Below are 144,179 nucleotides of genomic sequence, written 5' to 3'. Positions count from 1 at the left end.
AAAAATACTATGATTCATATAAGTCTGTAGTTCTCAGGTGAAATTTAAAAAGATAATGATTTCCAATAAGTCTTTCATGTGCATGTTAATTATTTTTTTAAAAAATTGCTGTCTATAAACAATTTGTATTGTAATTTGTTATTCAGCAGTGTATAGCATGACCTTGGGCATGGTACTGAATAGATATTTCAATGTTCCTTAGATTTTTTTCAGGTTAAGATTAAGCATTTTCTGGGTAGAATCAGTCTGGTCACTAGGAGTCAGAAGAGGCAGCAGGTAAGTGGCCTGAATTATAAACATTTCCAGGAGATACATAGCCTCAGAATCTGCCTTAATAGGTACCACTGAAATTCCATGGACCCTTTTGTCCTCTGAGACCTGACAAAACCTTCATTCTTTCATAGTTGTACGTGAGTCACAAGACCTAATCTTGTCTATGAACCTTTTCATATTTCCTGTTTCCCACTCTCACTGTATCTACAGCTTCATATTTGTGAGTAATTTTCTCCCGAAGAGAAGACTAGGGTAGTTTTCTACCTTTTTGCCTAAGGGTATATTATGAGGGACAGTGTCCAAATGATCTTTGGGCTTCCTCGTGAGGCTTTAGGTAAGCTTCCTTAGTACTCAAACTCACTGTGAGTCTCCGAGGAATCCAATTCCAGATTTTCAGGTTATTGTTGCACTTTCCTCTATAAAGAGCATACTGAAGGATTCTGAACTGTTTCAGAAGACTTCTTCTCCCAGTCATAAAATACTGAGTCCCAATATGCCCCTATGTTTATCCCTAAGTCATTGTGAAAAATCTGTAAATAGGTCAATTTACAGTCTAAGCTTCTTAAGTCCTTATGACTGTTCATAATAAATCTATCATTAGGAAATTATATGGATTGTGAAACTAAAGGATTAAATATGTATAACAAAGGAGGATATACATATATATTTATTTATTGAATATAAATATGTATTAATATTTGTCACATTATTTACATATATTTTGCTTGTATGCATGTGCACTAAGTCACTTCAGTTGTGTCTGACTCTTTACAACATTATGAAATGTAGCCTGCCAGCTCCTCTGTCCATGGGATTCTTCAGGAAAGAAAACTGGAGTGGGTTGCCATGCCCTCCTCCAGGGGATCTTATATATATATATACACACACACACACAAAATATTTGGGCTTCCCAGGTGGCATCAGTGGTAAAGAATCCACCTGCCAATGCAAGAGACACAAGAGATGTGGGTTCCATCCTTGGGTCAGGAAGATATATATATATAAATATATTCAAAGCAATACCTGATATCCCAGCTATATACTTCTCCCTACCCTCAGCCATCTCTCAGGTTGTCTCCAAATCAACCTCTCAGATTTAATTTGCAGCATGGATTTACTGACAAAAGTAATGCATACACTTTCCAAAGTCAAAGAGAAAATTTATTTTGGAGAAAATGTAGTTTCAGTTAATCATGAAGAAAAGGGAATAAAAGCATCAAGAATAGTTCCTTACCTTTTTTATTTTATCAAGGTTCCAAGGCCAATTCAGTGTTATAGTTATATTCTTCCAAAATAGTCTTCATATTGTCAGAAGCATGCTTTGTTCTTTTTTACTCAAAAGGGGCAAAGATTGACTTGGTATGAAAAATCACTGGTCAAAGACTCTGGATTAACTTTTTCACTGTTACTTTAATAATCTTGGGAAAATACCTATGCCTTCTACATCTAAGTTTCCCCACCTGGGAAGTGAGGAAAACAATCCTGATTTTGTACATTTCAGCTTTCTATGGCTCTTTTTGACATGAGATGTGAGGCTAGGCCACTTGTACTGTGATCAGATGTCAACACTCACTAAACTGCAATAGTTTAGAGCCTTTCCTTCTATCCCTTTAGAAATATTGACTAATATTAATAATTATGAGGGCTTGAGGTTCCTTAGCTCTAGAGGTTTAATTCTGGTTAGGAGACCCTGAGGGATTTTTCTTTTCTTTCATCAGAGGGAAAAAGAGAACTTTCTCTCTCAACTTTGTAATTTATTCTCATTAGTTGCAAGGCTTTGTGTAACATGTGACTTGTAAAACTCTTCTGGGACTCTCTGGGGATTTAAAACTTTCTGAGTTCATATTCTGCCAAAAACCAAGGCTTCCTGCTGTTTCTTTTGTTTTGGTAGGAAGTAGAGTGAATTCCATCCCTAATGCTCATTCAATTCACTCTTCCATTCATCAAAAACACTTCTCCACTCATCAAAATCACTTTTCCTCTTATCATGGAATCTTTCCCTGGGTATTATTAAAGGGTTTACATTGTTTAAAGACTGTACTATGGGAGATCTCAGAAAGGTATAATGAATGGTTTCTTCTTCCAGGGATTTATGCTTTGGTGGCAGATACGTTCGGTTCAGTTCAGTCACTCAGTCGTGTCTGACTCTTTGCGACCCCATGGACTGCAGCACAACAGGCCTCCCTGTCCATCACCAACTCCCGGAGTTTACCCAAACTCATATACATCGCACTGGTGATGCTATCCAACCATCTCATCCTCTGCCATCCCCTTCTCCTCCTGCCTTCAATCTTTCCCAGCTTCAGGGTCTTTTCCAATGAGTCAGTTCTTTGCATCAGGTGGCCAGACTACTGGAGTTTCAGCTTCAGTATCAGTCCTTCCAATGAATATTCAGGACTGATTTCCTTTGGGATGGAGTGGTTGGATCCCCTTTCACTCCAATGGATTCTCAAAAGTCTTCTCCAACACCACAGTTCAAAAGCATCAATTCTTCAGCGCTCAGCTTTCTTTATAGTCCAACTCTCACATCCATACATGACTACTGGAAAAACCATAGCTTTGACTAGATGGACCTTTTTTGGCAAAGTAATGTCTCTGCTTTTTTAATATGCTGTTTAGGTTGGTCATAACTTTTATTCCAAGGAGCGTCTTTTAATTTAATGTTAACAAACTAAATTTTGGTCTTCTGGTCCATGCAGAGAAAAGCTAATTTACTGACACCAGGTAGTGGTGAAGAGAAGTGCAGCATTTATTGCAAAGCTGAGCAGGGTGTATGGGTTGCAAATCCTGAAAAATCTGAAATCTCTGATGGATTTCAAGGAAGGGTTTTTAAAGGCAAGTTGAGGGGAACAGTTGCAAGCAGTATTTTTTCATTCACAATTCTCTGACTGGTTAATGTAGTAATCGGGTGATGTCACAGGGGTTAGCATCATCGATCTTTAGGCTGTAGCCAATCTGGGACTGGTTGTTCATGATACATCATCCAAATGGCTTCTTCTACTTAATGGGGGCTTTAGTACCTACAGAACAACTCAGGAATATGTGTCAGACACTGTTATCTATTTCCTTCAGGGAGGAACTAAAGATTCTGTGACTGACTTTGATGTATGACTGATATATTTATTTATTTAAATTGTCACCAGTTCTCCTGACCCAACTGCTATTTGTTTGCTTGTTCGTTTGTTTCTACATGTTCACAATCTTCCAGTCATTAACACTTGAGTCAACTTTTTGTAACCCAGAGGAGGATGAACAACTAAAACTTTTCTACCATATAAATGAAGCAGGCAGAAGACATTTGGGGTAGTGGTTTCCTGTGGGACGTTAAGTCTTGCTTGATTAAAACCACACATTTTTTTTTTATATTCCTCAACCTTAAGAGGGAACAAGTGCAGGGAAAGAATGGAAATAAAATTATGGAGATATGTTAATCATGGAACTTGATTTTAGGGACACGTGTTTGCAGACTAATGATAGTGCCAGTGTAAAGTGGATTATATTGTAGAGTGCTGAGGACTCAAATAGTGCTCAGGTAAGACAAGAGATGAAGCAGGGCAAAGGCTAATAGAGTTTTGCCAAGAGAACGCACTGGTCATAGCAAACACCCTCTCACAGAAACATAAGAGAAGCCTCTACACATGGACACCATCAGATGGCAACACTGAATCAGATTGATTATATTCTTTGCAGCCAAAGATGGAGAAGCTCTATACAGTCAGCAAAAACAAGACGGGGAGCTGACTGTGGCTCAGATCATGAACTCCTTATTGCAAAATGCAGACTTAAATTGAAGAAAGTAGGGAAAACCACTAGACCATTCAGATATGACCTAAATCAAATCCCTTATGACTATACAGTGGAAGTGAGAAATAGATTCAAGGGACAAGATCTGATAGACAGAGAGCCTGATGAGCTATGGTTGGAGGTTCGTGACATTGTACAGGAGACAGGGTACATAACCATCCCCAAGAAAAAGAAATGCAAAAAAACAAAATGGCTATCTGAGGAGGTCTTACAAATAGCTGTGAAAAGAAGAGAAGCAAAAAGCAAAGGAGAAAAGGAAAGATATACCCATTTGATTGCAGAGTTCCAAAGATTAGCAAGGAGAGATAAGAAAGCCTTCCTCAGTGATCAGTGCAAAGAAATAGCGGAAAACAATACAATGGGAAAGACTAGAGATCTCTTCAGGAAAATTAAAGATACCAAGGGAATATTCCATGCAATGAATGGCACAATAAAGGACAGAAATGGTATGGACCTAACAGAAGCAGAATGTATTAAGAAGAGGTGGCAAGAATACCCAGAAGAGCTATTCAAAAAAGATCTTGATGACCCAGATAATCTAGGTAAGTGTGATCACTACCTAGAGCCAGACATCCTAGAATGTGAAGTCAAGTGGGCCTTAAGAAGCATCACTATGAACAAAGTTAGTGGAGGTGATGGAATTCCAGTTGAGCTATTTCAAATCCTGAAAGATAATGCTGTGAAAGTGCTGCACTCAATATGTCAGCAAATTTGGAAAACTCAGCAGTGGCCACAGGACTGGAAAAGGTTAGTTTTCATTCCAGTCCCAAAGAAAGGCAATGCCAAATAATGCTCAAACTACCACACAGTTGCACTCATCTCACACGCTAGTAAAGTAATGCTCAAAATTCTCCAATCCAGGCTTCAACAATACATAAACTGTACACTTCCAAATGTTCAAACTGGTTTTAGAAAAGACAGAGGAACCAGAGATCAAATTGTCAACATCCATTGGATCACCAAAAAAGCAAGAGAGTTCCAGAAAAACATCTACTTCTGCTTTATTGACTATGCTTTATTGCTTTATTATTATATTATATTATTCTGCTTTATTGACTATACCAAAGCCTTTGAAAGTGTGGATCACAATAAACTGTGGAAAACTCTGAAAGAGATTGGAATACCAGCCACCTGACCTTCCTCTTGAGAAATCTGTATGCAGGTCAGGAAGCAACAGTTAGAACTGGACATGGAACAACAGACTGGTTCCAAATAGGAAAAGGAGTATGTCAAGGCTGTACATTGTCACCCTGCTTATTTAACCTATATGCAGAGTACATCATGAGAAACGCTGGACTGGATGAAGCACAAGCTGGAATCAACATTGCTGGGAGAAATATCAATAACCTCAGATATGCAGATGACACCACCCTTATGGCAGAAAGTTGGAGAACTAAAGAACCTCTTGATGAAAGTGAAAGAAGAGAGTGAAAAAGTTGGCTTAAAACTCAACATTCAGAAAACTAATATCATGGCATCTGGTCCCATCATTTCATGCCAAATAGATGGGTAAACAGTGGAAATAGTGTCAGACTTTATTTTGGGGGGCTCCAAAATCACTGGAGATGGTGATTGCAGCCATGAAATTAAAAGACGCTTACTCCTTGAAAGGAAAGTTATGACCAACTTAGACAGTATTAAAAAGCAGAGATATTACTTTACCAACAAAGGTCTGTCTAGTCAAGGCTATGATTTTTCCAGTAGTCATGTGTGGATGTGAGATTTGGACTATAAAGAAAGTTGAGCACCAAAGAATTGATGTTTTTGAACTGTGGTATTGTAAAAAACTTTTGAAAGTGCCTTGGACTGCAAGGAGATCCAACTAATCCTTCCTAAAGGAGATCGGTCTTGAGTGTTCATTGGAAGGACTGATGTTGAAGCTGAAACTCCAAAACTTTGGCCACCTGATGTGAACAGCTGACTCATCTGAAAAGACCCTGAATGTGGGAATGATTGAGGGCAGGAGGAGAAGGGGACGACAGAGGATGAGATGGTTGGATGGCATCACCGACTCAACGGACATGATTTTGGGTAAACTCTGGGAGTTGGTGATGGACAGGGAAGCCTGGAGTGCTGCTGTCCATGGGGTCACAAAGAGTTGAACACAACTGAGAGACTGGACTGAAGTGGACTGAAGATAAGAGAAAACGGACCAGAGTTGTCAGAGAAGGTGTCATGGAGAAATGTGAAGATTTCCAAAATAAGAGGTGGTGTATTCTAGTTCACAGTTAAGAAAAACTATTTTGTTGTAGCCCAGTACTTCCTGTGATGTAATGACTGTGTAAAATTGGTTACACATATTTTAAAAATATTATATTTACGTAGATAGATATAATGACATTGAAATTTTTAAGCATTTAGAGTATATATATGAATCTGTAATAAACACCTAGAAAGATGCTAAGCATTATGAGTCATTAGGAAATACAAATTAAAAACACTATGTGATTGTACTTCATAACTATTAAAATGTTTGAAAACTAAGGGAAAAAAAAAAAAAGATTGGTTGGTGAAAATTTAAAAGAACTGTAACTAATACACTGCTCCAAAGACATAAAAGCTTAAAAAATATGTTGGTGCTTTGGTAAACTCTCTATCAACATTTTAAAAAGTTTAGTCTATTCCAGACCCCCCCCAAATGTTATATATTCAAAATTTTCTATTCTTCCCTCTAAATAATAATGATAATAACAACTTGTTGAAACAAGTTGATAATAACAACGTGTTGAAATAATTCAACACACAATCATAAAATGATTCTGCACGGTGAACAGGATAAGATGGATTGGCTAGAAATCTGAAGACTGGTAGAATGTTACACATTGTGTTACACAGAATGTTACAGTGTGTTCCCAAATACTTTATATTATTTATACTGAAATAGGGACATGGAAAGTGCTGAAAGCTTCACTCCAAACCTGTCCATGAGAATAAGAAAAAATAACAAAAAGAAATAAAAGTAAAGGAAAAGTAGAAGTAAAAATCATTTGCTTCTGTCCTTAAAGATCAGAAAATCAGCAGGAACTTAATAGGGAGACACATAGCCAGTGACAGTGGGGACTGCAATCTGCCTGCAGCTGTAGCATCAGCAGACCTGAGATTCAAGCTCAGTCTCACCTCATGCCAGACGGCCAGGCCTGAATGCCTGCAAGAGCATTGCTAGTAGTGCCTGGAGGGTAACCATCTACACCTTACATCAAGATGAACAGTATCCTGTACCAAAAAAAAAAAAAAATCCAGGACTTTAAAAAGATGGAAGTTGTGCAAAGGTTTTCATGGTTTTCCAAGCTGATGGAATCAAGTTAGAAATCAATAGCAGAGGCAACAGGAAAATATATAAGCAAGTGGAAATTAAACAATCAACTTCTAAACAATCCAAGGGTCTTAGAGGCAGCCTATAAGAAAGTGAAAATGTATATAACTGAATCAAAATAGAATTATAGCTCATTAAACTTCTGGGGTGCATCTAACCTGTTCTGAAATGGACATATATAGCAATAAATGTTTACTGTATAGAAAAGGAAGACTCTCAAATATATAATCTAAATTCTAACTTGAAACTAGAAAAAGATGAAAATTGATTCTGAACTTCATTGTAAGTTTAATCAATGCCTTGAAAAATCCTAGAAAGGTTTCATTTGTTTGGTTCTGTAGAGAAAGACAAGATTATTTTGTACATTATTTTGCATATGGAAAGTCACAAGCCCTTAAATAGCTACAGTAATTTTGAAAAAGAAGAATAAAATGAAAGTAGTTATTCAATCCAATACTATCACCTACTGTGTGGCTACATTAATCAAGATAGCATGCTATTGGCAGAATTCTTTAAAAAAAAAAAAACATATTTTGATTTTCTGACAGTTCATGAGACTATACATCCTTCCTCTTTTCCTTCTGCCAGACATCTGGGAAGCAGATAAAGAAGACCAGTCCTCCAACCATTAAAGCTTCTGCATGGAAAAATCTCACCCTGTGTTAACTCTCTAGTCCTCATAAAAATGCCAACCCAGACTCCTTGTCCCACTGTCTTAGGTCATTTAAAACATCTTTAGGAAATGTGCTTTATATTGGAGTTTCACATTCTTAATAAGGGGATTAAATAATCTCTCCATATGAAATATTCTTTACGTTGCATATATTGATGTTTTTATATAGTTCTATAGCTCATTTAAAAAATATTTAATGGAATTTAAATGTAACAGTAATTTTTTACCTTACATCTTACAGTTAAAATATATGTTTTATTTTCTCTATGAACTTTGCTGATACATATGCATGTATTACAAGATTTTAATTGATGCTTTGTCAAGCTTTGGTGCAACGAAAATGTTTATAGGTTTATTTTAAAAGTGTTTTAAATATATTTTTTATAAAAAAGAAAAGTTGATTAAATTAGAAATGAAAATTTGAATGTAAAATTATCCCTAGATACAATTGATGCTTACAAACTTTACCTAATATATCCATGAATGATATTTCTTTTCACTAAAACAGAATTGATCAGGATTACTTTTATTCCAGGTTTTAAAAATGAATACTGATTAATTTTCTGAATTTCTTCTATTATATAGCATTGGTAGCCTAATGGTCTTTCACTGAAAGTTATTTTTAATAATTTATGGAAGAACATTCTTATTATGTCTTTTTTCTGCTGTTTTCAAAAAGAAATGATGTGAAATCTACTGAATATGTAAAAAAAATTCACTGCCTATCATTAACTTTTAACTGTTTAGTTTGTGAAAAATTTATCACAGTAGACTTTTCCAGTTATTATCAAATGATTGTCAATTATAATTGCTTACCTATTACTTATAAACACTTTGACTTTCTATATTAACAAATCTAGAGAAAATAAAAATACTATTTATTTCAATCACTCTGTTCAGATTTTTTTTAATTAAATCCTCTTAGCCTGTAAATCACTTTAGCTATCTATGTATCTATCCCTCTATTTACTTAATCTTGAAAAGATGTGAAGTTTACAGATTTCACCCATTCTATTTAGGAAACTGTGATAAAATTTATCTGAGAAAAATAGGACCTATGTTACCAGAAGATGATCTAAAAGTACTTTCCCCCATTCCTCTCACTTATTGCAACTAAAAAGTGAGCATTAAACACAAAAGTTATAGAAGAGGTCTCTGGGATCAACATAGACCCTCTCCCAACAAAAATCAATAAACAAAGCCCTGCTCCTTCTAGTTGAAGGACAAGGAAACAGGCAGCCTGGAAAAAAAAGAAGAAAAATTTTAGAGAATAAACTTTTTACTACATTTAAATACCACAAAAAATACTCTGACACCAACTGCATCTCTGTCAAAAAAAAAAAAAAAAAAAGGCCAAGTGGGGCACTTGAACTTTTACTGTTTTGACAAGATGTCCTAACATCTTCCCTGGGATGATGTCTGAGAAGGGTGAGTATGAGCTAGGATCCCTGAAGGCGGATTGAGAACTCTCCTCTTTGCTGAGTGAACACTAACCAGGAAAAACCCCAAAGAAATTCATACAAAGACACAAAGAGCCAAACTTTTGAAGACTAAAGACAAAGAACAAATCTTGAGATCAGTGAGGGGGAAAAAATGGCATTTTATCTATAAGGAGAAATAATTTGAGGAACAACAGATTTTTTTCATTAGTAACAGAAGGAAATGCGTTGTAGAAAAAATCTTTGCCAGCTGATGGGTGGTATGAGTTTTCAAGATTCCATATTCCTGAGCACTTAACACAAACACCTAATTTTCCAGAGTAAGCATAAACTTAACATTATTTAAATGTTCAAAGAACAGTTGCAAAAGATCTAATACTAATAATCATCTTATTTCATGATTTTATTTTAAACTATCTCAATTTTCTTTTTATTGATATAATGAAGAAACTGCTCCTTTGCCTGGATTCCAGTGTGTACAAGGTTTTGTTTGTGCCCTCTGAGCATCTCTGGCAGGTCTGAGGTTTGATTCTAAATGTGATTTCACCCCTCCTACCATTTTGTTGGGGTTTCTCATTTGCCCTTGGACACAGGGTATCTTTTCTTGGTGGGATCCAACATTCTCCTGTTGATGGTTGTTCAGCAGCTAGTTGTGATTTTGGTGTTCTTGAAGGAGAAGATGAGTGTGGATCCTTCTACTGCACCATCTTCTTCACTCCTAAAAGAATTTTTTAGTATATTGTTTTTAAATTTTACTGTGGCTCACCCATTATACCCTCCAGTCACTTTGATATTATGCCTCTGGCCAAATTGGCTGAAGCCAGGTATCTGCCTTGTGGTTTCATGGTTGAAGTGAAAACACAGTCAACAAAAGAGTCCAAAATACAGTACTTGGGTGTAGTCTTAAAAATGACAGAATGATCTCTGTTTTTTTTCCACGGCAAATCATACAATATTACAGTAATCCAAGTCTATGCCCCAACCACTAATGCCAAAGAAGCTTAAGTTGAATGGTTCTATGATGACCTACAAGACTTTCTAGAATTAACAACAAAAAAATCCTTTTTATCAGATGGGACTGGAATACAAAAGTAGGAAGTCACGAGATACCTGGAGTAACAAGCAAGTTTGACCTTGGAGTACAAAATGAAGCAGGGCAAAGGCTAACAGAGTTTTGCCAAGAGAATGCACTGGTCATAGCAAACACCTGTGGCAGTTTTGCACTGAATAATTCTCACAAACACACAGTATTATGAGAGACAGTGCAGAGAGCTCACAGAGAACCAGCTACCAGAGAAAACGCTGAGCACTTATTTTATTGGTAACTTTCCTTGTAATCTTCAAGGGCAGTAAAGCAACATGGAGACCAGAATTCTGGGATTAAGGAAGCTTCCTCCAGGAGATCTGGAGGTAATCACACAAGAGTCATAAAGAAAGATCTTTGAAGATAAGGGGGTTTTCCTGCATGCAGAATAGTATCTAGTGTGGGCTTCCCTGTGGCTTAGCTGGTAAAGAATTCACCTGCAGTGTCGAAGACCTGGGTTTGATCCCTGGGTTGGGAAGATCCATTGGAGAAGGGAAAGGCTACCCACTGCAGTATTCTGGCCTGGAGAATTCCATGGACTGCATAGTCTATGGGGTCACAAAGAGCCACAACTTTTTGCTTGAGCTACTTTCACTTCACAATGCTGACTTGTCAGCCAGAACATCTAACTTAAGGGCAGGGGAGAGAGAAAGCAAGGGAGAGAGAATGAGTAAGATTAAATTCCAGGAGACATTTTTGAGAAAGCAGTAAAATGTGGTTCCCACAATTCCCCTCTTTTTGTTTTCTATAATGAATGTTTCTTTGATCTTCTTGTAGGAGGAAGAGTGTTAGCATTACCTCAGTGTGAGTGAGCTGAGAAAATAAAGCAATCCATGTTTTGACTAGGGAAAAAAAAAAAAACCACAAAGCAATATTATGAATAAGATAAAAGAAAAAACAAAACAAAAGAGTATTTTAGATTTAGAGATAATAACCAGTTCTTCAGGTTGAGCTGTGTGGAAAACTTGTTAGATCAGCAGACATGCCAATTAAATCCATCAAACAGTCTCATATCAATCCAGGCTTGAGTGCATAACAGACTGATGGTGTAGGGTGAGACATTCCAGATGTTACGTTTCCTGAGAAACCGGCAGTAAACAAACAAACAAAAAAGGTCTGATGTTTAAAGGTAAGGAATTGAGATTCTGTTTTGGGGGGTTCTTATAAAATATCATTTGTATACCAATGAATGTTGATATAAGAACATATATGTGCATTTGTTGAATTAGTTATGCAGAAGGGTAGCTGTGAACCATCAATGGCCCAGTGAGAATCTGAGGTGTTCACAGGTAAAGGAGATGGAGGAGATAGCCATTCTTCCCCAGTAATGGTGGAGTAATTGGTAGAAATTGGAATTTCTGGATCTTCCCATGTGACAATAGAGAACACAGCGGGGTTCATTAGGTGAGACCAGTATGTATAGTCATTGTTAGGCAGTGTATAAGCAGGGACCCTGGTGAAAAACAGAAGTGAAAAACTAACCTGAAACCGCCATAGCTTGTGGGCAGAGTTGGCACTTATAGTGACTAGAAGGGAAATCATCACATTTCCAGGAGTAATAGGTGTGCCAGTACTAACAAGAGCTATGTCAGCTCTTGAAGTAAGACGTTTAATATCACCCCCATGCAATATCAATGACCGTTGGATAATTATTCCTCAGTCTTTTCAGAAGAGGCATTCCAGGAGGACTCATCTGAGTGACCAATAGACAAAATTCCAGTAAAGCATCCTGAAGTCCTTGGTGCCAACTCATGACAAAATTTCAAACAATGGGAAGGGATCCAAAGTGGACCTGATGAAGACAAAACAGCAGCATACCCCCTTCTCCATGTTAATAATTTAACAAGTCCGTGCCAAATATGACAGGGTGGTTGTTTAAAAAGTACCAGAGGGTATTCTTGTGAAAGTGGAAGAGCAAAATGTCTAGCAGCAGGTGACTGTGAAGAATTTTTGGAAATTAACAAGTGATTAAGACTGAATAAGGCAAAATATAATCGTTCCCTAGGAGGGGCTAATTCTTTCCTTTTCTGTTTATTTAAAAATAATTTCAGTAGCTCATTTTCACATTCAATAATGGCTTGTCCAGTAGGGCTGTGAGGAATACATGTGATGTGTTTAATAGCCCATAGATGAAAGAAATCCCGAAATTTGTGAGATGTATATGCTGGAGCATTATCATTTTTAAAGGTTTTGAAGATGTCCTAGAATAGCAAAATATTCAAGAAGGTGAGCTTGCACATGACATGCTTGTTCTCCTCCTTGTGCTGCTGCTGTTACTGCTGCTAAGTCGCTTCAGTCGTGGCCGATTCTGTGAGACCCCACAAGACGGCAGCCCACCGGGCTCCCCGTCCCTGGGATTCTCCAGGCAAGAACACTGGAGTGGGTTGCCATTTCCTTCTCCAATGCATGAAAGTGAAGTCGCTCAGTCGTGTCTGACTCTTAGCGACCCCACAAGACAGCAGCCCACCAGGCTCCTCCGCCCATGGGATTTTCCAGGCAGGAGTACTGGAGTGCGGTGCTATTGCCTTCTCCCCCTCCTTGTGCAGTAGCCCATAAAAAGACTGGAAATGTATCAATAGTTATAAGTACAAAGCAAAATGGTTTAAATGAAGGATGATGGAATGAGTCACATCCATTTGCCATAACTCATTATAAGAAAGATTGCAAGGGTTAACGCCAGCTGCAGGGAGAGAAGGAGTTAATAATTGACATGTGTGACAGGTACAAACAATATCTTTGGCTTCCTGTAAGGTTAGAGCAAATTGCTCACTAGAGCCTTGGCACCCTGGTGAAAGAATTATTGTGATTGAAAGGCATCAGTAAACAATGATCTGAAGAGCTTCTTGATGAAGGTGAAAGAAGAGACTGAAAAAGCTGGCTTAAAATTCAACATTCAAATAACTAAGATCATGGCATCCAGTCCCATCACTTCATGGAAAGCAGATGGGAAACAATGGAAACAGTGACAGACTTTCTTTCCTTGGCCTCCAAAATCACTGTAGATGGTGACTGCAGCCATGAAATTAAAAGATGCTTACTCCTTGGAAGAAAAGCTATGATTAACCTAGACAGCATATTAAAAAGCAGAGACATTACGTTGCCAACAAAGGTCTGTCTAGCCAAAGCTATTGTTTTTCCAGTAGTCTTATATGGATATGAGAGCTGGACCATAAAGAAAGCTGACTACCAAAGAACTGACGCTTTTGAACTGTGTTGTTGTAGACTCTTGAGAGTCCCTTGAACTGCAAGGAGAACAAACCAATCAGTCCTAAAGAAAATCAACTTTGAATATTCATGTGAAAGACAGATGCTGAAGCTGAAGCTCCAATACTCTGGCCACCCGATGTGAAGGGCTGACTCATTAGAAAAGACCCTGATGCTGGGAAAAATTGAAGGTAGGAGGAGAAGGGGACAACAGAGGATGAGATAGTTGAATGGCATCACTGACTCAATGGACATGAGTTTGAGCAAGCTCCAGCAGTTGGTGATGGACAGGGAGGCCTGGCGTACTGCAGCCCATGGGGTCACAAAGAGTCTGACATGACTGAGGGACTGAACTGAAGTGAAACAATGATCCTATAAGGCAAAAAGATGAGTCAGCTTGTTGATTTCCAAAAGCGAATGAGCTCTAATAATTGTGTGTGTCCTTGAATATGAGCTATAAAAAAAGGATGCTGTCATTTAGTTAAAAGAGTTTGAATAGAAACAGAGAGAGAGAGTAATGGTTTATCTATTGAGATATTTAAAATAGAATCGGGTAATTGTTGAATTATATTAACAACACAAAAGGAATCTGTTAAGAGATTAAAGGAAGTTTGAGAGAAGGTTTGTAAAGCAAGCAAGACAGCAGCTAATTCAGAAGCTGCGGGGAAGCTTGGGGGCTGGTAAAGGAAAAAGTTCCATCCTGAGGTTTCCTTCCAGGTTACTATTCCTTGAGTTTGATTGTCATTAGGAATAGGATGTTTAGAGATAACAGGATATAAAGAAAAGGGCACGAAATAAAATAGAAATTCTTTTATCCATCAGCAAGCTGTAAATACATTTCCCTGTACAATCTGATATGGCAATTTGAAATTGTTCCTTAGTTTGATATGACTCCACATTTTCCTTAGGTAATCCCTTATAAATTGTGGATCTGAGTCAGTAAGGTGACAGAGACATAAGCATCCTTGCTGTAGTAAATGTTTTGCCTGCAGATAGGGAAGAGCATGGTATTTTGGTTGATTAGGATTAAAGGAGTCTTTTGGGCCTAGAAAAGAGAAAAATAGTCTCAAAGTCCCCTTGCTGAATCATCTAACTTCGGAGAAAACAAAGTATAACTTTAGTTCCACCCTTATGCTCCAGGCCGGTTGCATCTATCTGAGACTTATCACCCCCTATCTGGAAACCTACCATCCCCTACACCCACCCAGAAGACTTACCACCCCCTGTCCAACTACAAATGTCATCTCAACAAAAGAATACTCAAAATATCCCGCCTGATTGACTTTTCCCTTATCACTTCCACAAACCTCCCTATAAGTATGAAGCCTCCCTGTTCCCTCTTGGTGCTCAGCCTGGTCGTTAGGCCGACTGTCGCCCCTCCTTGCCTAAATAAAGGCAACCTACTTCTGTTGAGGTCCTCTTTCCTTTTCTGCCTCGCCAGAACTATGCCTTACAAGGATAATGTAGCCATTCAATGATTTTTATATCTTTAGGTATGATTAGGGCAAGTATTACTGTAAGAGTATGTTGTGTAGAAAGAAAAATCAGTGAATAATGAAGTGAAGGAACACTCCTGTCAAGGAAATGTTTAACGTAAGCAGTGCTGATTGTTGTAATAAAGCATAATGTTGAGGAGAAAAACAGCGGTGTGAGGTAGGGTCTTCATTTCTCAGTAATAATTGAAGAAAAGAAGCATTGCATATGTTGGGATGCCGACACTAGGTAATATCCAATTTAAATGACCCAAGAATTGCTATAAAGAATGAAGTGTTGATGGTTCTAGAACCTTGAAAGAAAATTGTAAACGAGTAATTGTTTTTGTAAAATTTGAAAGCCAAGATGTTTCCACAGGAGTATTTGTTGGATTTTCTCTGGAGCTATTACTAACCCCTGTAAATCCAAATCTGTAATGAAGAGAGAATTTCTGTTAATTTTTGTGGCAAAGAGTGAGATAAAATAATGTCATCCATATAATGATAAATATAGACATTGGGAAACTGTCATAACGGTTGCACAGTTAGACCCTTGGAAGAAAGGTCATGCATTTTTAGAATTAATGTGGGTCTGCTGCTGCTGCTGCTAAATCGCTTCAGTCGTGTCCCACCGTGTGACCCCATAGATGGCAGCCCACCAGGCTCCCCTGTCCCTGGGGTTCTCCAGGCAGGAACACTGGAGTGGGTTGCAATTTCCTTCTCCAATGCGTGAAAGTGAAAAGTGAAAGTGAAGTCACTCAGTCGCCTCTGACTCTGTGCGACCCCACGGACTGTAGCCTACCAGGTTCCTCGGTCCATGGGATTGTCCAGGCAAGAGTACTGGAGTGGGTTGCCATTTCTGTTTCCATAATGTGGGGCATTTAGAGTCAATTAGCATAGTCCAAAATTGCATTCATAGATTCAAATCCTCCTTTCCTAATTTCTGTCTCTGCTGGGGCACAAAATAAGGCAAGAGTAATAATTGTGCAAGTTTTGTCCCATTCTCTACTGTTTGATAAAAGTATGTGAGAGAGCCATAATTTGAATATTGCCTGTGTAATCAGAATCGATTACCCCTAGTAAAATATGAATACCTTTCATAGTTATGGTCAAGTGGCGTAAAATAATTCTAACGATACCTTTATGTAAAGGGCTATCAACTTCCATAGGAATACATTTAACTTCACTGATAATACCAAAAGTACAACTTTCAGTAATAACAAGGTCCAATCCTGCAGTGCTGGTTGTGGCAGTGTTTAAATCTAAGATTAGTTTTCATTTTGAGCCGTCTTGGTGTTCAGAAGGGGATTGTTTGGATTCCATTCTGGGGTTTTCACGTCCGAAGTCTGTATTTTGCTTGTCCTCTATTCCTGATGCAGGGCCTGGGTTTGACCCCACCGAGGTGGTTTCCTGACAGAAGCTGTCCCTTATTATCGAATTTGGAATGGCATTGATTAGCCAAATGGAAACACTTATTGCAACGAGGACATTTTGAGAGAGTTTCTTTTGACCAGATGGCAGGTTTTTGTATATCTCAGATTTGCCGCAGTTAAAACATTGTTGAGGAGTTAATGCAGTGGCTAGCATAGCAGCTTTGTGGAATTCTGTTCCTATATTTTGAAAGGCTTTTATCATTTCTGCTATATTAGTTGTTGGCAAATTACAAATGGGCTGCAAGGCTCCGTCACAATCTTCATTTGAATTTTCATAAGCTAGTTGTAATGTTAGTGCATTCTGAGCCTTCAAATTTTCAATCCGTTGACCAATAGCATTTTGCAGTTTTTCTACAAGCTCATGTAAGTTTCATTTGTTCCTTTTCTTATAGTAGAAAAGGATCACTGTGGGATGGTAAGATCAGGTAAATGATGCCAAGTTTTATGAGCCACTTCAGAGGACATTAAAGTGGGCCTTAGGAAGCATCACAATGAACAAAGCTACGGGAGATGATGGAATTCCAACTGAGCTATTTCAAATCCTAAAAGATAAAGGTGTTAACGTGTTGCACTCAATATGGCAGCAAATTTGGAAAAATCAACAGTGGCCACAGGACTGGAAAAGGTCAGTTTTCATTCCAATCCCAAAGAACAGCAATGACAAAGATTACTGCACAATTGCTCTCATCTCACACACTAGCAAAGTAATGTTCAAAATTCTCCAAGACAGGCTTCAACAGTACATGAACCAAGAATTTCCACTTGTTCAAGATGAATTTAGAAAAGGCAGATGAACCAGAGAGAAAATTGACAACATCCATTGGGTCATAGAAAAAGCAAGAGAATTCCAAAAAACATCTATGTCTGCTTTATTGACGACTCTAAAGTCTTTGGCTGTGTAGGTCATGAGAAACTGTGGAAAATTCTTACAGAGATGGGAACACCAGACCACCTTCCCAGCCTCCTGAGGAACCTGTATGTAGGTCAAGAAACAACAGTTAGAACCACAATGGGACAATGGACTGCTTGCAAATTGGGAAAGAAGTAAGTCAAGGCAGTATAATATCACCCTGTTTATTTAACTTATATGCAGAGTACATTATGTGAAATGCCAAACTGGATGAAGCACAAGCTGGAATCAAGATTGCTGGGAGAAATATCAATAACCTCAAATACTCAGATGACACTGTCGTAATGGCAGAAAGTGAAGAAGAACTAAAGAGCCTCTTGATGAAAGTGAAAGAGGAGAGTGAAAAAGCTGGCTTAAAACTCAGCATTAAAAAAATAAGATCATGGCATCCAGTCCCATCAATTCATGGCAAGTACTTGGAGAAACAATGGAAACAGTGACAGACTTTATTTTCTTGGGCTCCAAAATCACTGCAGATAATGACCACAGCCATGAAATTAAAAGACACTTGCTCCTTGAAAGAAAAGCTATGACCAATCTAGACTGCCTATTAAAAAGCAGAGACATTACTTTGCCAACAAAGGTTCATCTGGTCAAAGTTATGGTTTTCCCAGTAGTCACATATGCATGTGAGAGTTGGACCATAAAGAAGGCTGAGTACCCAAGAATTGATGCTTTTGAACTGTGGTGTTGGAGAAGACTCTTGAGACTTTCTTAGACTGCAAGATCAAACCAGTCAATCCTAAGGGAAATCAACCCTAAATACTCATTGGAAGGACTGATGCTGAAGCTGCAGTTCCAAAACAGGCCACCTGATGAGAAGGGCTGACTCATTAGAAAAGAGTCAATCTTGCCCTGATGCTGGGCAAGATTGAAGGCAGGAGGAAAAAGGGAACAAAAGAGGATGAGATGATTGAATGGCATCACTGATTTAATGGACGTGAGTTTCAGCAAGCTCCAGGAGATGGTAAAGGACAGGGAAGCCTGGTGTGCTGCAGTCCATGGGGTCACAAAGAGCTGGACATGACTGAGTGACTGAGCAACAATAAACAACAGCAATGAGGAAACACTGGTTTATAGCATTATATAAATGTTATGTGCACAGCATTATATGTCTACTTTTGTATACAGCACGATGGGCTAACTACCAAAATTTTACTTTAATCTGTCACCTTGTAATTGATCCCCTTTACCCATTTGCCTTCCTTCCCACTGCTTCTCCTCTGATAATTACCAGTACTCTGTTCTAGGTTTCTATTTATGTGTACATTTTTGTTTGGGTTCATTTCTTCTGTTATTTCATTTGTTTGTGGGGTTTTTAATCCACATTAAAAGTTTTTAAAATGAAAAATATCAACTCATAGGTAAGACCCTATTGAGGATATAATGGGATTGTCTCAAATCACACATGTCATGTTTTAGAAACTGTAACATCTAACTTTATATTTAATTTAACATATATATACTATACAAATGGAAATAGGTATTAATATTACAGTCATAAAAAGAGAGAACTGTGTCTCACCAAAACATTGAACATAGTATTTCATTTTAAAAAGCATCATAAACCATTGTAATTTTATGACATATATTTTATCTGAACACCAAATATTTTAAATTTTTTCAATGCAAAACCATTATCCAAGACCTTGTCAAGATTTACTATATGCATTTTTTTTTCTCTTTTTCCTTTTATTGAAGTAAGGTTGATGTACAACATTATGTAAGTTGGTGCAGTTAAATTGCCCCCTTCCACTCTCTCCTCCTGCTGGTAACCATTAATTTGTTTTTTATATTTCTGAATCTGTTTCTTTTTTGTTATACTCATTAGTTTGTTATATTTTTTAGGTTACACATATAAGGCAATATTTTTCTTTCTCAGATTTATTTCATTTAGCATACATTCAGTTCAGTTCAGTTCAGTTCAGTTCAGTCGCTCAGCCATGTCCAACTCTTTGCAACCCCATGAATCATAGTGCGCCGGGCCTCCCTGTCCATAAGACCCAGTAAATCCATCCATGCTTTTGCAAGTGGCAAAATTTCAACCTTTTTTTATGACTTAGTAGTATGCAATTATGTATTTATACACCACATCTTCTTTATCCCTACATCTGTTGATGGAAGTATAAGTTGCTTCCATATCTTGACAACTGTAAATAATGCAGATGTGAACATTGGAGTGCATGTATCTTTTTAAATTAGTGTTTCTTTTTTTTCAGACATATACCCAGGAGTGGAATCACTGGGTCATGTGACAGCTTTATTTTTAGTTTTTTGAGAAATTTCCATAGTCTTTTCCATTGCCTGCACCAATTTACATTCCCAACAACAATGTAAAAGAATTCCCATTTCTCCATATCCTTGCCAACATTTATTATTTGTGTTCTTTTTGAGTATAGCCATTCTGACAGGTGTGTGGTGATGTCTCTGTGTGGTTTTGATTTCTATTTCCCTGATGATTAGAGATATTGAGCATCTTTTCATGTGCCTATGGACCAACTGCATGTCCTGCCCTCTTTGGAGAACTGAATATCTCCATGTAAAGGAATGAAATTAGGACATTACTAACACTATATACACAAATAAACTCAAAAAGAATTAGAGAACTAAATGTAAAACTATAAGCCCTAAAACTCCAAGAAGAAAAAAAGAGCACTCTTTGACATAAACCACAGCGATTTTTTGGGAGGGGATTTGTCTCCTGAAGCAAAAAAGCTAAAACTTACAATAAGCAAATGAGAACTAATTAAACTTAAAAGCATAGAAAAGGAAATCATTAAAAAGCGGGGGCGGGGGACAGCCTATGGAATGGAAGAAAATATTTGCAAATGATATGAATGATAAGAGTTAATATCCAAATGAGTAAACAGCCCATACAACTCAATATCAAAAAAGCAACAACATGATTTAAAAATGAGCAGAAGAGGTTTAATACATTTTATTTATATATACCAACCCATAAAACAGCATTTATGTCCTCCTTGAGAGGGCATAGTGTCAACAGAACTGAGAAAAAGATTCAGAAAAGTCTCTAGGTTTTATGTTGGAATTATCAGTAAGATTAGTTGCTACTTATTGAAATATTTAACCTTCATAGTTATTTCTTATTTTTTTAGGGTAATATATAGACCCAATGCTGTGTTTCCTTCATTACTCACTGTGTGTCTGCAAAAATTATTACGAAATACCTTTTATTGTTAAAGCACTCAATATTGTAAAATTTTATTTAAACATTAACTCTTATTGCTTTAATCTTAAAGAAAATGAAAGCTATTTGCAGTCCTCATCCAAGGATTCCCTCAGTCACAGAACATGTACGCTCTACTGTTCTGTTTACTGATTTGAATCAGCATTCCAAAATACCCCATATATTCAGAAGCTAGCATTTAACAGTCATTGGAAGGACACCATTGTGTACAGTGTATTAAAATTTTTAAATAGTATGGCATGAGTCTTAATTATATATCTACCTAATCTATCTATTTACCTATATCTAGAAACATATTGAAACATACTTGACTGTGTGTGATTTCTATAGTGTATCTCTTATAGGAAATAATTATCTCCCCTCAGCAGCACCACACAGTCCCTCACAACATTACCTAGAAATTTTTTCAACATTTACATCTCTAGGAATTTAAAATCTTTTAGTATAGTAGTCATAGGTGTTGTTGTTTCTTCTTCCATCTTGCTTTTCTTATGTCACCAAAGGTACAAAACACCTAGTGGATGATTGGCAGTAGCATAGAATGTGCAGAGACAAATAGTAGAAGTAGTTGGAAAACTCCCTTAACATGCTAACTGCCTGTCATGGCTTACGTCCAAGACTCAGACACATGCTCCCCATGTGTTAACCTCTGGGAAAAGGCTTCTCCAGACATTTCAGGATAAATGCTTCACTGACATCTGTGAACACTCAGTTATGCAGCGATAATACAAGATTATTCAAGAAATTTCTTTCCAAGGGCCTTTCTGAAAGCGTTCTTCATGTCCTTGTTCCTGAGGCTGAAAATGAGAGGGCTGAGGAAAGGAGTGATGACAGTGTAGGGGACTGCTATGAGTGTGTCGTCTCCCCCTGGTGCTCCTGGCTTCAGATAAGCAATAGATGCAAAACCAAAGTGGATGATGACCACTGTGAGGTGGGAGGCACAGGTAGAAAAGGCCTTCTGCTTGCCCTCAGCCGAAGGGATTTTGAGGACAGTGGAAAGAATGGACACATAAGTGAGGATGATGACCAGGAAGGTGCCCATCAAACCTGACACTGACATCGTTGTTACAATGTATTCCTTGAGGTCACTATCTAGACAGGACAGCCTCACAACAGCTCGCATATGACAAAAGAAGTGTTTGACAAGGTTGGGGTTGCAGAAAGAGCCCCTGAATATCAATGCAGTCTGTACCACAGAAATAAAGAAGCCAACAATCCAAGCAGAGGCCACAAGTTTTCCACACATTATGTTGGTCATAAGCAAAGGATATCTGAGAGGGTTGCAGATGGCCAGGAAGCGATCATATCCCATCACAGTAAGAATCATACAATTAGTGCCACCAAGTCCCAAGAAGAAACACATTTGCAAACCACAACCTATGTAAGAAATGCTTCTGTCCTTGGCCAGGAGATCTGCCAGCATCTTGGGGAAAATAGTCAGTGTATAGCAGGTCTCAGAGAAAGAGAGTACACTAAGGAAGAGGTACATGGGTGTGTGGAGACATCTGTCCACCCAAGTTAGACCCATAATGGCCAGATTACCTGTGAGGGTGGGAAGGTAGAGGCAAAAGAAAACCACAAAGAGGAATGTCTGTGCATGTGGATAAACTGAAAAACCAACAAGAATGAACTCTTTCAGGATTGTCTGGTTGATCTTCATCATGTGAAGTTCTGAAATCCAAGGAATCAAAAAATTCAATTTTCGATTATTCTCTGCAGTTTTGGTGTGAATAAAACAGATGATCAAATTTGCAGTTACCAATTGATTTTACATTTTGTTTGAGAAAACAAGATGTGTATGTAGGTCATATTTTCTCCTAATTGTCTGTTCATGTGTTTCTTCTTTATTAAGCCACCACTACTAATTACTTACTATGACTTTTTCTGCCCTATTTTTTTAAAGTTTATTGACTAATAGTAAAAAAAGAACAAAAAATATTCTAAATGTTGTCCAAATGAAGGAAATTCATGTGCATAAGGTGAGTTGCATTTGGATCTGATTCTAAACCATGAAAAAATTACCAAGTAGTTAATTGACATAATCAGGATCTGACATAGCAACTTGTACTTATAATATTGTCTGTAAACAACTAGTAAGTGAAGTCTAATAGTTGTTTGGAATTTGGGGACTGTATTTGAACAATGGCTTACAGTTATAACAGAAGATCAAAGTCTTCTTGAAGAAGACATTTAGGTCCTGAAATACTAAAGGAAAAGAAATAGCAAGCTGTCTTTCCTTCCCTCTGAAGGACCCTTAGGATAAATTTTGCTAGTTTGTGGATGATGTTACTAAGCAGACATTTTATGCAACTATAGTTCAAGTGGAAAGAGACATTTTGTTCATTTCTTCAATATAAAGCTCAGCATATGCAAAAAAAGACAAATTCTAGTGATTTTGTATATATCTTGATAATTCTACATCAGATTTAATCTCATCCTCTTTAAAATTCCATGTTTGTCCTTATAATTAAATATTCCCTTATGTTTATATGACCTTGAACTATGTTTTTTCTTAACCACATGCTAACATATTTAAAAACTCATTTATCGAGCCTACATTTTGCCAAATTGGTTTGTATATTTATTCAGTTTACTCTTCAAACTGTATAGGTTAAGTGCCTAGGAGAAATATAAAATGTGTAGGACAGCTGTAATTTTTTTTTAATTTATATTTTAAATTTATAAATGTAAATTTTATAGTTTAAAAATTATTTTTTAAAAATACCTACTTTAAAAATAAGATTATTGTTTCTATGGAGTGTCACAATTGTAACTGGAGTCAAGCTGTTTTAACCTTAGTGGTATATTATTTTCATTTATCAATGCTTTCACCTTGAAGAAAGAGATATTGATTTCCAATAAATCTTCAATGAGCAGGTTATTTTTAAAGTGTTGAATCTCAAAACATGTTTGTTTTACTTTGTTTTTCAGCACTGTATAGCATGTGATCTTGGGCACAGAGATGAACAGACTTTCCATTGTTCCTTAGATTTGGTTCAGGCAAAGACTAAGCATTTTCAGGGTAGAATCTTGCTGGTTTCTGCAAGTCAGAAAAGGCAGTAGGAAAATGGACTATATTACAAATGTTTTCATAAATAATTCACAATATATGAACTCTACCTTATAGGTCCCTTGGATTCCTTTGTCCTCTTGGACCTGACAAGACCTTTATTCATTCATAGTCACACATGAGTCCCCTGACCTAATCTTGTCTATGAACCCTTTCATCTTTCCTATTTCCCTCTCTCGCTGTATCTACACTTTATCTGTGAGCAATTATCTCCCAAAAGGTAAACTATTTTTCTGTCTTCTTGCCTAGGAACTTATTATGAGGGACAGTGTCTAAAGGTTCCTTTGGTTTTTTTCATGAGACCTTTAAGTAACCCTCTTCAGTATCCAAACTCCATGTGAGTGTCTTTCACATCCAATTCCACATTTGAAGATCATTGTTTCATTTCTCTCTATAAGCATCTTTCTGAAGAATTCTGTTTAAGAACAAAATCTCCCCCAGTCAGAAAATACTTGATCTTTCTGTTGATCCCTAACATATTATGAAAAATTCTTTCCACCAACAGAGCTATTTACACACTAAGGTTCTTAAATTCACATGACTCTTCACAATAACTCTATAAGAAAGGCAATTATATGGACTGTGGAATTAAAAGATTCACTAAGTTCCCCCAAAGGGAAAAAGTATATTAGCAAAATAAGAAGTTGTTTTAGTAGGTGATCTCCTTGGTGCAAAGCCCAAAAGTTTTTTCTGTCATACTACCTGCAAAACAGTGTGGTTTCATATAATAGGCCATATTCCCTCCAAGACAGCACAGAAAGGTTGTTTTCAAAGTTTAAAGTTCAGAAGCATTTTGAAAATGCAAAGAATAATTGATACAAATTCCAGGCCAGGTTCTTTCTTATCTAGTTTTTACCCAATTGTGTAGTAAATATCTACTTGGCTAACCATCAGAAATAAAATATGAATGTCAGACTCTCCTTCTACTTTTGGCATATTCTGAATGTGCGTGCATATGTGTGAATGCGGTGAAGTTATCATATCCCATCCAATTTTCAGTTCTCTCTGAAGTTATTGCAAAATCAACCTGTCTCAAATTTAGTTTGCCATATAGATCCACACTGACAGAAGAAATATATATCCTTTTCAAAGTCAAAGAGAAATGGTAATTTGAAGAAAATGGTAGTGACGATTAGTCATGAAGAAAAGAGAGTCAAACCATCTAGAATAATTTCCTACCTTGTGTATTTTATCATGGCTCCAATGCCAATTCACTATTATAGTTATATTCTTCCAAGAAAGCCTTCACATTGTTGGAAGTATGCATTGTTCTTCACTCAAAAGAGGAAAAGATCAATTTAGTATGAAAATTACTGGTCAAAGGCTCTGGACTCTTAACTGTGTCACTGTTAGTTAAGTGACCCTGGGAAAGCCCTTGCATCTTCTGAGTTTCCCCACCTGGGAAGTGAAAGAAGAAATCCTGACTTTGTGTGCATCAGTTTTCTATGGTCCAGAGTTTTTGACATGACATGTGAGGTTAGGCCACATTTGCAATGATCAGTTCCCAACACTCACTAAATTGCAGTGGCTTAGAGCCTTTACTTCTAACGCTTTAGAGATATTACCTGATAATTGCCAGGGCTTGAGGTTCCTGAGCTCTAGAGGTTTGTTTGGTTCTGCTTAAGAGACTCTCAGGGATTTCTTTCTTCTTTCATCAGAAGGAGGAAAAGAACTCTCTCACTCAACTTTTTAATTTGCTCTTATTAGTTTCAGGACTTTGTGTAACATGTGACTAATAAAACTCTTCTGGGAATCTCTGGGGATTTAAAACTTTCAGAGTTCATATTCTACCCATAACCAAGGCTTCCTGCTACTTCATTAGTTTTGTTTTATCAGAGAGGGAAGTCAACTGCATCCCTAGTACTCATTCCATTCACTTTTCCACTCACCATAAAAGGTGCTTTCCCTCTATTCATCAGCTCCTTTCCTCTGTGGACAAAAACTATTGCCTGCCATTTCAGTAAACAAAGAATATTGTCTGCCTTTCTGACAAACAAGGAATGTTGCTAGTCATCATACCTTCAAGCTATTACCACTGAACTGCACCCTAAGGGGAATGCAAAATGGTGAAAGGCAGGATGCTGGTCCTTACCAAAGATAGAAAGCCACTAAAATAATTGATTTTAGATGTCCTGTATTTCTGTGATTAGCAGTAATTTTTTGGTGTTCAACTACATGTTTTCTATAGCAAAAAAGTTCTTACATATCCTGGCTTCTTCCTTACTTTTGGGAAGTTACTCAGAGTTATCTGAAAAATTGTATCCTGGCCTATCATCTTTAGAAAGGCCATTGAATAAAAAATTAATGTACTTAAATCAGAATTTATTTCTCTCAGACAACAGTCTTGTGACAAGCAATCCACAATTTGCAAGGTTGATATGGTAATAGCTTCACGAGGTTATACAAGCCCTTGAGAACTGGTGAATTGGTTCTGCCATCCTTAAGATAAGCCTTCCACTGCTGAGTCCATAGTACCTGGTTTTCTGTTCATAGCCATCAGTAAATCAGAAAGAGAGAGACATCATTCTTAAGGGATAAACCTAGAAGTTACACCTATCATTTAAGCTTATATTTTATTGGTCAGAACTTAATTACTTTGCCAAGCTTGGCAACAAAGGAGGCTAAGAATATAGAAGCTACTGTATTTGACCATCTGTGTACCCTGCTATAATTTCAGAGGATTCTGTTATTTAAAATATTGAGAGAATACTTTCAATCACTTGCTATAGGTCTACTCAGTTGACAGTTCCTTTCTGTGGTAGTTTTGGAATTTTTTGTCTTTTTAGGAATCTGTCTATATTATCTAACTTATCTAATTTATTAGTCTGCAAATGTTCATAATATTTACTTATAATTCTTTTTATTTCTGGAAGTTCAGTAACAATATCATTTCTGAGTCCCAGAATTTAAATTATCTGAGTTTTTTTTTTTTTTTTTTGGTCTCGGTCAGTTGAGCAAATGTTTATCAATTTTGTTGATCTTTTTGATCTCTTGTTAAAAATAAAAAGAAGCAGCTTTTGGTTTCATCGACTTAAAAGTTTTTCTCTTATCCTACTATTTAAAATTTTTTCCTCTAAATTTTACTCCCCCCCACCCCGCTTCTATTTGCTTTAGGTTTACTTTGCTGTTTTCACAATGTCTTACAGTATAAGATTATGTTGCTTATTTGCCATCTTTCTTCATTTTAAATACAGGTATATATCACTGTAAATTTCCTTCTAAGCACTGCTTTAGCTGAATCCCATAAGTTTTATTGTGTTGTGTCCTTATTTTTGCTCATCTCGAAGTGTTTTCTAATTTCTCCTATGATTTCTTTTCAGAACTGTTGGCTATTTAAGATTGTGCTGCTTACTTTTCACATACTTGTGAATATCCCTATTTCCTTGTGTTATTGATTTCTAATTTCACTCCATTGTGATTCTAATTTCTCTCCATCCACTCCATTTCTAATTTTCACTCCAAAATCCTACACACTTTATAGATTTGTATCCTTTTAACTTTATAGACTTGTTCTATGCCCTATGACTATGGTCTATCTATGTAGCTCATACACTCAACAAGAATGTCTTCTCTGCTGTTGTTGGTTGTATCTGTTGGTAGATCTCTTTACATTTACACTGGGCTTCCCTGGTGGCTCAGATGGTGAAAGACTCTGCCTGCAGTGCAGCATACTTGGGTTCAACCCCTGGGTCAGGAAAATCCCCTTGAGAAGGAAATAGCCACCCACTCCAGTATTCTTGTCTGGGGAATTCAATGGATTGAGAAGTCTGGTGGGCTATAGTCCATAGGGTTGCAAAAAGTCAGACACAAATGAGCAACTAACACACTTCACATTTACCCTACTTGAGTTTGTTGAGCTTCTTGGATGTGTAGATGTATTTTTCAATAAATGTGGGTAGTTTTCAGCCACTATTTCTTTAATTTTTTTCTCTTCCTTTCTCTTTTCTGTTTCTGGTACTCATTTAAATTTTGGTATATTTAATGGTGTCACACATTTCTCTGAGTATACTTTTCTTCATTCTTTTTTCTCTCTAATCTTTGAATTACATAATCATTATTAATCTAACTTCAGGTTCACCATTTTTTTTCTTCAGCTAGTTTAAATATATATATATATATATATATATTTTTCTTTTTAAAAAATTTATTTATTTTAATTGGAGGCTAATTACTTTACAATATTGTAATGGTTTTTGCCATACATTGATATGAATCAGCCACGGGTTGAGCATATCTCAAACAATTTTTTAAAACAACTTTTACTGAAGTGTAGTTGGTTTACAATGTTGTGTTAGCTTCAGGAGTACAGCAATGTGAATCAGTAATACATATACATATATCCACTCTTTTCTTAGATTATTTTCCCATATAGGGCATTGCAGGGTATTGAGTAAATTTTCTTGTGCTATACAGCAGGTTCTTATTAGTTATCTATCTTAAATATTGTAGCTTATATATGTCAATCCCAATCTCCCAATATATCCCTCTCCCATACACTTGTAACCATAAATTTATTTTCTATTATACATCTGTGACTCTACTTCTGTTTAGTAAATAAAGGTATTTATTTACACCATTTTTTTTTTTTAGATTCCACATATAAGCAATATATATTTGTCTTTTTGTATCTAACTTCCTTTACTCAGTATGACAATTGCTACATACATACATGTTGCTGCAAATGACATTATTTTTTTGTGGCTGAGCAATATTCCATTGTACATATGTATCACATCTTCTTTATCTATTTCTTTGCTGTTGGACATTCAGGTTGCTTCCATATACTGGATATTGTAAATAGTGCTGCAATGAACATTGTGAGGTTTACACATTCTTAAAGTATGGTTTTCTCCAGGTGCATGCTCAGGAGTGGAATTGCTAATAATATTGTAGCTCTATTTTTGGGTTTGTGTGTGTGTGTGTGTGTGTGTGTGTGTTTTAAGGAAACTCTGTACTGTTCTTCATAGTGGCCACCATAAGAAATTCTTTAAAAATATCTGTTACTGTACTTTTAAAATCAAGTATTTCCATTTGGGCTACCTTAAATTTCTATTTTATTTATTGGTAATATATTTGATCAATATTATTATGATACTTTTCTTTACTTCTTTATTTGTTTTAGTTTTTAACTACATTTATTCAATAACATGATGACTTTGAAGTTTTTGACTTTTCAGTATGCCATCTAGTCACATTCACAGGAAGTTCCTGTTGCCTGATTTCTTTTCTGGTAATATGTGATTCATTTCTTCTTTTTTCCGTGTATCTTATTTTTTGTTGTTGTTGGAAGCTGGATATTTTAGATAATATATTGAAGAAACTTTGTTTATTGCCCCACCCCCTTACACACACCTGGGCCTTATATTTGTTATTTTTTTTTATATTTGTTTGGTGACTACCTTGATTATTTTAGTGAAATTTCTCCTTCCCAGCCTTTTAAAGTGTTAGTTCTCTGATGTTGCTTATCAGGGGCAGAGTCTTAGTTATGCCCACATTCACTCTGGGATGAATAGTTTTGTTAACACTCACTTTGGATGTCCTTTTTTTGGCCTTATGCACCTGTTAGCCTACTGAATGCTCTATCGTTTACAACTCTGCCTTAGAACATAGATTGTTCCACGGAAGAATAAAACAAAATTCAGTCTCCTATGAAGGAATGAGTTTCCTTGGTGGGTCTGATGGTAAAGAACCTGCCTGCAATGGCGAACACCTGGCTTCAATCCCTGTGGGAAGATTCCCTGGAGAAGGAAATAGCTACCAGTATTCTTGCCTGGAGAATTTCGTGGACAGAGGAGCATGAAGGAATACTTTTTCAAGGAGGACTCTTAGTTATCATTTTCCCCCTGTTTAAAGAGCTTTTAAAATGAGGCTGAGATATTGAAGTAGAGACATCTTGTCTGGGGACATTCAGCAACAATATGACTGAAGCCTCTAGAAATCCTTTATGGAAAGGGAGTCACTTGAGTATGTAGACAAAGAATATCTCTTGTCAATTCATTAAACAGAGGATGTTGTGGTCACCAAGCCATCAACCTCTGTAGCCACCCTATTAGTACACTCTGAGGGGAACTCAGGATGGAAATAAACAGGCCGTCTAGTATCAGGAAGTCAGCCATGCCAGCTAACCCTGATGGTGCACCCTAATGGAATTCAGGAAAGAGAAAAACAGAGTACTGGCCCTAGATACTTAAGGTGCATATCAAAGGAATAATCTCCATGAGGCTAAACTCTTTCATCTTCTTATACATAGAAACATTATAAATTCATTTACTTGAGGTGCCATTTTTCTCTAATTAACAGAAGTCTTTTGATATTCCAACTTCCTTTTTTTGCATAAACTTCTATATATCCTGAGTACTCCCCTATCTCTTCAGAACAGGTAGAATCTGAGAGCCTATCTCTAAGGATTAAATCCTCCCTATGTCTGCCAAATAAAACATACTTCTCAACTTTTAGGTCATGCATTTTTTTTTTTTTTTTGTATTTGACAAGTACTCTCATATATCTGTGAAAGCCTTAAGCTATGTCATATCGTGAATGTGTGCCTTTCATAAAAAGAATGTGAGTAGCCTAGAAGGAAAAACTATGTATTGTATGTTTTTGTTTTCACTGTGGCTAGGACCGTTTATTGAACATAGTAAATATCAATACATGTAGAAGAGAGAAATTAACACTACTCACAATTAGGTAAACATCAGAAACCACTGATCTCCTATTTTATTCTTTCATTGATGTTATATTCTTTTTTGACAGGAAAGAATATCTTAACAGTTTCCCATTAAGGGACTTCCTTGGCATAAAAATTCAGAAAATCTAGTGAAACATTTTTCCGAAGTCTTTTAATTGTAAACTATATCTTAGTCAAAGAAACATATGGTCCAAGAAAGAAAGAAGGTTAATATATACAGTGAATTATGTAGCTATAGTTATTCACTTTTATTATTATGTACTAATATACTGTATGAGCTTCCCATGTGGTGCTAGTGGTAAAGAACCCACCTGCCAATGCAGGAAACATAAGAGATGTAGCTTTGATCCCTGGGTTGGGAAGATCTGCTGCAGGAGATCATGGCAACCCACTCCAGTATTCTTGCCTGGAGAATCCCCATGGACAGAGTAACCTGGGGGACTACAGTCCATAGGGTCAGAAAGAGTTGAATATGACTGAAGCAACTTGGTATACATGCAATACTATATGGGTTTACTACAAGTCATCTATCTATTCTAACATTGGTGAAAATTTGAGTAATTTTAAATTTGGTCTATTGCAAATATCACTTCTATGAATACTATTTTTATGCCTCATGGTACATGTATGCATACAATTATCTAAGGTGTAAGTCCAAGAGTAGAAAAGCTGGACCATAGAGAATGTGTATCTTCAAAGTAAGTATACAGTAACAAAGTATTTCCTAAAGTGACTGAACTACATACTAAACCTATACTCTAATTAGGAGCATACAAGAGTTCTTCATCAGCCATTGTTAATCCATCTTTTTAATTTTACCCGTTGAAGTGGTTATGTCGTGATACCTAACTGGAGCTTTAATGTTCATTATCATGCTGACTAACAGAAGAAACATCTTTTCATAGGTTTATTGGACACTTGGATATTTTCTTTAATGAAGGATCTAGTCATATCTCTTGAACATTTTTCATATTGTTTGGATTGTCTATTTATTTATTTAAGTTTATTTTTAGTTGGACAGTAATTGCTTTACAATGTTACATTGATTTCTACCATACAACAGCATGAATTGGGCATAAGTAAATATATGAACCTCCATCCCACTTTCCAACCCATCCCACCACTCTAGGTGGGCTGTCACAGAGGACCATACTGAGCCCCTTTGCTATACAGCAACTTCCCATTAGCTCTCTATTTTGCATATGGTAAGGTATGTTTTGGACTTCCCTGGTTTCTCAAATGCTAAAGAATTTGCCTGCAATGCAGGAGACCCCAGTTCAATCCCTGGGTCAGGATGATCCCCTGGAGAAGGGAATGGCAACCCACTCCCAGAGAATTCCATGGACAGACCATGGGTCACAAAGAGTCAGACACAACTGAATGACTAAAGCTCACTTCTACACTAAAGGTATGTTTCAATGCTACTCTTTCAATTCATCCCACCATCTCCTTCCACTGCTGTGTCCACAAGTCTATTCTCTATGTCTACATCTCTATGAATGTCCTGCAAATAGGTTCATCAGTGCCATTTTTCTAGATTCCATATATATGCATTAATGTATGATATTTGCTTCTCTCTTGATTTACTTCACTCTGTATAATAGTCTGTATGTTCACCCATCTCACTAAAACTGATTCAAATTTGTTCTTTTTTATGGCTAAATAATATTCCATTTTAAATATATATATATATGTGTGTATATATATATATATATATATATATATATATATACATATTTGTGTGTGTGTGTGTGTGTGTGTGTGTGTATACACGCACATACCATGTCTTCTTTATCCATTCATCTGTCAGTGGACATCTAGGTTGCTTTCAGATCTGGCTATTGTAAACAGTGCAGCAATGAACACTGGGGTACATGTGTGTTTTTGAACCATGATTTTTATCAGGGTATATGCCCAGTAGTGGGGTTGCTAAATCAAATTGTATTTTTATTCCTAGTTTGTTAGGGAATCTCCATACTGTTTTTCCATAGTGGCTGTACCAATTTACATTCCCATCAACAGTGTGAGAGAGCTCCCTGTTCTCCACATCCTCTCCAGCATTTGTAAATTTTTTGATGATGGTCATTCTGACTGGTGTGAGGTGGTACCTCATTGTACTTTTGATTTACAATTCTTTAATAATGAGCAATATTGAATATCTTTTCAAGTGTTTATTGTCCATCTGCATGTCTTTTTTGGAAAAATGTTTGTTAGGTCTTCCACCCATTTTTTGATTGAGTTGTCTGTTTCTTTGGCACTGAGCTGCATGAGCTACTTCTGTATTTTGCAGATTAATCCTTTCTCAATTGTTTCATTTGCTATTATTATTCTGAGAGTTGTCTTTTCATCTTATTTAGAGTTTCCTTTGCTGTGCAGAAGCTTTTAAATTTACTTACGTTTTACCTGTTTATTTTTTTTTAAATTTTATTTATTTATTTATTTATTTTATTAGTTGGAGGCTAATTACTTCACAACATTTCAGTGGGTTTTGTCATACATTGATATGAATCAGCCATAGATTTACACGTATTCCCCATCCCGATCCCCCCTCCCACCTCCCTCTCCACCCGATTCCTCTGGGTCTTCCCAGTGCACCAGGCCCGAGCACTTGTCTCATGCATCCCACCTGGGCTGGTGATCTGTTTCACCACAGATAGTATACATGCTGTTCTTTTGAAACATCCCACCCTCACCTTCTCCCACAGAGTTCAGAAGCTTTTAATTTTAATTAAGTCCCATTTGTTTATTTTTGCTTTTCTTTCCAATATTCTGGAATGTGGGTCATAGAGGATCCTGCTATGGTTTATGTTGGAGAGTGTTTTGCCTATGTTTTCCTCTAGGAGTTTTATAGTTTCAGTCTTACATTTAGATCTTTAAGCCATTTTGAGTTTATTTTTGTGTATGGTGTTAGGAAGTGTTCTAGTTTCATTCTTTTACAAGTGGTTGACCAGTTTTCCCAGAACCACTTGTTAAAGAGATTGTCTTTGCTCCATTGTATATTCTTGCCTCATTTGTCAAAGATCCACAGGTGCATGGATTTATCTCTGGGCTTTCTATTTTGTTCCATTGATCTATATTTCTGTCTTTGTGCCCGTACCACACTGTCTTGATGACTGTGGCTTTGTAGTAGAGACTGAAGTCAGGCAGGTTGATTCCTCCAGTTCCATTATTCTTTCTCAAGATTGCTTTGGCTATTTAAGGTTTTTTGTATTTCCATACAAATTGTTAAATTATTTGTTCTAGTTCTGTGAAGAATACTGTTGGTAGCTTGGTAGGGATTGCATTGAATCTATAGATTGCTTTGGGTAGTATATTCATTTTCATTATATTGATTCTTCTTATCCATGAAAATGTTATATTTCTCCATCTATTTCTGTCCTCTTTGATCTCTTTCATCAGTGTTTTGTGGTTTTATATATTAGGTCTTTTGTTTCTTTAGGTAGATTTATTCCTAAGTATTTTATTCTTTTCATTGCAAGGGTGAATGGAATTGTTTCCTTAATTTCTCTTTCTGTTTTCTCATTGTTAGCATATAGGAATGCAAGGGATTTGTGTGTGTTAATTTTATATCCTACAACTTTACTATATTCATTGATTAGCTCTAGTAATTTTCTGGTGGAGTCTTTAGGGTTTTCTATGTAGAGGATCATGTCATCTGCAAACAGTGAGAGTTTTACTTCTTCTTTTCCAATCTGGATTCCTTTTATTTCTTTTTCTGCTCTGATTGCTGTGGGCAAAACTTACAAAACTATGTTGAATAGTAGTGGTGAGAGTAGACACCCTGTCTTGTTCCTGACTTTAGGGGAAATGCTTTCAATTTTTCATCATTGAGGATAATGTTTTCTGAGGGTTTGTCATATATATCTTCTATTATGTGAGGTATGTTCCTTCTATTCCTGCTTTCTGGAGGGCTTCTATCATAAATGGATGTTGAATTTTGTCAAAGGCTTTCTCTGCATCTATTGAGATAATCATATGGTTTTTATTTTTCAATTTGTTAATGTGGTGTATTACATTGATTGATTTATGGATATTGAAGAATCCTTGCATCCCTGGGATAAAGCCCACTCGGTCATGATGTATGATCTTTTAAATATGTTGTTGGATTCTGTTTGCTAGAATTTTAAGGATTTTTGCATCTATGTTCATCAGTGATATTGGCCTATAGTTTTCTTTTTTTGTGGCATCTTTGTCAGGTTTTGGTATTAAGGTGATGATGGCCTCATAGAATGAGTTCCTCTTCAATTTTCTGGAAGAGTTTGAGTAGGATAGGTGTTAGTTCTTCTCTAAATTTTTGGTAGAATTCAGCTGTGAAGCCGTCTGGTCCTGGGCTTTTATTTGTTGGAAGATTTCTGATTACAGTTTCAATTGCCATGCTTGTGATGGGTCTGTTGAGATTTTCCATTTCTTCCTGGTTCAATTTTGGGAAATTGTACTTTTCTAAGAATTTGTCTTTTCTTCCAAGTTGCCCATTTTATTTGCATATAGTTGTTAATAGTCTCTTATGATCCTTTGTATTTTTATTTTTTTTGCTGTGGTCTCTCCATTTTCATTTCTAATTTTGTTGATTTGATTTTTCTCCCTTTGTTTCTTGATGAGTCTGGCTAATGCTTTGGCAATTTTACTTACTTACTCAAAGAACCAGCTTTTGGTTTTGTTGATTTTTGCTATGGTCTCTTTTGCTTCTTTTGCATTTATTCCTGCCCTAATTTTTAAGATTTCTTTCCTTCTATTAACCCTGGGGTTCATAATTTCTTCCTTTTCAAGTTGCTTTTGGTGTACAGTTATGTTATTTATTTGACTTTTTTCTTGTTACTTGAGGTAAGCCTGTATTGCTATGAACCTTCCCCTTAGCACTGTTATTACAGTGTCCCATAGGTTTGGGGTTGTTGTGTTTTCATTTTCATTCATTTCTATGCATGTTTTGATTTCTTTTTTGATTTTGTCTGTGATTTGTTGGTTATTCAGCAGCGTGTTGTGCAGCCTCCGTATGTTGGAATTTTTAATAGTTTTTCTCCTGTAATTGACATATAATCTTACTGCATTGTGGTCAGAAAAGATGCTGGGAATCATTTCAATTTTTTTGAATTTACCGAGGCTAGATTTATGGCCCAGGATGTGATCTATCCTGGAGAAGGTTCCGTGTGTGCTTGAGAAAAAGGTGAAATTCATTGTTTTGGGGTGAAATGTCCTATAGATATAAATTAGGTCTAATTGGTTTATTGTGTCATTTAAAGTTTGTGTTTCCTTGTTAATTTTCTGTTTAGTTGATCTATCCATAGGTGTGAGTGGGGTATTAAAGTCTCCCACTATTATTGTGTTATTGTTAATTTCCCCTTTCATACTTGTTAGCATTTGTCTTACATATTGTTGTGCTCCTATATAGGGCGCATATATATATATATATATATATATATATGATTGTTACATCTTCTTCTTGGATTGATCCTTTGATCATTATGTAGTTAAAGTGATGACTAGGAAAACCCTACAACTAAGATTACTGTACCCATCAGATGTCATTCAGATTTGATTGTGAAATCAAAAGCTCTACCAAAAAACAAAAGCTAAGAGAATTCAGCATTACCAACCAGCCTTACAATGAATGCTAAAGGAACTTCTCTAGTCAGGAAACATAAGAGAAGAAAAAACCCACAAAAACAAATCCAAAACAATTAAGAAATGGTCATCAGTTCAGTTCAGTTCAGTCGCTCAGTCGTGTCCAACACTTTGTGACCCCACGAATCGCAGCACGCCAGGCCTCCCTGTCCATCACCAACTCCTGGAGTTTACTCAAACTCATGGCCATCGAGTCAGTGATGCCATCCAGCCATCTCATCCTCTGTCGTCCCCTTCTTCTCCTGCCTCCAATCTCTCCCAGCATCAGGGTCTTTTCCAATGAGTCAACTTTTCGCATGAGGTGGCCAAATTATTGGAGTTTCAGCTTCAGCATCAGTCCTTCCAGTGAACACCCAGGACTGATCTCCTTTAGGATGGACTGGTTGGATCTCCTTGCAGTCCAAGTGACTCTCAAGAGTCTTCTTCAACACCACACTTCAAAAGCATCAATTTTTCAGTACTCAGCTTTCTTCACAGTCCAAATCTCACATCCATACATGACCACTGGAAAAACCATAGCCTTGACCAGATGGACCTTTGTTGGCAAAGTAATGTCTCTGCTTTTTAATATGCTATCTAGGTTGGTCATAAGTTGCCTTCCAAGGATTAAGCGTCTTTTAATTTCATGGATGTAATCATCATCTTCTGTGATTTTGGAGCCCAAAAAAATTAAGTCTGACACCATTTCCACTGTCTCCCCATCTATTTCCCATGAAGTGATGGGACCAGATGCCATGATGCTAGTTTTCTGAATGTTAAGCTTTAAGTCAACTTTTTCACTCTCCTCTTTCACTTTCATCAAGAGGCTTTTTTGTTCCTCTTCACTTTCTGCCATGAGGGTGGTGTCATCTGCATATCTGAGGTTATTGATATTTCTCCCGTCAATCTTGATTCCAGCTTGTGCTTCTTCCAGCCCAGTGTTTCTCATGATGTATTCTGCATATAAGTTAAATAAGCAGGGTGACAGTATACAACCTTGACGTACTCTTTTTCCTATTGGGAACCAGTTGTTGTTCCATGTCCAGCTCTAACTGTTGCTTCCTGACTGGCATACAGGTTTCTCAAGAGACAGGTCAGATGGTCTGATATTCCCATCTCTTTCAGAATTTTCCACAGTTTATTGTGATCCACACAGTCAAAGGCTTTGGCATAGTCAATAAAGCAGAAACAGATGTTTTTCTGGAACTATCTTGCTTTTTTGATGATCCACCAGATATTGGCCATTTGATCTCTGGTTCCTCTGTCTTTTCTAAAACCAGCTTGAACATCTGGAAGTTCTCGGTTCGTGTATTGCTGAAGCCTGGCTTGGAGAATTTTGAGCATTACCTTACTAACGTGTGAGATGAGTGCAATTGTGTGGTAGTTTGAGCATTCTTTGGGATTGCCTTTCTTAGGGATTGGAATGAAAACTGATCTTTTCCAGTCCTGTGGCCACTGCTGAGTTTTCCAAATTTTCTGGCATATTGAGTGCACCACTTTCACAGCATTATCTTTCAGGATTTGAAATAGTTCAACTGGAATTCCATCACATCCACTAGCTTTGTTCATAGTGATGTTTTCTAAGGCCCACTTGACTTCACATTCTAGGATGTCTGGCTCTAGGTGAGTGATCACACCATTGTGATTATCTGGGTCGTGAAGATCTTTTTTGTACAGTTCTTCGTGTATTCTTGCCACCTCTTCTTAATCTCTTCTGCTTCTGTTAGGTCCATACCATTTCTGTCCTTTATTGAGCCCATCTTTGCATGAAATGTTCTCTTGGTATCTCTAATTTTCTTGAAGATATCTCTAGTCTTTCCCATCCTGTTGTTTTCCTCTATTTCTTTGCATTGATTGATGAGGAAGGCTTTCTTGTCTCTCCTGGCTATTCATTGGAGCGCTGCAGTCAAATGGGAATATCTTTCCTTTTTTTCTTTGCTTTTCACTTCTCTTCATTTCACAGCTATTTGTAAGGCCTCTTCAGACAACCATTTTGCTTTTTTGCATTTCTTTTCCATGGGGATGGTCTTGATCCCTGTCTCCTGTAAAATGTCATGAACCTCCGTCCATAGTTCATCAGGCACTCTATCTATCAGATCTAGTCCCTTAAATCTATTTCTCACTTCCACTGTATAATCATAAGGGATTTGATTTAGGTCATACCTGAATGGTCTAGTGCTTATCCCTACTTTCTTCAGTTTAAGTCTGAATTTGGCAATAAGGAGTTCATGATCTGAGCCACAGTCAGCTCCCGGTCTTGTTTTTGCTGACTGTATAGAGCTTCTCCATCTTTGGCTGCAAAGAATATAATCAGTCTGATTTCGGTGTTGACCATCTGGTGATGTCCATGTGTAGAGTCTTCTCTTGTGTTGTTGGAAGAGGGTGTTTGCTATGACCAGTGCACTCTCTTGGCAAAACTCTATTAGCCTTTTTCCTGCTTCATTCCGTACTCCAAGGCCAAATTTGCCTGTTACTCCAGGTGTTTCTTGACTTCCTACTTTGGCATTCTAGTCCCCTATAATGAAAAGGACATCTTTTTTGGGTGTTAGTTCTAAAAGGTCGTGTAGGTCTTCATAGAACCGTTCAACTTCGGCTTCTTCTGCGTTACTGGTTGGGGCATAGGCTTGGATTACCATGATATTGAATGGTTTGCTTGGAAATGAACAGAGATCATTCTGTCGTTTTTGAGATTGCATCCAAGTACTGCATTTCAGACTCTTTTGTTGACTATGATGGCTACTCCATTTCTTCTAAGGGATTCCTGCCCACAGTAGTAGATATAATGGTCATCTGAGTTAAATTCACCCATTCCAGTCCATTTTAGTTAACTGATTCCTAGAATGTCAACATTCACTCTTGCCATCTCCTGTTTGACCACTTCCAATTTGCCTTGATTCATGGACCTAACATTCCAGGTCCTATGCAATAGTGCTCTTTACAGCATTGGACTTTGCTTCTATCAGCAGTCCCATCCACAACTGGGTATTGTTTTTACTTTGGCTCCATCCCTTCATTCTTTCTGGAGTTATTTCTCCACTGATCTCCAGTAGCATATTGGGCACCTACCAACCTGGGGAGTTCCTCTTCCAGTATCCTATCATTTTGCCCTCTCATACTGTTCATGAGGTTCTCAAGGTCATAGGAACATACATATCAATAACTACCTTAAATATTAATAGATTAAATGTTCCAACCCGAAGACACAGATTGGCTGAATGGATACAGAAATAAAATCTCTTATGGGTGTATATGCTGCCCACTAGAGATCCACTTCAGACCTAAGTACACCTACAGACTGAAAGTCAGGAATTGAAAAAAATATCTCATGAAAATGGGAATCAAAAAATACAGGAGTAATAATAATATCAGACAATATAGACTTTAAAATAAAACTGTTACAAGATATAAGAAAGGATGCTACATAATGATCAGGGATCAATCAAAGAATAAGAAATAACAATTATAAATATTTATGTACCCAAGATAAGAGCTCCTCAATACATAAGGTAAATGCTAACAACCACAAAAGGAGAAATAAACACTAAGACTTTAATAATAGGGGACTTTAACACCCCACTTACACCAATGGGCAGATCATCCACACAGAAAATTAATAAGGAAACAAAAGTCTTAAATCATACATAGGACCTGATGAACCAATTGAGACCCTCATGGGAAAGTTGAAGTAAAAGTGGCTCAGTCAGAAGAGGGCATAAGAGTGTCCCTTGCTAGTTTTGGCAGGGGATTTCTAAACTTTTTCAAATGGTTACTGACAACAGATCAAAAGAATGTCTCAACTTTGTAAAGGTCTTACCAGATCCACTCCCACAACATCTTGAGATAACAGGATTAGCCAGAAGGAACACGTTCCTGTTAGGAAGGAGAAACATGTCCTCAAGCAAGATCCATTGTTGTTATAGAATCATTATAACAGAGCATAAGGAAAAACATAACCTTGAGCAAGATCTGTTGTTTTGTTGTGTAATTATAGCTCTGGGCTTAAAGAAAGTTGTTCAGTCACTCTGTCCTGTCCAACTCTTTGCTACCCCATGAACTGCAACACACCAGGATTCCCTATCCATCACCTACTCATGGAGCTTGCTCAAACTCATGTCCATCAAGTCAGTGATGCCATCCAACCATCTCATTCTCTGCCATCCACTTCTTCTCCTGCCTTCAGTGTTTCCTAACATCAGGGTCTTTTCCAATGAGTCAGTTTTCCACAAAGTCAGTTCTTTGGTCAGTTCTTGACCAAAGTATTGGAACTTCAGCTTCAGAATCAGTCCTTCCAATGAATATTCAGGACTGATTTCTTTAAGACTACCTGATTTGATCTCCCTGCAGCCTAAGGGGCTCTCAAGAGTCTTCTCCAACACCATAGCTCAACAGCATCAATTCTTCAGCACTCAGGTTTCTTTATAGTCCAACTCCATACATGACTACTAGAAAAACCATAATTTTGACAAGAGGGACCTTTGTTGGCAAAATAATGCCTTTGCTTTTTAATATGCTGTCTAGTTTGGTCATAGCTTTTCTTCCAAGGAGCAAGTATCTTTTAATTTAATAGCCACAGTCATCACCTGCAGTTATTCTAGAGCCCAAGAAAATAACGTCTATCACTGTTTCCATTGTTTCCCCATCTATTTGCCATGAAGTGATAGGACCAGATGCAATGATCTTCGTTTTTAGAATGTTGAATATTAAGGCAGCTTTTTCAGTCTCCTCTTTCACTTTCATCAAGAGGCTCTTTAGTTCCTCTTTGTTTTCTGCCATAAGTGTGGTGTCATCTGTGTATGTGAGGTTATTGATATTTCTCCCTGCAAACTCCCTGATTCCAACTTGTGCTTCCTCCAGCCCAGAATTTCACATGAATCACTCTGAATGTAAGTTAAATAAACAGGGTGACAATATACAACCTTGAGATATTCCTTTCCTAATTTGGAACCAGTCCATTGTTCCATGTCTGGTTCTAAATATTGCTTCTTGACCTGCACACATATTTCTCAGGAGGCAGTAGGGTGGTCCGATATTCCCTTCTGTTTAAGAATTTTCCACAGTTTATTGTAACCCACACAGTCAAAGTCTTTGGGATAGTCAATAAAGCAAAAGCAGAAGATTTTTTAGAACTTTCTAGTTTTTTCTATGATCCAGTGGATGTTGGCAATTTGATCTCTGGTTCATCTGCCGTTTCTAAGTCCAGCTTGAACATCTGGAAGTTCTCAGTTCATGTACTATTGAAGCCCCATTTGGAGAATTTTGAGCATTACTTTGCTAGTGTGTGAGATGAGTGCAATTGTGCAGTCATTTGAACATTCTTTTGTATTGCCTTTCTTTGGGATTGAAATGAAATCTGACCTTTCCAGTCTTGTGGCCACTGCTGCATTTTCCAAATTTGCCAGCATATTGAGTGCAGCACTTTCACAGCATCATCTTTGAGGATTTGAAATAGCTCAACTGGAATTCCATCATCTCCCTTAGCTTTGTTCATAATGATGCTTCTTAAGGTCCACTTGACTTCGCATTCCAGGATGTCTGGCTCTAGGTGAGTGATCACACCATTGTGATAATCTAGGTCATTAAAATCTTTTTTATATAGTTTTGTGTATTTTTTCCAACTCTTCTTAATATCTTCTGCTTCTGTTAGGTCCATATTGTTTCTGTCCTTTATTGTGCCCATCTTTGCATGAAATGTTCCCTTGGCATCTCTCGTTTTCTTGAAGATATCTCTAGTCTTTCCCTTTCTATTGTTTTCTTCTGTTTCTTTGCATTGATCATTTAGGAAATCTTTCTTATCTCTCCTTGCTATTCTTTGGAACTCTGCATTTAGATGGGTATATCTTTTCTTTTCTTCTTTTGCCTTTCCCTTCTCTTCTTTTCTCAGCTACTTGTAAGGCCTCCTCAGATAATCATTTTGCCTTTTTGCATGTCTTTTTCTTGGGGATGGTCTTGATCACTGCTTCCTGTACAATGTCATGAACCTCCCTCCATAATTTTTCAGGCACTCTGTCCATCAGATCTAATGCCTGGAACCTATTTGTCACTTCCACTGTAAAAGCATAAGGGATTTGATTTAGGTCATACCCAAATGGTCTAGTGGTTTTCCTACTTTCTTCAATTTAAATCTGAATTTTGCAATAAGCAGAGCATGATCTGAGCCATAGTCAACTCCTGGTCTTGTTTTTGCTAACTCTATGGAGATTCTCCATTTTCAGCTGCAAAGAATATAATCAATCTGATTTCAGTATTGACCATCTGGTGATGTCCATGTGTAGAATTATCTTTTGTGTTGTTGGATGAGTTGTTTACTATGACCAGTGCAGTCTCTTCACAAAGCTATGTTAGCCTTTGACCTGCTTCATTTTGTACTCCAAGGCCAAGCTTGCTTGTTACTCCAGGTATCTCTTGACTTCCTACCTTTGCATTCCAGTCCCCTATTATAAAAAGGACATCTTTTTTTGGTGTTTTTTTCTAGAAGGTCTTGTAGGTCATCATAGAACTGTTCAACTTCAGCTTCTTCAGCCATACTGGTTCCTCAAGGTCTGGGCCATAGCTAGTGGAGGCCTTTAGTGAAGGCTTTGCAGCCCAGCAGGACATAGTCCCCAGTCTCTTCCCTGGGCCCTCCAGCTCACCTACTGGCCCAAGGCTGGGTAACCTGGAGGACCTCCAGGAGGAGGCCTGAATCTGCCTCTTACCTCACTCTCCACCTGATGACCACCACACCACTGATCCTTGATTGAATCCCTTCCCCAATGGTCACTCATTGACAGTTACCAGTGGGCAGGGCCCATTGCGGTGCTGACCAATAGCTGAGCAGGACGACTAACTCAATGCTCATTGACAGTCAGATGGTTATGGGTAGGGCTCACTGAGGCACAATGGCTGAGAAAGACCTGCTGCCTAGCAACAGGGTGCAGAATAATGAGGCACAGCAATGGCTACTTGCTAAGGGCTGTGCTCATCTGTGCTCATCCTGCTGTTACACAACCAACTTTGTAATGTTTCAGAGGGCCTTTAAGGCATCTCAGAGAAAAATAGTAAGCTAAGGATTGTTTTGTATGTTGAATTACACAGGAAGCATTGTCAGGGCATAATAAGCTTCCTCAGTTATACTATGGATAAATGTTAGTATAGACATTCTTGAAATTATATAGTTTCTGAAATTTAGATATGTCCTAGTGTAATGTTATAAGTCATAATTCTAGTTGTTATCTTAAAATGTTGTATGTTACAGCAACTTGGTTAAGCTTCTTTGTCAAACATCTTAATCACATCTTTTACCTTGACCTTTAAGTCTTTTGTCAATTATAGGCAGTTATTGTACTCTGATACATTGTCAAAAGTGCTTCATCCTTAAGAAAATTCATAGGAGAGACTTTTAAAACATTCAGATCTATGATAAATTTCAGATCACACTGCTGAACTGGGTAAGAAATTTAAAAGTCTAATGGAAACTCTGATTTCATAAAACTGTTAGCAAAAAGGATTAGTTATATGGAACTGGGTACATTGATGAATGTGATTATAATTTCTTTTGGTTTTGTCTGAACTATTACTGGTTTTTAATCTATGTTTTCCAGATATAGGGTGACTTTTCCCCTTAAGCTAATTATGATGTATAGCAACTTGGTAGATAATACTTTTATAAGTAAAATTGAAATATTTATCTTCTCTCTGTTTCTGATCTCTTCAGAAATTGGAAATTCATAGGTTCTCAACAGTCTTATCAAATAAATATAGAAGGTCACTTCTTGACTGGTGATATTTTTGGGACTTCAAAAGGAGGAATCTCTCTAAATCTGTAAAGCAAAATCTGTGACAAGCCCTTGGTTTGGATTTCTTGGCCCTGAGAGGCCTTTTAAAAGTTCAATCTGAGATTCTTTGTGAAAAATTCTAACACAGCTGATTTAAAAGAGCCTATATAATCAATATAAGCAACCAGGCCAACCTTATTGAAATCAGACTTAATTTGCAAACAAATTAATCTTAATTTGGCTATATTTGGTAAAAACGAGGATGGTTTTAGACAGAAAAGATAATGTTTCAATGTATATCTAATTCTGATTCTGTTAATTGAAGTGTGCATTAACTAAAGTCCCAGACAGCCCCTTGTTTTCATGCTGCACAATTGCAAAGTTTAATTGAATTGTTAAAAGGATATTGCAAAGTTGTTTCTGAATACAGAATCCTATGTTAGCACAAAGCAGTTACAAACCCAAACCTTTGCTCCTAACTCCATAGAAATGGAATAATATCTGACAGTCCTCACCAACACGCAATAGTCAAATTTCTGAAAACTAAAGCCAAGGTGGGGAGGTGGGGGGGGGGGGGAGGCGGACAACTTGAAATCACTGAGCAAAAGAAATGACAGCTTACTTAGAGAGAAATATAATTTGAAGAACAAAGACTTTTCATCAGAAACAGAAGAATGTTGCAGAGAAGTGAATATCTTTGCTAGTTAATGGGTACTATGCATTTTAAAAATTCCATAGATGTGGGTTCTTAATGAAAAAACAAAACAAAAAAACTTCCCAGAGTAATCATCTTCAGCTTAATATTACATAAGTGGTCAAAAGTCAGCTGCAAATGATCTAACACTAATAATTATTTTCTTTCAAGTTTTTACTTTAAGTTTTTGCTTTACCTTTTACTGAAATAATGAGGAAACATTGATTTATAACATGTAAATTTCATATGCACAGCATTATATGCTCACTTCTGTATACACTATAGCATGGTAGCCATCAAAAATTTAGTTTCTGTCTATTGTTACATAATTGAACCCATTTACCTATTTCTCCCTCCTCCCGGTTGCATCCCTTCTAATAACCACTTCCCTGTTCTGCATATCTATGTGTTTATTTTTGTTTGGGTTGGTTTTGTTCACAGATTTTGTTTGCTTGTTTGCTTTATATTCCACATTGCCAACTTTTAAAATGAGAAAGAATACCAACTCACAATAAGACACAACTGAGGATATAATATAATGGGAAACATCAACAACCACAGATATGCAAATGATACCACTGTACTGACAGAAAGTGAAGAGAAACCAAAGAGTCTCTTGATGAGGGTGAAAGGGAGAGTGAAAAAGCTGGCTTAAACTCAGCATTCAAAAAACTAAAATTGTGGCATCTGGTACCATCACTTCATGGCAAATAGACAGGGAAAAGTAGAAGTAGGGACAGGTTTATTTTCTTGGGCTCCAAAATCACTGCAGACAGTGACTATAGCCACAAAATTAAAAGACACTTGTTCCTTGGAAGAAAAACTATGACAAACCTAGACAATGTATTAAAAAACAGAGACATCATTTTGCTGACAGAGATCCATATAGCCAAAATTATGTTTTTTTTCAGTAGTCACATACATATGTAAGAGTTGGATAATGAAGAGGGCTGAGTGCTGAAGGACTGATATTTTCAAACTGTGGTGCTAGAGAAGACTCTTGAGAGTCCCTTGGACTACAAAGAGATCAAAGCAATCAATCCTAAAGGAAATCAACCCTGAATATTCATTAGTGGGACTGATGCTGACCAAGAACTTCCAGACGTTCAAGTTGGATTTAGAAAAGGCAGAGGAACCAGAGATCAAATTGCCAACATCCATTGGATCATCAAAAAAGCAAGAGAATTACAGAAAAAAGCATCTATTTCTACTTCACTGACTACGATAAAGCCTTTGACTGTGTGCATCACAGCAAACTGTGGAAGATTCTTGAAGAGATGGAAGTACCAGACCATCTCAACTGCCTCCTGAGAAATCTGTATGCAGGTCAAGAAGCAACAGTTAGGACTGGACATGGAACAACAGACTGGTTCAAAACGGGAAAGGAGTATGTCAGAGTACATCATGTGAAATGCCAGACTAGATGAAGCTCAAGCTGAATCAAGATTGCAGGGAAAAATATCAATAACCTCAGATATGCAGATGACACCATCATTATAGCAGAAGTGAAGAAGAACTAAAGAGCCTCTTGATAAAAGTCAAAGAGGAGAGTGAAAAAGCAGACTTACAACTCAACATTCAAAAAAACCATGATCATGGCATCTGGTCCCATCACTTCATGACTGATCAATGGAGAAACAATGGAAAGAGTAACAGACTTTATTTTCTTGGGCTTCCAAATCACTGCAGATGGTGACTGCAACCATGAAATTAAAAGACGTTTGCTACTTGGAAGAAAAGTTATGACAAACCTAGACAGCATATTAAAAAGCAGAGACATTACTTTGCCAAAAAGGTCCATCTAGTCAAAGCTATGGTTTTTTCCAGTAGTCATGCATGGATGTGAGAGCTGGACCATAAAGAAAGCTGAGGGCCAAATAATTGATGCTTTTGAACTGTGGTATTGAAGAAGACTCTTGAGAGTCCCTTGGACAGCAAGAAGATCAAACCAGTCAATCCTGAAGGAAATCAGTCCTGAATATTCATTGGAAGGACTGATGCTGAAGCTGAAGCTCCAATACTTTGGCCACTTGATGTGAAGAACTGACTCATTAGGAAAGACCCTGATGCTGGGAAAAATTGAAGGTAGGAGGAGAAGGTGAGGACAGAAGATGAGATAGTTAGATAGCATCACTGACTCAATGGACATGAATTTGTGCAAACTCTGGGAGACAGTGAAGGACAAAGGAACCTGACATGCTTTCCAGTCCATTGGATTGGAAAGAGCTGGACACAACTTAGTGATTGAACAATAACAATTTAAGATGTACAACTTGATGATTCACTGTATGTATACATTGTGAAATAATCATTAAAATCAAACTTATTAACATATCCAACATCTCATGAAATTAAATATTTTTTTGGTGCATGTGGGGAGAAAACTTATGATGTACCCTGCTAACAAATTTCACATATATACAGTTCAGTATTTTCACCTATAGTCACCATTCTACACATTAGATTGCCAGAAGTTATTCATCTTGTATAATTAAAACACCTTTGACAAACATCTCCCCATTTCTCCCTCCCCACAGTGCCTGGTAACCACCATGCTACTCTGCTTCTATGAGTTTGACTATTTTTGATTCCACCTGTAAATGAGATCATAGAGTATTTTTTTCTGTGACTTTAAAGTCATAATAGCTACAATGAAAAAATTCATGAAATAGGCTCCAAGAGCATTGGAATTGATGAAGAAAAAATTAGTTAATTGGAAGGTAAATCAACAGAAATAACTCAATCTGAAGAGGAAAAAATAGAGATGAAATGAACAATTTCTTTGAAATTTTTGAGACACTATCAATTGACCCAACATATGTGTAATTGGAATAACAGAAGGAAATAAAAAGATAAAAAGAAAGAGTATATTTGAATAAATGATAGCTGGAAGCTTCTCAAATTTGGTAGAAGACAATGACCTACAATCTCCAGATGTTCAACAAACCATAAGTAAGAAAAGCACAAAAAGCACACAGAAGCATATTATAATTGTTGATAGCTGAAGGTAAAGAGAAAATATTGAAACAGGAGAGATTTGATGTATTACATAGAGCAAAATATGATGTATTATTTGCAACATTTTCATCAGAAACTAGGGAAGACAGATACATTAAATGCCATGGGAAATGGAAAAAAAAAAATCTATTGATCAAGAATTTTTTTATCCAGTAAAGCAATTTTTGACAAATAAAGACAAAATAAAGATGCTTTCAGGTAAAAGCATAGATAATTTATTGCTGGCAAACATGCAGTATGAGAGTACTTCAGGCTGAAGAAAAATGAAACTCATCATAACTTGGATATACAGCTAAGAATGGAGTACTGAAAATGGTAAATGTATGGTTAAATATAAAGGATTATATACACTAATATAATTTTCCTCTTAATTTCCTTAACAAGGCATATACATGTTTGAAAATTATAGCAATGGATTAATGGAATTAAGTAAATGGAACTCTGTGTGTGCAGGCCTGCGTGTGTTAGTCATTCAGTCATGTCCAACTCTTACGACCCCATAGACAGTATCCTGTCTATCTCCTCCGCAGGCAAGAACACTGGAGTGGATGGACATTCCTTTCTCCAGGGGATCTTCCTGACCCAGGGATTCCTGAATTGCAGGCAGATTCTTTAACTTCTGAGCCACCAGGGAAGCCCAAATGGAATTATGCAATTGCAAATTTACTGTATTTTTCTCGAAGTCATTCATTATTAAGCTTAAATAGATTAAGTTAAAAAATGCAGGCTATACCTCTAGACTAACAAATAAAAATAGTAAGGAAAACTGCCATAAAGTCAATAGTTACACTAATCCCATCCTACTTTCCACATTTCATCTTTTGGATCCTCCTAACCAATGCAGAGTACCAGGAATTATACTGTAGTTAGGAGAATGTGTTCTTAGGTCCTCTTGCCCCTGTGCTACAAACAGGCAGTCTTATATTAATAAATTACTTAATTTTCCCATGCCTCAGTTTTTTAGTCTTAAAAATGAGAATATTAAATAACCTTTAAATACTGTGACTTTAACAGTGATTGTTAAATTAATAAAAAGCAGTGAGTAAAAAGTCTGTCATTGAATTACAAGATAACACATCATTGTTGGTTTTACTGAATCTATGAATGGGTGATGATACATATTAGAGATGCAAATATTCATGTCACTAGTATTAGTAGAGGAAAATGCATGCTGAGAGTGAAGAGTTAGATAAGATGATTAGCCTGGGTAGACTTTCTGGACATTTTTACATTTAAAGATAATCTAAGTGTGGTAGATTGGAAATCTGGCTGCAGATACTGCACTATTTTTCAAAAAAGAAAAAGTATGAAAATAAGGTAAAAATTACCTTTAAAAAATGTGACTGAAGATAGTGAGACAGACATTTGAAGATATTAATATGCAAGAAGAGATTGAACCTAACAGAGATTGGAATATTCTCAATATTTGAGTGTGAAGGTATATGTGACCTCAAAATAGAAAGAACATTAGACATGGTCATCTAAAACTTTTAAGACAACAGTAATGGAAGGTGAATACCTGTTTTCTTTCTGTTCTTATAGTGTGAATTTAAAAGCATCAATTTTAAGTTCTGTGATTTTGGGCTGGTCACTTAAACTTATCAGGCTCACTTTCTTCAATTAAATGCAACTGTTACCATTTCTTTCTAAGTCCTTCTAAGTTTTAAAATAGATTAACCTATGAAAGTTATATAATGTTTAACACAAAACAGATGTATAAATTATTGTTTGAATCACAATTCTAGTACCCCTTTGTTCACATTTCCTTTTTCTGCTTTTCCCAGAAGAATATTTCTAGTTAATAACAAGCACAAATTGCTTGCTGAAACAGCACCCACTGGGACTGTGGAATCTTTAGAAAGAGAAGCTGTTTTTATGGAACAGATTCACCCCTGGGAACAGGGTTTGGAAGGTTCCCTGGTATCATTTGGGAACATCACTCTGGCTCAGAATAGGAGTTTCTAATCTGGACCTCAAGTCCTTTCTCCTACAGACAGGTCTACCGGGGGTCAGATTAGTACATGGCTGCTTAAAGGCAGGATTTGTCCTCACTGTGAGCCACACTTCAGGTGAGTAGGGAATCCTCCCTTGTCTAGTCTCGTAGAGACAGTGAAGACTGACAGCTGATCACTGGGCTGAAGGATGTGCAACTTGCCCTGATTTTTCCTTCAGTGCTTTTCATAGACTCTCTTGAACAAGGGCTTGCAGAAGGGGTGTTATAGATATAAGAAATTATTGTTGAGCAAACTGTTTCTTATTTTGCATCATGTGACAGAGTGTCCCACAGTGACTGAGACGAGTCATCATTGTTTGGGGGAAATAATGTTTGATTAGAACACAAGGCACTTTTTCTCTAGTCTTGACTTATTACGACTTCAAGGAAGTCACTCCACCCTCTTGGCTGTGTCACTTACTCACTAAAATAATGTCCATCATGCTACCGAACTTCAAGTTCTAACAGGCAGCAAGATGTGTCCACATGTGTATTATGTAGTGTTGTGTGTATAATGTTGGTATATGTGTGGTGTGCATATCTACGTATATATGTGCTGCCTGAATATATGTTAATTTACAATGTGTGTCCATGTTTGATATTAATGGTAAATGTGCAGTGCATCGTTTTGAACATGTAAAATGTGCACAATTATGTGTGAGTGCTTTGCATGTGATATGCATGTATATAAATGCATGCATATATGTAGTCACATATGTGTGTGTATATTGGGTATCTTTGTATCCACATATGCACATCTATGTATGTGAGAATGGATTCATAATCTGTGTGTCTAATAAGTATCTTTCTGAAGTTTATTACTGTCTAAATCTTTTTAGTTACAACAGGTACAAAGAAATCAGAATCCACCTCATCTTGGCTTTTGAAGAAACTAGACATCTCCTGGCAAAGTGGAAGGAATCAAGTCTATCAGGATGTCACTCAGAATGGAGCAGACCAATGCAACCTTCTGGAAGGGCTTTGTCTTCCTAGGCTTCTCCAGCTTTGGGGAACTGCAACTATTGCTCTTTGCATTGTTCCTCTCCCTGTATCTTGTCACCCTGACCAGCAATGTCTTCATTATTGTAGTCATCAGGCTGGACAGTCATCTACACGCCCCCATGTACCTCTTCCTTTCCTTCTTAGCTTTCTCTGAGACCTGCTATACCTTGGGCATCATCCCTAGAATGCTTTCTGGCCTTGTCAGGGGTGAGCAGGGCATCTCCTTTGTGGGCTGTGCTGTCCAAATGTTCTTCTCCGCTTCATGGGCCTGCACCAACTGCTTTCTTCTGGCGGTCATGGGCTTTGACAGATATGTGGCCATCTGCACCCCACTACACTATGCCAGCCGCATGAATCTTACTCTCTGTGCCCAGCTTGTTGGCACCTCATTTCTGAGTGGGTCCCTCTTCAGTCTGGGAATGACACTGGTCATTTTCCACCTCCCATTCTGCAGCTCCCATGAGATCCAGCACTTTTTTTGTGACACGCCACCAGTGCTGAGCCTGGCCTGTGGAGATACAGGCCTGAGTGAGCTGGGAATCCTGATCCTCAGCCTGCTGGTTCTGCTGGCCTCCTTCTCCCTCATCGCTGTCTCCTACAGCTACATCCTGGCAGCGATCCTGAGGCTCTCCTCCACTGAGGGGCGAAAGAAAGCCTTCTCCACCTGTGCCTCACACCTCACAGTGGTTGTTGTTCACTACGGCTGTGCCTCCTTCATGTACTTGAGACCCAAAGCCAGTTACTCTCTCCAGCGGGATCAGCTCATTGCTGTCACCTATACTGTGGTGACTCCTCTCCTCAATCCCATCATTTACAGCCTGAGAAATAGGGCTGTGCAGACAGCCCTGAGAAATGCTTTCCAAGGGGGATTACTGGGTAAAGGGTGAAGGCTACCCGATGGGACAGTCCCCTTTGTGTGGGCTGGACATACACCAGAAACCAAGGCCAGTGGGCCAGATGGTCAGAGTCTTAGACCAAACCTACCTATCCCAGTTCCCTGAGAGAGCCCCATCCTGTCTCTTACAGGTTCCCCAGGGTTGCTGGGGAAATGTCAAGGCAGGACTTCCTGCTCTGGTTACTGTGCTTAACTCACACTGAGCTGAGAGTCTGAATTTTCATTTCCAGCCTCCCATATGTCAGCAGTAGTTCCTGAAACTCAGCTCATTAAGAATTTTCTAACTGAGCTGAAAAAGATGAAGGGAGTTTCAAGCACCCAAGTTCAAAGCAGCTGGGGTCCTTCCAGGGATACTGTAGAGATTTCTAAAATCATTATATAATTAGACTACCCCACCAATAATGTTCTTCCAAGATCTGAAACTCAGTGACTATCAGGTTAGCAAATCAGTTTGAATGCTTTGCTAAATGAAAAGGTCAGTTATTTTTTTTGTCTTCGACTAGAGGTCTTTAATCTTTTTATGTAGTCTTTTTTTTTTTTAATCTCTGGCTCATTATTTCTTTGCCTTCCTCTTTTTAACTAGCTCTCCTAGTTGGATAGATTCTATTTACTTCTTATTTTCCTTGATAATTTCTATTCCTCTCTAAATTACCCCCTTATCTTGGGTATATGGACCTCCTCACTTGGGTCGCTACTTAGCATGGATACCATCCTTTAGAATCTGTTGCGGAATTCTCTATTCTGTTTGTTTTACTTTCCACCCTCAATATGCATGGTACCAGACATTTCTAGGGATAAGTAAGTGAAAGTCATTCAGTCATGTCTGACTCTTTGCAACCCCATGGATTGTAGCCAGTCAGGCTCCTCTGTCCATGGAATTCTTCAGTCAAGAATACAGTGGGTGGCTGTTCCCTTCTCCAGGGGATCTTCCCAATCCAGGGATTAAGACCAGGTCTCCTGCATCACAAGATGATTCTGTAAAGGTGGAATGAATCCACACAGTTGTCAGGTAGGAGTTCAAATACAGGCTCTGCCACTTACAGTGTGACCCTGGGTAAGTTACTTTCTCAGCTTCAAAATCCTCACCTGTCAAGTGGTTTTATTAATAACTTCATAGTTTTGCATTGCTGACTAAACAGAGTCATGAATATAAATTATTTAGTGCAATACCTGGATCATATTAATAATCATCTTCCAACAAATGTTAGCTGCTGTACTTAATAATGTGCTAAGCAAATTGATACTGGCTTTTAATTTAGGGAGAGATTATTCTCGATGGAAGAACAGAGGAGGCTTCATGTCAAAAGTAGTACTTGAACTTATTCCCAAAAAGTGAGTAAATTTTGAATGCAGTAAGTGGAAATAAAGTACATATATTCTAAGAAGACAGAACAGAATAACTCTGTTAGTGGCAAGACAATACACACCTGTTACAGAGTACAGTGAGTTGTCCCAAGGGACAAAAATATCTCACAAATGATTGGTGAAGTTAGCTAGGGTTAAGACTTCTTTGTGCACAGCATTGTGAATACCTTGCTTCAGACTTGTTGCTTTGGGCAGTAAACCTTTGAGCAGAGACTGGAGTCGAATCTGGGAAGCTATTTAAGAAGATTAATCCAGTAACAAAAAGTGAAGTGTGACCCCGTGGACTGTAGCCTACCAGGTTCCTCTGTCCATGGGATTTTCCAGGCAAGAGTACTGGAGTAGGTTGCCCTTTTCCTTCTCCAGGGGATCTTCCCCACCCAGGGATCGAACCTGGGTCTCCTGCATTTCATGCAGATGCTTTACTGACTGAGCCATCAGGGAAGCTCCAGTCTAGTAACAGAGAAGATGATAAATCTCAGCAGGCAGAAAAGGAGGCAAGGAAATCCATAAGAAATCCATTGACATCATTCTAAAGAAAGGCAAAAGGACTTGAATAAAGAGAGAAGTATTGGGAACTGACAGAAATTGTAGACATAAGAGATTTTGAAAATGTAGGATTCATGTGATTCACCAATAAGTTAAAAGTGGGACAAGACTTAAGAGAGAGAGAAGAATGTATATTAAGGGAATGTTTTGCAGATAGGAATCCATATTTATCTATGCTCTCAGTGAAGAAACATATCCTCTAGTAAGAATTCAGTGGAAAGCAAATGTGGAAGAAAGCTAGTCCAAGAGAAGAGAAGAAGTTGTAGAGAAGTAGAGTGAAAGGACTTGAGTGGAAAGAACCTGAGTCAGGGAAGAAAAGCCATGTATGTACTCTAAACTCCTTTTCAGTGAGTCTGGAAGTAACCTCCTCACTGCACTGAGGCTCTTTGAGCAAATTCATTTCCAAAGTGCATGCAGTTCATCTAGAATCAGTTCAGTTCAGTTGCTCAGTCGTGTCCGACTCTTTGCAACCCCATGAATCGCAGCACGCCAGGCCTCCCTGTCCATCACTAACTCCCGGAGTTTACTCAAACCCATGTCCATCGAGTCAGTGATGCCATCCAGCCAGCTCATCTTCTGTCATCCCCTTCACCTCCTGCCCCCAATCCCTCCCAGCATCAGGGTCTCTTCCAATGAGTCCACTCTTCGCATGAGGTGGCCAAATTATTGGAGTTTCAGCTTCAGCATCAGCCCTTCCAATGAACACCCAGGACTGATCTCCTTTAGGATGAACTGGTTGGATCTCCTTGCAGTCCAAGGGACTCTCAAGAGTCTTCTCCAACACCACAGTTCAAAAGCATCAATTTTTCGGTACAGCATCGGACCTTGCTTTTATCACCAGTCACATCCACAACGGGGTATTGTTTTTGCTTTTGCTCCATCTCTTCATTCTGGAATTATTTCTCCACTGACCTCCAGTAGCATACTGGGCACCTACCGACCTGGGGAGTTCCTTTTTCAGTATGCTATCATTTTGCCTTTTCATACTGTTCATGGGGTTCATCTAGAATAACATTCCCTAAATGCACACTCAGCAACAATGTGTAGAGATGTTCTAAAAATTGCTAAGTATTACTCAGAGGTCCAGGCTTTCCTGGTGACTCAGATGGTAAAAAATCTGCCTGCAATACAGGAGACACAGGTTTGATCCTTGGAGAGGGGAATGGCTACCCACTTCAGCGTTCTTGCCTGGAGAATTCCATGGACTGAGGAGTCTGGTGGACTATAGTCCTTTGGGTTGCAAAGAGTCAGGAAAGACTGAGCCACAAACACGTTCACTTTCACTCAAGGGTCCATCTACCTTCTAAATATATTAGTCTTAAGTATGAAAGGATATAAAAATCACATGAGGGATCATCCAGTATACATTCCTGGGAACCATCTCCATAGAACCTGACATGATTGCTCTGGGGTGGCAGGCAGAAATAATCTACAAAACCCCCTCAAGATTCAAATTTCCTCCCTTGATTACAATTACAGCCATATACTTAAACAAGTCCTCCTGCCAGGTACATACACACATATACACATAGCAAAGCAGAGGTCCCCAGATATGAACATGTCCACATATGCCCTCTAAAAACAGATCATGTCTTTTTAAAGAGCCAATTAATTCCACAAGTTTCTGGAATCATTTTGCTTGAGTTTAAAGCATAGTTTTGCTACTTTTTAGATGTGTGATCTGGAGGAAGTTTATTAACATTTTTGGGCCTCCATTATCAATGCTAAAATGGAATTTTAGCAGTATCTATTTCGTAGGGCTTTTTGTGATGATTAAGATAAAATATTTAGAACAGAATCTGCCATACATGAAACACCCAACATGACCATCTATTATTACGTGAAGTTTCTAGGCAGTATCGCTTTAGGCTGACACATCTGTTACCTAGTTTATGCCGGCAGGAGTCAGTGCCAAGCATCTTATGTATCATGATATAACCAGACAAGAGTAAAGTGCTGTTACCTGGCACTGTGCCTGACTGGAGAAGGTAGGAAGATGGACTCAGATCCATCTGAGAGGAGTAGGTGCTGGGGAATGGGTCAGGCTCTAGGGAAAAAGAATCAGATGACTTCCAGGCAAATATTTGGCATCAGGGAGACCCATAAAATGTTAAAGAGAAAATTCAGTTAGGAGTGAATTTTGGGGACCCAACCAAGTGGTAGTAATCATGAAAGAAAAATCAAGAGTGTAGGCTGTGTCTCAGAGGCAGGCTCCACTCTCTAAATTATAAAGAAGAGAATTACTGAAAGTAGAGCAGGGATTCTGGTTTAAGATAAGTAAACAGAAGATCTAGAAACGAAGACTATATATGTGGAGCTTAACCCTGAGATCAAGAGGGAAATTTGATACAAGTTCTAATTGTTGTAATATTATAAGTTGAATATTTATATTCATAATTAAGTTATGCATGACAATTCCTATATTGTCTTTTTTTTTTTGGCTTGAGTGCACATGTGGCCAGAATCTGATTTCAGAAGGTGCTGTGTGTAACTCTGACAGTACCATCTTTTTAAGGCATTTTTTATTGATTCTTTACATAAATACTATCTTCTTTAGCCTCTATATTATTGCAAAATGCCAGCTGGATGAAACACAAGCTGGAAACAAGATTGCTGGGAGAAATATCAATAACCTCAGATGCAGATGACACCACCCTTATGGCAGAAAGTGTAGAGGAACTAAAGAGTCTCTTGATAAAAGTGATAGATGAGAGTGAAAAAGCTGGCTTAAAACTCAGCATTCAAAAAACTAAGGTCATGGCATCTGGTCCCATCGTTTCATGGCGAATAGACGGGGAAACAATGGAAACCATGGCAGACTTTATTTTCTTGGGCTCCCAAATCACTGAAGATGGTGACTGATGCCATGAAATTAAAAGATGTTTGCTCCTTTGAAGAAATGCTATGACCGCCTAGACAGCATATTAAAAAGCAGAGACATTACTTTGCCAAAAAGGTCCATTTAGTCAAAGCTATGTTTTTTTTCCAGTAGTCATGTATGGATGTGAAAGTTGGACCATAAAGAAAGCTGAGGGCTAAATAATTGAAGCCTTTAAACTGTGGTGTTGGAGAAGACCGTTGAGAATCCCTTGGGCTACAAGGAGATCAAACCAGTCAGTCCTAAAGGAAATCAGTTCTGAATATTCATTGGAAGGACTAATGCTGAAGCTGAAGCTTCAATACTTTGGCCATCTGATGAGAAGAACTGACTCATTGGAAAAGATCCTGATGCTAGGAAAGATTGAAGGCAGGAGGAGAAGGGGACAACAGAGGATGAGATGTTTGGATGGCATCACTGACTTGATGGACACGAATTTGAACAAACTCCAGGTGCTGGTGATGGACAGGGAAACCTGGCATGCTGCAGTCCATGTGGTCACAAAAAGTTGGACAGACAAAAAAAGTTTGGTCACAAATAGTTGAGCAACTGAACTAACTTTTGTTGATTCTTTAGATAAATACTCTCTTCTTTAGCCTCTATATTATTAATCTCCTTTTCTGAGATGTTACTAATGGTCCTTTGCCTTTAAAGACTCATCGCATGCCTACCAATGTGATTTAGGACTTCCAGATTTTTGGCAGGGATCAAGGGGAGAATGGAACCATATTCACCTTTGCTTTTGGTTATTACAAACAAGCAATTTTTTTTTAGATTTTCAAGGCTCAATTAGTGTGATATTAAATGATACTGATTTTTGATAGCCTAACAGGGTATTAATTTTTTCAACTATAATGATATTTTGCAGCTCATAATTTGGTAACACAATTTAGACATTTATGAACATTTTTTGAAATATGTTTTATTATTTTTCATAATATGTAATTGTTTAAGCAAAAAACAGCTAAAAAAAAACCAAAATAAAACAAAACCTATACATTATTAGCAACAAAGATAGCTTTTCAGTTTTAACCAAAATTTCTTTAAATGGCTCCTGTGACAGGATTTATCCCTTAGCAAGGACTAATATCTATGCAAAGAATGAGACTGAGTCTTGAAATGGTAATCAAGTGACCATACATGGACTGGGAGGCAGAAACTGTTGGTGCAGGATACACAAACAGCTAGGCTGCTTCATTTCATACTGAGCAAAGAAATAAGTCTACTCACAAGCAAATGGCACAATACATTTTTACAAATCAGGATGAACCAGTTTAGATCAAACCTGGCCTGAAAATTCTTTGGAAATAGCACCACCTCTTGTTTATTTTTTCTTAATTTTATTAAAAAGAAAAATTCTACTAATTTTTACACTAATAAGAGATAAAAGTAAATGAAAACAAAGATTCCTTTTTAAAAATATTTGGCTGCATTGGGTCTTAGTGGTGGCAAGTGGGATTTTTGTTGCGTCATGCAGTATGCTTCATTGTGGCATTCCAGCTGTCTAGCTATTGCACAGGCTTAGTTACTCCAAGGCATGTGGGATCCTAGTTCCCCCACCAGAGAGGAACCCACATCTCCTGCATTGTGAGGAGTATTCTTAACCACTGAACTAGCAGGGAAATCCCAAAGATTCTTTTTTATCACATTAAAATGTTGGAGAAAATTCAGGGACATAGAGGACAAAAGGAAGAGTTTCTATGCTCCTATTTGGCTGTTCCAAGAGTAATAACATTCACTTTAATGGGGAACTATGAAAAATGGACAGATTAAGAGGAAAATGGGTCTATGCTGATTTTCTCCATATGGTTCCATTTTATAGATTAAAGTGTCAGGGTTTCCCAGAAGGTCAAATATCTCCATTTTCAAATGTAAGAGTTTAATCACATTTCAAGTTCAAGAAACACTTTGTAAATTATCTTGAATCTTATGTATCTACTTTACCGGCCCTAATTTACAGTATAATTTGCTGCCTATATTTAGATGACAGTACAATTCTCAGAAATGTAGAGACCTAACTGATCAAAAACATTTTATTTCACGTTGTCCTCCCCAAAATAAGAACTGCATAAAATGCTTTAAAAAAAAAAGCAAATACTTTAGTCTGTAATCATAACAAAATTAAGTAATATTGCATAGAACCCAACAAATGAAAAATAAAAACTTTATTTAGCACCCTTCAGCAGTGATAGTTGCATATAAAATAAACCCATGGCCTCCTCTCCTCCAGTGTCATTAATGCCTTTGTCTCCCAAGCTCGAGATTTTTTTTTTTCAGGTCTTACAATAAATGTAACACACACACACACACACACACACACACAAACTATCTTCCCATCTTCCATATCTGCCTATCTCCTTCATCCCCCAATACTTCCCACAACATCAAGATTCTCTGACCCAGAAAAAGCTGCCTCTCAGTTGCCAAAGTAAGAATTGATGAAGCCAACGTAATCATAGCCAGCAGGTTGGCTTCGACCCCTTGGATCCACATATTGCTGCATACATGAGGCACAGAATGACACTTGTTCTGGGGTTAGGGCCTGAAACATTAAAAAAAAAAGTTACCGTGATAGAAATTCAGAATAGCTAACTCTTTTGGGCTTCTAATATGCTCTAAACTCAGGAAGCAGAGAGGTTTGGGCAAAAGCAGCCAGTCCTGGGCCTATCATGTGCTTTTCTTATAGAAAGAAATCTGTAATTTCTAACGAATAAGACCAACTCATCTTTTCAACTCAATTCTTATCCAAAGACTCCCATTTCATTCTGATTGCACTGTTTACCCTCTTCTTTAAATTTGGCTTATTAAATAAACAGAATAAAGGAATAGTCTTAAAACCAAGTAGCATGTTTGGGATTAATGATGAAATATTTAGACATTGACTATAGGTTTTTGAGTTGGGTCAAAACAACATGAGGTAGTGGCCAAAGCAAATGATAACCAGTGCATGACAATATCTGAGAAAACATGGGGGAGAGGAAAGCAGTTGCCTATGGTAACTAGGGAGCCAGACCTGAGATGAACAAAATCTAGATGATGATGCGAGTGCAGTGAGAGTGGATACAAACGGGAATCTGACCTGCTTCATGTCCTCTTTCGTAATATAAGCTTTGCCCTCTGCCAGCGCTTGGAAAGAATCTTCTAGTTCATCACTGGATCTGATGTTCTCTGACTCCTTGTCGGTCAAGAAGTTGATATATTCATCTTTTGAGATATAGCCCTTTCTGTTGGAGAAATAGATCAGAAACTGTCCCCTCTCAAGACAGAGAGGAAGACAGGTCCCTTTCTCATTCTACTGAGTGTCTTAGAGACAGAGATAAGATGAACCCTCTAAGTTCCTGTTCCATCTCAGCTCTCTGAGACTACAGGAGATGATCTTTATTTGACCCCCATCCTCATACCCTTAAGCCAAATAAACAGTTTCTTAAGTTCCAGTCGCTGTTTCCACATGAGTAATTCAGCCTGACTCCCTAAGTAGAATTTGGGAATTTTCCACTAGCACCATCTCTAGGTATCTCAAGCTCTTCAAACTGATCTGAAGACCTCTACTTTCTGGTCTTGTTTGGTCTTTAGTATTCTAAAAGGGTACCAGAAGCTGCCCAATTCATTTATGGTAGTCTTGATCTTCCTACTCTCAAGATGAATTAATTTTATATTTTATGGATCGTTTTACTTTCTGCACTTGCCCCCCTCCCCCAAGACCTATTCCCTGCTGTGGTCTGGGTTTTGTTCTTCCTCCTACCTCCCTGGATCAACAGTATCCAGGAATTTCTCAAACTTGGGCTCAGGTTCACCCTCCTCCACCATGGGCAAGTAGTAATTGAGCCCTCTCAGGCAGGACCGGAAATCTTTGTGATTCAAGCGACCTGTCAGATTCTCATCAAAGTGCCTAAAGAACAAAAAATATTTAATCAGGTTCAGTAAGAATCAGATCAAACCACACCAAGGGAAAAAAAAAATAGTTATTTGGAGCTTCATTCTGAATTTCCTGCAAAACAATCAACTATGAAGCTATACACACCTAAAGGTTGTTTCAAACTCTTGTCGTGTCTCTTCACTGAGACCGGTGATGTCTCTGAAAGAAAAACAAAAATTAACCCATGAAATAAAAATAGACATGCCATAATAGTAAGAGAGGAATTTTAGTGACTATTAGGCTAGTCAAGTCACCTAGTTCAGGGGCTGGCAAACTATGGTCCATGGACCAGGTCCAGGAGATCGCTCACTTTTGTACAGTCAATGAACTGAGAATAGTTTTTACATGATTTAAAATAATAAATGAAGACTATTTCCTTAAACATTAAAAATTGTGAGAAATTCAAATCTTAGCATCCATAAATAAAATTTCCCTGGAATATGTTCATGCTTATTCATTTATGAATTATCAGTAGCTGTTTTCACAACAGCAGAACTGAGTAACAGCACAGCAGTTTAAAAAAAGGCTACATGGCTCACAAACTCTACAATATTATCAGGATCCTTACAGAAAAACTTTGTCTAAATAACTAATGCTGTCAAAATATTTTATTTAGAAAAAAAATTATCTTCTGCCCTATACTTTGAATATTTCTTTTACTCCAGACATTTTAATGGGAATTTTACAAAAGGGAATGCTCTTTGAAGAGGTCATATAAGATGATGCATAGGCTCTGAGAAATGGATGGTAAGTAGACACAGGAGGATGATAGTACTGTCCCCCAGTTTATCGTGGACTCATATTTTTTAAAACAGTCATTCTCTGGGTCAGCAAAGAGAGAAAACTGGTTCTGGAGCTAATAAGTGCACTATCCGTGAAGTAGCCATTGTATCCAGTACCCCCAGAGTTTAGCCCTTGGAACTAAGTTTCTAATACCTAACACCAGACATCCTTGCCCAGCCTTGACCCCAATTTCTCAATACCTGGCTTGGATTTGTTGTTCCAGACTGTGTTGCCTTTGCATCCCAAGCTGGTAGAGCTGTTCCCACTGCTGAGCCAGCCCAATGGTGCTGTATTTAATGTCCAGGACCATAGCCTCTTCTAAGCTTTCTCCCAGGTCCTCAATCTTGGTCAGTTGATGCTTCATTGCCTGGATTTCCTTTTGCTTCCTCTGGAAAAAGACAAAGAAGAGAAGCAGTTACCTGGGGTACCAGGTCCAAATCTAGGAATAAAATGGAAGGCAAGAAGCTGATAAGTTTAGATTTCCTTCATTGCTCCTTTTCAATTATCTTCAGGAATTTTCCTGTCCTTTGTAAAAATTGAACTACTCAGGAAAACCATCTGAATTCTCTATTCCTCATTTATAAAATGGTGAGAAGTTTAAGTAATATGACCTCTGTCGTTCTGGTAGTCTGTAATATATAAATCTAAGGGTTAGCAGTCATAAACTGTAGATAGAGAAGGGTAGGACTTCTAGGATCCATGCATCATCAGCTCCCAGTGATCTGCATCATGAGTGATTTGCATTATTGATTGTAGTTGATTTCTGAGGCCCACTTAAACTTCCCAGTATTCACATATCAATCTCCTTCACTGGCTTGGACAGACTTCTACAAGATGCTTCTGTCAGTCACACTGAATGCCAAATATCTGCATTTAGGTCATGCTTTGTCAACAGGGAAATATCTTTCCCTAAAGAAAATGAAAAGTGAAGTCACTCAGTTGTGTCCAACTCTTTGTGACCCCATGGACTGTAGCCTACCAGGCTCCTTTGTCCATGGGATTTTCCAGGCAAGAATACTGGAGTGGGTTGCCATATCCGACCCAGGGATTGAACCCGGATCTCCTGCATTGTAGGCAGACACTTTACCATCTGAGCCACCAGGGAAATCCTAGAGAAGGGAGAAGTGAATTGGTTGTGATGATGGGGGTAGGTGTGAAAGTAGTGAAAATATATTAGATATTACAGTGGTTTGTGGCTCTCCAAAAATCAATCCTACCTGACAACATCTTTTTAGCATTAAGTTCTCTCCTTGGGGATAAATTAGATTTAATTAATTAAATATCTTTTTCTGGTGGGGAAGCAATAACAAAGATAAGGTGAAAGCTAAAAATACTGTTCTAGCCACTTCTTCACCCAGTTGTTAAGAGACAATTTATATTCAATTTTATTTTCTTACCACATCAAATAACATAAATTTGTCAATGTTACAAGTTGTAGGTTATGAGCTTTCATATTTGTTCCCTAACTTAATAACTATAGTAAATCTATAATGTAGATATTATTGATTCCATTGTATAGATACAGAAATTAAAGTTGAGATTTAAGCAAACTGACATCCACGTCCATGAAGTGGTAGCCAATGGTTAGAATGCAAATTGTTGGCAAGATTGACAACACAGCCTTAGGCTTTTGACTTTTGCATTAGGGGATTTACCTAAAGGAATCACCAGTTTCCTTTGAGTAGTTCTTGAACTCCTGTAAATTCCAGCAATATTTAGAACTAATGAATAAACATTACGTACTTTATTTGCTTCCAGCTGGGATTCTAGTGTTCCTGTTTCTTTCAGCAAAGATCTAGTTAAGAACCAGAGGAAAACATTACTTATAATATCAGAAGTCAGTATGTTACACAAATAGACCAACCCAAATCTCCTACACTTCTATAAGTTCTTCCAAGTTATATGGCCTTTCTGAAATGAATTTTCACAATGCTAATTTTTTACGAAATCAGACCCTCTCTGTTGATTTGGTAACCTTGCTGGATAGATGAAAAGGAAAGTGAGGTTCCTCTGTGCCTACAAGAGAGCTTCCATACTCTCCTAGTTTTTATTCTCAAATACACCCTTAACCTAATGTAAGCAGTTCAGTTCAGTTCAGTTCAGTCGCTCAGTCGTGTCTGACTCTTTGCGACCCCTTGAACTGCAGCACGCCAGGCCTTCCTGTCCATTACCAACTCCCAGAGTCCACCCAAACCCATGTCCATTGACTCCACCTAGTGGGAGATAGGGCCAGAATGATTTACATGCTTCTCCTTCTTATCCCACATTTTGTTTTAGGGCCTTCTTACCCCACATATATTTAATTTATCAGATTTGCAGTGGGATGAAGATACTTTACTACCAAGGCCTCCTTAATTAATTCTTTCAGAATGATATAACAAAACAAACAGGATAACATAAAATACTCACCCATCCAGAAAATGGTCCCTGGATATGGAGGTCCAGAACAGGAGTCAGAAGAGAGAAAAGGAAAATCACGTTAACAAGGACTATTTCAATAATCTTCTTTCTTCAGATGTGTGATACATTCTAAGCTTTTTGTACCTAAAGTATGAATCTGTTCAACCCACTGTCCTCAAAGTGTCCCCCATACTGAGAACCCCAGAGCCTCCTGTGCAGCTCGTTGCTTTGGGATGAAGAGCTCAGGTGTCAGGTGACACGCTCAGTATTGGGCCTCTGCTGCCAGAGATGAGACCAAAGCCAGAGGCAGAGGAGGATGAGCTGTGTGTCCTTTGTCTTCAAGTCAGATTTTTTTTTTTAAGCCATGATACAGAATTTCTTTCTGTTCCTTCTTTGATTTATCCTTGTCAGTGAGCTCATAGGAACAGAAGCATGAACTGTCTAAACTGACACTTTAAACTCTCAAACCTCCACAATTCTGATACACCTGCTGAATACAGTCTACCAACTTTGACCACTTAGTCATTTGTTATACCTTCCAAGTCTCCTCTTTTCCAGGTCATTTGCCTCAGAAGATGTAACAAATGTTATTTTCATGTATAAAGCATTTTGCATTTAATAAAAACAATTAGCATATATTATCTCACTTGATTCTCATGACAGTTTTAGTAGTCAAGCAATATAATAGTTTCCTATGAAGTATTCACAGTATACTCTGCTCTGGTTGTACCAATAAATACATATGTGACCTTGAGCAAGTCAATTTATCTACTGAACTTCTTTCCACATTTAGAAACAGAGGTAATAACATCAGTGCTGTACACTCTTCAAGGTTATTCTGAAAATTAAGTGAGATAATGGATTATAAAATTACAGTGTAAAGTGCAAAGGGGAAGGCAAATGTAAGTGAATGTTATTATTTTGGGGCTGTAACTATAGGCAAGAGGAAAAAAAGTGAGACTTTCAAATAGGGAATAAAGAATGGGCAATGAGGTGAAATTCTCATTTCTCAATTTTTCAATGACTGATTTAGAATACAGTCAATTCCAGATACAAAGCACTGACAGGATATGGCGATTTTAGGACTGCATAAGTACTGTAAGAATTACCCCCTTCCCTTAGCTATGTATTCCATCCCCATAGTAAGTGGAATGTGTGGCATAAGGATCGTAAGTTTGGGGGTATCACAGCACACCTGGTCTCCAAGATCCAATTAAGGAAGGCACTGGCATTCTGTTCAAATTCCTGGCACATCTCAAAGTTCTTGATCTGTCTTGCCTCTTCCTTTTCCAACTCCTGCTCTCTTTCCTAAAACCCCAAATCACAGATAGTAGTGTGCACATTGAAGACTTTTTCTTGCAATAAAATAACTGGTTCCTGGGCTCATCTGCACATCTCCCCTCTTCCCAATTTCACCTGCCTTCCAATGGCATTGCCTGTGTGCTCAAATTTCTTCCAGTCCACCTCTTCTCATCTCAGAAATATGAAAGAAGCTTATCCAACTTTTCATAAGTACTTGCAGGTGTTACCAAGCCCAGTAAAAAGCAAGCTAGTAATAAAGGAAGTCTTTCCTCATCTCAGTATTTTTTCAGTTGAGATTTCATTTAAATGAAAAGATAATAAGAGTTTCCATCTAAAATTGGTGAGATTATAGTGAACGTTTTCTTTGCAAACTTGTATTTTCCATGGCTTCAGTAATGAGCATTACTATAGACAGACAAAAATTACACACAAGCACATTAAAAAGACACTTCTGGAAGTCTGTATAAAATAGAAAATGCTTTTGAGCATATAGACTGCAAAGATACATACATGCCTCATGAACTTTTCATAACACGTTTTTAGAGCCATCTTCTGGAGCTTATGTTTGCTTCTCTGAATCACCGATCATCACTCAAACACTTGAGACTGTCTAAACTATAGGGCATAGGGCTCTGTTTATCATGAACGTATTTCCATTTTTTTCTTAGATTGACTCAGTTCATGACTGCTGTCCCAATATAATTATTAAGTGTTCCTTTCTCTCTCAAAGTCCCCGAATCCAGAAATTAAATCAAATGATCATGTTCACTATAACTAAAGGAAGTATCTTCTCTGCCCCAAACTACCTTGATGATATCAGATAGGTGTTTCCAGACTCTCTCTAGCACCTCCACTGTCAACCAGGTATAGGGGCTGGAGGGCACATTTAAGGCCTTAATCTGCTGGTCTAGCTCTTGCAAATCATTGAAGTCTCTTTGGGCCTTTGTCACGGAGGCCAAGAAGGCCTCGTGGTCCTTCTGCAGCTGCCGGATTGCATCCAGGGAGACACAGCGCACAGGCTCTGACAGGTCCTCCTCGGCCTTCTCATACCAGTTGTTGAAAGCTGAGGCCTTGTGTGCGAATTCCATGAATAGAACCTCAGCCTATAAAGAAAAAAGACAGTTCCATCTTTTCCAATAAAGTTCAACAGCAGAAAATAAAACAGGATAAAAAATGACTGTCTTCAAATATTTGCAGGACCAACACTCTAAGAGAGCAGAACTAAAACCAATGGAGACCATGCAATCAGATGGGTGGACATGTGAGTTCAAGGTACAAGCCCTGATCCAAGCATTTTCTCTTTTCTTCCAACACTTAAAAATGAAGTTGGATAACTTCTAGGATTATTTTAGCCATAAGATTCCCAGTGACAAGGGTAGTTTTCAATGATAAGATTTCATGATTTCTTGTTCTGATGTCTGTGTTCCATGACTAATTGGCACATAGTATAACATGCATGAATTAAGTTTAAGTGAATGAATGAACTGCAAGTAAAAAAAAAAAATCGTTTGTGGGATAGACATTTCTTCTTTCTCTTCTGTGATCTGCAGCCCTCACTGCTTTGATGTTTATTTGTATATACTGAGTTGTCTTCCTACCTTCCTCTAAACCTTGTTCAGAGCTAATCTCATGCCTAAATTCCCTGCTTAAATCCATTTCTTACCCTCTAACCTACATCTTTAGCCATGCAATACTCTGGAGTATTCTGAATGTGAATTTTCAATAAGAGAAATAGTATGGATTTTTTCAACCAGAAGGTAATAAAAAGTTTTAGATTTAAAACACATCATATATTTTGTGTCAGCTGATTGTACTTTCAAAAAGATTTTGTTATACAGATGTGAGAATCATTTTTCATCTCAAAATGGGTTAAGAGGAAAAAAACTGATCCAAATGGAATAGAGATTGCAAAGGTATTGTATACCATTACGTTGTCGCTATATTCATTTCAGCAATCTATACACCAAAATAGACCAACACAGAAAATCTATTACTGCCCCTACTTTGGAAGGACATGGAAACCTATAAATAATATCATATATTTTCATAATATGATGTATCAACTGAATATTTTACAGAGATTTTATAATCATAAAATAAGATATGTGGTTATCCATTAATTGCTTTAATTTTGCACTTAAGATTAGTTTCTGTAGGTTCTATGTCCCTCAGTACAGTTAAAATCAAGAGTCTGACTTTTATTTGTGTGTTTCCTGATTCGTCTAATTCTCTACTTTAACTTGTTGTCAGGTACAATATCTTATGGTCTAGAAGTACTCAGTATTTTCACTGAACATCTTGACTTCCTTTTACTGTTAATAATTTTATCATCAGCATCCAATATCTTAGCAGTCACCAAAAGAAAGAACATTTTAATAGCTATGTCCATATAGAACATAGTGGTTTATATTGCGTTTTCAAGTCCATTATCTCTTTTGATAGTAATAGCATAGAACAAGATATGATGGTGATATTACCCTATTTTCTAAATAGAGAAATCAAGTTTCAGAGATGTTAAGCAACATATAGAAGGTGCCCCAGCTAGGAAAGATGATAACACAAATTTTACTTGTCTAATATTCCTTTTATTTGAGTTAGAAAAAACACAAGAGCAATCTTGACTCCTACATGCCAGTATTAGTTCTGCCATAAATTAAGATCTTCTAGTCCTCGTCGAAAAACACAAGAGCAATCTTGACTCCTACATGCCAGTATTAGTTCTGCCATAAATTAAGATCTTCTAGTCCTCGTCGTGAGTCACCTACTTGTTTCCAATATATGTGTGTGACTTCCATCATAAGTCAGCTGAATAGCTGGTCAATCAGTCAAAACAAAAAAAAAGTATCAATCTAAAAATGAATTACTTCATGTTTATAAGAATGTCTTCCTGATTCTTTGCAATATACTCACTCAATTGTCTATAGTATTCAAACATGGTTTTCAGTATCTGTTTCTGGATATAGATAGTCAAGGTCAGATGATGGCTCATCATTTTTTTTTTTTTTTTTTTTTTTTTACCTCCAGAAGGGGCCGTTGTTTCTCTAGCAATTCCTGTCTGTGGACTTCGGAGGCTTCCAGCAACTGTTCCCAGCGCCTCAGCAGGGCAGCATGGCGCTCCTCGATGGCTTTGGTCTGGCTGTGCCCAGCAGCCACAAGTTGATCCTTCAGGTCAGTTATCTCAGACAGTCTCTCTTGCTGGAAGCTCTGCAGACTGGCATGCAGTGTGTCCTGAGAAAGACCCATAGAGAAGGTGTGAACAGAAAAATAATACAGATTCCAAGGGTCACTCATACCTGGGTTCCACCAGATTGAACCTATGCAAGAGTGTAGAGTAGTGGACAAATTTTCCAAAAAGGAAATTTTACTTAGAGACGTTCATAAGCACTTGGAGTTGGAATTATGGTTAAATTCCAATGTTTTAAAACCGGATTTTTAGATTAGGCGCAAAATTAATATTAAGGGAGATTTGGAGCATGATGTGATATTTCAAATCTTCCAAATCAAAATTAAATCCTTCTTAAGGCTCACTTTCTAAGACTCTTTTACATCACTTATTAGATTTTGCATTCTAATTAGTATTAGTAGAAGTGCACTACTAGAAATTGTGAAAATATGCAAACTAACAAAAAACCTTTTACAGGTGACAGTGTATGTGTGTATGTGTAAATGATATCAAAATCACAAAATTCAGGATGCTCCACTTCTAGTTTTAACAGGGTGGTGTGTATTTGACCAATCCTCTCTTTGAAAACAATTTTAACCACTGGATAAAAGCACAAAAAATCAGCTGTTTGAAAGGGATCAGGATGCAACTCAAATAGCTATAACTTGAGGGATCAAAATTACAGGGAGAAGGGAATAGTAGCAAAATAAGAGTTGTACTCTCTGCCACTTTTTCCTTTGAAGTATAAACTGTACAGGCTGAAGTTGCAGAGAAAGCAGCTGCTCAGAGCTTTTGATCATCACATTAGAACTGAAAGGACAGAAACCAGAATTCTAGGAAACTGAAGCATCCACTGTTTGAGGAAACCATGAAAAGGGAGCTGCAGAAAAGGAGGCTCAATAATCCCCTTGTATGACCCCGTTAGGGCATTTACAGATTTCCTGAATACAAGTTGTAGAAGTCAAGCAGAAAACAGTAGCTTAGAATCTACAGTCTAAACAATCTAAAGAATCTAAAATCTAAAAATTTTCTGCAGTCACACAGTGTAGAGATCAGGACACATCAAGTAGGAGCAAACTTAGTGAAAGAGGTTTAGTTGAAGTCTCTAAAGGTTCTATGTTTAAGAACAAACTGAAAATGGCTAGTCTTCAGGAAAATTGAAATCATGTCTTGAGTCATTACCAAGAAAAGTTGGGGTTGGATAGGGCATGAGATGGGAGAGAGGTACTAAATTATAGCTTTAAATAAAAACTCATGAATCAATTACTTTAAATGTAAATGGATTCACTACTCCATGAAAATCATCAAAGTAGATAATAAGTCAACACTCAGCTATATGATATTTATAAAAGACACATCTAAGACATATTGACACTCTGCACTTCTAGGTTCATTGCAGCATTGTTTACAGTAGTCAAGATATAGAAACAAACTGCCTGTCAAAAGAACAATGGATAAAGAAGATAGGTGATATACACATAGAATACTATTCAGTCACGAGTAAGAAGGAAACCCTGCTATTTGCAACAACTTGGATGAAACCTGAGACTATTCTGCTAAGTGAAATGTCAGACATAGAAAGACAAATACTGTATAATGTTATTTATATGTTGAATCTAAAAAAGCCAAATAGAATATATTGGAGGTGAGAGAAATGGGGAGAAATTGGTGAAAGGGCAAAAACTTCTATTTATAAGATTAACAAGTTCTGGAGATTTAATGTACAGCATGGTAATTATAGTTAATATTCCTATACTATGTACTTTAAAGTACATAAGTCTTACAAGTCTTACCTGTTCTCACCTTTAAAAAAATGATAGTTATATCACAGAATGAAAGTGATAGTTAATGCTATAGTGACAACCATGTTGCAATTTATGAATGTACAAAATAAACAATAAAAACTATAAAGACATAGAAATGTTTTTAAAAGAAATGGAAATAGATGTACATTGCAAACAGTAAATAAAAGAAAGTTGGTGTAGTACACTAATATGTGAAAAATCCTTTAAATTAAGAAGTGTTTAAAAAGATGTGTTATTAGAGAGAAACTTTTCATAATTAAAAGAATTTATTCATCAAAATGATTTCATAATTCTAAATGTCAACATAACTTTTAACCTAGCTTTAAAATATATAAAACTAAAATATAAAAAAAAAAAAACATGAGTAACAGACTCTGATAGGTAATACAAATCATTGCAAAATCACATTCTTTTCAATTGGACAAAGGCTATTCACCAAAACAGGTCATTTGTTGGATATAAAGCAACCTCCTAAAATAACATAGAGTGTGTTTTTAAAATAAAGTTGAATAACTATATATAAATGTCAAAAAAAGATAATTAGAAAATTCACAAGTATTTAGAAATTGAACAATGCACTACAGAATAAATAGTGAGTCAATTAAGAAATTATGCAAGAAATAACAGAATATTTTTAATTAGATGATAACAAAAATAACATGAAATCTGTGAGATGCAGTTAAGGATTTACTTAGAGGAAAAGGTGTATTCTCAAATCAACATACTAGAAAAGAAGAATGGCTAAGTATTTAACAACATCAATATCTATCTTAATTTTTTTTAAATCAAGTAATCTCAAAGAAAGTTAAAAAATTATAAAGATAATGGAATAATTATAAAGATATTAATGGAATACAGTAAAAAGATAAAACAGAGAAAAATTAAATGGTCAAAAGTTGGTTCTCTAATAAAAATTAGCACTTACTGGCAATATTGATGAGGGAAAAAGAACTAGCAAATTATCTCTATCACAAAGGGAACAATTTTACAGGTCCTACAGATAATAAAACCACAACATTTGGGAATGAAATAACCCTGTGTGTGAAGCTTCTGTGTGATGTAGGTCTTGGACTTCATGGGCATTTATGAACAAGGCAAACCTGCTCTCACCTGTTTTGCCAGGAGAGTGGACAGGGCAGCAAGGTCTGCATCATTGCTATTGGTCTTCAAGCTTGTTTCTTTCTCAGCTGAAGAACAAAGGTAATTCATAAGAAGAGAAAGAGAGTTGGTTTTATATCTGGCTTGGCAAAGAGAAAGGCATATCTACTATCGGCCACAAGAGAGCCTCTTGACTCTCCAAGTAGATGATTCATTAGAATATGGGTGTGGGAGCCAGTAAACTATTTTTTTAGATGTATACAGGATAAACCGACTGAAACAGAGCTAGAACCAAGAGAACTTCTGGATGTTTCATTGAACAAAGGAAATCTTCAGCTTAGACATAAATTATAAGTAAATCAAACACAGAATTTATTTGCTAGAATGTTTGCCATGACTCTATCTTTCTGAATATCACATGGACATCACCAATTTCCAAAAAAAGATGTTCTCTGGGAATATAGTACTTAGTTATTCTCTCAGTATACGTCTCTATAAGTTTGTGTGTGTGTATGTCTGGGTATTTTTGCACACATGTGACTTTAATTGTAATTGTGTTCAGACAGGATAGGAGTGGGTGATGAAGGGGGCATCTTTCTTCCCATGGTGAGCAACAGAGCCCTGGGATCCATTCAATAAATTGAATTATCAGCGTATCCTCAAACCCAGAGGCCATCGTCCTCAAATGAGTGCATGCTAAGTCATTTCAGTTGTATCTGACTCTTTGTGACCCTATGGAATGTAGACTGCCAGGCTCCTCTGTCCATGGGACCCTTCAGGCAAGAACACTGAAGTGGGTAGCCATGCTCTCCTCCAGGGGATCTTCCTGACCCAGTGATCAAACTCACATCTCTTATGTCTCCTACATTGGCAGGTATGCTCTTTACCACTAGCACCACCTGGGAAGCCTCTGGTCCTCACATATCATACCTATCCAGGCCTCAACCACATCAGCCTTCCAGTTGAACTGCTGAAAGTCATGATCATCTTCCAGTTGTGACTTCCAAACAGCCAATGACTCGGCCAGACAAGGAATCTTTTCATTTAGAGCCTGTATCTTGTTAGAAATCTTCTCTTTATGTTGACTATCCCCCTGTGTCACCGTGGTTGAAAGGAGAGATAGATATATTGATGAATGTTCAGAGCCAGAAAAGTAAAATCCTTTGCACTATTAAAAACCTTTCATCTCTCTCCTTCCAAATATATAGCTACTCTCTTCTAGGTCCAGTGAAATTATTCTATTATTCATCTATAATAGAATATCTATTATCCAGATGATATTGTCCAGCATTTGGACAGTCTCCTGTTTGTCCATGTAAGTGTGATCTTCTTAGTTGGCATAAGCATCTCAAAGGTACAGAATCATCTGTTTAGGATTCTTTGTACAGCCTTTAGATTATTGAGGTTCTGTTGAAACTAGCATTTAAACAAAAGAATGGTTCTCAAATTACAAAGAGATTTCAGTGGGGTCCTCATCTCTAGAGGTCAAAGAGATTTCTTCACATTCTTACAGTTCTCTATGACCAAAGCAAGTCATGTGTAAAATATTTTTAAATGTCATATTCTGCATAGAGTATGAGTCAATGAATGATTTTTAAATATCTAAAAAGTATACCTATAAGAAGACTTTGAAAAAAAGCTTCCAGAAAATAGCAATAATTAAATTGGTATTTGTTTGCTGAAACAATAACAAAAAGGCAGCTGAGAAGAGATTACCAAGGTTGTGCATGATTTTAACAATGTTCATGATTCTATATTTGGGCCAATACCTTTTTCAAATCCTTATTTTGACCTGGAATCCCTGGAGTATATCTTACCTTACTCAGGATATCTTCTCCTTGAGCACACACATTTTGCACTCGAATCTCATGGACAGCAAAGTCATTCTCCAAAGTTTCGAGCTTCTTTTGTAAGCTCTGTGTGAATGAGTTGGTGAGAATCAGAACTTCCAAAATTAACAATATATCCCACTCACATTCTGATTCCTTTTGATGCCATTCACCAGCAATGATTCAACTAAGTTGATAGACTACATGAGTGTTCACTTATTCCTGCATAGCTCCAGTAAATTTCTCTTCCCAAATTCCTCACTTCCCAGAAAGGCAGTCTTACCAAAGAGCCAAAGGAATACATGTGACATTGTTTATAACTAACCATGTGACTTGAGACTTCTGGATTTGGGGGTGATTATTGATCAAGCTAGTACAGAAGGATTTCTCCATGTTGAAATGTATGTATAATAATTCTTAAAAACATTCCATCTAGCAGAAAAATATCTAGTATCAAGAACATCATGCTAAGAACTAACCTGAAAGTTTCTTCTTCCACCAGAAGAAAGATTCTAATTTTACAGGCAAAAATGTTGACTACTTAAGAAAAGATTCAACAGAAGAAAATTGATCCATTCTTCCAGTTCCTCACCTGAGTAGCGGCCAAAGTGTCTCCAGAATCCCCTTGGGCAACCATAGCTTCCTTTTCACTGATCCAAGCTTCCTCCTCCTCAGCATTCTCCATGAATTCCAAGTATTCTAGGGATTCTCCCAACTGAATCCCTCTGTAACAGGAAAGTAACCCCCACCCCAAATTAAAAAAAAAAACAAAAAACACAAAAACTAATGAGCAGTGGAAGTGTAGCAAAGTGGCACAATCTTATAAGATTTTAAGATTTTGGCTTTATGGGTGTAAGGGGGAAAAATACTCCATACTTTTATTACTAAGCACTGCACATAATGTTAAAACTGGGGAGATGCAGAAAATAAAACAGACATGTGGGAGATAATGTGGTATAAAGGATAACATATGTAAGGCAATGATGATAAAAGACAGCTGCAAGTAATTGTAAGCACACCTCTAGAGAGACAGTGTCATAGAGACATAGAAACAGTGTCATTTCTTCCTGGGGTACATAGAGGAAGCTTCATGGAAGACTTGGCACTTGAGCAGGGACTTAGAAGCTAGAAGAGATTGGTAGCTAGGGAGAGATGCTGAGCAGGCGCTTAAGTATCTTCTCAATACCTACCCAATACCTGTAATCCAACGAGAGAATTTGGCCTCCTATCCCCGACTCACCGAGCCTTGGTCAACTCTTTGAGCTGGTCCCAGTGTTGAACAAACTGATCAAGCCTGTTCTGGATCTCCTCTCGCCCCACGGCCGCCTTGTCTCCCAGCTTTTTTGCCATATCCAGCACATTCTGAACAACACACATCCTCCATGTCATATTTCCCCACAGCATTTCCCCATTTATCCAATTTTCTAGCAAAGTATCTAGCCCTTCCTACCCTCTGGCTCATTTATAAATGGGATGTACTCAAGGCAGTCCTGACAATCCTGGGAGAATGAAGAAAGCTGCAGTAAGATCTAACATGCTAAACTTCATCAAGGATTCAGACAAATACCTTGGCATTTCCACTAGACTACTTTCCAGGATCTGACTGACGGTCACAGGGTGACCCTGCTGCCAAGCCAACACTCAGGGTTGCCATCTTTCCACATGGCTCATCTCGGGTACAGCTTTTCCAGATATCCCAATCTGCATCCTAATTGTCAGCAACTGTGCCCTGGACTGTCAAAGATGCTCCTTCCAGGGAAGACATGGGTTTCTACACAGATTCTTCTATTCATAGAAGGCACAGTATGGAGGGGAATGCTTGTGAACTCTACAGCCAACTGTCTATGTGACCTTGGCACTCTACCTTCACATTTTGTAGCCTCAACCTATTAGGTTGGTGTGAAAGTAATTTCTGTTTTGCATTGTTGAAACTTGCCATTTGATATTGTAATACATTCTTAAATAAATGTAGTTAAGTTATGCATCATTTTAATGCAAAATTTTTGCTTTATGTTTTTTGCTAATAAATTATTACTTGCTATTTATTTTACATGGATTTTAGACTATGGAAATTAAGTTAGACAAAAAGCAAATTTGAGCAATTTTCTTATTCGAGTTCGAAATAGGTAAAAAATCAGCAGACAGCTTGCAACATGAACAACACATTTGGCCCAGGAACTGCTAATGAGCATACAGTACAACAGCAGTTAAAGTAGTTTTACAAAGGAGACTAGAGCCTTGAAGATGAGGAGCACAGTGGCTGGCCATCAGAAGCTGACAATGACCAACTGAGAAGATCATGGAAGTTGATCCTCTTACTACACAAGAAGTTGCCCAAGAATTCAAATTCAACCATTCTATGGTCATTTGGCATTTGAAGTAAATTGGAAAAGTGAAAAAGCTCGGTAAGCAAGTGCCTCATGAGCTGACTGCAAATCAAAAAAAAAAAAAAAATCATCATTTTGAAGTGTCATCTTCTCTTATTCTATGCAGCAACAATGAACCATTTCTCAAATGGATTGTGATGTGTGATGAAAAGTGGATTTTATATGACAACCAACAATGACCAGCTGGTTGAACTGAGAAGAAGCTCCAAAGCACTTCCCAGAGCCATATTTGTACCGAAAAAAGAGTCATGGTCATTGTTTGGTAGTCTGCTACTGCTCTGATCCACTACAGTTTTCTGAATCTCAGTGAAACCATTACATCTGAGAAGTATGCTCAACAAATCAATGAGATGCAATGAAAACAGCAATACCTGCAGTTTGCACTGGTCAACAGAGTGGGCCCAATTCTTCTCCTCAACAATGCCCAACCACATGTCACAAAACCAACACTTCAGAAGTTGGATGAAATGGGCTACAAAGTTTTGCCTTTGTAGCCCAATTATATGTGCTATATCTACCTGACCTCTTACCAACTGACTACCTACCACTCCTTCAAGCACCTTAACAACTTTTTGCAGGGAAAATGCTTCACAACCAGCAGGAGGCAGAAAATGCTTTCCAGGAGTTCACTGAATTCTGAAGCATGGATTTTTATGCAACAGGAATATACAAACTTATTTCTCATTGGCAAAAATGTGTTGATTGCAATGTTTCCTATTTTGATTAATAAAGATGTGTTTAAGGCTAGTCATAATGATTTAAAATTCAGGGTCCGAAACCATAAATCTTTTGCACCAACCTAATATTTATCCATAACATGAAGTGCTACTATTACATTATCTCTGTCTTTTCAGGTTTCATATTCCTACCTGGACGGCAGGTTCGTGCGCCACCAGCTCTCCTTCTAGGCGTCTGTGCTTCTTCAGCAAATTCTGAACCCCCTGCAGATCCCTCCCATAGTCCTGGGATCTCACTCGTACCAACTTCTCCCTGAGATCAAGGAAGAAAACTTTTAGACTTTAGACATCCTAAAACTTTAGACTGAGGACATCCTAAAAGGATGGTTTTCTAAGCATATGTGTTTGGCTGGGAGTATGGTGGGGGTAAATTCTGGAACACTCTGGTGTCGGTAATCACAAAGTTAATAAGTGGCAGAGCCTTTCAGCAAAATATTGGACTTAGACCAACACAAATTAAAATAACATACTGGAACAGCCTTCTCATCCATTTCTTTGCCTGTCCACATGTGTATCTTCTCTTTTCTCAAGAACTCACTGTTGTTTCTCTTTCAGAAAATGTGAAAATTATACACACACACATACTCACTACATATATACAAACATATCTGCTTATATGACCTTCTATTAATGTCAATAATTATGTACATGGTATGCATGCCCGCTCAGTCACATCCAACTCTTTGCGACCCTATGGACTGTAGCCTGCTAGGCTCCTCTGTGCATGGGATTCTCCAGGCAACAATACTAGAGTGGGTTGCCGTTTCCTTCTCTAGGGGATGTTCCTGACCCAGGAATTGAACAGGAGTCTCCTGCAACTCCTTGCACTGGCAGCTGGATTCTCCTATCACTGAGCCTCAGGGGAAGCCCGTATCAATAGCTAATTCAGGTAAAACAGACATAAAAGCTGACATCACAGGAGTCATGGCAGTTGGATTGGTTCTGAGTATAACATGTTTGAACATCACCTTGAAGTGTGGTGAAAGACTAGGTAGAAAATATCCCACTATTTCCTTTACTGGGATATAGTTGTTTTACAATATCTTACTATTTCCAAAAAGGTTCAAAAATTTCCTGCTTGGTGCCCTATGCACATTCCTTTCCTCTGATTCACTGATAATGAACAAGAATCAACAGTTTTATAGAAAAGAAACATGATGAGGCAGGGTAGAAATAAGACAAATCATTTGATTTGGTAAGATTTTTCCACCTCTATTTTTACAAAAAGTAGAATCAGCGAGATCAGTGCAAAGAAATAGAGGGAAAAAATAGAATGGGAAAGACCAGAGATCTGGTCTTCAAGAAAATTAGAGATACCAAGGGAGCATTTCATGCAAAGATGGGCCCAATAAAGGACACAAATGGTATGGACCTAACAGAAGCAGAAGAGATTAAGAAGAGGTGGCAAGAATACACGGAAAAACTGTACAAAAATGATCTTCACAACCCAGATAATCATGATGGTGTGATCACTCACCTAGAGCCAAACATTCTAGAATGTGAAGTCAAGTGGGCCTTACAAAGCACCACTATGAACAAAGCTAGTGGAGGTGATGGAATTCCAGCTGAGCTATTTCAAATCCTGAAAGATGATGCTGTGAAAGTGCTGCACTCAATGTGCCAGCAAATTTGGAAAACTCAGCAGTGGCCACAGGACTGGAAAAGGTCAGTTTTCATTCCAATCCCAAAGAAGGCAATGCCAAAGAATGCTCAAACTAGCCCACAATTGCACTCATCTCACACACTAGTAACGTAATGCTCAAAATTCTCCAAGCCAGGCTTCAGCAATACATGAACCGAGAACTTCCAGATATTCAAGCTGGTTTTAGAAAAGACAGAGGAACCAGAGATCAAATGGCCACCATCTGTTGGATCATCAAAAAAGCAAGAGAGTTCCAGAAAAACATCTATTTCTGCTTTATTGACTATGTCAAAGCCTTTGAATATGTGGATCACAATGAACTGTGGAAAAATTTGAAAGAGATGGGAATACCAGACCACCTGACCTGCCTCTTGAGAAATCTGTATGCAGTCAGGAAGCGACAGTTAGAACTGGACATGGAACAACAGAATGGTTCCAGATAAGAAAAGGAGTACGTCAAGGCTGTATATTGTCACCCTGCTTATTTAACTTCTATGCAGAGTACATCATGAGAAACACTGGGCTAGAAGAAACACAAGCTGGAGTCAAGATTGCCAGGAGGAGTATCAATAACCTCAGATATGCATATGCCACCACCCTTATGGCAGAAAGTGAAGAAGAACTACAGAGCCTCTTGACGAAAGTGAAAGAGGAGAGTGAAAAAGTTGGCTTAAAGCTCAACATTCAGAAAACTAAGATCATGGCATCTGGTTCCATCACTTCATGGCAATTAGATGGGGAATCAGTGGCAGACTTTATTTTTTTGGGCTCCAAAATCACTGGAGATGGTGATTGTGGCCATTAAATTAAAAGATGCTCACTTCTTGAAAGAAAAGTTATGACCAACCTAGACAGCATATTAAAAAGCAGAGACATTACTTTGCCAACAAAGGTCCATCTTGTCAAGGCTATGGTTTTTCCAGTAGTTATGTATGGATGTGAGAGTTGGACTATAAAGAAAGCTGAGTGTCAAAGAACTGATGCTTTTGAACTGTGGTGTTGGAGAAGACTCTTGAGAGTCCCTTGGACTGCAAAATGCTGCAACCAGTCCATCCTAAAGGAAATCAGTCCTGAACACTCATTGGGAGGACTGATGTTGAAGCTGAAACTCCAATAGTTTGGCCACCTGATACGAAGAGCTGACTCATTTGGGAAAAGACCCTGATGCTGGGAAAGATTGAAGACAGGAGGAGAAGGGGACAACAGAGGATGAGATGGTTGGATGGCATCACCAACTCAGTGAACATGAGTTTGAATAAATTCTGGGAGTTGGTGATGGATAGGGAGGCCTTTCTTGTTGTGGTCCATGGGGTTGCAAAGAGTCAGACACAACTGAGTGACTGAACTGAACTGAACTGAACTGAAAAATCAGCGATAATACCATAGCAAGTGCTATGTAGGCTTCTCTGGTGGCTCAGCCAGTGAAAAATCTGCCTTCAATGCTAAGACCTCAGTTCAATCCCTAGGTTGGGAAGTTCCCCTGGAGAAGGGATAGGCTATCCACTCCAGTATTCTTGGGTTTCCCTGGTGTCTCAGATGGTAAAGAATCCACCTGCAATGTGGGAGACCTGGATTCGATCCCTGGGTTGGAAAGATCCCCTGGAGGAGGACATAGCAACCCGGTCCAGTATTCATGCCTGGAGACTCCCCCAGGGCAGAGGAGCCCGGCGGGCTGCAGTCCACGGGGCCGTAAAGCATGTGTCACGACTGAGCACAAAGCGCAGGTACTGTAAATTCTCTGCCAGTGTCAAGTTCAGTCACGTATTAGATACACAAGACACAGAAAGAATGACGATAGTGGCCAGTCCCGTAAGCTGTCAGCGCTCAGCTATCTAATTCAGAGTGGGCATGACACATTCCACGAACTATGTGGTTTCCCAGGGGGCCATAGTGGTAAAGAACCCACCTGCCCGTGCAGGAGACATAAGAGACATGGTTCAATCCCTAGGTCAGGAAGATCCCCTGCAAAAGGAAATAGCAAACTCCAGCATTCTTGTCTGGAGAATCTCATGGACAGAGGACTTAACACATATGAACTATCTGAAAACAAACATATGCGTGTTAGTCACTCAGTCGTGTCCTACTCTTTGCGGTCCCATTGGACTGTAGCCCGCCAGCCTCCTCTGTCCATGGAATTCTCCAGGCAAGAATACTGGAGTGGGTTGCCATTTCCTTCTCCAGAAGATCTTCCCAACGCAGGGATCAAACCCTGGTTTCCTGCATTGCAGGCAGATTCTTTACCGTTTGAGCTATGGGAAGTCCAAAAAATACACATATACAGCTTCTTAATTTTCTTCCCAGAATGTGTGTGAACTTCTCCTCACTCCCTCCGTGCCTGTCTCCTGTGTACACACAGTGAAAAAAATTGATAAAAATAAAACCAATGTTCATTTTACTTATTTCATTTCAGCATCAAATAAGAACATGTTTGGTGGATTATCTATTTTCTTGGACTATCCACGCAATGTGAGCTGTCAGTACATACTCTATCCAGAACTCTTCATCATCTAGGTCCTGGAAGAACTGGAATAAGGCATACGCCTCTTTCAGATTCTCATGGTGCTCAGCCGCCAAATCCTTGACATTCAGGAAGCGCTCGTTGACTTTATCCCTTTTCTCCATGATCTGGTCAGTATTGAAAGTCCCACTGGCGATCAGCTCTGCAGCCAATGTGTTCAGGTCCTGGAGTGCATCCTAGAAAGCCCAAGTGTCCTCAATGATTAGTGTAGTATAGGTATTAAGTAGACCTTTAAACACTGCTAGTTCAAGTTCAAAGACTGGGGAAAATAGATTCATCTTTGCAGATAGTGAATTTGACCTTATGTTGTTTTAACTCAGTTTGGATAAGGGCAAGAATACAGACATTATACATAGCATGGCTGCTTTGTTGGAACTATGTATTTGGCCTTCTGATGTTTTCCCTTGAGTTTTCTTCTTCTCCCCATATGGAAAATAAGACCTTGGTGAACAAGCACTGTGTCTCCAAACAGGCTATCTTTTTATAGTGCTGAATATGACACAGACTGAGTGACTGAAATAGTCAAGAAGATTCTCTTTTGGCATCATTCTCAGGCTAGTCACATTCAGAACCCAGCCAGCCTCATCTATGTCTATTTGCATTCCAAGTCTGCCCCCTAGTGATGTCCAAGAGAATATCATCAAGTCCTGAAATTAAGAAAACCTTTGACATCATGTTCTTTGCGTGTCTGTGTTACCAAATAAAACTGATAATATAAAATCCATCAATGTGAAACTAACACCTCTCTGAATGTTTATCATACTACTTACCTGTCTGGCCAACATCTCTGTTTCCAGTAGCTGATGCTTCTTGAGCAAGTTTCCTGCTGAAGCCAGATCCCTGGCCTGATCCTTCATGGTCAGCAGTGTCTCTGCCTGGAAATGGAAAGGTAGACAATACAGATGACAGATGAAAACTGTCTTTAAGGAGAACAAGATTTGCAACTATGTCCCCAAACTTTTTCCAAGAAAAGTCAAGGAAATTGTTCACGTAAAAGTCTATTTATTTGACAAGAATTTATTAAGCTCCCATGCCCACACCATTTCCAGGTATAAATACCTCTGAGAGCCAGAACTCAAAGTCCCGGATGCTTGTGTTGAACCTCTGCTGGCGACTAGCTTCATCGAGCTTCTGTCCTTTGTCAATTGTTCTCTCAAGCAAGTAGTCCCAGTTTTTCTCCAACTCTTCTACTTGATCCTGTGCGTGTCAGTCACTCAGTCACATCTGACTCTTTGCAGACCCCATGAACTGTAGCCCACCAGGCTCCTCTGTCCATGGGATTTCCCAGGCAACAATACTGGAAATGGATTGCCATGCCCTCCTCCAGGGGATCTTCCCAACCCCAGGGATTGAGCCCAGGTATCCCGCATTGCTGGCACATTCTTTATCATCTGATCCACCAGGGAAGCCCTACTTGATCATAGCCCTCTCCTGAATTGAGGGGTCATTATGGTATTTAGGGTCCTGTGACAATTTGAAAGAATAATGTAGGGAGGCTCTGGAGTTCAGGTCCAGCCAAAATCTTCTAGTGCTTGAAGGTCATATATTTTAAATCATAATTGTTTTTGCTGGTTTAAATTTGGGGAAGCAATAGTAGGTGTTTGCAGAAATTTTGAAGAAAGAATTCTGGACTGATTACAGAAGCTGATTGCCTAAATGTCAAAACTCTTGGTGGTAAGGACAGGAAATATAAGCAAGCATGATAACACATAGGAATTAAGTCTAAAGCTGTCTTGGAGGTCAAGATGCTGAATATGATGGGAGGGATAAGGTCTGAAAGTTCAAGTCTCTCAGTCTTGTCCGACTCTTTGTGACCCCATGGACTATACAGTCCATGGAATTCACCAAGCCAGAATACTGGAGTGGGTAGCCTATCCCCTTTCCAGGGGAATCCCAAAACAACATATTTTCCTCCTCTTTTGTGAAAAAAACAAAGGGAAGACCATTAATAGAAAATATTCTATATTCCTACACATGGAAAAACTGAAAGGGTATAAAAGATTTCTCTTCCTATGCCTTGATAGCCCAAAGCCCATCATAAGCAGAACCCACCTTCACAGACTCTTCATTACCATCGCATGCCCTCCGATCAACCAGAGTGTTCCCCAAGTTGATGACTCCTTCCACCTGCTCAGCTCGGCTATTGACCTCATCTTCAAAGGTCTTGTGCTTCAGATATTTTCTCTGAAGGGAAAGCAGAACCTAAATTACCATCTAATTTAGAAAGTAAGATGAGATAAATTCTGTTTAAAAGGAAAAATTAAGGATTCTTAATTAATTCTTAACTAATTCTTGGGAAGAACTCCCTCCATTTCTTCAGAAATCCCTGAAGGTAGGGACGGCAGTCTGAACAGTAAGGAAGTTTTCCACATTAGGAGGTGACCATTCATTCAGCAGTCTAAGTATGTTGAAGTTTTCCAAGATTCTTATTTTGAACTTACCTGAATATTGGTGGGATCTTTGTAGGATTCATCACAGGCTATGGGCAACATCTCACTGATCCATTCTTCTTGGTCCTTGAGGTCATGGTAGAATTGTTTTAGGTCAGCATGGTCTCCAAGTTTCATCCGCTCATCAATCAGCTGTTCTTTGAGAATCTTCCATCTGAAAGTAGGGACTAGATTATTCTCTGCCTTCTATCTTTCCACCAAGCCTTGATGCCAAATCCATGAATATCCCTATTTGCTTATCTGCACTTTATCTTCTCATTCTCATTATTTATACACTTATATGTTATATATGGGCTTCCCAAGTGGCACTAGTGGTCAAGAACTTGCCTACCAATGCAGGAGATGTAAGAGATGTGAGTTCGATCCCTGGGTCAGGAAGATTCGCTAAAGGAGGGCATGGCAACCCACTCTAGTATTCTTGCCTGGAGAATCCCATGAACAGAGGAGCCTGGTGGGTTATAGGCCACAGGGTTGCAAAGAGTCAGAGATGACTGAAGCAGCTTAGAAGACCACAGCACAGAAATGAGAACTCAAAGTATTATCCCCATCCTCAATGCTAGCAAAGGAGTCACTTTTCTATCTATATCTTCCTGAGTGAGTGAGTGAGTGAATGTCGCTCAGTTGTGTCTGACTCTTTGCAACCCCATGGACTATACAGTCCATGGAATTCCCCAGGCCAGAATACTGGAGAGGGTAGGCTTTCTCTTCTCCAGGGTATCTTCCCTACCCAGGAATCTAACCCAGATGTCCCATATTGTAGGCAGATGTTTTACCAGCTGAGCCACAAGGAAAGCCCCTATATCTTCCTATAGCTCACAAAACAACTGCTCGATACTGACCTCTCTAGTATGCGTTGGTTCCGAGCAGCAATCTCGTCCTTGGCATAGTGGTCTTCAGCTATGAGTCGTTCAGCAAAAAGATCTAGTTCAGTGATTCTCTTTTCCTAGATAAAGGAAAGAAAAAAAGCCCAGATACCCAGAAAGTAGGCTCTTGGTGCAGTCTCAGACTTCCTCCTAGAAAAGGCTTCACAAAGGGGAACAAAACCAAAGCCGAAAGGTAAATGCCATAGGGAGGTGGCTTTTAGCTCAACAAAAAGAGAAACATCAATAGTGATACTGAGGTGGACTACATGTGTGGTGCCAATTTCCCTATAGAACAGACACTTCCCTTGGTCATTGTAGAAAGTGATCCCTGCATTGAATGGAATGTTGGATAGCATATAAAACAGCTTCTGCACCTTGGCTAAGTCTAAGCCACTATGTTCCCTGCCTACCTCAGAGTTTATGTAAAAAGCAAATGGGAATTAAAATACACGCAAATCATAAAACCACATACATGTGCAGGTTTTCTGTCATTATTACTAACAGTTATTATTGGAATTCTTGTATTAGCTGTTTTTACCTGGTCAGTAATCGCTTTGTCCAAATCATCACGTTTCTTCATCAAGGCCTCCAGACTGTCTAAGGACCCCTTATCATCCGACCTTAGATAATTCTCACGTGCCACCATCCAGCTCTCAGCCTGATCACAGTTCCCTCGGAACAACTATGCGGGTTAAAATTAAATGTATATGGTATGTTCATTCCAGGCAGACAGAGGAAATGATCTCCCACCTCTCCCATGATATTGATAATAGGGACCCTGTAAAGGATGCCAATATTCTTCCAAGAAACATTCATACAATAAATCTTAGCTATACTGGACCTTTTACTCTTCCCTGAAAACATGGTTTATGTTTTCATATAAGCTTTTCTCCATTCTTGCAGTACTATTTTCCATATCCTAGACATGGTAAATGGGCTTCCCATGTGGCGCAGTAGTAAAGAATCCACTTGCCAATGCAGGAGATGCAAGAGATGTGGGTTTGATCCCTGGATCAAGAAGATCCCCTGGAGTAGGAAACGGCAACCTGCTCCAGTATGCTTGCCTGGACAATTCCATGGGCAGAGGAGCCTGATGGGCTATAGTCCATGGGGTCACAAAAGAGCTGGACACTCTGAGCTACTGAGTGTGCACACACACACACACACACTTGGTAAAAACTGGCTGGTTATTTCTTTAAGACTCTGGTAAGGACTGTTTTTCAGGACAGCATGTGACACTTCCACTCCCTTCCCTCAAGAGCATTAATCACTCCTTCTACTATAATCTCAAAACATTCACACATTTTATCAGTAATTATTTTATATATTAGAATGATCTGCCTACAAGTCTAATTTCACTACTTTTAGAAAATAGACACTATCTTACTAATATTTGTGTTCCTAGTAAGTTCTCAATAAAAATCAATCAATAAAACTTTCAATCAATAAGTAAATTTAAATATCAATAAATTATAACCACTTAATTTCAGGGCCCCATGCCCTAGGACTGACCCCCTTTTTGTTTAGCTTTTCATTAATAAGAATAAGAAGCAAAGAACACCACAATGATCAGAAAATGCAATGTCAGATAATCAAGAGATACCTTTATGCTTTTGGCATGGAATTCCAGTGAAATAAGCACCTGTATTAATTCTGTGAACTGCATAGAAGTAACAGACTCAGCTAAGTCTGCTTAATGATTGGGAATTTGCAGTACCTGCAACTCCAGACACTGATCTAGCATCTTTTTGCGTTGTTCCCAAGCACTCTCCAACTCATCTCTCTCTAGTCTAACAGCTTGAAGCTTTTCTTCAATTTTGGGGCTGTCCCGGTGCCCACTGATTGTCAGATCTGTACCGAAGTCTTCAAAGGCCTGGAAGGCGGGAGCCTGGGCCTCCATGTCAGCACGATGGTCCTATGGGAAAAAGGGATCAGAGACTGATGAGGCTGGTGACATCTCACAAAAGCTGCAAAATGCAGGAAGGTTGTGAGGCTATGTGATCAGAAGCTAAGGCTTTTGTCACCATACCTGGTGTCGCTCTATCATGATCTCTGTGCCAGTTAAATCCTCAGCCAGCTCCTCGGATGAGACCATGCCACCAATGCCACTAATCCAATTCTGTAAGTCCCTAGAGAAATGGCATACTGAAAGTGAATCAAGAAAACCTTGCAACTTGCTACAAAACTGTCTGTCCTTGGACTTTTTCTCCCCTAGAAAACATTTCCAGATCTATATTATATTTTCTTTCTAGTTTATAGCCTTCACAGATCTTAGCTTTGTTGTTTTCACTGTATAATTTAATAATAGCATTCTGTTGCATTTGAAATTTTCTTCACACACTATCTCTTTTGATTCTTGCAATAATTTTGAGTAGAATTCTGGGAATTCTTTTCCTTCCACTTTGGAGATGAGGAAGTTGGCCTAGAGAATGTAAGTGATTTGCCTATATGCTAAAACTGGAAACAGACATATGGAGTAGAACCCAGACTGGAATCCTGGACTGGTACATATTCTATTACTTTTAATATATCCTACTCCTTTAAAGTGGATTTTGGGTTTAAAGATTTATCTTAGCATAGAATCTCAGATGAGGCATATATTTATTCTTACTCTTATTCCAAACTGAATCCAGTACATGCTTCTGCCCAACACACACACACACACACACACACACACACACACACATCATACTTACTCTCTGCTCCTGATTAAACCAGGGCCATTTCCCACTCAATAAATTAGAAAAGGAGGGATAAAGTCCATCTGTCCCAGAAGGTAAATGTCAAAGAATAATGCATTGAGTTAAAAAATTATATATGATGGTCTAATTCAGCATCTCATGAAGCATACCCTTACTCTTGTTTACTAAATAGGAATCAGTAGCTCTAGGGCAGAAAGTCCTCTTCTTTTGTAAACTCACTTATTCACTTATTTAAACAGCTAAGTTTTATTGTGAAAGAGATGTATTTGTGCCTTCTAGGAGTTTCACACTTTACACTGAGAGGAGAAAATAAAAAGCAAGCAAAACATAGAGATTAGTATTTTTTCCAAAAGCCCTGAAAAGAAAGACTGTCCTGAAGAGATAAAATAAGGTGTTAGAGTTGCTCTGAGGGTGCTAATATTACTTCTGCAATGTTGAATAATATTTCATAAAGGGAAAGAGTCAGCATTTAACATGCAATCTTAAGTATAGGCAGAACCTATATAAGCAGAGATATATGGGCATATATATACTTTGGAGGGTGAGTATGAATGCTATTTATTTATACTATGTGAAACACTATAACTTTCCAGAGATGCTGAATTGGGGAGGGCATTGGCAAGAACACTTGTAGTCTTTTGCCAAAGTCGCCCCCTTTTGTCTTCAAAAATATTACATTGCAAGCTGTTACTTCCTGAACCCTCAATTCTAAATGCAGACTGATAAGATGGGGCAGAATGTGCAAACTGTTCCACTGATAAAGTGTGTATTTGCTAAAACACTATCATGTCTAAATTGTTTAGCAAAACAGTGAAACTTCTCCAACAGTCAAAAACAATTAAACTCCAATAAAAAATTAATTTAAAAAAGGATTTGAGCTTAACATTTCTAAGTTTATCTCTTGCTACTTCTCCTCACCCCTGTGATGTACAAAACTCAGGATCTAACTGTCCCCATGTCATGGGTATTCTATACCTTCCTATTCTCATGCCTTTGTTTATATAGTTCCATCTATTTGTTGGGATGAGTGTTTGGGGCTATTCTATGTTCCACCCTGGTTACCTGTATTCTTCTTTGCTTTTCCAGTAGAATATCCCCCCGTATCCTATGCATGTGTGTGCTCAGTCATGTCTGACTCTGTGTGACCCCATGGACTGTAGCCCTCCAGGCTCCTCTGTCTATGGGATTTTCCCAGCAAGAATACAGGAGTGGGTTACAATTTTCTCCTCCAGGGAATCTTCCTGACCCAGGGATCAAATCCATGTCTCTTTTGTCTCCTGCATTGGCAGGCAGATTCTTTATCACTAGTGCCTCTGGGAATTCCCAATATCCTATAATTCCTGATATAGCACTCTCTATATAGTATAGACTCCTTAAAAGCATACTTAACTGGCATAGATAACCTCATATTCTTCCAAAATTCAATATTTCATGGCTTGAAATATTGAACCTGAGAATTTTGTTCCTTACCGAAGGTACAGTCTGGACCAAGAGCTACCCTCCAAACCAGGTAATGAAGGACACCTGTACCCAGGCAGCTCCTAGAAGCTCCATTTACGGGCCAGACGTGGGAACTGCCGATTTCACCTGGTGGGAGTCTGCCTCTGGAACTTTACCTGGCCTGGCTGAGGAACTGGTAGAATTTTAAGGACTCCTGTAGGTTCTCCTTACGATCCCGTGTAAGCCCCTGCAGCTCATCCCAGGCCTCCTTCAGCTCCAACCGCTGCCTCTGCAGGTCATCAGTGGCATCTGGGTGGGATTCACTGAGCCGATCTGCTGTATCCCTCAATACCTCCACCTAGGGGGTCAAGAGTTCTGACAATCAGCTTGATGTCACACCTGAATCCTAGCAAAAGAGTTCCAAGCCTCAGGGTGCTCCTTCCTTAAATAGACATCAATGAGGTCTCACTACTTTTTATATGATGATGGAAACCCTTTGGATGTATGTGATAATTCTCCAAAGTAGCCACTCTTGACATGACCGTGCTTCTTTTTATGATTAGAAGGCTGCTTCTGGTGGTAAGGTCCAGGGAAGAGGCCTCAGGTATCATGTTGGGCTGTGAAGGTGGCAAGAAGCCGCCTCTGAAGCAGCCCAAAAAGCAAGTCAAGGAGAAAGAAGAGGAAGATAAGGCATTCAAGCAGAAACAGAAGAAGGAGGAGCAGAAAAAATTCAAGAAGCTAAAAGGAAAGGCTTCAGGGAAAGGGCCCCCTGGCCACAGGTGGAATTAAGAAATCTTACAAAAAGGAATCTGTTCCTCGTGCCTGAGGCAATGATAATCATTAATTCCATTCCTATTTATACATTTGTATTCTCTGACATAATATCTGTTGCCACCTATAGGAAGAAGGAAATGTCTTGGAATCTGTCATACATCTAAAAATAAACCTTTGTATAAATACATAAACAAACAAATAAATAAGGCTATAGGACAGGGTGGTTAAGTGACTTGGTTGGTGGCAAGTGTCAATTAATGTGAAGATCTTTTTAATGTAGACATTTTCTGTGCTTCTTTTTGTTTTTTATGGTAATGCAAGTTCTATGCTCCCCCTGAGTTATTCCAGAGTGTATTTGGCAAGATTTAGAGTTCATTTTTTGGCCAGAGTAGGATTAAGCTTCTTCAATCCCTTCTAAGGAAACTCTGTACCATACTCAGGCATAGGCCTGGTCATACCAGGTATGATCATCTCCTATTTATCTTAGGCTACTGATCTCCAACTAACTTCTATATATTCTGGTCACTTGGAACTCACAAACTCACTTGGAACTCACAAAGAGGCTCATTTACAATATATTTTCCCTCAGTGCTATTTGGTACTGCCACTGTAGAAAACAGTGTGGAGATTCCTCAAAAAACTAAAAATAGAATTGCCATAAGATCCAGAATCCCTCTCCTGGGCATATATTCAGACAAAATTAGAATTCAAAAAGATACACACACCCCAATATTCATAGCAGCACTCTTTACAATAGCCAAGACACAAAATAACCTAAATGTTCATTGACAGATAAATGGATAAAGAAGATATACTATGCATACAATGGACTATTACTCAGCCATAAAAAAGAATGAAATAATGCCATTTGGAGCAACTAGAGATTATCATATTAAGTGAAGTATGTCAGAAAGAGAAAGACAAATACCATATGATATAACTTACATGTGGAATCTGAAATATGATGCAAATGAACCTATCTATAAAAGGGAAACAGAATCACAGATATAGAGAACAGACCTGTGGTTGCCAAGGGAGAGGGGGTTGGGGGTGGAATGGAGAGGGAGGTTGGGGTTAACAGATGTAAGCTTTTATATATAGAATGGATAAACAGCAAAGTCCTACTGTATATCACAGAGAACTATATGCAATATCTTATGATAAACCATAATAGAAAAGAATATAAAAAAAGATATATATGTATATATATATATTTATATGTATTTATAAAACTGAATCACTTTGGTGTACAGCAGTAATTAACACAACATTGTAAATCAACTGTACTTCACTTTTGAAAAAATTTTCAAAAATGTTTCCCTCCACGTGAATTGCCCTGGGCATGCCCTTTTGGTAGACTAGCTTTCGGGACAGGGTTAAAGACAAGAATGGAGTAGGATAAGGAGAACTAGAATAAGAGATTGGATAATAAAACCAAAGGAGAGGGCATTAATATGGGTAGATGTGAAGAGGAGCGTATTGGAAAAGCTTGACGGCACATCTCACCTTTTCCCCCAGAGGTACGAGATCTCTTTCAAAGTTCTCATGCTGCCGCTGAAGGGCCTGCACACTGAACAAGTCTGAACCAGGCTCAGCCGTATCGAGGGCCTGGTGCTTCTTCTCAATCTGCTCCTTTGTGTCATCTGCTTCTCTGGTGCATGAGGGTAAAACGTTTAAGAATAATAACACAAGCTAAAGGCAGACTAGCTGGGCTCACAAAGAAGTCATCACTACCACCATCATCATCCTTTTTTTAAGGATGTGTTAGAACTTAGGCTCATTTAATCTTTACAACAACTACTTGAGGCCTGCTTACTATTACCAGTCCCATTTAATATATGAGAAAACTAAAGCTTAAGAGGCTAAGTAGCAAAAAAAAGAAAAGAGGTTAGGTATTTTCTCAAGATTATACCACTGCCATAAATTTAGGCAGACCTTAAATTTGAATCAGGTGGCCTGATGGCAAAGCCACTTGTTTAACTGTGGAAAAACATGGAAAATCTTATGCCATTCTAAATAACAAGACTTGTCTGCATTTCAGTTTTCCCTTCTCTGAATATTCAAAAATACATTTTTACACAGTAAAGGTGTTTGGTTGTCAGTTTGCTTACTTAATGGTGCGTGTGTTTCTTAGTATAGACAGAGATTTGGCAATCAGACATTAAAAAAAAAAAAATTGTTGAATCAACACTTAGAGTCAGTGTGATGTTTATTGCCCTCTACTCTCTACTTCTAGTTCAGATGTGTCATTACTTAAACCTCTTGTTTCAACTTCAATTTTCATTCACTATCATGAAAACATATATAAACTGCTAATTATGTACCAGGGCCCAAGCCTAGGTATGAGAAAATTGAAGCTGGTTGTCTGAAGTAGCCTACGTGCGCAATGAGATATCTACCTACTACTGAAACATCTGATTTCCTATTTTCTCCAAGAAGAAAGGTTAAGCTAGTAGCTATGGTTGTACTATAGCAACTAGAATCAGTGGTTCTCGAGTTGGTTTTAGAGCAGTGCTGCTTTTCAAGGTTAAAATTCTCACCTGTGAAACATCTGGACAGCATGGGCACTGCCCAGCAGTTGGCGCTGTTCCTCTGCCAGCCTCTGCAAGGACCGCCAACGGGAATTCAACTCCTGAAAAAGGCAGACACAGACTTTAGGGATCTAACTCAGCTTAGTGGTGTCTGAAGATTAGATGAGGCTTAAATCCTGATTATTTTCATGTTATCTCCTTTAGAAATTGCACAGGTTTCTTTCTTTCTTGGATAGTTTGAGCTTGGGCCTCAGCTATGCCAATGCAGTTAAAAAAGGGATCACATTCCTTCCCAAATTGACGTTCCACGTGGGAACCAACATCCTTAGCACATCAATTGATGTTGGCTGCTCCAGAGACTACACTACAACCTCTGAAGAGTAAGTGTGACTTGTTGCCTTGGTAGCTAGAAGACATTGCCTTTTTCTACGAGAGCTAGTTTTTTTTGTGTCCTGAAATGACTAAACCAGGTAGGTTTAGAGCCCTATTTTCTGTGAGGAGTAAGAAAATTGTTCCTTTGCACATTCTTTTTCACTCTTACCCCACATCAGTTACCAGAAAAGGAGGCAGGGTTTATCCTTACTGGTTTATGATAACTCAGATAACTGGACTAGACATTCCATTAGTTCCATACATATTTTATGGAACCACAGGTCCAAACTTGAATAAGGTCTCAAATGCCTTCTCCTCCATCTCTACTACCTATATTCTTCTTTCATTACATTTTATCAGAGCCTATCTCATCCAGTACATTTTCTTGATTAACCACTTCCTATTATCATAGCTCCTTAACCTGCATTGTCTTTGTATTCAAGTATTTGAGCACTGAATTTCTCATGGTGATGGGGTGGGGGAGGTGTGGCAATTTAAGGATTTTGAATCGACTAAAATGCATATAACTTAGCAGCTGAACAACAACAAGATGGATACACAGGTGGACTATATGGACTATTTCCTTTGACCTTTCCTATAGCTAGCTCTCTACTGCAATTACCTTCCATATGTTCTAGCTAATCTGCAGAATATGAAGTTAAGTATTTTTAAGTGAGATGAACACTCCCAAAACTCAGCCTGGTAGTGAGAAGGAAGAAGGAGTCACAGTTACCTGCTGTATTTGAGCTCCTTCTGGTGTCAGAAGCTCTTCAAATTGAAGATCATCAGCCACCTTGTTGATATCCCTCAGTCGAGGCTCATTTGTCTTCAAATCCTAGGTGGAAAAATGTACCAAGGCAGTTTAAATTCCCTCTTCAAAAGTCTTTCACTCTTGCCTAATCACCTTTGCCCTGACTTGACTACAGATTAAAACATATTGCTAACCATACTTGTAATAAACAACAAACTGCCCTCCTCCAATCTGCCACAAAGAAGAGGACTTTTAAATTCCCTGATACTCAGTGGCTATTAAAAATGTTATTTATATGAGATATAGATATATCTTTCCTTAAATTTCTTAAAAATCTCTCCCTGATTAAATTATACTATCAGAGGGGTCTTACCTGAGCCATGTAATAGTTTTTGCTACCAATACAGATTTCTCCACTTTCTGAAAAATTTCATTGTCTGGGTTATGATTTGCTTACATTAAGATATGTGGTAAGAAATAGCTCTAGGGAAATGATCTATGTCTATGGTGACAATATTGTTCATTTCACAATACAATGGCCTTTCAATGAGTTTTCTCACGGAAGTCTTATTCTTAGTGTTCTTTTATAAATTGTACCCTGTTTACCCTTCCCTTACTCTTACTTCTCTATGTATATAGAGAGACTATTTCCTTTGACCTTTCCCATAACTAGCTCCATACTGCCATTACCTTCTGCATATATATATATATATATATATATATATATATACACACACACACACATATATATAGCTTTGTACAGCTTTGAATTCCATGTGTAAGGAAAGTATCATATGGAATAGAAAGGAAAGGTGGGAGAAGTTTATACTAATTGCTAGTTAACAGAACAGATCTGAGAGAATAAAGGAGATTGAATAGATTTTAGGTAAGAAGAAAATTAGAAATTGTCTGGCTGTAAAGTCAGATTGTTCTTCCCACCTTTCCATCCAAACTTCTGCCCCATAATTAGACCTTACAAGTCTTACAACACCCTATCTCAGCCTGGGCATCAGGATCACAGGACAGTACAGGACAAGCTGTAAAGATTCAGGAAGACTAGTACTTCCAATAGGATGCAGGAGTAACAGGGACTGCAGGCTACAAAATCAAGGTAACTAGCTTCCTCTGCATTTTCTTTCCACTTGTAATACCTAGAGAAATATTTAACATATGGAACTCTCTAGCTTTGGGGAGGATATTTAGCAAATATGAAATTAAGGGATTACTTAGGAGGAGATATGAGGTAAAAGGAAATGATGAAAACCCTCAGAAAGCTGTCTAGAGGAGACAGCTCTTTCTTACCATTTGGAACTCATCAAACTTTTTCTGTAACTCCCAAACATCATCTAATTCCACCCCAGTGTTTTCTGCCTTTTTCTCTCGGATCCAGTCCAGCATGTCTCCTGCCTCATAGGCCAGCAAAAACTCATTGTAACGTTGCAACAGACGACGTCTGCGCTGGTCTGCCCGATGTAGGAGGGACTGGTACCTGAGTGGAGAAATAAAGAGAACGGAAAATGTGGGAAAAAGAGACAGAGAAAACACAGAAGAGCATGGGTAAGAAAGGGAGAGAATAAAAGGGACAAAAAGGAAAGGGAAGAAAAATCAAAAGAAAAACAATGAAGAGGAGCAAATAAAGATGGAAGAAAAATAGCATTGAGAGCAGAGAGACAAAAGCTTTCTATTTAAAAACAATCAAAATGTCAGTGTCCCAGTAGTGTGACTGATAATACCCCTTCCGTTTTATAGAAAAGTTCACATTCCTATTGGCAACTGGATAGGAAATAGCCTCGTATAGTAACACACACAAACAAAGTGCATGTGGGAGTCAGAAGACCTTTTGATAAGCTTGAAAGAGTGACAGAGTGCCAGGCAGGGAGTCAGAATATGTGACCTTGGGCAATTTACATAATGGTTCTGGAGTTCCCTTTCCTCATTTAAAAAATGAAGGGTTTGAATTACTCTGTTTACTTTTGGCTCTTAAAATCTGTGAGTTTGAAAAGCATCTTTAATCTAACAAATAATAGAATCAAGAGATGTATCTTTGACCAATCGGAGGAGATGTTTGGCCAAACACTGTCCAGCTCTCCAGCCTCCAGAACTTACTGGTTCTCAATCTGTTCCTGGCGCTGGATGATGTCGCCTGGTTCTTCTCGCTTCCGTTGTGGGAGCATAGGAAATTCATCACGGGCTAGTTTCCTCACGTAGACAGCTGGCACAAAGCCCTGCTGATCATCAGTTTCTACTTTCCACCAGTCCTAAAAGAAGAGCAAATGCCCACTCCTTCCTTAAAAGACACACTTAGGAGTTTTAACCCTCATAACTGCGTCTCTAGGCAAAGGGACAAGCTGATGACCAGAAGAAACAAACAACTGCTTATAAATTTTATATATTACAAAGAAGATAAATCAGGAGTTGTAGGAGTTGCAGAGATAAGCCTCTGAAATCAAGGAATCTGATATTTGATGTTAGATCCTTAACTTTGATGAAGTTTTCAAAATGCAATGGTCATTCTCTTCATGATAGGGTATTTTGTCTACTAAAAATTCATAAAAAAAAAAAACAAAAAAAACTCTATAGGGCCAGAATTAAACTAGGCTTCTTCTGGGTGGAGCATCTATGTATGAGAGTATTGTATAAGAACTTCTCCCCATCCTTCTCCTAGAGCCCCTAAAAATTGTGCATTGCTTGAAATTCACCTATAAGAATGCTTCATGCTTAAGTATCACCCTGACCTTCACAGTCTTTTTAGGAATGTTGCTATGCTAACCACTCTGGAGTTAATATCCTCAGAGAATAATGTAGTGAAATGGGGAAGACTAAGCAAAAGGAAAAGAGGACTGGAACACAGCTTATCTGATAATGACAATCTTGCTTTCCCCCCAAATTACTTATCCTCAGTGTAGAAAATCCTGAGCTCTCTTTTTTTTTTTCTTCTCAATTTATGGAGATTAATGAAATATTAAAATATAACAAAAAGTTACTCGAACTCTTACTTTTTTATTGAAATGTAGTTGGTTTACAACGCTGTGCCAATCTCTGCAGTACAGTGAAGTGACTCAGTTATACACGTCTATAGCTTCTTTTTAAAAATATTTTTTCCATTATGTTTTACCACAGGATATTGAATATAGTTCCCCGTGCTGTACATTAGAACCTTGTTGTTTATGTGAGATCCTATGATAAATATATTTTAAATATTAGACAATATTTTGTTACTGTTCTCACAGTCATGAAGGCTAAAGGAAAACCAAGTTGACAAAAGACCTCTCCTTAACCAGGCTCCTCTTAAGTTCAGCCATTTTTTTCCATTACTAGGAACACTGGCACAGAATAGGAACAAGCAAAGATGAGACGAAGAGACAAGTTTTAATCCTGTAAACATATTATAGAATTGTCATTCATGGCTTATAAGTCTTTGGGCTAGTTACTTAAGCTCCTTGAGTCCTCACTTTGTTAAGTGTGAAATTGGTATTTTGTAATCTCAAAAGATATTTACAGGATCTCATGCAATATCTGGAGGGATGATACTACTCGATAAATTATGGTTATTTAAGAGAGAGAGCAATAGGAAAAAAAAATACTGACTGGTTAAAATATACCCACATCTGGCATGGTTGGGAGAGTCAACTGCAAGAGCCACCTTGTTGATGGGGAGAAAAGTAGAAAGGAAAGTCACCTTGCTGATGGAACTGAGCAGTGTTAAGACATCATCTTTCTTCATGGTGACTTCTCGGGAGTAGCGGGCCTGGAAGTCATATAAGGCCACAACCCTCTCTTCTGGAGCAGCCACCTCCACAGGTGCAGCCTGCTGTTTCTGAACAAAAATAGGAAGAAGAACATTCGAGTCTCCCATAGGAAAGATCTTTCTGTATCCACGGTGGGCTGTTCCTGCACCCGAAGGAGAGAGGAGCTCCTGGTAACAACCTCTTACCTGGATTCCAGTGACAGAGCTACTGCAATATGGTATCTTTAGAAATGTCATTTCATCTTAGCACTTCTCGGGGGACAGGCAGATTGGGAAATAAGTATATAGAGTGAGCAAGGAAGAATTTAATTTGTCAAAAACATATTAAATGCTCTAAATCACCAGTCTTAAGCAGATATAAAAGGATTGCACGCATCCGTGTTTCAGAAAATTGAGAAAGTGAAAGATCCACCATCTCTCATCACCTTCTTCATTCCCTAGGCCCTCAAAGTATTTTGTAGACGAAATGTGTATTTTCTTTTCTTTTTTTTAGAGATGAATGAACTACAGCACAGGGAGGCCCTAGAATTTTAGTATTTGAGAAAATAAACCTACATCAAATATCTTGTTTCTCTCTTTAGCAAGAAACCTGCCCTCTAAGATACAGTCTTTTCTGATTTTCATTTCCCCCAAATATCTTATCTCTGAGAGAATGAACAAGTACAATCACCCTTCACATCTTTTTCAGATGGGATGTGAAGATGTCCCTCCCCTTATATACCCCTCTGATTTTGTATCCTTCAGGTACTATTTCCTCACAGCTTGCAATTCATAAATCCACCTCTTTTTATGTAGGCACCTACTGTGCAGAGCTTGAGGAAGGCACAGCACTAAAACTCTGTGAATACTTATTGACATAGTAAACCTATATATTTTCTACTTGCAGTGTATGGATTCAGAGCCCCTCATAAGAAAGAATTTCTTGAATGTGAAAAGTGTGTCTCTTTTCTTTCCGCTCTACTCAGGAGACATCCATATCATTTAGTTGATTTCTGCTTCCATCAGTCTTCCAGACACTTATTTCTACCTTGCAGTCTCGCCATTCTCACAATACACTTGATTATTTTGTGCTTCAGAGCATTTTCTCTCATAGCTTATTCACTAGAAGAACCCATCTTCTCCTTATCTGTATAGTAAACCACCCTTACAAAACTAATTCAGATAAACTGGCTTGCCTCAGCTATGATTTTCCTATCCTCTAGCACTCTAATATCAAGAGAATGAAACACTTTTTTCTTTGAGATTGTTTTTCTCATTCATGTATCTATCATATGTTATTTGTTAAAATTCATGGCCTAACAGACTATAACTTTCCTTCAAGTCAGAATTATTCCTTTATTCATACTTGCACATGGTAGACATTTAATATGTGTTGGTATAAAAGATAACTAAGGAAGGAAGGAACATAAAAAGGAGAGATGTGAATAAAAGAAGTAAAAGAAAGGAAAATGGAAATATAAAAGGAAAAAGGAAACAAATATACCAATGAACAAAAATTATAACCCTTATTGAGAAATTCTTTTGCACTGAATCTCTGTAGATGCTACAAAGATGCTACAGTGCCTGCCTAAAGATCACAGGACAGTATTTTCTACTGCAATTGCTTCCTAGACTATGTAAAGTAAAAATTGGTGACAATTCCTTTTCTTCTGCAGTGGAGAATGGGATTCTTGTTTTACTTAAGTCTTTCTTACCTGGCAGGCTTCTGCCTGATCCCGAAGAGCTTGCATACTGTTTCCAAAAGCCTTCAGATCCACTAGAAAGGCCTCATGCTTCTTTAGAAGAGCCTGAATTTGTTGATGGGAAAATCATCAGAAGCAAATACAGGAAGATCACTAAACTTCTTTTATGATATACTTATTGTCCTAATTCCTACTAAAAGATACTAAATTTGCAGGTATCAAAAAACAGGAGTTAAACGAACAACAATTTCAATATATTTGTTTTAATCAAAACAAAGTCAAATTGCACAAGCATTTTATCAATGCACACCACAGCTGAAATAAAATGCTATTGATAACATTGCTTTGTAGGATTAAATATTAGCATATCTTTAGATGCTCATGTCAAGTATTTCTAGGGTTTGTGAAATACTATACTAGCTCACCATAGAATAATGAACAAAATAAAGAAATGGATATGCAGAGTAATTATAACCTTTGAGATTCTTCTTACCCTAATGTGTCTGCTTGACTTTATTATAATAAAGTGATTAAGCATATGTTAAAACCATAGTTGGCTTGTGAAATCCCAAAGTTAGCCTGGGAAGTTTAGGATGGAACCGAGTCAGGCAGAGATGTCTGGTCATGATTTTGGGGGGTTAGATAATCTCTGAGAAATATGGATTTCTATGGGATTAGGAAAATGTGGCATATCTTTTGGGATTTTTATTAATTCAGGTTATCCCAGCAGAGGAAGCCCAAAAGTTATCACTCTGGAAACCCCAATGATCTAAGAAAACCTAACACTATCACACAATCTAATGAGGTACACATTTGGTACCAAGTTGGTAAGTATTAGACAATATCTTTCTCTATGCCCTCCTTACCCCAGCTGCTTCTTCATCAGCCCCATAGTTAGTGTTGTCTACTATAGGTTCCTTCTCTCTAATCCATGCTTCTGCTTCGTGCAGATCGACTAGGTACTGCTGGAATTGGACGTTGGCTTCAAGATCATTCTGCCGTCTAGTAGCTCGAGCCTGGAGAGATTCCATATTCTCATTCAAACTCTTGACCCTAGAGGCCACATCTTCTGCAGCAAAGTGTCCTATGAGGTAGGTATAGAAAAGGAGAATTTTACCCTCATTAATGTCCACTATACTTTAATCTTTTTGGTAACCTGGGAGAGAGAAAGGGAGCCATGAGGATCATGCTGCATGAAGTCAATATGGCATTTTACCTAAATTCCTAGGAACTGAAATGTCATATGTGAGATTAAGCATAGGTAGATGTTAATGAAGGATAGAGTGTATGTGTGGTGGTGAATTGGAAGGTACAATCTCTGATGTAGGGAATGAAAACAAAATACCTATATGTGGGTACTGTTCAGAGCACTAAAAACATGCATTCTCTAGCCTAAACAGAAAAACCAGCTAATTTTCATTTCTGTTTTGTTTATTTTTTTTTAATATTGATGAATCAAAATTTTTCCTTAGATCGTGTTAAGTACATTTTCAGAATTTGGTGAACACCCCAACAGATAAATCAAGAAAATACAGTGTAGTGTTGGCAAAAGTCAACCAGCAGATTTTCACTTCTGCCCATAAAGAACTTAATACTACAAAAATTGTTCTCCTATCCTAAACAACTAGAAAACAGGACAGACTGTAAGATATAATGATTTTCAGACAATAGGCAAAAGAGTGTGACTCCTGAGAGAAGGGAAAGAAATGAGCTATGCCTTTATGAATGCCACAGCTCAGGCCTGGGGCAGTATATACCCTGTGGTGCTAAGAGGGTTAGCACTCTAGGACCACAGAACTATCAATAGCAATCACAACACGCTGAGACAGACGTCAGAGCTGAGGGAAGACAAGACAGCTAGAACTTATGGAGCAGAATGCCGACTAGACTGATGTACCAGCGAGGGTGTTTTGGAAATTTGCAAAGGTCCCTTGAAGTATTTGACCGATTATTCCTTGGCAGACATGTACCAGGAAACTCTTAAAGAGGAAGAAAAAGAAGATTGGAAAGAAGTAGACCAAAAAACTCCTAAGGACCACAAAGTGTTGTGAATACTTAAAATTAGCTCCCAGCAAAGTGGAAAGATATGGGCTTCCCAGGTGGTGCTAGTGGTAAAGAACCCTTCTGCCAGTGCAGGAGACATAAATTCAATCTTTGGGTCAAAAAATTCCCTGGAGAAGGGAATGGCAACCCACTCGAATATTCTTGCTTGGAGAATCCCACGGACAGAGGGATCCTGGCAGGCTATGGTCTATGGGGTGACAAAGAGTTGGTTACGACTGAAACAACTTGAAGAAGCAAAGTAGAAAGACATATAGTGGTCAAAATTGCCCTTTTTGAGCATATGTGATGCTGGTATGTCCCTAGCCACAGTTGTGATATCATATTCCAGTTTCAGCTGTGGTCTGGTGCCTCCTGGTCCCTCTGTGGCATCTATCGGCACATGGCTCCAGCTCCACCCCACTGCCTGCAGGCACCAATGCCTGACATGTCTCACCAAACAACCAGCAAGAGAGGAATACTGCACCACCCATCAGCAAAAGCAAATTGACTGAAGTCATACTAAGCTCACAGACACGCCAAAACACAACACCTGATGTGGCCCTGCTCAACAGAGGGAAAAGACTCAGCTCTACCAACCCAAGTGCAGGTATCAGTCCCTCCCACCAGGAAGCCTGTAACAAACCCCTAGACCAATCTCACCCACCAGACAGCAGACAACAGAAACAAGAGGAACCGCAGCCCTGCAGCCTGTGGAAAGCAGACCATGAACACAGTCGGTTAGCCAGATGAGACAACGGGGAAATATTTTGCAAAGTGGAAAGATATTATAATGCATGACATAGTGTCCTCAGAAGGCTTGTACCTTAGTAGCGGACTAATCCTCTAAATTTGTTCCAGGATAAAATCTTCCCTGGAAGAACAATAAGAAAGCAGATCCAAGAAGCTCTGGATCTTTGTTTCTGCAAAGCTGCAGAAACAAAGAAAAGTACACCAAGTTGGTAAAAGTCAGTGATAAAAAGCTTTAAAGAGTCAGAGGAAAAAAGACATTACATGCAAAAGAGCAAAGACAGGAATGAAGCAGGCTTCTCACCAGAAACTATGCAAGTCAGAAGATGTGCAGTAGCATCTTAAAAATACTTAAAGACACTGTCTGACAATAATTTTATAACCAGTGAAAATGTGTTTCAAAAATGGAGGCAAAAGTAAGTCTTTTAGATCAAAGAAAAAGCCCAGAGAATCTATTATTAGTAGGACTTCACTAGAGGAAATGTTAGAGAAACTTCACCTAAAAGGAAAATTATACAGGTAAAAGTATCAATGTAGACAAAGGAATGAAGCCCTAAAATTGGAAAAACTTCTTTCCATAAATTTGGCAAAGTGGTGACAGGTCATTTCAATTTGAATCATGCATACCTTCCTCTACCATTTTGTTTCCCTTCTCTGTGATCATTTGGATGCGTGGCTCATGGCTGGCAATGTTAGCCTGGATGACACGGTGTCTGTTCAGAAGATTATTGGAGGTAATCAGGTCTTTGCCTAGAGATAAAAATAATTTCAAGGTCATTGTTGTAGTGCACAGAATAATAAGATCTTATTCTACTTCTTTTTAACTCTTGGACCTACAAGTTCTTCCCATTGAATTCATTAAGCAGGCTTCCTAAAATTTACATTGTCTGAATTAATTATCTCTGCTTGGCTTTGTTCTTCCCCTTGCCATTTTGTACTAAGAAATTTCAATTTATTATTCTACAAAAAATGAAGAATACATCGCTCTTCTCTTTGGATGACAGGTAGAAAGGCAAATAACTCTTCAACTCAAACTTTCAATATATCATGCAACCAATTTCTTTGAACACATTGTAGTATAAAAAGCAGGCTCTTCTACTTATTATTTCTATGGGTTCCAGAAAGTTATTAAATCCTCAAAACTAATAATAACTGTTCTGTAATTTTCTTTGTAAGGATTAGAAATAATTTACAAAAGGTGCCTCACCATTGGTTAACATTAACAAGTACATAATAAAAACTACGTAGTATTCATTTCCTCCTTCTTCTAAGGTCTCTGGCTCCAGCTACTTCATCCTCCCTGTCTCCCATCCAATTTTCACCTCTCTTTCCTCTAAAATTTTCCTCCATTTCCTTCACACTAAATGTCTGCAAATCTCTACACTCATCTCTCCTTCAAAGATATCTTTCCTCTTCTAGGAAGTTTTCCCAGACTAGTTCCTCCTCTCATCACGCTCCAGTGTCTCACAGATGTACCCAATATATGTAAGTTAAGTTTACGTTATATCTGTGTGCACTTTTCTCTCTATTTCAATGCAAGTGTCCTGGCTTTAACAATAGTAAACCAATAGCTTCCAAAGGGGGAAAAAAAAAAAATGTACTCTATCTGCTATTTCATTCCTTTTATCTTTGTAATAGCTCATATATTAATACATGCTTGTGAAAACTCCCCTTATAAAAGGGAACTACTGACAATGTAGACAGAAACACTTGGTACCTCAAACATTAACTATGACCACTCAGCCAAGGACCTTGACAATAAGTTAAGTTAGAGCAAGTAGCAAAAAGCTGGTCATACTTTAGCTCTTCCCAGAGGCCTTAAATCTGTGACATTCTTCATGTTTGATATTAGGAGATAAACCTCTCATATAAATTTTTCTAAAAATCTTTTTTTTTTTTTCTTTGAAAGGCTGAAAAATTTTCAAGTGTCTAAGGGGAAAGACCTGAACATAACCTTAGTTACTGTGTCCCTGAGCTTTCAAACCATCTGCAGACCTTGGTCTTCTCCTTCTGGCCCTGCCTGCTGATGTTGTATGACTTACTAACCAAGGTAGGTGGAAGCCACTGAGGGTTCTGTCTCTTGGATCCAGGCCTCCTCATCCTCTGTATCTCTCTGGATCTGGTACAGGTGGAAAAGGTCAATGAGCTTATTCTTCCGGTAGGCCAGTCGCTCTTTCAGGGCTTCAAACTGGGATACCAGGTACTCCTGCCTTTCCCGCATATTCCCAGCATCGGGATGGATTATTTCTTCAAAATATGCCACCAGTTCTGTGAGGGTGTCCACCTGATCCTAAGGGAGAAATAGAAACGGGGTCAGAAAGTCCCATGATTTAGTAAGAAAAGGATGAGAGTTTGGTATCTGGTATCTGGGGATGGAGGTGGGGGTTGGTGTTGGGCAGGGGGTGATAAGGAGAATCAGCTCCTATATGTGCTTGTGTTTAAAGTTCTAAATCAAGTCAGTGAAATAGAGTGGGAGAGGTTGCTACACTAAGAACCAATTCATCATGCCGAAAGCTATTTATAGGAAAATAGTTCTGAAATAGCATGTTGTTGTTTAAATCATGTCTGGCTCTTTTGCAATACCGTGATCTGTAGCCCACCAGGCTCCTCTATCCTTGGAATTTCTCAGGCAAGAATATCGGAATGGATGTCATTTCCTTCTCCAGGGGATCCTCCCCACTCAGGGATCAAACCCACATCTCCTGCATTGGCAGGTGGATTCTTTATCACTGAGCCACTGGGAAGCCCCAAAGTCACGTGCTAGAAAGGACAAAATATTTATAGAGGGCACTAAAGAAATCAGGGAAACCAGAACTACAAAGCCTTCCTTGATTGGGAGTGTTGCTAAATTGAGGCCCCGAAGAAGATAGCAGGAGGCTTTTTCTTTCTCAGTCCCCCTTCCAACTCCTTTCTTGTTCTTTATAATGAGCTATTATTGTTTGTTGTGGAGCAGAAACAATGCCTGTGAGATGAAATGTGGCTCTGCGAAACAAGTGTCAGAACCCCAAAAAGAGAAATTCAAAGGCCTTTCTTTGACTACTAGTTGTACGAATCTAAGGGAATAACTGTTCCCATTTGACTTATACATGAGAAAAGGGAAAACCAGAAGCAGAAGTTTGAGGAATCTTCCTAGAAATAAAACTTTAATCATATTACTGCATAGTAAAACAGATACGAGAGATTCATTTCTTCTTTATTAACAAGGTCAACTATGACTGTCTAGCAGTAGCACAGTACATGGAAGTTTTGTTTTTCTGCTTGTTTCATTCTGTCGTTGGGATGGCCAGTTGATGATAAAAAGGAGTTCTTCTAAAAGATGTATGTACAGCAGGTATTGGTTTTACTTATCCTAGCTTGCTGTTCTGTGCTCAACCTATACAGGGTTTGACCTATCTCTTCTCCATTTGGAACAAACTACTGATCATCAATAGCTTCTTAAAGTGTATACTCACTTCTCAATAAAGAATTAAAGACTCCATAAAGAGTTAAAATTAAAATCTTCTACTAGCCAACTGTTCTCATCTCTTAGGACAGTTTAACTTTGAAAAACATCATTGTATAATAGAGTGATTTTAAAACATCATAATCGTCATCATGATTATGGTACCACTGTACTATCTGAAAGCTAATGTAATGCATGATGAATCAGACTAAAGAGATAGACTTGGCTGAGAGTCAGTTGCTATTTTATCCAGCTGTCCACCTGTTTTAAAATTAGTTTCCTCATCTATATAATTAAGACTTTAGATAATATTTAATATATATAATATATAATAAAGGCTAGAGAATATTTATGACCTTTTCCAGCTTTGGTAGTCCATATCTAAAATTTCTTTTGCAAGCATGGTATCTTAGCCTCTACTCCAACTAGGAGTATAACCAAGCGGGACCATACAGGCCTTCCTGGGACAAATCCCTCCCCCATACCTTCTGTGTTAGCTCCTTTCTGAAGTAGTCAGATAATAGTATCTGATACATATTTCCTGAGTTTTTCATATGCTAAAACCACCACCAAATAGAAGAAATTAACTGCTTGAAGATCATGAGCAGTAGCCTGCAGACCTTCTGGAACCTAAGGCTTGATAATATTAATTGCTGTCAATACAAGCAGTTACAATACAATTCAATACAAGCTTGGATTCCTGAGATGAGAAATTGAGTCAACTGAAAGTTGATTTCCACTGAATTCTCTAGAAACTCACATAGAGTATCTCTGCTGCAGGGAGGAAGCCAATTCTGACTCCACTTTGGAAACTGTTCAGACTTTTTTTTCATTGCTTTTGTTATTATAATCATACTCAATGGCTTTCCTGGAGGACCCTGAACCCTTTGTTCAGCTTCCTGACAGATAGCTTGTCCCTGCCCACCTGTGAATAGAAGAGATTAACACACCACTTCTTCAGGCTGGACATTCTCTTGGAGATGTTTTGCAAGACCGAAGACCTTTTACTTTACTTCCCCACTGTCACTCCCTCTCTCTTCTGCCTTTTGACTTTAGTTCCTCATCGCTTCTTTCTCTCTGATCGATAAAAGAACCTGGCACCCAGACCCCAATAAGATGGCTATTTTGAGGCATCGGCCTGCCTTTTTCTTGGTCTGCTGGCTCCCCAATTAAAGTCTCTTCCTTGCCTCAGTATTTCATCTCTCGGATTTATTGGCCTGTTGTATGACAAGCAGAGTGAGCTTGGACTCAGTAACATCTATACTGTAAAAAGTTATTGGATAAATTTACTTAAAAAAGTAGTCTGGTACAATTTCAGTGGGTAGCTTTGAAACCAACAGCCTAGACATCTGTTTCATAGTCCTGGCCCTGCTGTTAATTTTCTCTGTGACATCGGAGAAGTCACTTCATTTCTCTGGGTTTCAATTTTCTTACGGAAAAAAAAAAAAAAAGTTTACAATTAAAAATATTTCAAGTTTTTAATTGTAGGATGCCAGAATAGAAAGAGACAATTTTATCCAAACTTTTATTTTACAGGTAAGTAAACTGAGGTGCAAAAAGATGAAAAGATACACCACAGAACTAGTAAGTGATAAGGCTATACAAAATCCAGTTTTCTGGATTGAGAGTACAGTGTCATATTTAGAAGAGTCAATAAAGTCTTATATCAGCCGTGGGGTTCTGACAAAAGACAACAGGCACCAAGAAGAATAGCTAGATAAAGGAGATACTGGAAAGAGGTAGTTGACCAACTAAACGTTTTGAATTTGGCTTTGTTAGGTAGTTAGAATAGAAAAAAGGAGTCCAAAATGGCAGTGAAGAAAAACAAAGAAAGGACCAAGTCCATGAAAATGAAACAAAAGAAAATCTGTGGACCGGAGTGAGAACTTCAGGTGAAATGAACACGTGCCCTTCTTGGCTAGCCCAATTTGCACAGGGCAGACTCAGGGGGAAGGAGAAAAAACATATAAAAAGAGGAAGCCAAGATGGATTGAGGCCTCTCCTTTGGGGTCAGCCCACCCTCATGCCTCAAGTGTATACTACCCTCTGCTTGCTGAATAAAACTGAACTGTAACCAAGCTGTAACACTGGTGCACCATTTCAAATCTTTGCTGCTACAGACAGAACCAAGGAAATTACACACTCTCCCAGCATATCATCCAAGTCATGGCACCAGATATGTTGGGGGAGTGTGTAATTTCTTCAGTTCTGTCTCGTGGGAGCAAATATTTGAAATGGTGGACCAGTGTTACAGCTTGGTTACAGCTCAGTTTTATTTAGCAAGTAGAGGACAGTACACCCTTGAGGCGTGAGGGCGGGCTAACTCCAAAGGAGAGGCCTCAATCCATCTTGGCTTCCTCTTTTTATATGTTTTGTCTCCTCCCCAATGAGCCTGCCTTATGCAAATTGGGCTAGCCAAGAAAGGGGCATGTTTGTTTCACCTGAGGTTCTCACTCTTGTCCTCAAATTTTCTTCTGTTCCATTTTCATGGGCTTTTTCCTTTCTTTGTCTTTCTTCACCATCATTTTGAACTTCTTTTTCCTATTCTAAATACCTAACAGCTTCCTGCTCTGTCTCACTCTTTTTTTTAAATAATAATTATGATGAATGTGCTCAGAATGTATATAAGAAACTTGGCCCATGATTGGTCAAAGAGCTAGCAACAAACCTGACGAGTAGCCACAGCAGACTCCAGGAGGTTATGTTTCCTGAGCAGATTCTGCACATCTGCTAGGCCTTTCCCATAATCCTGAGACCTAGCCTGCCATTCCACTTCCTCCAGCCATTGTATCAGTTCTTCTGCAGTATTTTCAAATTGCAGCTGCTTATTAGCTTCATCCAACTGGATCCCTAGGAAAAGACATCAGGTATAAGACAGGTATCATAACTTATCCTCATTATATGTTATCACAAGTTATACCAACTTAAGGAATAATATAATGTTTGGCTAGTCCAATGGGAAAAATATAACTGTCTAACATGTGATTATATAAGAAATTACCATTAATTTGTAGAATCCAGATAGGATTTGCTTTTGAAGATAGTAGTGTTCTCAAAACAGATATAAACAATATGTTCATTTCTTGTTGAGGTATGGGCCTATGTTAGATTTTTAACTATCTTGTCACTGTTTATTCTCTATTGAGACCTCCCTTTCAAAGGGATTCAAGCATAAATATGTCATTTTCCAAGAAAAGAATAAAACTTGGAGTTAGCTCAGTTTGAAATTTTGAAGTATCTTTTCCTAAATATCTTTCTCAGAACTTTGCTAGCCATCAGCCACCTCTGCCTTAGTGACTGTTCTTTATCACAAACCACACCCTACAATTTTCTCTTTCAGAAAATATCTTGATTATCCACTGTTCTCAGCTAAATTCTTTATCATATGATCTTATAGCAATCATTTGTATTATTTCTGTGAAACAATTACTGTGACATGAACTAACAGCAACTTCTTGTTGCAGTCAAGTTGATTTTTTTTCCTAAACCAAAAATCAGGATATCTGACAAAATCAGTATGATGTATCTTTTCTATAACCAGGACAGAGGCATGTCTATAGATAATGTTTATAACAAAGGGATTATTGACAGAAAAAGCATCATTATTTGTATTAATTATGATAATTGATTTGTTTTCCAAAGTAAGAGGCGAAATTAAATCTAAGTAGAGGCTACTCAAGCAGACATGGGAATTTTTTAAGAGCTTACAACAGAACCTGAATATGCCCAGATAGGTGAAAAAAGCAAGTCATCAAGCCTTTTCATAAGAAAAAAATATTATGGGAACATCACATGTGGCCCCAACCATATTTTAATGCCTAATTTAATAACCCGAGTCAGAATACATTGCTTCATTTATAGGACAAAAAGATATATTATTGAATTTACGGACACTCATTTTAGATGTATAGTTAATATTGAATTCATGGTATCTGAATATTATCCAACAGGAAGAAAAAAGAGGGAGAAAAGTGAAGAGAAAACAAATATAATTTCAGTTGAAAAGACCTACATATCTGAAGAAAAGAACTGTGTTAATATATAGTGTGATGAGTTTAGGTTAGATTTTTTAAATTTCTTCATCAATAGAGGAAGACACAGGGAAACAAATGAGCAGCATCCCTCCCTTCTCACAGAGGCCACCAGGTAAATTCAAGGTGGTAAAGATGAAGGTGGATTTCAGAATTTAGGAATTCATTTCTTAAAAACTCTGCTTCTAACCTTTCTGCTCTGTAGCCCCCAGCAGTTCAGTCCAGAGGCTGGTAACTTCACTCAAACGAGCAGCCACACTTTCGGAGGCATAATGATTGCTCTCAATCATCTCCTGGCCAGTTTTCTGTACATTATTGAGCCGGATCTCATTAGCTGCCAATTCTTCTTTAAAGACTTTCTGCTTTTGAACCTGGCTCTTCAAGTTCAGTGTATCCTGAGAGAAAATGAAAACAATGAAAGAAAAAAATTCTTTGAAAAATGAGGGGCAGATATTTTGAGGACAGGAATTTCTTTTCACTATAAATCTAAGTGAACTAAGAAGAGGATATAAGGCAGAACTGTCCTAGTTCAAGTATAGCGCCAGAGGATGCTCAGGAAACTATGACCAATCACTCCTTTCATACAAATGACAGACATGGCTAATCACCCCCTGAATTTATTTCTACTGAGTCTGGATATGGTCTGAAGATCATTTTAAATATGACACCATATGTAAGGATTATCAATCAATTACAGCTGCCATGAAAGATGGAGATTATTTTCCATTCCTGCCTTTAGCAGAGAAGACCCGTTTACCCTACATACACTGGGACCATAACTCCTTTAGGGAACACAATCACACAGTGCTGACTTTTACAGAATGAAAGTTACAAATTAGATGCTTAAAGTTCTATCAAAAGAATATTAGAACAAGAGCATCAGAGGTATACATTGAAGACTAAATGATATCTAGAAAGTAAATACAGTGAATACATACTGACCTAGAAATCAAGAGACTGATTCCAGTCCTGACTGTAAATCCAAGAATGTGTGTGTGTGTGTGCAAAATAGTTTAACAGTTTATCATGCTCAGTCACTCAGTCATGTTCGACTCTCTCCAACCCCACGGATTGTAGCCAACTAGGCGCCTCTGTCCGTGGGATTTTCCAGGCAAGAATACTGGAGCAGGTTGCCACTTCCTACTCCAGGGGATCTTCCCAACACAGGGATCTAACCCACTTCTCTTTCCATCTCCCACATTGGCAGGCAGATTCTTTACCACAGTGCCATAAGGGAAGCCTATTAATAATTTATATTGTGAGTGAAAAATATGTGTTTTATACAATACCAAAGTGAAGGAACTTATATGTGGCTCAAAGGAATTTTTCAAAGTCACACAGACTAAAACAGGACAGGGAGTGAATTCAAGCCTAGTGTTTACCTTCCCCCAAGAGAATCCATGTGTCTAACTCTATGTTAAACAGATCTAAATAATTGGTTAACCTTGGGCAACTCACTACACAATCCAGATCCTGGTTTCTTCATCTGTAAAATAAGGAATTGTTTCTTTCCAGCTACAAAGCAGTAAGTCTATATTGTATCAAACCATTATGTTAATTCTGAGTTTCTGGTAGCCTGAATGTACATCATGATTAGACCCAACATTTTCCTACTATAAGGGTGCATAGGGCAGCAGAGAGGGGGATATGCACCTAAATGAGGAGAGTTCCTGGTTTCCCTCTCTGTTAAGGACCACTGGAAATTGAACCAGGGAAAAGGAGTGATGGGCAACAGGGTATTGGAAAATTGGAAATCAGAAGTACAGTCTTGGAGGAATCATTGCCCTTCTCTGAGATTCTGTCTCTCCACCTATAAAATGAGGCTCACCAGCTGATCGCTATTGTCTTTTCAGTTCCAAGACTCTAATTCCATGAAATTAAGTACCAATGAGTACGTCCAGGCTCTGCAAGCCTGCCTACCTTGTAATCTTCATCATCTGCCAACTTTTTCTTTTTGTTGATCCAGTTCTTTAGGTCATCTGAGTCCTGATACAGTTGCTGCAGAAGGAATGAATCCTCCAGCAATCTGCGTCTGGTGGCAGCCTTTTCTCGTAGAGCGTCCCGTCGGGCCAACAGCTGCAAAACCCATAAACAAACTCACTGTCAGAAAAATAAAATATGAATGCCTGAGATCTACTGCCAACCATGGTTACCAATGCCCCAACATTTTCCCTGACCCAGGTGCGCAGGCAGGCAGATGCACATACCCCGTCCCGGATAGTGGCAATGTTCTCTGAATCATAATGCTTATCATCAATCAGTTTGGTTGCAGTCTTGTCTACGGTCTGGAAAAAAAAAGTAAAAGTGTTTTTCTCTCATTGGCACTGAGTAAGTGGCCATAGTTTGGCTAACTGTTTAAAGAGGAAGCCTGACAGTGTGGGAAGAGGACAAGATTCAGGGTCAGAAGATCTGGGTCCTACTTCTGATTTCTGTTATAAATTGTATTTCAAAATGTAAATCTCAGACAGGTCAATTACTTTCTTTATGCCACAGTAGTTTCTTCTTAATCTAGGTTATAATGAATGAATCCTGTTTTCACTATGAGGTGACTATTTGATCTATTTTTAAATTTTTAAGAAGCATTGTTGATACAGCCTTGTTCAATGGCCAGTCTTTGTCTATCTACCTTTCTATTCACTCATCCATCCATCATATACCATATGTACTTTATAATCTTCATCTCTATCTCTAGCTATATGGGGAATGGAGTCAAATTATACATGTGAATTTTGGCTCATATTCATTCATAAACTCTCAAAACTGCTCAGGATGAATTAATTGATTGGGAATAGGAAAATGATGTAAAATTACACACGTATTTAATAAACAATAATTTATTTTACGTTGTTATCTTTTACCAATGAAAATCAACCTAACAAGCATATGAACTGGGAAGGGGCCATAACAAGCTCTGTAATTTAGAGTTTTGTGGTTATTGTTGTCATTGCTGGTGGTATACATGCACATGTTCAAGTTCTGGCTAACCCCAGCACCGTCCTAGGAGACTGCCAAAGACATATAGTATACATGCATTGGACAAATAAAGTCTCCCTCATACTTCTCTGAGACTTGCTTATGTATTGACAAGTTTCTGGGACACTGTAACTTAAGTTTCACAAGAAAAGTATAGCAGCATTAAATGCAAAACACAGATGAAGATATACAGGAAAAAAATAGATACTACCTAGATATCTAGATATTACTAAAGAAAGCTAAATGGAGATATTACTGGAGAGGAAAGGACTAAAAAATGTAAATAATACATTCAAACTTTTAAGTTATGATTCATATTGGATATGGATCCCATAGTTTCTATTTATACTGCAGAAAAAAATAAGACAATACGGCACTGTGTCAGAAAATATAAATTGCTCAAAATCTTTAAAAACTTTCTTAAAAAGTCACAATATTTTAAAGGGACTATCCTACAATTAAATTAATTTTAAAAAATAAATTTACCTAATTATGAAAAAATTTAAAAATAAACACTTTCTAAATATGCTTTGTGGAATAAGAAATGTGTTGATAAAAAAATGGGTATGACTATTTTTCTGGATGTTTTCTCTTTTAAAAACAACCCTCATGTCTGAGGATTGGTAGTCTATAAGATGTATATAACACAAGGAGTTCAACCCAGTGCTCTGTGACAGTCTAGAGGTGTGGGATTGGGTGGGGGATGGGAAGAAGGTTCAAGGGGAGGGAATATATGTGTACTTATGGCTGATTCACATTGTTGTAAGGCAGAAACCAGCACAACATTGTAAAGCAATTATCCTTCAATTAAAGCTTAAAAAAAAAAAAAAAAAATGAAGCCAATGCCCAAACCAGGACCCATTTCTTACTGTGATCTTCTCCTCCTGGGCAGTAAAAGCTTCCTCAAAATCATCATGCTTCTGACGAAGGGCTTCTACACTGCCCAAGGAATTTCCGAGGTCCTCATTTTCCAGAAAGGCCTGTAGAAGACAGAAAGATACATCCCAGCTGTACCTCACCAGTGAGAATCATTCCCTTTGGAATATCTCTGAGAAAAGGAATAAAAAAGGAGGTGAGGGGGATGGTAAGCAAGAAGGGAATTAACACAAGGTAGGAGAGGAGATAGAGACTAACCTCAAAGAGCAGAACCTCAGCTTCAGACTTCCCTTCCCAACCTTCTCATCCCAAATTTATCACCTTCATCTCAGTGTCTGAACCAACCAATCTAAGCATGAATCTGTGTTCTCAAGTCCTCAAGAGGACCACTCACCTCCACCAGAAAATCTCTGGTTAGCCCTGCCTGACTCATCACATTTTTCTTTCGCGGATCCCGTAACAATTGGATATTCATTTTGCCTCACGTTCAGAGAAGTTTAAAAACTCTGTGCTTTGTATTTAAGTATGTTTCCTGTGCATTTGTCCATGAGGGAATTTCAAGAGCCTTACGGAGAGGGTCGATCTTTTCTCCTCCTTGTGGCTCACCCTCTAATTCCCAGGTGAGCTGAAGTGGTGGGGAGGATGCGGATAGTAGTGAACAAGGAGCAGGAGAAGTGGCTTCTGGACGCTCGCCGAGCCCATGTGTTACCTCTTGTCTGCTCATCCAGCTGTCTACTTGCTCACTGTCGCGGTAGAAGAGATGCAGGTTCAAGCACTGCTCATACTGCTGCTGACGCTCCGCCCACAGCTCCCGCAGAGCTGCCCAGTTGTTCGAAAGTGCCGTCATCTTTGGAAAGGAAGAGGTAAAAGACCAGGAAGATATTAAATGAATTTATTTTATCCTACTTTCACTGAGCATCTAATAAATGCAAGGCCCTTTGAAGAAAAAAAAAAATGAATAGAAAAATGGGCTTTTCTCTTAAGACTCCTACAACTAAGTAAATCCCTATAGTATAGGGAAAAAAATGGGAGAAATACCATAATAGAGGTACACACTTACTATGTATAAATAAAGAAGAAAAGATTAATTGATTCAAAGAAACAGGGAGTAGAAGTATAGAAACTATTGTATTAAACCAAGATTTAAAGGGCAGAGAGGTGGGGATCAAGATTGTAGGAGGACTTAATACCACAAGTAAGTAAGTATTCCAGGTAATCATTAGATTACACGAAGTGCTCCAGAGAAAACTGCAGTGTCTAAAAAAAGTGGACATTTCATGAAATTCAAGTTCACAGGGCACTTAAAAGATCAGATTGAGAAGTTTTCATTCTATTTCAAATGCAAATGAGAACCATCAAGGAAAAGGGGACATTCTCAAACTCATGAAAGCCTTGTTTCTGCCCAAGAATCTGTCCTAGAAACCCCAGCTTACTAAAACTGCTGTGTTAATTCCATCAAAAAGATGGTACAAATTCTCAGAATTCAGGATAACAGGTACATTTCAAGGTTTTAGAGTTCCACTCTTCCTTTGGCAGAAAATTGTTAAAAATAAAAATTCATGTTATATTTCTCCCATAAGGTTCTTGATGAGTTGAAATACAGTCATCTCAGTCTTCATCATATAGTGCTGGTGGCTGTGCTTGAAAGCTAATGAGATGCAGAGAACCTGCAAATCTTATTTCAATTATCATCCTAGGAGTTCCTATGACTCTGTGACTACAGCAAAATGTCTCAGGGATCAGGAGGTTTAGGTGAGCCCTTGGGATCTAGAAGATTATGATGAAGTGTGTAAAGCTGTCTTGTTGTTTAATGAAGATTTCAGAAACACAGATATAGGAAAATCAGTTTGATTTGAGGTTGTACAGAGGAGAGAAGAAAAGGAACCATGTACCAGGAACCATGCTAGATACCTTAGGGAACCCCAAGATGAATAAGGAGCAGTCCTCAAAGAATTCACAGTCTAGAGACTAGCATGAGAAAGTGACACAACAGTGCATATATGACAAGGCAAGATGGCATGGAGTTTTCTTGACTCAAATGGTAAAGAATCTGCCTGCACTGTAGGAGACCTGGTTTCAATCTTTGGGTCAGGAAGTTCTCCTGGAGAAGGGAATGGCTACCTACTACAGTATTCTTGCCTGAGGAATTACATGGACAGAGGAGCCTACTCCTCTGCCCTCTACAGAGGGCAGGCTACTGTCCATGGGGTCATAAAGAGTTAAACACAACTGAGCAAATAATGCTTTCACTTTCAAGTGATGAAATTAGTTAGACCGACTAACGTCTCAGAGATGAGGAAGCACACGTCAAGTTCTGAGAATTTCAAAAGCCTCACTCTAGCTAAAGCAACATATGAAGGAAGCAATGTGAAATCTGGATCTATGTTAAGATATTTATATGTCTTCTGTCCTCTTTCCATTCAGAGATTGTCAATTAGTAAGAGATTAAGTGAAGGCTATGTATCAAAATTTCACAAATTCTGTTAAACTGGATTACCTTTTCCCGAACTTCACCAGATGCTTCATGATTGGCATCCAGCAGGGCTTGGCCAGTCTCATTAGCAGATTGAAATCGGTCATCATAAGAGTCAATCTCATGCTGTGACCACAAGACAAAACTGTGTTAAAATGAAGCAAGAAAAGTTCTGGCATCGTTGTCACCTCCCTCTTCCTCCTCTTTGGGAGGCCCTTCCTCTCTACCTTATGCTGCTGATGCCTGTCCAGTAGGGCTTCCCCACCAGTCACATCTGTGGGCAGCTCATCAGCATTGATCAGAGCAGTCTTTTCCTCCATCCAACCTGAGAGCTCATCATAGTCAGATAAGAACCGCTGGTACCTGGGGAAAAGGTAAAGGAAAAGACAGAAAGGAGGAACTAGATGCAAATGGACATTGAACAAAGAGTCAGAGTTGGGTTGGGCTAAGATGTACAACATGCTTTTTGCACTAAACCTAGCCCTTCATTCCTCTGATATGCTTCCCTATTCCTTTAGCAATGCTGGCTATAAATCCTTCACTCTAGATTGTATATTCCTAGGGTGAATGTGTCTTTGTGTGATGAAGCACTTGGGCATGACATCTCCAACATCACACAGTAACACTCCAGAAATGCTTCAAGTAAAGTACTAAAGTACTACGAGGCCAATAAATAATCACATAACATAAACAACAGGAAGTACCTTATGACAAGGGGCAGCTAGAGTTAGGATTAGGAGCCCTCATGTATCTTAATTGACTCTTCACCATATCAGTGAAAACAAAAGCCACCAAAAAAATTACCCATTCAAAAAACCAAAGCCTCACCATTTCATTTTCAATCATATTAATAAGATAAATACTATTTTCTGGTGATTTAACAACTAACCACAAAAATTAAGTACAGAAATGATGTCCAAGTCTTTTTTTTTGTTTTTAATAAGCTGACCTACATTCAGGAAACAATTCTAGATTTATTTTCTATTCTTCAGCTTGGAAATTACTTCCAATTCCTTAGCTAGGGCCAGGATTTTGACATGTTTCTTCAATTACTTTTTCAGCTTCATGGGCCACTTCATAGCTTCTTACAACTATACAAACAGAGGAAGACAGAAAGGGTATATAGGTGAAAGGAGATGTCATTCTGAGGATTATGTCATCCTGCAAAGGACTTCTGGAAACCTAAAATTTCTTTTGCCTCTACTGAGCAGGGCCGGGTCATTCATTATTTTATTCCTTTTACTCTTTTATTTCTGTTTTAACATTGCACTTTGACCCTGTAGAGGTAGTTAACATAATAGAAAAGAAGGCTCTCTCACCCATAAGAAGCCTGCAGCTTTTCATATCTGCTTGTAGCCAAGTTGCGAATATGTTCCCAACTGGAGAGCAGATCCTCTTTCATCTGCTGGATTTCAGCTGCATCTGAAGGATGGGAAAGCTTCAACTTGTCTGCTTTGGCACATAACTCCTTCACCTTTGGGATGAAAAAGAAACCTAGTGTGTGAAGGTGGGTCAAAAGTATGGTGCTAGATAGTGACTTTATAGTATATACATATGTCTAATGATAATGCTGTACATCCGAAACTTACTATATAATTTTAAAAAGAGGAAAAATGAAACTTAGTGGGAAATCCAAGTATTCTGATCCTCCTGACAAAGTTTTATGGGAGGGGTGTAACATAATAATTATATGAGTAAGAATAACATATTAGTGCATTTATATGGATATATCTTTATTAATATATTCATGTAACTATATTAACAATAATAATTTACCGACTGCTTTTTGTCTCTTATTGTGCTAAGCATGTCACATCCATTTTCTTGTTTTATCAGTTCAGTTCAGTTCAGTCGCTCAGTCGTGTCCGACTCTTTGTAACCCCATGAACTGCAGCACGCCAGGCCTCCCTGTCCATCACCAACTCCCAGAATTTACCCAAACTCTTGTCCTTTGAGTCAGTGATCCCATCCAGCCATCTTATCCTCTGTCATCCCCTTCTCCTCCTGCACCCAATCCCTCCCAGAATCAGAGTCTTTTCCAATGAGTCAACTCTTCGCATGAGGTAGCGAAAGTATTGGAGTTTCAGCTTCAGCATCAGTCCTTCCAATGAACACCCAGGACTGATCTCCTTTAGGATGGACTGGCTGGATCTCCTTGCAGTCCAAGGGACTCTCAAGAGTCTTCTCCAACACCACAGTTCAAAAGAATCAATTCTTCGGTGCTCAGCTTTCTTCACAGTCCAACTCTCACATCCATACATGACCACTGGAAAAACCATAGCCTTGACTAGACGGACCAAAGTCTCCCTTTAAAAGACTATGAGGCAGAAACTATTCTTGTTCCCCTTGTATGTGAAAACTAGAGGCTAAGTATTTTATCTGCCCAAGGTCATTCAATGAATCAGTATCAGAAGCAATATTTAGACATATATCTGTCCTTCATTACCCTCTATACTGTTTTCATAAACATTACCATAGGAATCAGAAAGATATTTCTGGTAAGGAAAATTTTGGCCAAGAAAATTTCAGTGATGCCAGGCCAGTGTGAGCACAATTCCTGAAGAGCAGGGTTACTAGGGAAAATTCCATGTTACCATTAGTCCTTCCACTATACTGAATTATAATCAGGTGTTGTCTAAGATGAGATTTCATTATCATTACTCATTAAGACATGGTTTTTTATCACTCATAATTAGGGGGGAAAAAAAGACCAAAGGGGAAAAATGAGGAAGAAAAAAAGAAGTAGACTGGTTTTCAGAAACTGGACCTAGGGATAGAACTATGATTAAAGCATAGCAACTAGAGATCTTCTTGTGGGTTGACTCCATTGTAAAAGCTGAGGAGTAATCAGTTTAAGTTATGGTCAAAGTTGTGAGGGGAAGAAGTAAGAATGGGAAGCATTCAAGAATATAGGCCTACTCCAAGTTCTTGTGTGACTATGCCTACCGTAGGTACAGGAATTGAGGTCTTACAGCTTCCAGAAGAAAACCCAAAGGCAGGTTGAGTAGAGTGTTTTAGCGTGTACATTTATTATAAAAGGAGAAGAAGAAATTTTCTCCCTTTTCTACTGAGTAAAGAACAAAAAGAAACAAGGTTCGTCTCCAACAGGAGAAGGTGTGGTTAGGTAGGAAGCCATTCATGAAGCTATCTATTTTGGTTTTGAATTATGAAATATATTACAAAAAGCATAAGTGTATATATATATATATATATAATATATATATATATGTGCATTTAAATAAAATTAATTTAAATAAAATACTAGATATCCAAGAATCATATACAAGTTATAAACTAGAATAAAGAGGTATATTCAGGTGGCACAAAATTTCTCCTTCATTGAAATAACAAATTTACTGTGTTCTATGGAGACAAGTGGAGAAGGCAATGGCAACCCACTCCAGTACTCTTGCCTGGAAAATCCCATGGACAGAGGAGCCTGGTAATCAACAGTACATAGGATCGCAAAGAGCTGGACATGACTGAGCGACTTCACCTAACTTATGGAGACAAGATGAACATCAGATGGCTCTTCTGACTCAAGGATGTTAGCTCTTCCTCCCACCAGCTTACCTTGTCATTCATGACTGCAAGGTTCCTCTCAAGTGTCTTGTGGCTGTGAAACAGTGCCTCAGAGCTCACAAGGTCTTTGCCATAGTCCTCAGAGGTGACTTGATCCTCTTTCTCCTTAATCCACTGGATGGCTTCAGTCACATCCCTGCCAGATATCCCCATGAACTCCAGCAAAGGAAGAAGGCAGGCATTCCAGGGCAAACAGCACCCAGCAGGACCAGCCTCACTCACCCTGTCAGAAATTATCCTATCTTCCCACACACTAGCAAAAAATAGCGTAAAGAATTCCTGTTTGGGGGCTTCCCTGGTGATCCATTGGTTAAGAATTCACCTGCCAATGCAGGGGACATGGGTTCAATCCCTGGTCCGGGAAGATCCCACTTGCAAAGAGACACTAGGCCCATGCACTGCAACTAATGAAGCCCATGCATCTAGAGTCCGTGCTTCACAAGAGAAGCCGCCACAATGAGAATCCCGCCCACCACACTGAAGAGTAAACCCCGGCTCACCTCAGAGAAAGCCCGCCCACAGCAACCAAGACCCAGTACAGCCAAAAATAGAATAAATGCACAAGATTTTTAAAAAGAGTTCCTACTTTAATGGTTTCCACTGAGATGTAGGGACCTGGGCATCCTGTCAGCTGAGCCTCCAGATATACTTCTGTGTTAGCTCTTCATAAACGTCCTCCTTCCTAACCTCACGCTGCATTCTCTTTCTGCTTTTGCCCCTGCAGAACTTCCATCAGTAATTCACTAGTGCTAATTTTATTACTTTAAGCTCCATTTAACACATACTTGGCTATTGACTGGATCACAATTTTAACTACTCTGTCCCTTGTTGTCTTAAAGGCAAGCACATGCTTTTCTTTGATTCAGGGTATTGGCCACTAATTTTTAACAGTAACAGAGACTAACCCAAATACCCAACCTGGTGGTATTGCAGTTTCCTACAACTCAGTGGCCAGACTCCTACCTTCTGAATCTCTGGAGGTCTGCAGCACTGGACAGCATTTTCTGTCGTTGGAGAGCTAGATCATGGAGACGCTGCCAGGCTGTATTCACCTCGTTCTGCTTTGACTCAATCGAGGGCAGCTCAGGATGCCTTCCCTGTGGGAGTAAGTCAGTGTTAGACTAATGCAGAAAAAATATTAAAACACTTCTTATTTTACACTGGCCCATACTTTGTCAGAGCAGAGGATAACCATTTAACCAGATACTGCACTTCAACTTAGCCCTGGTCCCTTTTACTTGATCCACATCAAATCTAGAAAATCAAACCACCAGATATTGCATCTTCTGCCCACAGCTCAAGACTAGTCTACTAACATAGGTTGCCCAACCTCATTATTTTCAGAACTCCATCATGTTGATGGCTGCTAGCTTCCCTCAGGATCCTGGAAACCAAGGAAGAGAAAATTCCTTTTGCGAAATCTGACTTAATTTTTCAAAACTCTAATACTGTGAATTTTGGCTCTTTTGGGGCCCTGACACCTTTGAGAATATAGTTGGAGCTATTTCCTTCTTCCCAGAACTAGACAGATATGCAGATAAATTTAATTTTGCAGAAAAGTTCATACAGTTTTGCACACTATCTGAAGCAATGAGATTTATGTTTATCAGATAAAGCTAGCAGCATCAGCCCATTTTGATACTTGGCAATTTTGAGTAGTTCCCATATACCAGGTCACCCTACCCCTCCTATCCATGTTTATTCCTATTTCCATTTCTATTTTGCAGCCTCTTCAGACAGAATTTTCTTCTCCTTCCTTCTTTACAAGTAGAAATAATATTTTATAAGCCCCAGTACTTGGGCCTCAAGAGGTTTTTCAGCTTCTGTTCTTACCTTCTTGGAACACATTAAAAAGTATGATCTACTGAAAGATGAGAGAGCATATGGAGAAAGCCTGCACTATCCTTGCCAAATCCTTAGACATGGGAGGAAGGTTGTTTTAGATCCCGTATACCAACTGAGTCACTGTGTAACTGCAGTTACTTAAGAATATCAGGTGAGATCAGGAGAATGGCCCAGCTGAGCAGCTGAATCAGTGAATCTGACTCACCTGACCAAGAAAAAATAAGATGTTTTCTGTTTTAAGTTTTGTAGTGGTTTGGTAGATAGTAACAGATAACTAAAAAAATAAAATTTGCACAATAGGAAAAATACAGTCATGTTAGAGGGAGAAATTTAAAGACTGTTGGAAATGAGGCCTGGAAAAAATTGAGAAATAGTCTATTTTCCCTGCTCTAGTAACCATTAATCCTGAAATCTTGATCCTATTTACACATAAATGCCATTCCCATTATATAGCTGAAGTGATAATAAAACTTTAAATGGAAAAGCATGATAGCCAACTATTGCAGTTTCTGTTCAATTCCTTCACATATATATAAAACCAGACTGACTTCCCGGTTCTTACATGTGTTAAGAGTATTTAGTTACACGCTGAGTATTTGTATGCTCAGAAATTAAAAGCTTATTTAAAGACTTTCTTAAGTAAATGAAGGTAAATCTGCCTCTTTTTACTTCCCCCTCAAAGCACAGAAAAACTTATTTAATGATATCATATATATTATGAGAAGCCACCATTATTTTATATTCTTTGCCACTTTGGTGCTTCATAAACATGAGAAATCAATATACTGCACAGTGCAAGAGTAACCTCTTTGTGGACTGAATTTCTTTACATAAACTCATGTACACTCACTCACTCACACCTCTATTTCTGTAGACTGGCAAGGGATAAGTTCAGAAATGAGAGAAAGCTGCTCTGGGCATGTTACTCCAGGGACAGGTGTACCTCCGTGTTCTCACAATGTCCTACATATCTTTCTTGTTCTCTCTACAAATGGCCAGGCAATCTTCTTGAAGATCAGAACCCTTTCCCTGGATTGTCTCTGTTATTCCCCACCTCACCTCTGCACACTCATTGGCATATCGGTTCACTTCATTCACTCTCTCCTTTCGAACTGCCAGATCTGCTTGGAACTCTTCAAACTTCTTATGCAGAACCTCTGTGCGCTCCCAGTCCTCACCCAGCTCCACTGATGTCACCAGAGCCTCCTGTAGACGCAGAAAGGTCTATTAGGTCACCAGCAAATATTTAGAGATTCCCACAGGTCAAATGCCCAAAATCCTTGCTTATATTTACATTCCCAGGATAACTCAGAAGGAGATACCGGTGGAACCTGGGAGAACCCCTTCAAGAAAGAGTCAGAGCAAGGGTATATTTCCTGATGTGGCACCGTGACTCAGGAGACAGTGGTCTTTGGGGTAACTCTTTGGGAAGACCAGAGACATTGTCAGAAAATGCCCCTGGAAGAACATTTTTGTGGTTTGGAACATGAAAAGTAAATTCATTCTGGTTTTGCTCAATTCAACATACTGAGTATTTACAAAAGTATTGTGCTGAATGCTTGCCTGTGTAAATTTTCAATCCTAACCATAGGGTTATTCTTCAAGTAATAGAAGATAACCTCTCTAGTTATAGGTACTAAGAGACAATTCTCTCAGTTGGAACCAGAGTAGGATTGAAAACCTGAAAGGAGTGAAGGTTCATGGAAGGTAGAAGAGGGGCAATCCTAGATGATCTTTCAGTACACATTTTTTTTTGTATGTCTTGTCTTCTTCATATTCAGATTCATACATTTAGATTTATCCTCCTATAATGTTGCTTACTTCCAGAATACCTCTAAATCTTTGCTAACATTCCTCTCTCTTCCAAGGAACTAAGACCAGGAACAGATACCCTGACTTCTTTACAAAAAAGTGAAAGTGAAAGTCACTCAGTTGCGTAGCATGTTGCTTCTCGCGACCCCATGGACTGTAGCCTGCCAGGCTCCTCTGTCCATGGAATTCTCCAGACAAGAATGCTGGAGTGGGTAGCCATCCCCTTCTCCAGAGGATCTTCCCAACCCAGGGATAGAACCCTGGTCTCCCACATTGCAGGTGGATTTTTGCCATCTGAGCCACCAGGGAAGTCCGCATTAAATCCCTCTGGGATGTCTGGGCCAGAGGGATGGAAAGTCCTATATACAGGCTGTTTGCTCCCATACCTTGTCTCCAATCCACTCCAAGATGTCATCACACTTCTGGAAGTACTGTTGGAGTTTCAGGGCCCCCAGCAGCAGGGCACCCTTCTCCCGGGTCGCCTCCAGCAGCAGGTCCCACAGGCGCTTCAGTTCCTCCAGAAGGCCCTTTGGGAGAAGTAAAACCATTCAGGCACATTACCTGCTATGGAGCAGCAGGTATAGACTCAGAGACCTGTGCAGAGAGGGATCTGGATAAAAATCCCTCATCCCATTAACTTTTGCATTAATTGCTTGAAAATATTTAAAAGAGGATAAGGCATGTATGGGAATAGCCATTAAATCATATGATCTTCCATAAAGAAAAACAAATAATAACATTTGGGGATTTTAGAAGATGAAATGATTATAAATGATAAGACAGGATGGAATAAAAATCCATTTAAAAAAGGTGCTCATTTGAATTGGACCTTGAGGGCTAGATAGAATTTTGATAGGCAGAAGATACGGAGAGGGTGTTCAAAGTACTGCCAAAGGCATGGAAAAAACTTGGCAAGGACTGTTTGTCAGAATGGATTAAGAGCTACAAGTTTTTCTGACTTACAAAGGAAATAGGGTCACCAAAGCAATAAGAGAACTTGAGACTATATAGTTGAGGGCTCTAATGCTAGATTAGCTTAGAAGACCGGGTTTTACATATATTGTAAAATTGAAGGTATCATTTATGTTATATCTTCAAGAATCTTGTATTTTTCAACTACTTCATGGCTCTAAGGTAACATGTAGCATATAGATCACATTTATCTATGGATCCTGCCATGCTACAGGTCACTATAATCTCAGTAATTCTGATAGATGTGAAGATGTTTCAGACATTTCTCAACTACTTGAATTAACGTCAGGGACTGGTTTTTGTGCAATTTGACCAAATCATTTTTATTTAATAACAGGTAAATTTTGAGTTATTCTTGTTACAGAATCTTCTTTCTAATAAGGTTTATTCTTGCTAAAGTCTGTATCGTCTGATCATGTTTTGTTGACAGTAAAAGGAACTAGAATTTGTATACTAAATATGGAAAAACAGCCCCAGCTTATAAATATGAAACACACATTTCTTTTGACAATTTTAGAAACAGTTAAACAGTAAAAGAATTTCACTTAATACAGAAAGAACCTGAACTGACTCTATCAACACAAACATTTTAGGAGGATATATGAGTTAACTCAGAAAAAATCTGATAAATTAATAATGGATTCCATGGTGGTGGTGCTCTTCGACCTTAAGGGTTCAAGCATTTGGAGAACTACAATAGTAGTTATAGCATGTGAGCTCTGAAGAGAAAGAGGCATCATAGACAAAGGGAGAAAGATTTCAGAGAAGATTCAAAGACAGAGCATCCCTTGTTTAGAGAGTTTAAACACCAAGGACTCCAAGCTTAGAAGAGTTAGCCCAAAAGGACATTCGGGAAAGCCAATTCATCTGGGTTGAAGTGGGTGTGATCTTGAGCCAGCCCATCCTGTGATGGCATAAGGAGGAAGGTGACTCTATTCAATGAGAGCTTTGTGCCATAGCTCTTCTAGGCTCCTAGGAACACTAGCACATCCCATCATTTTTTCCTTCCACAATCCAAGTAAAATATAAGAGGCAGAACCATGGTTCCAAGTCAGTTATATCAAGGTTTACACCTGTTGTAATCAATGAAAACTCTGATAACATAATCAACAATTAGAAGCATCTCTCACAGAGCCCAACCATATATTTACCTTGGTGTCCTCATGGGCAAAATGCCCCTCAGGAAATCGGAGTTCCCTGGTTTTTTCCAGATCAGGAAGGACCCATAATTTTGCTTGCACCTCTGCTTCAAAGGATTCATGCTTCTGATATTTCCCCTGAAGATTAGAAATCAGAGTTTATGACTTATTGGAGCCTGGTCTCCTGGACCATAAAAGAGTTCTTTTATTCCTCTTCTTTCTTGCAGGCAGAACTACCTGTTTCCCAGCATAGATTAAATGATAGCCTATGACCATAGCTAGAGGAGTCCTATCCTAAAAGAAGTGGTTGTGGCAGAATCATCACATATAGGTTTTCAAAGATCCCAGACCCAATGTCCAGGACCACAGAAGAAGGTTTTTTCAGTCCTTACTGCCTTTGGGAAATTTCCAATAAATATTACATTAAAGTCTTAATTGCCTTCTGTGGAAATTAAATAATGTAACACAGAATTTTTCCTTTTAAGAAAAAAGGAACTAAATTCTACTGAAAGTAGTGAACAATGAGGAAAATGATCATGACAACAGTGGCTCTTATTTTAATTGGGAAGTTTTTGCATGCCAGATTATGCTCTTGTTGTCATATATAGGTTCATCCGTTTAGTAGGTAACATTTTGTTCTTGTTCTAGGTGCTTCCTTTCTGATTTCCTCTGTGCATTTTAGGCATACAAGCCTTTCTTCTGATCCTGACTATGCCTTATTCTGTAATACAAGTAGTAGGGGGAGCTTCCACCAAACCTCTCTATCTGAGACCTCTCGTTTGGACTTAACAAGAGGCATGAACAACCAACTGGGAAAAACTCTGGTTAAATCATATCTTTCTGAGGAGAGCAAAGAGAAGCTGGTTCAGAAGTACTGATGTCTCTTTACTTCAATTCCATCCTTAATGTCACAAATATTGAAATTCCATACTGCATCATGAATTCTTTGCATTCTCAGTGTTTTGCCCATGCTTTAGGTTCAAAGCAATATTGCATTTATAAAGTATTATCTAGAATGAGTTCCCTGTGTAAATAAGACATTGAGGCTTAAGGAGTTGAAGACATGGACTATTTAGAGACAGAATTACAGTTCCCAAAGTCTAATCTTTCTATTACAGCAGGAACAGATACCCTGACTTCTTTACAAAAAAGTGAAAGTGAAAGTTTCACTAGAGTTTACCAGATGCACACCTACATTATAAAAATGTTTCCCTCCCTAGAGATTTTAGAGTCTACTCCAGTGAAGTCAGTGAAACTGAAGAACCTGTATGTTCGTTGGGTCTTCATAGCTTTTATCACTTGCAATCTTCATTTTCTCCGTGATCCATTTCTCATGGTCATCTGCATCTCGTATGAAAACCTGGTAGTGATAGGAATCTTCGAGCTTCTGACCCCTCTCAGCAACCCGTTCCTTGAACCTCTGGTACCGAGCCAGCACCTTCTGGCGCCTCTCCTGGATCTCTTCTGCTGTCTCCAGCTCCTTTGACCCATCACTCTCCATAGCCTGCAAGTTAAAAAGCTTCTCTTACTGCTGGTTTTCAAGTCTCTAGTATACTGGGTTTTTTTCTCTCTCTCTCTGACATTCTATCTTTTTAAATGTCTCAAGGCATTTACTCATGTTGGATTTATGTTCAGATATCTTGATACCCATAAAATTCTCTTTTTAGAAAGGCTGTAATATATTTATATAATTTTAACCATATACAGCTACAACTTAGGCTAATAATTCTTGGTCATTCAGAATACTTTTCCAACTTTTCACATAAATATCTGCCCATATTAATAAATTTAATTAACAATAAAGTTCTATAACATGCATTGTTAGACTAAGTGAAAATAACTTTAAATTAGCAAAATCACATTTTCAGATGCATATAAAGAAATACAATTTTACTGCTTTCAAAAGCTTAAAAGGTGTTAACATATACAGATCATGACAAACCTAATTTAATAAATAAAAATGGCTTGCAATTAATTTTGACAAATTATATACCCCAAAGTCCAAAAAAAAGTATGTAAAAATATAACTAATATACTATTTACTTTTTTATTTTCTTTATTCAGAAGCATTACAAATCAAAAATTTATCACATTTACAATCTAATTACCACAAATTTAAAATTATTAGCATCTTGGTAATTGACTTTTGCAGTATAAAACATTGTATTATCAAATAAAATCACGCATTATTTTCCAATAATAGTGGGATCCAATTTATTTGTGACAACATCCAACAAAATCTCCATAGGATACATCTTTATTTATCTAAGCACAGTTTTTCTTAGTTTACCTCTGTGAAAACATTCAATATAAGATTTAGACTTTAGTCTCCTTCTATACATAATTGTTATTCTGTGGATGGCCTTTACTAGTTCGGTTACAGAAATAAATCCTTCTATGGAGACTCAAACATTTATTGTGTGTTATTTTGCTCCAAGTTATCAGGTTGTTCTCCGTGTAAACCTGTGTAAACAGGTCTTTGCTGGATTTTGTGCTGTATAGTCACAAGCTCAAGGCCAGTTTAAAGTGATACATTCATAAAAAAGAGAATTAAAACTAAGCTTCTTTACTTCTTAAGAATCAAGAAATAATTCTTGCTGATCCTGTCAAAGATAGCACAGAAAGTTCAAAGGAGACAGCTTTCCTAATTATATTGGTGACAAATTGTCCAATAAAGATGTACTCACGGTTTCCTTTGGAAAGTGTTATGCTTTTCCTAAAGGTCAAGAACCCGCCAAAATAAAATTTATCCAAAAGAGCGAGAGAGAAAGAAAGAGAAACAATTCACATGTAATCGTTTAGTCTAATTTAGATAGAGATGAGAGAAACGTTACACATGTGGCAAGACAAAGAAAAAAAAATAGCCTGTTGCTTGGGCCAGAATCCCGCCAACTACAATCTACCCTATCTTCAGGAGACAGATTGAGCTGAGGCAGCTGCTAACTTGCACAGATGCTGGGTGATTCAGCGCTTTGAGGGGACTATGGCTCTCAAAGTTCTTCAACAGGACTTTATTAAAAAAAAAAAAAAATGGAAGCAAATTTCTTAGATGAAAACTTAGAAAAAAAACTTATAGATGTAATATAGGGCCATGTTAAGATTATGTTTTGTTTCTTCAATTAGCTTTAAATTTCACTTCTGAGAATTATAAATCAGGAAGGAATTCTGGGTTGCCCATTCTTCATACTCTGTACAGAATTACAAGAACTCAAGGCATACAGAGGTTCTTGTTCCAACCTGTCTCTCAGAAATACAAATCACCAACTCCATTAAAACTCAGCTGCAGATTTTTGACAACAAGTTAAACAGTCTTTAAGCAACAAGACATCCTAATTCTTGCTGTAGAGACTTTGTTAAAATAGGGAGAAAATTTTATTCCTGATCTCACAGATTGTTCCTTTTATTTAAATGATTATGGATAAGGCTAAATCAGATTTTTAAAAACCCAAAGGAAGTAAGATATATGCTTGCTTATTTGCATTTTGTGAAACAGAAATTAGGATACCCCATCACTTTGTCGACAAAGGTCTGTATAGTCAAAGCTATGTTTGTTTGTTTGCTTGATTTTCCAATAGCCATGTACAGATGTGAGAGTTGGACCATAATGAAGGCTGAGTGTTGAAAAATTGATATTTTCAAAATATGGTCCTGGAGAAGACTCCTGAGAGTCCCTTGGGCTGCAAGGAGATCAAACCAGTCAATGCAGAGGAAATCAACCCTGAATATTCATTGGAAGGACTGATTCTGAAGCTAAAGCTCCAATACTCTGGTCACCTGATGCGAAGAGCCGACTCATTGGAAAAGACCTTGGTGCTGGGAAAGATTGAGGGTAAGAGGAGAAGGGGTCAACAGAGGATGAGATTGTTGGATGGCATCATTGATTCAATGGACATGAGTTTGAGCAAACTCTGGGACATAGTGAAGGACAGGGAGGCCTGGTGTATTGCAGTACATGGGATCTCAAAGAGTCAGACACGACTGAGCAACTGAACAACATTTGACAAATTAATGAAGTCATAAAATATCTAAAAATGGAACAAAATTATAAACTTTGGGATAAAGTCATACTATTTATTGTATGTATTATTTTTAATGAAGAGAAAAGAAAGCAGAAATCCTCCAAACACATAGTTCTTTTATACAACTTTTAAGAAGTGAAGTAAACATATCAAAAAAAAAAAAAAAAAAAAGATCGGGATGGCTTCAGATCCTCCTAAAAAACAGTGGGTCTATCCATGTCAAACATCATTTCCCTGTAGATCCAACTTGAATAATATAGTATTCATGGTCTACTAAGGTAGACCAAGGTTCTACATTTCTAGTTGATTCACCCTGGATCATCTCACCCAAAGAAACTGAGAGAGCTTTAAATTCTCTTCTTGAAAGTGTGCTATTAACTTTATTTTTCATATAGTTTCATTATATAAAAATCAAATTTGGGTGCTAACGGCATAAACACAAATCTTAGGGAATGTATTAGTACAAGTGTCAGGATGTTTCCTTTGGATTGATGGAAGGGCATGATGAGAAAATCTTGAACCCTGGTAGCTTAATACTTGGGCCTCTGACCTTCTTGCCACTATTACATTTTCCAAAGAATGGTTATTGGCACTGATGACATAGAGGCCCTGAGTACAGGACACTCAGGTAAAGAATGTACGAGAGACATTGTGCAGGTTAAGAATCATGTTCAATCTTTAAAATTGCATGTAGCCCTTTATATAAATGAGTGCTGAGAGATTACAGGGAAAACTAAGTTCATTACAGACAGCTTCATTAAAGAGAAGTCTTATACTCAGTTTTACAGGGTGGGAGTACTTTTGAGAACTGTTGTATTTGATCTTGGTTATCAGCTCTGGGCAGAACTGTACTTCTCACACTCATTTAATCAGCAGTGCCCAGCTTTCCTGAGTCTCTTCTCAGTTATCAGATCTTCATTTCCTGGACTGAGAAACTCCAACAAATATCCCCAAATTCTAAAGTGTCCCCAATTTGCAACACTAAAATTCACATGCTTACTGTGGAATTTTAGAGTTCAATTTTCTCAACTCATTTAACAGCAAGGAAAAATACACTAATTTTAATGTAAAAAATGTTTTCCTATGCAGTAGAGGTCATCATTATTTTATTTTTAAGACTTTATTTTTGTTTCTCCAGAGTGAGTTCTCATTTTAAGAAGCCTCCAATGTTTGTCTCCCAAATTTAAAATATTAAATATTATCATTCAAAAAAAAGAAAAGAAAAGAAAGAAAGAAAGACCTCTTTGCAGTGAACAATATTCACTTTAACTTTTATTACCTCAGATTCTCCAAAGTTGTGCTGTGCTGTTCTTAGTTGCTCAGTCAAGTCTGACTCTATGTGACCCCATGGACTATAGCCTTCCAGGCTCCTAAGCCATGCGGATTCTCTAAGCAAGAATACTGGAGTGGGTTGCCATGTCCTACTCTAGTGGATCTTCCCAACCCAGGGGTCAAACCCAGGTCTCCTGCATTGCAGGTGGATTTTTTACCATCTGAGCCACCAGGGAAGCCCATGAATACAGGAGTGGGTAGCCTATCCCTTTTCCAGGGGATCCTCCCATCCTAGGAATCAAACTGGGGTCTCCTACATTGGCAGGCAGATTCTTTATCACTAGCACCACCTGGAAAGCCCTTATTTAATATAATCTTCCCCAAATATCAGACAATAGATAGGTTGGTGAGGTGGAACACAGTGTAAGAGAACTCACTGCTCAATCCTCAGTAATGTGAATTAAAAAAAAAAATCATGTAAAAAATTCCACTAGCAGGTCAGCACAGTGATCTCCCCTCTGAATGATATCCTTATTTTGACCATCAGACCCTGCTGTATGCTGTTTCTTTTCCTTTAGCTTTTCTCTCAATTTGAAATTGTTTTTATTCAACACACTGGAATAGCATGCACATATACACAGTTTAGCTGGTAAAATTACATTTGCAATTTGGAGTGAGGGTGTGTTTAATCTTAGAAGGTTTTTAAGTAGAGTAGTAAAGCAATAATATCTAAGTTTTAAGAAATAATATAGTCTCTGTTGTACGAGCAGACTGAAGGTGAGAAAGTGTGGAAGTTTCAGCTATATAAATTTTTTAGAGACAATGATAAATGACAATGGCATAAGTGTCATTTATATAACATATATAAATGTCATTTATGAATGTCATTATAAGTGATAAATGATAATGATACAATAATAGTCATAATATAATTTATAGATAATTTATAAATTATAATGATAAATACGTGATATTGATAAAGATAAATGACAAGCATAAATTTTGAGGGACTAGGAAAGTAGTAGATGGTAGATCTGCCCGAAGTACGGGAGCCTCGGGTTCAATCCCTGGGTTGGAAAGATCCCCTAGAGTATAAAATGGAAACTTACTCCAGTATGATTGCCTGGAGAATTCTGTGGACAAAGGAGCCTGACAGGCTACAGTCCACGGGGTGGCAAAGAGTCGTCAGACACAACTTCGTGACTAACATTTTCATTTTCTTTTTCAGGAAAGTGATAAGCAAAGTTTATATTTTAAGGCAAGACATAAAGTTTATATTTTAAGGCATGACAAGAAAATTTCAGCATAAAATTCTGTGTGTCCATTTGTGTCTCCCTAATGTGCAGTGTGCACCTGCCTTACACATCAAAAAGAACTTCTCAAGGATGGGAGTGTCTGCTGGGCAGTAAAGATCACTTCTTTTCCTTTCTTCTGCCCCTAGCAATGTAACTCCTTTTAAAATAAATACTGTTATTTCCCAACTCTGTGAAGAGTCATAATGACTTCATGCTTGGTTTGTAAATGCTTACCTGGACTATGTATCCTTGTTGAACTTTATGTAAAACATCAGTATGTCATTTGATGCATGATCCTTTATCTTGAAGATGTATCTGACTGTGCCTCTGACCTCTAACAGGTGGAACAGTTCTCAGAGCTTTCTGAGAGTCTGTCTCCCTGGTTATGTTGCTCAGTTTGGCTCAAATAAAATTCTCCTTATTTTTCTAAACTGGATTGTTAGTTGAACTTTAATTGAGAAATAGATTATATAATATACAATCTTAAAAAAGGGAAAACAGATAAGAAAACTGCATAACCCTTTCACATTCTGGAATTTTTGTATATCAACTCTGGAACAATAATTACACTTAGAAAATTATAGTTAAATAATTAGTCAATCAACCTGTAATTTCATTCCTCATGTTTTATGAAAAACATTAAAAATAGAACATTAAAGACACACTATTTAAATACAGGAACACTTCTTGTTTCCCTTTTTTTCTCTTTTTCCTTGTTTTCTTATGACAAGTGTATTTTCTGATTGACTTCCCTTTACCGAGACCTCTCCAGCTACAAACTGTGACTTTTCTCTCACAGTTCTTTCTATCTGAGTTCTTTTAGATAGCATTATCCTCTTCTCATAAGACCTTTCCCTTAACTTGTGTCTTTGCATCTGATTCTTGAATATCATAAGATTTAGGGGTGAGGATGAGGGCATGGCTGTGGCATATTAGCGGGGAAGTAAGACTGACAACCATAGGATTCCTGTAGGTGGGCTACAGAAAAGTGAAAATCTATTAACATTTGCATAGTCATCAGCTTTGTTATTGCATCACCACTGAGGTGTGGGCCCTGGAGAAAATCACCCTTTATGAAGCATGTATAAAGACAAGGATTCACAAGAGAAAGAGCCCTCAAACAAAGTAAGATTTAAAAAAATGGAGTCTAGCATCCTGAAACCCAAGGGAGAAGAGGTCAAAAAGGAAGCCCTGTTGTCCAATGTGGTAGATCAATTGGCTGGAACAATCTGAATGCAGCATGCTGATACTGGTTTATTCACTAAATAGATATTTATTGATATTCCTGCTTCATTAATAAGTACTTTACATGTTATTACAGTGAAACCAAGGATTACATTTTTCAATGTATCATGAAAAAATATTGATTAGCTAATTAATAGGTTACTTATATTACTTTACTTTTCTTAGAGTTAAGGTTTTTGTTTGTTCATTTATTGCATTTAAAATTTTCTTCAATGAACTTCTTGGCCTGAGATTCTTTGCCATGGTCCTTAACTACCACAGAACTGCAACCAACTCCTTTGCGAGGCTTCTCTCTATGTCAATTTAAAAGAGGCCTATCCATTCTCTTCATTTCTAGTGGTCATCAATATTAATGAAGTTAATTTGGTGTTCAATAAATCAACTTCCACTAACTGGGCACATAGGCTCATTATAATTGGATGCAGGCCTTAGTCCCTGTTATTGACCCAGACATGGAATTAATATTGTGTAGTACTGCCAAGATAAAAATCATACAAGGGATTCATAATTGAACCTACTGAAAAACATCTAGTATGCTATTTATCAACACATGAACACTCGGTTAGAAATTAGGATTATTCTTCAAGTATATTAATTGTAAATACCATAGAGAGAACTTAGTCTTATGAAGATGGTTGCTCAGTCACCATATCTTATAATCATATGTCTTGACTCTATTAAAATTAAATTTTTACCCCAATTATTTCCACAAGTTAAATTTATCTTGGAGAAATTGAGTGGCGGAAAACCTAATCAACAAAGTCTGATTCAAAATGTGTCAAATTGAATAAAGGTTGAAAAAAACCTATTGAACTCAGTTACTAGTGAATTTTGTTTATTGGTGACCTTTGGGAGACCAGTTTCAACCAGACTGACAGAAAAAGACAGATGAAAGAGAGTTGAGGATAAAAAGACTCTAACAATTATATAGACTCCCAAACATTAAATCTTATTTGAGGTCCCTGGTCTTATGAAAAAAAGATGCTCACTTGACTCATGTGCTTTTTTATGGCTTCCTTTATCTCTTTATTCCTCAAGCTATAGATAATGGGGTTGAAAAATGGGGATACAACTGCAAAGGCCAGAGCAATGGCTGTATCCCAGAATAAGGAGTACGTGGCAGAGAAGCGTAGGTACATGAGAGCCACACTGCCAAAGAAGAGCAGAAATACAGTGAGGTGGGAAACGCATGTGGAAAAGGCCTTGCGACGGCCCTCAGTGGAACGAATACGTAGAATTACAGCCACGATACCAACGTAGGACATGAAGATGAGCATCACAGCTGTGATGATCTCCACTGCATGGACAACATCCACTACCTGAATCATGAGGATGGCTTGTGTGTCTGTGCAGGCCAGGCGCAGTACTGGGAGGAAGTCACAGAAGATATGCTCCAGGTGATTAGAGCCACAAAAGGGCAGTGTGGAGATCCAGGCAATCTCAGGAAGGGGTGTGACAAAACCGCAAACACAGCAACCTAAAGTCAGCCAGGCACATAGCTTTGGGGTCATGATAGTGAAAGGTTGCTGCTGAACGATAAGACGCGGGATTCTTGGCCTCCGGAGGAGACGAATTCAATCCGGGGCCAGAGACGAGGCTGGATCGCTCAGAGCTTTTGTGTAATAAAGTTTTATTAAAGTATAAAGGAGATAGGGAAAGCTTCTGACATAGGCATCAGAAGGGGGCAAAAGAGTACCCCCCTCCTAGTCTTTAGCTGTATGTTATATAGTCACTCACAGTCTGTTAATGAAATGAAAGGAATGTCATAAAATTTAGAATGGCATCAGATAATTCATCCCAGGCCATAAAACGATTGACTTGAATCTTTTAGAAGGGCAGAATACCAACAAATAGTTCCGTTTACATAGATTAGGAGAACAATACCTGAGGAAGTAAGTTAGGCCGTTTAGCAGAACCAACTTGAAGATTGAGTCTGGGGTTCATTAACATAGCTTAAGACCACATTTCCATACGAAAAAGGCATGTATTGGTTAACTCAAAGTTTGAGAGTGGTTAGCTTTAGGTGAGACCAGGTGTCATGGCAACACAGAATGTTAAGAGAAACCTCCTTTTAAATTTGTATAGAGAAGGAAAAACAGATCGCTGGTTTGTTTCTTCCTGCCGCTTAAGAGAGATAAAAATGTCTGGCACTTACAGCCTCTTTCCTCCATTTGGAGACCCCTGGCCTTCCTGCCTGTTACCCTCTCATTCCCCCCTTTTCTTTTAGGAGAATTATGTTGCCTAGGGAAAAGGGGCGTCGTTTCCATTCCATAACTGCTTCCGAGCTGACAAGGGGCGTTGTCCCTAAATTGGTGAGGCAACATATTCTCCTAATCCTCATAATGAGGATGTCTGATCCAGGGGCCCCAAATAGTAGTCGGAAGAAGCTGCAGTGATAGCAGGAGTTTGAGCAACCATTTGTAACTTAAAAGCTTTCATGCGACTAGAAACAAATCTAGTTACACAGTTACAGATGCAGGGAGCAAACAGGAAAAACAAAACAATCAGAATTATTGTAATTAAGATAGTTTTCCACCATGGGGAACTAGTTAACATCTCCCAAAGTGAGGCAATTGAGGCTTCAGGAGTATCCATGGCCCCAATCATCTTGTTCATGTGTTTAGTAAAATGAGTAACATTAGTGCTCATATCAGGTATATATGTGCAGCATTGAGTATGAATGATGGCACAAGTTCCTCCTTGTGCAGCTGTCAGAATATCTAAAGCCAATCTGTTTTGTAAAACCACCTTTCTAATTTGTGCTTGTTCAGCATTAAGAGCTGAAATAGCTTTTTGAGAATCTTGTAATGCCTGTTGAGTAAAATTAGTCAAAGCATCTACTCGTAGCATAACATCTGTAGTTCCCAAAGAGGGGACAAACACTGCAGCTAAATAATCATACCAGTGAAATACAGACCTTGCCCACCGAGTTTTAAGGTGGGGTAAATTAGCAGGCTTTTCTGGAAGCTCTGAAAATATAAAACCATGAGTAAAGGCTAGACCCAGGGTGCATCTCCCTATCCAGCCAGGGGGAAGCCAAGCCCATAGGTAAGAGCCACATATCCAGTAAGTCCCGTTTGGGGCAAGCCAGCGTGACTGAGATACCCAGTCCCAATTAGTGCCTGGCCAGACAAAGGGAGGTCCTGAACTGGGATTGGAAAACACGGGAATGATTACGTTACATATTTCTTGAGGCAAAAATCCCAATTGTTTCCAATCAGTGTAATTAAGTTGCTGGCTAACTTTGGGGGATGGCTCTGCTTGTTCCCAGCATATAGGGGCAGTAGATATTAGACGTCCCTTTTCAGGAGTTAGCCATATAACCTCATCCCATATTTGATAAACGTCAGGTAAAAAACCATCAGATCTAGACCTATTTGTCTTATGTGCAGCAAAATAGTGATCAAACTGAGACAGTGTATAATCAAAATTAAAAGTCACATTATGTCCATAGTTAAGGTACAAAGTATTGCACCAGTCCATTCTAGGGTTGTTAGATGTCATCAGACGAAGAAGAGGCATCACATGTGATTGTTGTCGAAGGTATTCACAGACTTGGAGAAAGTCCTTTCCTTGAAGTGGAGATGTCCACCACGGGAAGCCTTCCACTGATGAAGAGGGGAGTGCTCCGCAGACCCAGCAGTTAGACCGATTGTGGAATGCAGCATAGGAGTGAGCCCAGGACAGGAAGGCATTGTCTTGAGGATCAGCAGAAGTAAAACATAAAATGACATCACTTAGTTCTGATACTGCTTCTTATGTGGGAATAAGTGTGGGTCTTTGAGCTTGACAACCACAGGAATAGCATTTTGTGCTCGACCCACAGATTTTCCATCAGCCCATACTCTAGGATTCACATTTTGTTCAACTAAAGGGAGAGAAAGGGAAGGCTCCATATTCATGAAAACAGAGGCATGGACTTTGCTCAGTATATCCCTCCCCAAAAGGGGTGAGGGTGATTCTGGCACGATAAGAAACTCGTGTGAAAATAGCACAGAATCCCAGTTGCATGATAGAGAATAACTGAAGTAATACCTTTTGGCTCGTCCAGACAGTCCCATTACGGAAGCGGATCGGGAAGAAAGTGGGCCAGGGGCTTCAGTAAGCACGGAGTAAGTTGCCCCAGTATCTAAAAGGAAATTGACGGATTGGCCTCCCACTGTTATTAATACCCGGGGTTCCTCAGGTGTAATTAGGACGGGAGCTTGTGTGGGGACCCCCGGGCACCTTCAGTCCTGATTGTCTTGAGAGTCAGACCCCTGAGACCTACGCCTCTGGGGGCAGTCTCTCCTCCAGTGTGGTCCCTTGCAGACCGGACATGGAGCCGGGGGCGGCTTAGATGCCTGAGGGCAATCCCGCTTGAGATGCCCCTCCTTTCCACAGCAATAGCAAGCCCATCCCTTTTCACCTGGGTCCCTCTGGGCATTTTTCTCAGGCTGCTTAATAACGGTTTTCATAGCCATTGCGAGGGCTTCCGCCTTTTCCTTCGTCTTTCTCTGCCTTTCTTTCTTTTCCTCATATTCCCTACCATAATAGACTGTCTGAGCCAGTTGTAACAGATTATCTAAAGACTGATTTGGTCCATACGCCCGTTTTGATAACTTACGGCGAATATCTGGAGCCGACTGAGTGAGAAATTTATCTTTTAAGATCACTTTCCCTTCTTCACTTTCGGGATCAATCTCAGTGAATCTGCGAAGGGCTTCTCTCAGTCTATCTAGGAATTTACCAGGAGCTTCTTTCTCCTCCTGTTCTATGTCTGCCAGTTTGCCATAGTTTAAAGGCTTAGAACGCGCCTGTCTGAGTCCTTCAAGAATACATCTGACAAAATGACTCTGATCCCATCTTCCTTTAGCAGTGTTATAGTCCCAGTCTGGTTCTGTAGCTGGGACCGCCTGACTCCCAGTGGGGAGGGCAGTTATCTCGTCCTCCCTCTTTCCCACTGATTCATTACCAAGCCATTCATCACCATAAGCAACCGCTTTCCCCAAAACTCGAGCCTTTGAGTCGGGAGTCAACGTTTGTCCCAAGATATACATCACATCCTTCCAAGTGAGGTCATAATGCAGAGTAACACCTTTAAAAGCTCTAATATATTTTTCTGGGTCCTCTAAATAGTCTCCCAGGTCCTCTTTAATTCTTTGTATCTCTTGATAAGAAAAAGGCTTATTAACTCTCATAGACTGATAATTTCTCCCGGTGGGTACTTCGTGAAGAGGCAACAGCATGAGTGGCTGTCCCTCAGTCTCTCTGGCTGCTCTGCACATATCCCAGGGATAGATTGGAGAAAGCTGCTTTTCTTTGTCTCTTTGCCTCCTGTCCTCCATCTCATCTCTTACTTCGATGGTCTGAGTTTCTACTGAAACCAGAGTAGTCTGAAGTCGTACTGAGACAGGAGTTGTTTGGACCTCTACATGAGCAATTCGAATCTCAATTTGGGTTCCCACTGAGACCGAGGCAGTTTGAGTCTCAGTTTGTGTTTCCACTGAGACCAAAGCAGTTTGAGTCTCAGTTTGTGTTTCCACTGAGACCGAGGCAGTTTGAGTCTCAGTTTGTGTTTCCACTGAGACCAAAGCAGTCTGAGTCTCAGTTTGTGTTTCTACTGAGACCAAAGCAGTTTGAACCTCAGCTTGGAGACCCGGATATGGGGGCAAAGTAGGAGGACAGGGGGGAGCGGAAGGTTTCACACCCAAATCTATACCCTTAGGACATAAGTCTGGCATATTTCGCAGAGAGAAAAAGGGCAACACATACGCTACTTCTACCCATTTTCCTTGCTTTTTACAGAACCGGTCTAATTGTGAAACAGTGTTATACTTAAGAGACCCTCCAACTGGCCACCGTTCGCCGTCCTCCAGCGGGTACCGCGGCCATGCAGTATCACATAGGAAGACCAGGTGTGTCTTCTTTAAGCCCTGGGGATCAAATCTATCCCAGTTTTTCAGGATACAGTTCAAAGAAGTGAGGCTGGAATTGTTAGCTCCCATCTGTAAGAGAGAAAAAAAAGCGACCAGCGCCATTTTTTCTACCGGAGGCGTCCCTCCCTGCTCTAGATGGGGGTGTAGACAGACGTTACACCAAAGCTTTTCCTTCCTGGTCGGACTTAGTCTGTCCCTTACCGACGCAGGCGTCACACTCGTCCCTCCCGGTTCTACCACCGAGACGGGGTGGGGATGCACCAGGGGTAGACCTGATGGCATCCCTACCTGACGTCCAGCTCTTCACCTCGCTTGCCTCTGATGCCACCCGGGGCGCAATCAGAGTAACCTTCCGGAATGCTTCCCAAGCTAAGACCTCTGGGGGACACATTCGTCACCTGAGTGCCTGTGCACAACCCTGAGTACATTCCTGACCGCAATAAGACCGATACAAACATGAAACTGAGATGTTCCTTCCAAGCGTCACCACACCGGTATAAGAGCCTCCTCTGGTCCACTAAGAGCCAGTGTTACCAAAGGAAAAAACCATTGCAGTTCCAATCCGAGTAACCTTTAACCTCAGAGATGCTCTGGGAGTTGGAGCTCCATCTAGCTTCCGAACTTTCCATGCCTAGCGAGGCTAGGCGCTTCCTGACTACCAATCCAAGTTTGAGACCTAGACCACAGTAGAGTAGCAACATAGGTCACAAGTCCCTTGAAAGTCTATGATCCGATAGATAAGGTTAGTACTTCTAATTCCCAAGGAGTTATGAAATGGTCAAAGAGACCGAAAAGTTTGACCGAGAAAGGAGAGTTCGGTCCACACACTTTGCCCGTTTCTGGTCAGTTCCCGAAGGAGACATTGGTTGCCTCTTGGCATTGGCAGGTCGGTATAAACCCCCGACAGGTTTTTGCCATAAGCCTTATGAGATCACCGCGGGACCGCAGAGCAGGGCTCCTCACTTGCTTCGCGCAGGGCGTTTCATTCATTTACACAAGCACACCATAGAGTTAGTAAAGTACAGCGGAAAACGTGTTCGCTAGGAGAACAAAGAACTAGAGCTCCAAGCATCCTTACCTTGTCCTGAAGGATCCCGGACGAGCCCCCAAGATGAAAGGTTGCTGCTGAACGATAAGACGCGGGATTCTTGGCCTCCGGAGGAGACGAATTCAATCCGGGGCCAGAGACGAGGCTGGATCGCTCAGAGCTTTTGTGTAATAAAGTTTTATTAAAGTATAAAGGAGATAGGGAAAGCTTCTGACATAGGCATCAGAAGGGGGCAAAAGAGTACCCCCCTCCTAGTCTTTAGCTGTATGTTATATAGTCACTCACAGTCTGTTAATGAAATGAAAGGAATGTCATAAAATTTAGAATGGCATCAGATAATTCATCCCAGGCCATAAAACGATTGACTTGAATCTTTTAGAAGGGCAGAATACCAACAAATAGTTCCGTTTACATAGATTAGGAGAACAATACCTGAGGAAGTAAGTTAGGCCGTTTAGCAGAACCAACTTGAAGATTGAGTCTGGGGTTCATTAACATAGCTTAAGACCACATTTCCATACGAAAAAGGCATGTATTGGTTAACTCAAAGTTTGAGAGTGGTTAGCTTTAGGTGAGACCAGGTGTCATGGCAACACAGAATGTTAAGAGAAACCTCCTTTTAAATTTGTATAGAGAAGGAAAAACAGATCGCTGGTTTGTTTCTTCCTGCCGCTTAAGAGAGATAAAAATGTCTGGCACTTACAGCCTCTTTCCTCCATTTGGAGACCCCTGGCCTTCCTGCCTGTTACCCTCTCAATAGTAGGGTAATGAAGAGGGCTGCAGATGGCCAGGTAGCGGTCAAAGGCCATAGCTGTCAAGAGACAAACCTCACTGATGCCTGTGGAATGGAAGAAATACATCTGCAGAAGACAGCCATTTAAGGAAATGCTCTTCTCACAAAGCAGGCAAGAGAGCATCTTTGGTATTGTAGCTGTGGTATACCAGATCTCCAGGAAAGAAAGGGCACTGATAAAGAAGTACATGGGAGTGTGGAGATGAATATTCAGCTGGACCACTGTGATGATGACCACATTTCCAACAACAATGAATGCATAAATGAAGAGCAGTAGAACAAAACAGATGACAGAATCTCTCCAGGAATAAGGGAAAGCAGAGAAGATAAACTCCTGAGCAGTGGTTTGATTGGCTTTCTCCATCTCCAGGTGAGAAATGAGGTTTTCAAATCCTACTGCACTCACACTTTCTAGGCAATGTCTACTACTCATCATAGAGTAAGTACACTTACAAAATGCCAACATCTGGATAAATCCCTGTCTTGGGAGTGTAGAAGAAGAAGGAATATTCCATATTCCATAGATGCTTACAACTAAAATTGGAATGTGGGAAAAATTCAATCAGAAAGCACAGCCAATAGATTAGGTTAATGATTCTCAAAATTTATCTGGCATCAGGATCACTTGGAGTGCTTGTTAAAACTTATCTTACTGGTCTTCAACCTGAGAAAAGTCAAGGAAGAGGCAGTAACCTACAAGCCAAGAAGAAAGGACTTGAAAGGAATCAACTCTGCCAAAATCTTGATGTCAGACTTCTAGATTTCAGGACTGTGAGAAAATAAATTCTTGTTGTTCAAGTCACTTAGTCTGATACTTTGTTATAAAAGCTTTACTAAATTAATATACCATACTTATACCCAGTACTCAACCAGTTTCCCTTGCTGACTTTCTTATTTCTTGGTTCTTCTAGATAGCGACTTCACACATTTTTTGCATATATTGCCTTCTTATGTCTCAAACTTAATTAATCATTGAAGTTTGCTTAACTTTTTTCTGTTGTATTACCAATACATTTTATTTCTTTTATTGTATCCCTAATTTGATGCTTAGTAATAATGCCTACACTATTGTAATAGGTAATCAAAGGTTTCTACTTCCAGTCTTACTATTTTCATACAAGCCTCTATTCCCTCAAGACTGATCTTGCTATAGCATCAGTTTACTCATGTGACTCCCCTTCCATACCTGTACATTCTCACCATTTTCTTCCTCTAAATTGTTTTTTCTTTAAAAAGAAAAAAATCTCAGATCACCTAAGATAACATTTTTATAATCACTGCAAAAGAAAAAAAAATAAGCTTCACTTTTGTCTGTCATTGATTAATAATCTCATGGTACATTAGGAAAGGGTACTTAAAGGGTAATTAATATTCTCTTATTTATATTATCTATGGATGTATTTGTTCATTGATTATGTGATTGAAAGTGAACATTAACTGCTCAGACATGTCTGACTCTTTTTGATCTCTTGGACTGTAGCCTGCCAGGTTCCTCTCTCCATGGAATTCTCCAGATAAGAATACTGGATCCATTTCCTTTTCCAGGAGATCTTCCCTACCAAGGATTGAACCCAGGTGTCTGTGTTACAGGCAGATTCTTTACTGTCTGAGGCATCAGGATGCCCAATTATGTGATTAAGCCCCATAAAACTCCCAACTGCATCATCTTTCTCTAGTATTGCACTGAAATGACATTTTTGTTATTTTAGCAGAAAACAAAGCCATCTTGTCTACTGTTGCTATGAAAAATTATTCATTTCCAATCCAATTTATTAAACCTGCTGTTAATCCAAACATGTCAATTTCTGGTCTCTGAGAATTCCTGAAAGAAATCTCCCCTGCATGAAATATCCTCTTGTTCTGTACAAGCTCTACCTTCTCTTTAAACTAGCCAAATTCTATCGGGTTGACCAAAAAATTCATTCAGATTTTTCCAGAAGATGTTATGAGAAAAACCCAAATGAACTTTTTGGCCAGCCCAATATATGTGTCTTTTCTAATTTTAACAAGATAATTCCACTCATAATAGAAATCACTCCACTTCCTGTAATATTTATATGTTTCTGTATCTTTTCCTTTTAAAATTTTTCAAGTGTTCCTGATTTTTCATACACATATCTGATCTTTCCCATAAGACTTGATGTCCTCAGTAGTCATCCCTACATATTGTGACTATGGCCTTTTAGACAGGGTCCTACAAACTGAACCAGTCTACTCATTCCAGAAAGAGCCTCTGAGCAGAACTAATTCCTCATTCTACTGAAAAGACGTGGCTAAGTAGAAGAAAGATAAGAGACATGGAAATCAAAAAGAAAACTTAGAGTTCTCCCAATGAACACTTCTCTATCTTTATCCAAATCTCAGTAAAGTCTAGTACAATTGTCAATGATATTAATGCCTCACAACAAACTGGAAATCTCACTTGATTCCTGAAACATTTCAGAAATCAATCACAATGCTCATTTGTTGTTTTAAAGCCATCTGATGAGCTTTGGCCCCACTTGTATCCCTCCTATTTCTTGGGAAATTTAGCAACTGAAACATTTATGCTTTGTACTAACTTGCTTATAACACATCTTCCCTGGTAGTTCAAACGGTAAAGAATCTGCCTGCAATGCAGGAGAAGTTCCTGATTCCTCCTTGCCCAGCCTTACCAATAGTTACTCACAGTTTCTACATGCACACTAGAGCTGTCTATTGTCCTGTGTAAGTGTTTTTTCTTTCCCTAGATATCTCCCAACTCCCCTAAATTAGTTAATTTACTGACCTTGCTGCTGTTGGGTTCCAAACTTGGAATAAACATGGGTGAAGACTCTATCTTTCCCTACCCTAATGTGGTCAACCACATAGAGCTACTGAGCCTAGCTTCCTTTGCTCTTCTGCTATGTTTCTACCCTGAGTCTTCCACCTAAACTATATTTCCTTCATCAGTCAGTGATAAAGTGATCTGACTCTCCCTACGGAGCTCTTCCTTCTACCCTGCCCCTTTGGGTGCACCAGTGTATCTTCCTAAGCCTAGCTAGAATAGGAAGATGGACTCTCCTGAGAATACTACACAAGTGATTTAAAATAAGTAGGAAAACAATCCTTCTTATAATAGTTCCAATTAGGAAAAAAGTTCAAGCTGGTAATTAGGAGAGCCCCAATCTGAGGTAACTCAAATCCAGGACAAATGAGATAATCCAGGAGTCTGAGACATTGCAATAAGTGTGTTTTTGTTCACTTGTTTACTTTATTTTTTATGATACTTCTGACTGGATTAACTTTTAAATAAATCAAAAGCTGAAATTCCAAGAGCACATTTGAAGAATGTTAATGCAGATGGCAGAGTAGAAGGATGTGCGCTCATCTTCTGCGAGAACTCCAAACCTGCATCTCTCTGCTGAACAACCATCGACTGGGGAATGTTGGATCTCACCAATAAAAGATACCCCACATCCAAGGGCAAAGGAGAAGTCCTAGCAAGATGGTAGGAGGGGCAAAATCGAGTTTAGAATCAAATCCCTTACCCGCCAGAGATGCTCAGAAGGCTCAAAAAAATCTTGTGTGCACCAGGACCCAGAGACCCCCCAGATACTGAGCCAGAACTGTGTTTGAGTGTCTCCTGCGAAGGTACAGGTCAGCAGGGGGCCTGCTGCAGGGACAGGGCCTCTAGGTGCAGCAGACCTGGGTATGGGATAAGCCCTCTTGGAGGAGTTCACCATTAACCCACCATAGAGCTGCCAGAACTTACACAGGACTGGGGAAACAGACCCTTGGAGGGCACAAACAGAACCTTGTGTGCATCAGGACCCAGGAGAAAGGAGCAGTGACCCCACAAGAGACTGACCCAGACTTGCCTGTGAGTGTCCAGGAGTCCCCAGTGGAGGCATGGGTCTGTGGTAGCCTGCTGCAGGGTCGGGGACACAGTGCAGCAGTGCGTGCACGGGACCTTTTGAAGGAGGTCGCCATTATCGTCATTGCGTCCACCATAATTTGGTCTCAGATCAAACAACAGGGAAGGAACACAACCTCGCCCATCAACAGAAAGTTGAATTAAAGAGCATGGCCCCACCCATTAGAACAAGACCAGAAGAGTTTCCCCCCAAAACAGTCTCTCCCATCAGAAGTCTTCCATAAGCCTCTTATCCTTCTGCATCAGAGAGCAGACAGAATGAAAACCGCAATAACAGAAAACTAACCAAACTGATCACATGGACCACAGCCTTGTCTAACTCAAAGAAATTATGAGGCGGGTCATGAGGGCCACCCAAGATGGACCAGTCATTGTGGAGAGTTCTGACAAAACATGGTCCACTGGAGAAAGGAATGGCAAACCACTTCAGTATTCTTGCCTTGAGAACCCCATGAACAGTATGAAAAGGCAAAAAGATAGGACACTGAAAGATGAACTCCCCAGGTCGGTAGGTGCTCAATACACTATGGAAGATGAGTGGAGAAATAACTTCGAAAAGAATGAAGAGACAGAGTCAAAGCAAAGACAACACCCAGTTGCAGATGTAACTGGTAATGGAAGTAAAGTCTGATGCTGTAAAGAGCAATATTGCATAGCTGCTGCTGCTGCTAAATCACTTAAGTTGTGTCCGACACTGTGTGAACCCATAGATGGCAAGTCACCAGGCTTCCCCATCCCTGGGATTCTCCAGACAAGAACACTGGAGTGGGTTGCCATTTCCTTCTCCAATGCACGAAAGTGAAAAGTGTAAGTGAAGTCGTTCAGTTGTGTCCAACTCTTAGAGACCCCATGGACTGCAGCCTACCAGGCTCCTCCATCCGTGGGAGTTTCCAGGTGAGAGTACTGGACTGGGTGGCCATTGCCTTCTCTGAATATTGCATAGGAACCTGGAATATTAGGTCCATGAATAAAGGCAAATTGGAAGTGGTCAAACTGGTGATGGCAAGAATAAACATTGACGTTTTAGGAATCAGTGAACTAAAATGGATTGGGATGGGTGACTTTAATTCAGATGACCAGTATATGTACTACTGTGGGCTGGAATCCCTTAGAAAAAATTGAGTAGCCATCATAGTCAACAAGAGAGTCTGAAATGCAGTACTTGAATGCAGTCTCAAAAATGACAGAATGATCTCTGTTCGTTTCCAAGGCAAACCATTCAGTATCACAGTGATCCAAGTCTATGCCCTGACCAGTAATGCTGAAGAAGCTGAAGTTGAATGGTTCTATGAAGACCTACAACACTTTCTAGGACTAACACCCCCAAAAAGATGTCATTTTCATTATAGGGGACGGGAATGCAAAAGTAGGAAATCAAGAAATACCTGGAATAAGAGGCAAATTTGGCCTTGGAGTACAAAATGAAGCAGGTCAAAGGCTAACGGAGTTGTGCCAAGGGAATGCACTAGTCATAGCAACACCCTCTTCCAACAACACAAGAGAAGACTACACATGGACATGACCAGATGGTCAATACCAAAATCAGATTGATTAT

At 38.6% G+C, this 144,179-nt stretch overlaps 4 protein-coding genes across 4 annotated transcripts; 1 reads left to right on the top strand and 3 right to left on the bottom strand.

The window, feature by feature from the left end:
- Positions 1 to 21,527: 21,527 nt before the first annotated feature.
- On the bottom strand, positions 21,528 to 22,747 carry LOC122676443 (olfactory receptor 10X1-like). Its single transcript, XM_043875634.1, has 2 exons — positions 22,732 to 22,747; positions 21,528 to 22,493 (listed from the first exon to the last, which is right to left on the bottom strand). The coding sequence occupies exon 2, from the start codon at positions 22,474 to 22,476 to the stop codon at positions 21,547 to 21,549; it is 930 nt and encodes a 309-aa protein (XP_043731569.1). The 5' UTR covers positions 22,477 to 22,493; positions 22,732 to 22,747; the 3' UTR covers positions 21,528 to 21,546.
- Positions 22,748 to 50,560: 27,813 nt separating this feature from the next.
- Positions 50,561 to 51,514, top strand: LOC122676604 (olfactory receptor 10Z1). The gene has a single exon (XM_043876039.1). The coding sequence runs from the start codon at positions 50,561 to 50,563 to the stop codon at positions 51,512 to 51,514; it is 954 nt and encodes a 317-aa protein (XP_043731974.1).
- A 6,947-nt stretch (positions 51,515 to 58,461) lies between these two features.
- Positions 58,462 to 125,927, bottom strand: SPTA1 (spectrin alpha, erythrocytic 1). The gene is made up of 52 exons (XM_043877186.1): positions 125,827 to 125,927; positions 124,404 to 124,643; positions 123,152 to 123,277; positions 121,415 to 121,555; positions 120,276 to 120,422; positions 118,335 to 118,468; positions 117,363 to 117,507; positions 115,109 to 115,263; positions 114,017 to 114,152; positions 113,814 to 113,915; positions 112,026 to 112,163; positions 111,310 to 111,420; positions 109,675 to 109,752; positions 109,388 to 109,543; positions 107,658 to 107,862; positions 106,105 to 106,286; positions 102,041 to 102,284; positions 100,622 to 100,744; positions 98,071 to 98,288; positions 97,217 to 97,309; positions 95,454 to 95,591; positions 93,881 to 94,032; positions 93,077 to 93,263; positions 91,757 to 91,858; positions 90,661 to 90,752; positions 89,627 to 89,771; positions 87,523 to 87,704; positions 85,234 to 85,333; positions 84,922 to 85,119; positions 83,743 to 83,886; positions 83,181 to 83,284; positions 82,333 to 82,495; positions 81,944 to 82,075; positions 80,951 to 81,088; positions 80,662 to 80,766; positions 79,859 to 80,067; positions 75,864 to 75,984; positions 73,848 to 73,969; positions 73,200 to 73,332; positions 72,591 to 72,694; positions 71,709 to 71,875; positions 70,791 to 70,867; positions 67,731 to 67,940; positions 65,519 to 65,815; positions 64,606 to 64,718; positions 63,420 to 63,437; positions 62,754 to 62,805; positions 61,211 to 61,398; positions 60,333 to 60,386; positions 60,054 to 60,200; positions 59,391 to 59,535; positions 58,462 to 58,853 (listed from the first exon to the last, which is right to left on the bottom strand). Exons 2-52 carry the CDS (start codon positions 124,638 to 124,640, stop codon positions 58,728 to 58,730), a joined length of 7,236 nt encoding a protein of 2,411 aa, XP_043733121.1. The 5' UTR covers positions 124,641 to 124,643; positions 125,827 to 125,927; the 3' UTR covers positions 58,462 to 58,727.
- A 6,011-nt stretch (positions 125,928 to 131,938) lies between these two features.
- LOC122678205 (olfactory receptor 6K2-like) lies at positions 131,939 to 139,093 on the bottom strand. Its single transcript, XM_043878803.1, has 2 exons — positions 138,686 to 139,093; positions 131,939 to 132,496 (listed from the first exon to the last, which is right to left on the bottom strand). Exons 1-2 carry the CDS (start codon positions 139,091 to 139,093, stop codon positions 131,939 to 131,941), a joined length of 966 nt encoding a protein of 321 aa, XP_043734738.1.
- Positions 139,094 to 144,179: the final 5,086 nt, after the last annotated feature.

This window comes from Cervus elaphus, chromosome 20 (genome assembly GCF_910594005.1).
Source record: "Cervus elaphus chromosome 20, mCerEla1.1, whole genome shotgun sequence".
Lineage (NCBI taxonomy): Eukaryota > Metazoa > Chordata > Mammalia > Artiodactyla > Cervidae > Cervus > Cervus elaphus.
Note: the sequence above shows the minus strand (reverse complement) of the source record. Positions and strands in the feature narration are given on the sequence as shown.

Coding starts and splice junctions, on each gene's coding strand:
- LOC122676443 (XM_043875634.1), bottom strand. CDS start 22,476: ATGATGAAGATCAACCAGACAATCCTGAAAGAGTTCATTCTTGTTGGT.
- LOC122676604 (XM_043876039.1), top strand. CDS start 50,561: ATGTCACTCAGAATGGAGCAGACCAATGCAACCTTCTGGAAGGGCTTT.
- SPTA1 (XM_043877186.1), bottom strand. CDS start 124,640: ATGGAGAGTGATGGGTCAAAGGAGCTGGAGACAGCAGAAGAGATCCAG. Junction 121,556..123,151: donor TTGCCCATGAGGACACCAAG/GTAAATATATGG, acceptor CTTCTCCCAAAG/GGCCTTCTGGAGGAACTGAA. Junction 91,859..93,076: donor AGTTTGATGAGTTCCAAATG/GTAAGAAAGAGC, acceptor TTTTCCACCTAG/GATTTGAAGACAAATGAGCC.
- LOC122678205 (XM_043878803.1), bottom strand. CDS start 139,093: ATGGAGAAAGCCAATCAAACCACTGCTCAGGAGTTTATCTTCTCTGCT. Junction 132,497..138,685: donor ATTACCCTACTATTGAGAGG/GTAACAGGCAGG, acceptor ATCGTTCAGCAG/CAACCTTTCACTATCATGAC.